This window comes from Oncorhynchus mykiss, chromosome 9 (assembly GCF_057628025.1).
Source record: "Oncorhynchus mykiss isolate SJ-2025 chromosome 9, ASM5762802v1, whole genome shotgun sequence".
Taxonomy (NCBI): domain Eukaryota; kingdom Metazoa; phylum Chordata; class Actinopteri; order Salmoniformes; family Salmonidae; genus Oncorhynchus; species Oncorhynchus mykiss.
In genome coordinates this window covers 28915185-29059363 of record NC_143030.1, presented here as the reverse complement: position 1 = coordinate 29059363, position 144179 = coordinate 28915185, and the positions used below count along the sequence as shown (strand labels likewise).

At 41.0% G+C, this 144179-nt stretch overlaps 3 protein-coding genes, 1 long non-coding RNA gene and 1 pseudogene across 16 annotated transcripts in view; 2 read left to right on the top strand and 3 right to left on the bottom strand.

Annotated features, from left to right (window-relative positions):
• The window catches only part of nrxn2b (neurexin 2b), a 1005166-nt gene extending 960130 nt beyond the window's left edge, over positions 1 to 45036 (top strand). For 10 of the 13 annotated variants that reach the window (XM_090183934.1, XM_036987703.2, XM_036987702.2 and 7 more), the window contains one exon: positions 41660 to 45036. In XM_090183934.1, coding sequence (XP_090040060.1) covers positions 41660 to 42552 — 893 coding nt within the window. In that variant the 3' untranslated portion in view covers positions 42553 to 45036. The remainder of the gene's footprint in view (positions 1 to 41659) is intronic. The other 3 variants (XM_090183938.1, XM_090183939.1, XM_090183937.1) reach the window with 1 other exon arrangement.
• A 33263-nt stretch (positions 45037 to 78299) lies between these two features.
• Positions 78300 to 119958, bottom strand: LOC110531839 (mitogen-activated protein kinase kinase kinase 11). The gene is made up of 10 exons (XM_021615288.3): positions 117798 to 119958; positions 99712 to 99892; positions 96100 to 96248; positions 95475 to 95650; positions 92070 to 92316; positions 89014 to 89130; positions 87320 to 87491; positions 87083 to 87189; positions 86101 to 86823; positions 78300 to 84690 (listed from the first exon to the last, which is right to left on the bottom strand). The coding sequence occupies exons 1-10, from the start codon at positions 118549 to 118551 to the stop codon at positions 84068 to 84070; spliced, it is 3249 nt and encodes a 1082-aa protein (XP_021470963.2). The 5' UTR covers positions 118552 to 119958; the 3' UTR covers positions 78300 to 84067.
• A 1387-nt stretch (positions 119959 to 121345) lies between these two features.
• Positions 121346 to 126684, bottom strand: drap1 (DR1 associated protein 1). The gene is made up of 7 exons (XM_021615286.3): positions 125974 to 126684; positions 124216 to 124288; positions 123815 to 123908; positions 123551 to 123673; positions 123335 to 123425; positions 123059 to 123147; positions 121346 to 122855 (listed from the first exon to the last, which is right to left on the bottom strand). The coding sequence occupies exons 1-7, from the start codon at positions 126013 to 126015 to the stop codon at positions 122684 to 122686; spliced, it is 684 nt and encodes a 227-aa protein (XP_021470961.1). The 5' UTR covers positions 126016 to 126684; the 3' UTR covers positions 121346 to 122683.
• Positions 126685 to 127290: 606 nt separating this feature from the next.
• LOC110531837 (UPF0696 protein C11orf68 homolog pseudogene) lies at positions 127291 to 128522 on the top strand (annotated as a pseudogene).
• A 483-nt stretch (positions 128523 to 129005) lies between these two features.
• Positions 129006 to 130430, bottom strand: LOC149980873 (uncharacterized). Its single transcript, XR_016483191.1, has 2 exons — positions 130302 to 130430; positions 129006 to 130054 (listed from the first exon to the last, which is right to left on the bottom strand). It is a non-coding gene; the product is annotated as an uncharacterized LOC149980873 (long non-coding RNA).
• Positions 130431 to 144179: the final 13749 nt, after the last annotated feature.

The following is a 144179-nucleotide window of genomic DNA, read 5'->3' as shown; positions in this document are numbered from 1 at the left end:
GACTGTAAATATGTTAGAGAGAGAGATGAGAAAACACTGACAGTAAATATGTTAGAGAGAGATGAGAAAACACTGACAGAAAATTGTAGGGAGATGAGAATTTTTTAAAATTGAATATTTTAGAGAGAAATGAGAAAACGCTGACAGTAAATATGTTAGAGAGAGATGAGAAAACACTGACAGTAAATATGTTAGAGAGAGATGAGAAAACACTTTCAGTAAATATGTTAGAGAGAGATGAGAAAACACTGACAGTAAATATGTTAGAGAGAGAGATGATAAAACACTGACAGTAAATATGTTAGAGAGAGATGATAAAATACTGACTGTAAATATGTTAGAGAGAGAGATGAGAAAACACTGACAGTAAATATGTTAGAGAGATGAGAAAACACTGACAGTAAATTTGTTAGAGAGAGATGAGAAAACACTGACAGTAAATTTGTTAGAGAGATGATAAAACACTGAGAGTAAATATGTTAGAGAGAGATGAGAAAACACTGACAGTATATATGTTAGAGAGAGATGAGAAAACACTGACAGTAAATATGTTAGAGAGAGATGAGAAAACACCGACAGTATATATGGTGGAGAGAGATGAGAAAACACTGACAGTAAATATGGTAGAGAGAGATTAGAAAACACTGACAGTAAATATGTTAGAGAGAGATGAGAAAACACCGACAGTAAATATGCTAGAGAGAGATGAGAAAACACTGACAGTAAATATGTTAGAGAGAGATGAGAAAACGTTGACAGTAAATATGTTAGCTAGAGATGAGAAAACACTGACAGTAAATATGTTAGAGAGAGATGAGAAAACACTGACAGTAAATATGTTAGAGAGAGATGAGAAAACACTGACAGTAAATATGTTAGAGAGAGATGAGAAAACACTGACACTAAATATGTTAGAGAGAGAGATGATACAACACTGTCAGTAAATATGTTAGAGAGAGATGATAAAATACTGACTGTAAATATGTTAGAGAGAGAGATGAGAAAACACTGACAGTAAATATGTTAGAGAGAGATGAGAAAACACTGACAGTAAATATGTTAGAGAGAGATGAGAAAACACTGACAGTAAATATGTTAGAGAGAGATGAGAAAACACTGACAGTAAATATGTTAGAGAGAGATGAGAAAACACTGACAGTAAATATGTTAGAGAGAGAGATGATAAAACACTGACAGTAAATATGTTAGAGAGAGATGATAAAATACTGACTGTAAATATGTTAGAGAGAGAGATGAGAAAACACTGACAGTAAATATGTTAGAGAGAGATGAGAAAACACTGACAGAAAATTGTAGGGAGATGAGAATTTTTTTTAATTGAATATTTTAGAGAGAAATGAGAAAACGCTGACAGTAAATATGTTAGAGAGAGATGAGAAAACACTGACAGTAAATATGTTAGAGAGAGATGAGAAAACACTGACAGTAAATATGTTAGTAAGAGATGAGAAAACACTGACAGTATATATGTTAGAGAGATGAGAAAACACTGACAGTAAACATGTTCGAGAGAGATGAGAAAACACTGACAGTATATATGGTAGAGAGAGATGAGAAAACACTGACAGTAAATATGTTAGAGAGAGATGAGAAAACACTGACAGTAAATATGTTAGAGAGAGATGAGAAAACACTGACAGTAAATATGTTCGAGAGAGATGAGAAAACACTGACAGTAAATATGTTAGAGAGAGATGATAAAATACTGACTGTAAATATTTTAGAGAGAGAGATGAGAAAACACTGACAGTAAATATGTTAGAGAGAGATGAGAAAACACTGACAGAAAATTGTAGGGAGATGAGAATTTTTTTAAATTGAATATTTTAGAGAGAAATGAGAAAACGCTGACAGTAAATATGTTAGAGAGAGATGATAAAATACTGACTGTAAATATTTTAGAGAGAGAGATGAGAAAACACTGACAGTAAATATGTTAGAGAGAGATGAGAAAACACTGACAGAAAATTGTAGGGAGATGAGAATTTTTTTAAATTGAATATTTTAGAGAGAAATGAGAAAACGCTGACAGTAAATATGTTAGAGAGAGATGAGAAAACACTGACAGTAAATATGTTAGAGAGAGATGAGAAAACACTGACAGTAAATATGTTAGAGAGAGATGAGAAAACACCGACAGTAAATATGTTAGAGAGAGATGAGAAAACACTGACACTAAATTTGTTAGAGAGAGAGATGATAAAACACTGACAGTAAATATGTTAGAGAGAGATGATAAAATACTGACTGTAAATATGTTAGAGAGAGAGATGAGAAAACACTGACAGTAAATATGTTAGAGAGAGATGAGAAAACACTGACAGAAAATTGTAGGGAGATGAGAATTTTTTTAAATTGAATATTTTAGAGAGAAATGAGAAAACGCTGACAGTAAATATGTTAGAGAGAGATGAGAAAACACTGACAGTAAATATGTTAGAGAGAGATGAGAAAACACTGACAGTAAATATGTTAATGAGAGATGAGAAAACACTGACAGTAAATATGTTAGAGAGAGATGAGAAAACACTGACAGTAAATATGTTCGAGAGAGATGAGAAAACACTGACAGTAAATATGTTCGAGAGAGATGAGAAAACACTGACAGTAAATATGTTAGAGAGAGATGAGAAAACACTGACAGTAAATATGTTCGAGAGAGATGAGAAAACACTGACAGTAAATATGTTCGAGAGAGATGAGAAAACACTGACAGTATATATGTTAGAGAGAGATGAGAAAACACTGACAGTATATATGTTAGAGAGAGATGAGAAAACACTGACAGTATATATGTTAGAGAGAGATGAGAAAACACTGACAGTATATATGTTAGAGAGATGAGAAAACACTGACAGTAAATATGTTCGAGAGAGATGAGAAAACACTGACAGTATATATGGTAGAGAGAGATGAGAAAACACTGACAGTAAATATGTTAGAGAGAGATGAGAACACTGACAGTATATATGTTAGAGAGAGATGAGAAAACACTGACAGTAAATATGTTCGAGAGAGATGAGAAAACACTGACAGTAAATATGTTCGAGAGAGATGAGAAAACACTGACAGTATATATGTTAGAGAGAGATGAGAAAACACTGACAGTAAATATGTTCGAGAGAGATGAGAAAACACTGACAGTAAATATGTTAGAGAGAGATGATAAAATACTGACTGTAAATATTTTAGAGAGAGAGATGAGAAAACACTGACAGTAAATATGTTAGAGAGAGATGAGAAAACACTGACAGAAAATTGTAGGGAGATGAGAATTTTTTTAAATTGAATATTTTAGAGAGAAATGAGAAAACGCTGACAGTAAATATGTTAGAGAGAGATGAGAAAACACTGACAGTAAATATGTTAGAGAGAGATGAGAAAACACTGACAGTAAATATGTTAGAGAGAGATGAGAAAACACTGACAGTAAATATGTTAGAGAGAGATGAGAAAACACTGACAGTAAATATGTTAGAGAGAGATGAGAAAACACCGACAGTAAATATGTTAGAGAGAGATGAGAAAACACTGACACTAAATTTGTTAGAGAGAGAGATGATAAAACACTGACAGTAAATATGTTAGAGAGAGATGATAAAATACTGACTGTAAATATGTTAGAGAGAGAGATGAGAAAACACTGACAGTAAATATGTTAGAGAGAGATGAGAAAACACTGACAGAAAATTGTAGGGAGATGAGAATTTTTTTAAATTGAATATTTTAGAGAGAAATGAGAAAACGCTGACAGTAAATATGTTAGAGAGAGATGAGAAAACACTGACAGTAAATATGTTAGAGAGATATGAGAAAACACTGACAGTAAATATGTTAGAGAGAGATGAGAAAACACTGACAGTAAATATGTTAGAGAGAGATGAGAAAACACTGACAGTAAATATGTTCGAGAGAGATGAGAAAACACTGACAGTAAATATGTTCGAGAGAGATGAGAAAACACTGACAGTATATATGGTAGAGAGAGATGAGAAAACACTGACAGTAAATATGTTAGAGAGAGATGAGAAAACACTGACAGTAAATATGTTAGAGAGATATGAGAAAACACTGACAGTAAATATGTTAGAGAGAGATGAGAAAACACTGACAGTAAATATGTTAGAGAGAGATGAGAAAACACTGACAGTAAATATGTTCGAGAGAGATGAGAAAACACTGACAGTATATATGGTAGAGAGAGATGAGAAAACACTGACAGTAAATATGTTAGAGAGAGATGAGAAAACACTGACAGTAAATATGTTAGAGAGATATGAGAAAACACTGACAGTAAATATGTTAGAGAGAGATGAGAAAACACTGACAGTAAATATGTTAGAGAGAGATGAGAAAACACTGACAGTAAATATGTTCGAGAGAGATGAGAAAACACTGACAGTAAATATGTTCGAGAGAGATGAGAAAACACTGACAGTATATATGGTAGAGAGAGATGAGAAAACACTGACAGTAAATATGTTAGAGAGAGATGAGAAAACACTGACAGTAAATATTTTCGAGAGAGATGAGAAAACACTGACAGTATATATGTTAGAGAGATGAGAAAACACTGACAGTAAATATGTTCGAGAGAGATGAGAAAACACTGACAGTATATATGGTAGAGAGAGAGGAGAAAACACTGACAGTAAATATGTTAGAGAGAGATGAGAAAACACTGACAGTAAATATGTTCGAGAGAGATGAGAAAACACTGACAGTATATATGGTAGAGAGAGATGAGAAAACACTGACAGTAAATATGTTAGAGAGAGATGAGAAAACACTGACAGTAAATATGTTAGAGAGAGATGAGAAAACACTGACAGTATATATGTTAGAGAGATGAGAAAACACTGACAGTAAATATGTTCGAGAGAGATGAGAAAACACTGACAGTATATATGGTAGAGAGAGATGAGAAAACACTGACAGTATATATGTTAGAGAGAGATGAGAAAACACTGACAGTAAATATGTTAGAGAGAGATGAGAAAACACTGACAGTATATATGTTAGAGAGACATGAGAAAACACTGACAGTATATATGTTAGAGAGAGATGAGAAAACACTGACAGTAAATATGTTCGAGAGAGATGAGAAAACACTGACAGTAAATATGTTAGAGAGAGATGAGAAAACACTGACAGTAAATATGTTAGAGAGAGATGAGAAAACACTGACAGTAAATATGTTAGAGAGAGATGAGAAAACACTGACAGTAAATATGTTAGAGAGAGATGAGAAAACACTGACACTAAATATGTTAGAGAGAGAGAGATGATAAAACACTGACAGTAAATATGTTAGAGAGAGATGAGAAAACACTGACAGTAAATATGTTAGAGAGAGAAGAGAAAACACTGACACTAAATATGTTAGAGAGAGAGAGATGAGAAAACACTGACAGTAAATATGTTAGAGAGAGATGAGAAAACACTGACAGAAAATTGTAGGGAGATGAGAATTTTTTTAAATTGAATATTTTAGAGAGAAATGAGAAAACGCTGACAGTAAATATGTTAGAGAGAGATGAGAAAACACTGACAGTAAATATGTTAGAGAGAGATGAGAAAACACTGACAGTAAATATGCTAGAGAGAGATGAGAAAACACTGACAGTAAATATGCTAGAGAGAGATGAGAAAACACTGACAGCAAATATGCTAGAGAGAGATGAGAAAACACTGACAGTAAATATGTTAGAGAGAGATGAGAAAACACTGACAGTAAATATGCTAGAGAGAGATGAGAAAACACTGACAGTATATATGTTAGAGAGAGATGAGAAAACACTGACAGTAAATATGTTAGAGAGAGATGAGAAAACACTGACAGTAAATATGTTAGAGAGAGATGAGAAAACGCTGACAGTATATTGTAGGCAGAGATGAGAAAAAACTGAAATTAAATAAGTTAGTGAGAAATGAGAAAACACTGAGAGTAAATATGTTAGAGAGAGATGAGAAAACGCTGACAGTAAATATGTTAGAGAGAGATGAGAAAACACTGACAGTATATATGTTACAGAGATGAGAAAACACTGACAGTTAATATGTTAGAGAGAGATGAGAAAACACTGACAGTAAATATGTTAGAGAGAGATGAGAAAACACTGACAGTAAATATGTTAGAGAGATATGAGAAAACACTGACAGTAAATATGTTAGAGAGAGATGAGAAAACACTGACAGTAAATATGTTCGAGAGAGATGAGAAAACACTGACAGTAAATATGTTCGAGAGAGATGAGAAAACACTGACAGTATATATGGTAGAGAGAGATGAGAAAACACTGACAGTAAATATGTTAGAGAGAGATGAGAAAACACTGACAGTAAATATGTTAGAGAGATATGAGAAAACACTGACAGTAAATATGTTAGAGAGAGATGAGAAAACACTGACAGTAAATATGTTAGAGAGAGATGAGAAAACACTGACAGTAAATATGTTCGAGAGAGATGAGAAAACACTGACAGTAAATATGTTCGAGAGAGATGAGAAAACACTGACAGTATATATGGTAGAGAGAGATGAGAAAACACTGACAGTAAATATGTTAGAGAGAGATGAGAAAACACTGACAGTAAATATGTTCGAGAGAGATGAGAAAACACTGACAGTATATATGTTAGAGAGATGAGAAAACACTGACAGTAAATATGTTCGAGAGAGATGAGAAAACACTGACAGTATATATGGTAGAGAGAGAGGAGAAAACACTGACAGTAAATATGTTAGAGAGAGATGAGAAAACACTGACAGTAAATATGTTCGAGAGAGATGAGAAAACACTGACAGTATATATGGTAGAGAGAGATGAGAAAACACTGACAGTAAATATGTTAGAGAGAGATGAGAAAACACTGACAGTAAATATGTTAGAGAGAGATGAGAAAACACTGACAGTATATATGTTAGAGAGATGAGAAAACACTGACAGTAAATATGTTCGAGAGAGATGAGAAAACACTGACAGTATATATGGTAGAGAGAGATGAGAAAACACTGACAGTATATATGTTAGAGAGAGATGAGAAAACACTGACAGTAAATATGTTAGAGAGAGATGAGAAAACACTGACAGTATATATGTTAGAGAGACATGAGAAAACACTGACAGTATATATGTTAGAGAGAGATGAGAAAACACTGACAGTAAATATGTTCGAGAGAGATGAGAAAACACTGACAGTATATATGTTAGAGAGACATGAGAAAACACTGACAGTATATATGTTAGAGAGAGATGAGAAAACACTGACAGTATATATGTTAGAGAGACATGAGAAAAAACTGACAGTTAATATGTTAGAGAGAGATGAGAAAACACTGACAGTAAATATGTTCGAGAGAGATGAGAAAACACTGACAGTAAATATGTTAGAGAGAGATGAGAAAACACTGACAGTAAATATGTTAGAGAGAGATGAGAAAACACTGACACTAAATATGTTAGAGAGAGAGAGATGATAAAACACTGACAGTAAATATGTTAGAGAGAGATGAGAAAACACTGACAGTAAATATGTTAGAGAGAGAAGAGAAAACACTGACACTAAATATGTTAGAGAGAGAGAGATGAGAAAACACTGACAGTAAATATGTTAGAGAGAGATGAGAAAACACTGACACTAAATATGTTAGAGAGAGAGAGATGAGAAAACACTGACAGTAAATATGTTAGAGAGAGATGAGAAAACACTGACAGAAAATTGTAGGGAGATGAGAATTTTTTTAAATTGAATATTTTAGAGAGAAATGAGAAAACGCTGACAGTAAATATGTTAGAGAGAGATGAGAAAACACTGACAGTAAATATGTTAGAGAGAGATGAGAAAACACTGACAGTAAATATGCTAGAGAGAGATGAGAAAACACTGACAGTAAATATGCTAGAGAGAGATGAGAAAACACTGACAGCAAATATGCTAGAGAGAGATGAGAAAACACTGACAGTAAATATGTTAGAGAGAGATGAGAAAACACTGACAGTAAATATGCTAGAGAGAGATGAGAAAACACTGACAGTATATATGTTAGAGAGAGATGAGAAAACACTGACAGTAAATATGTTAGAGAGAGATGAGAAAACACTGACAGTAAATATGTTAGAGAGAGATGAGAAAACGCTGACAGTATATTGTAGGCAGAGATGAGAAAAAACTGAAATTAAATAAGTTAGTGAGAAATGAGAAAACACTGAGAGTAAATATGTTAGAGAGAGATGAGAAAACGCTGACAGTAAATATGTTAGAGAGAGATGAGAAAACACTGACAGTATATATGTTACAGAGATGAGAAAACACTGACAGTTAATATGTTAGAGAGAGATGAGAAAACACTGACAGTAAATATGTTAGAGAGAGATGAGAAAACACCGACAGTAAATATGTTAGAGAGAGATGAGAAAACACTGACAGAAAATTGTAGGGAGATGAGAATTTTTTTAAATTGAATATTTTAGAGAGAAATGAGAAAACGCTGACAGTAAATATGTTAGAGAGAGATGAGAAAACACTGACAGTAAATATGTTAGAGAGATATGAGAAAACACTGACAGTAAATATGTTAGAGAGAGATGAGAAAACACTGACAGTAAATATGTTAGAGAGAGATGAGAAAACACTGACAGTAAATATGTTAGAGAGATATGAGAAAACACTGACAGTAAATATGTTAGAGAGAGATGAGAAAACACTGACAGTAAATATGTTAGAGAGAGATGAGAAAACACTGACAGTATATATGGTAGAGAGAGATGAGAAAACACTTACAGTAAATATGTTAGAGAGAGATGAAAAAACACTGACAGTAAATATGTTAGTGAGAGATGAGAAAACACTGACAGTATATATGTTAGAGAGATGAGAAAACACTGACAGTAAATATGTTAGAGAGAGATGAGAAAACACTGACAGTATATATGGTAGAGAGAGATGAGAAAACACTGACAGTAAATATGGTAGAGAGAGATGAGAAAACACTGACAGTATATATGTTAGAGAGAGATGAGAAAACACTGACAGTAAATATGTTCGAGAGAGATGAGAAAACACTGACAGTATATATGGTAGAGAGAGATGAGAAAACACTGACAGTATATATGTTAGAGAGAGATGAGAAAACACTGACGGTAAATATGTTAGAGAGAGATGAGAAAACACTGACAGAAAATTGTAGGGAGATGAGAATTTTTTTAAATTGAATATTTTAGAGAGAAATGAGAAAACGCTGACAGTAAATATGTTAGAGAGAGATGAGAAAACACTGACAGTAAATATGTTAGAGAGAGATGAGAAAACACTGACAGTAAATATGTTAGAGAGAGATGAGAAAACACTGACAGTAAATATTTTAGAGAGAGATGAGAAAACACTGACAGTAAATATGTTAGAGAGATGAGAAAACACTGACACTAAATATGTTAGAGAGAGAGATGATAAAACACTGACAGTAAATATGTTAGAGAGAGATGATAAAATACTGACTGTAAATATGTTAGAGAGAGAGATGAGAAAACGCTGACAGTAAATATGTTAGAGAGAGATGAGAAAACACTGACAGAAAATTGTAGGGAGATGAGAATTTTTTTTAATTGAATATTTTAGAGAGAAATGAGAAAACGCTGACAGTAAATATGTTAGAGAGAGATGAGAAAACACTGACAGTAAATATGTTAGAGAGATATGAGAAAACACTGACAGTAAATATGTTAGAGAGAGATGAGAAAACACTGACAGTAAATATGTTAGAGAGAGATGAGAAAACACTGACAGTAAATATGTTCGAGAGAGATGAGAAAACACTGACAGTATATGTGGTAGAGAGAGATGAGAAAACACTGACAGTAAATATGTTAGAGAGAGATGAGAAAACACTGACAGTAAATATGTTAGAGAGAGATGAGAAAACACTGACAGTATATATGTTAGAGAGATGAGAAAACACTGACAGTAAATATGTTCGAGAGAGATGAGAAAACACTGACAGTATATATGGTAGAGAGAGATGAGAAAACACTGACAGTATATATGTTAGAGAGAGATGAGAAAACACTGACAGTAAATATGTTAGAGAGAGATGAGAAAACACTGACAGTATATATGTTAGAGAGAGATGAGAAAACACTGACAGTAAATATGTTAGAGAGAGATGAGAAAACACTGACTGTATATATGTTAGAGAGAGATGAGAAAACACTGACAGTATATATGTTAGAGAGAGATGAGAAAACACTGACAGTAAATATGTTCGAGAGAGATGAGAAAACACTGACAGTAAATATGTTAGAGAGAGATGAGAAAACACTGACAGTATATATGTTAGAGAGAGATGAGAAAACACTGACAGTAAATATGTTCGAGAGAGATGAGAAAACACTGACAGTATATATGGTAGAGAGAGATGAGAAAACACTGACAGTATATATGTTCGAGAGAAATGAGAAAACGCTGACAGTAAATATGTTAGAGAGAGATGAGAAAACACTGACAGTAAATATGTTAGAGAGAGATGAGAAAACACTGACAGTAAATATGTTAGAGAGAGATGAGAAAACACTGACAGTAAATATGTTAGAGAGAGATGAGAAAACACTGACAGTAAATATTTTAGAGAGAGATGAGAAAACACTGACAGTAAATATGTTAGAGAGAGATGAGAAAACACCGACAGTAAATATGTTAGAAAGATGAGAAAACACTGACACTAAATATGTTAGAGAGAGAGATGATAAAACACTGACAGTAAATATGTTAGAGAGAGATGATAAAATACTGACAGTAAATATGTTAGAGAGAGAGATGAGAAAACACTGACAGTAAATATGTTAGAGAGAGATGAGAAAACACTGACAGAAAATTGTAGGGAGATGAGAATTTTTTTAAATTGAATATTTTAGAGAGAAATGAGAAAACGCTGACAGTAAATATGTTAGAGTGAGATGAGAAAACACTGACAGTAAATATGTTAGAGAGATATGAGAAAACACTGACAGTAAATATGTTAGAGAGAGATGAGAAAACACTGACAGTAAATATGTTAGAGAGAGATGAGAAAACACTGACAGTAAATATGTTAGAGAGAGATGAGAAAACACTGACAGTAAATATGTTAGAGAGAGATGAGAAAACACTGACAGTAAATATGTTAGAGAGAGATGAGAAAACACTGACAGTAAATATGTTAGAGAGAGATGAGAAAACACTGACAGTATATATGTTAGAGAGAGATGAGAAAACACTGACAGTATATATGTTAGAGAGAGATGAGAAAACACTGACAGTAAATATGTTCGAGAGAGATGAGAAAACACTGACAGTAAATATGTTAGAGAGAGATGAGAAAACACTGACAGTAAATATGTTAGAGAGAGATGAGAAAACACTGACAGTAAATATGTTAGAGAGAGATGAGAAAACACTGACACTAAATATGTTAGAGAGAGAGAGATGATAAAACACTGACAGTAAATATGTTAGAGAGAGATGAGAAAACACTGACAGTAAATATGTTAGAGAGAGATGAGAAAACACTGACACTAAATATGTTAGAGAGAGAGAGATGAGAAAACACTGACAGTAAATATGTTAGAGAGAGATGAGAAAACACTGACACTAAATATGTTAGAGAGAGAGAGATGAGAAAACACTGACAGTAAATATGTTAGAGAGGTGAGAAAACACTGACAGTAAATATGCTAGAGAGAGATGAGAAAACACTGACAGTATATATGTTAGAGAGAGATGAGAAAACACTGACAGTAAATATGTTAGAGAGAGATGAGAAAACACTGACAGTAAATATGTTAGAGAGAGATGAGAAAACACTGACAGTAAATATGTTAGTAAGAGATGAGAAAACACTGACAGTAAATATGTTAGAGAGAGAGATGAGAAAACACTGACAGTATATTGTAGGCAGAGATGAGAAAAAAACAGAAATTAAATAAGTTAGAGAGAAATGAGAAAACAATGACAGTAAATATGTTAGAGAGAGATGAGAAAACACTGACAGTATATTGTAGGGAGAGATGAGAAAACACTGACAGTATATATGGTAGAGAGAGATGATAAAACACTGACAGTAAATATGTTAGAGAGAGATGAGAAAACGCTGACAGTATAAATATGTTAGAGAGATGAGAAAACACTGACAGCATATTGTAGACAGAGATGAGAAGAAACTTAAATTAAATAAGTTAGTGAGAAATGAGAAAACACTGACAGTATATATGGTAGAGAGAGATGATAAAACACTGACAGTAAATATGTTAGAGAGAGATGAGAAAACGCTGACAGTAAATATGTTAGAGAGAAATGAGAAAACACTGACAGTAAATATGTTAGAGAGAGAGATGAGAAAACACTGACAGTATATATGGTAGAGAGAGATAATGAAACACTGACAGTAAATATGTTAGAGAGAGGAGAAAACACTGACAGTAAATATGTTAGAGAGAGATCAAATCAAATCAAATTGTATTTGTCACATACACATGGTTAGCAGATGTTAATGCGAGTGTAGCGAAATGCTTGTGAGTGTAGCGAAATGCTTGTGATGATGAGAAAACACTGACAGTAAATATGTTAGAGAGAAATGATAAAACACTGACAGTAAATATGTTAGAGAGAGATGAGAAAACGCTCACAGTAAATATGTTAGAGAGATGAGAAAACACTGACAGTATATTGTAGGGAGAGATGAGAAAACACTGACAGTAAATATATTAGAGAGAGATGAGAAAACACTGACAGTAAATATGTTAGAGAGAGGATAAAAAACTGACAGTAAATATGTTAGAGAGAGGATAAAAAACTGACAGTAAATATGTTAGAGAGATGAGAAAACACTGACAGTAAATATGTTAGAGAGAGGATAAAAAACTGACAGTAAATATGTTAGAGAGAGATGAGAACACTGACAGTAAATATGTTAGAGAGAGGAGAAAACACTGACAGTAAATATGTTAGAGAGAAATGTTAAAACACTGACAGTAAATATGTTAGAGAGAGATGAGAAAACGCTCACAGTAAATATGTTAGAGAGATGAGAAAACACTGACAGTATATTGTAGGGAGAGATGAGAAAACACTGACAGTAAATATATTAGAGAGAGATGAGAAAACACTGACAGTAAATATGTTAGAGAGAGATGAGAAAACACTGACAGTATAAATGGTAGAGAGAGATGATGAAACACTGACAGTAAATATGTTAGAGAGAGGATAAAAAACTGACAGTAAATATGTTAGAGAGAGATGAGAACACTGACAGTAAATATGTTGGAGAGAGGAGAAAACACTGACAGTAAATATATTAGAGAGAGATGAGAAAACAATGAAAAGTAAATATGTTAGAGAGAGATGAGAAAACACTGACAGTATATATGTTAGAGAGAGATGAGAAAACACTGACAGTAAATATGTTAGAGAGAGATGAGAAAACACTGACAGTGAATATGTTAGAGAGAGATGAGAAAACACTGACAGTAAATATGTTAGAGAGAGATGAGAAAACACTGACAGTAAATATGTTAGAGAGAGATGAGAAAACACTGACAGTAAATATGTTAGAGAGAGAGGAGAAAACACTGACAGTAAATATGGTAGAGAGAGATGAGAAAACACAGACAGTAAATATGTTAGAGAGAGATGAGAAAACACTGACAGTGAATATGTTAGAGAGAGATGAGAAAACACTGACAGTATATATGTTAGAGAGAGATGAGAAAACACTGACAGTAAATATGTTAGAGAGAGATGAGAAAACACTGACAGTATATATGTTAGAGAGCGATGAGAAAACACTGACAGTAAATATGTTAGAGAGAGATGAGAAAACACTGACAGTAAATATGTTCGAGAGAGATGAGAAAACACTGACAGTAAATATGGTAGAGAGAGATGAGAAAACACAGACAGTAAATATGTTAGAGAGAGATGAGAAAACACTGACAGTAAATATGGTAGAGAGAGATGATAAAACACTGACAGTAAATATGTTAGAGAGAGATGAGAAAACACTGACAGTAAATATGTTAGAGAGAGATGAGAAAACACTGACAGTATATATGTTAGAGAGAGATGAGAAAACACTGACAGTGAATATGTTAGAGAGAGATGAGAAAACACTGACAGTATATATGTTAGAGAGCGATGAGAAAACACTGACAGTAAATATGTTAGAGAGAGATGAGAAAACACTGACAGTAAATATGTTCGAGAGAGATGAGAAAACACTGACAGTAAATATGGTAGAGAGAGATGAGAAAACACAGACAGTAAATATGTTAGAGAGAGATGAGAAAACACTGACAGTAAATATGGTAGAGAGAGATGATAAAACACTGACAGTAAATATGTTAGAGAGAGATGAGAAAACACTGACAGTAAATATGTTAGAGAGAGATGAGAAAACACTGACAGTAAATATGTTAGAGAGAGATGAGAAAACACTGACACTAAATATGTTAGAGAGATGATAAAACACTGACAGTAAATATGTTAGAGAGAGATGAGAAAACACTGACAGTAAATATGTTAGAGAGAGATGAGAAAACACTGACACTAAATATGTTAGAGAGAGAGAGATGAGAAAACACTGACAGTAAATATGTTAGAGAGAGAGAGATGAGAAAACACTGACACTAAATATGTTAGAGAGAGAGAGATGAGAAAACACTGACACTAAATATGTTAGAGAGAGAGAGATGAGAAAACACTGACACTAAATATGTTAGAGAGAGATGTGAAAACACTGACAGAAAATTGTAGGGAGATGAGAATTTTTTTAAATTGAATATTTTAGAGAGAAATTAGAAAACGCTGACAGTAAATACGTTAGAGAGAGATGAGAAAACACTGACAGTAAATATGCTAGAGAGAGATGAGAAAACACTGACAGTAAATATGTTAGAGAGAGATGAGAAAACACTGACAGTAAATATGCTAGAGAGAGATGAGAAAACACTGACAGTATATATGTTAGAGAGAGATGAGAAAACACTGACAGTGAATATGTTAGAGAGAGATGAGAAAACACTGACAGTATATATGTTAGAGAGAGATGAGAAAACACTGACAGTAAATATGTTAGAGAGAGATGAGAAAACACTGACAGTATATATGTTAGAGAGAGAGATGAGAAAACACTGACAGTAAATATGCTAGAGAGAGATGAGAAAACACTGACAGTAAATATGTTCGAGAGAGATGAGAAAACACTGACAGTAAATATGTTAGAGAGAGATGAGAAAACACTGACAGTAAATATGTTAGAGAGAGATGAGAAAACACTGACACTAAATATGTTAGAGAGAGAGAGATGATAAAACACTGACAGTAAATATGTTAGAGAGAGATGATAAAATACTGACTGTAAATATGTTAGAGAGAGAGATGAGAAAACACTGACAGTAAATATGTTAGAGAGAGATGAGAAAACACTGACAGAAAATTGTAGGGAGATGAGATTTTTTTTTAATTGAATATTTTAGAGAGAGATGAGAAAACACTGACAGTAAATATGTTAGAGAGAGATGAGAAAACACTGACAGTAAATATGTTAGAGAGAGATGAGAAAACACTGACACTAAATATGTTAGAGAGAGAGAAATGAGAAAACACTGACAGTAAATATGCTAGAGAGAGATGAGAAAACACTGACAGTAAATATGTTAGAGAGAGATGAGAAAACACTGACAGTAAATATGTTAGAGAGAGATGAGAAAACACTGACAGTAAATATGCTAGAGAGAGATGAGAAAACACTGACAGTATATATGTTAGAGAGAGATGAGAAAACACTGACAGTAAATATGTTAGAGAGAGATGAGAAAACACTGACAGTAAATATGTTAGAGAGAGATGAGAAAACGCTGACAGTATATTGTAGGCAGAGATGAGAAAAAACTGAAATTAAATAAGTTAGTGAGAAATGAGAAAACACTGAGAGTAAATATGTTAGAGAGAGATGAGAAAACGCTGACAGTAAATATGTTAGAGAGAGAGATGAGAAAACACTGACAGTAAATATGTTAGAGAGAGGAGAAAACACTGACAGTAAATATGTTAGAGAGAGATGAGAAAACACTGACAGTAAATATGTTAGAGAGAGATGAGAAAACGCTGACAGTATATTGTAGGCAGAGATGAGAAAAAACTGAAATTAAATAAGTTAGAGAGAAATGAGAAAACAATGACAGTAAATATGTTAGAGAGAGATGAGAAAACACTGACAGTATATTGTAGGGAGAGATGAGAAAACACTGACAATAAATATGTTAGAGAGAAATGATAAAACACTGACAGTAAATATGTTAGAGAGAAATGATAAAACACTGACAGTAAATATGTTAGAGAGAGACGAGAAAACACTGACAGTATATTGTAGGGAGAGATGAGAAAACACTGACAGTAAATATGTTAGAGAGAGATGAGAAAACACTGTCAGTATATATGGTAGAGAGAGATGATAAAACACTGACAGTAAATATGTTAGAGAGAGATGAGTAAACGCTGACAGTATAAATATGTTAGAGAGATGAGAAAACACTGACAGCATATTGTAGACAGAGATGAGAAAAAACTGAAATTAAATAAGTTAGTGAGAAATGAGAAAACACTGACGGTAAATATGTTAGAGAGAGAGATGAGAAAACACTGACAGTATATATGGTAGAGAGAGATGATGAAACACTGACAGTAAATATGTTAGAGGAGAAAACACTGACAGTAAATATGTTAGAGAGAGATGAGAAAACACTGACAGTAAATATGTTAGAGAGAGATGAGAAAACACTGACAGTAAATATGTTAGAGAGAGATCAAATCAAATCAAATTGTATTTGTCACATACACATGGTTAGCAGATGTTAATGCGAGTGTAGCGAAATGCTTGTGAGTGTAGCGAAATGCTTGTGATGATGAGAAAACACTGACAGTAAATATGTTAGAGAGAGGAGAAAACACTGACAGTAAATATGTTAGAGAGAAATGATAAAACACTGACAGTAAATATGTTAGAGAGAGATGAGAAAACGCTCACAGTAAATATGTTAGAGAGATGAGAAAACACTGACAGTATATTGTAGGGAGAGATGAGAAAACACTGACAGTAAATATATTAGAGAGAGATGAGAAAACACTGACAGTAAATATGTTAGAGAGAGAGATGAGAAAACACTGACAGTATAAATGGTAGAGAGAGATGATGAAACACTGACAGTAAATATGTTAGAGAGGGGATAAAAAACTGACAGTAAATATGTTAGAGAGAGATGAGAACACTGACAGTAAATATGTTAGAGAGATGAGAAAACACTGACAGTATATATGTTAGAGAGAGATGAGAACACTGACAGTAAATATGTTAGAGAGAGGAGAAAACACTGACAGTAAATATGTTAGAGAGAAATGATAAAACACTGACAGTAAATATGTTAGAGAGAGATGAGAAAACGCTCACAGTAAATATGTTAGAGAGAGGAGAAAACACTGACAGTATATTGTAGGGAGAGATGAGAAAACACCGACAGTAAATATATTAGAGAGAGATGAGAAAACACTGACAGTAAATATGTTAGAGAGAGATGAGAAAACGCTCACAGTAAATATGTTAGAGAGAGGAGAAAACACTGACAGTATATTGTAGGCAGTGATGAGAAAAAACTGACATTAAATAAGTTAGAGAGAGATAATAAAACACAGAGTAAATATGGTAGAGTGAGATTAGAAAACACTGACAGTAAATATGTTAGAGAGAGATGAGAAAACACCGACAGTAAACATGCTAGAGAGAGATGACAAAACACTGACAGTAAATATGTTAGAGAGAGATGAGAAAACACTGACAGTAAATATGTTAGAGAGAGATGAGAAAACACTGACAGTAAATATGTTAGAGAGAGATGAGAAAACACTGACAGTAAATATGTTAGAGAGAGAGATGAGAAAACACTGTCAGTATATATGGTAGAGAGAGATGATAAAACACTGACAGTAAATATGTTAGAGAGAGATGAGAAAACACTGACAGTAAATATGTTAGAGAGAGATGAGAAAACACTGACAGAAAATTGTAGGGAGATGAGATTTTTTTTTAATTGAATATTTTAGAGAGAGATGAGAAAACACTGACAGTAAATATGTTAGAGAGAGATGAGAAAACACTGACAGTAAATATGTTAGAGAGAGATGAGAAAACACTGACACTAAATATGTTAGAGAGAGAGAAATGAGAAAACACTGACAGTAAATATGCTAGAGAGAGATGAGAAAACACTGACAGTAAATATGTTAAAGAGAGATGAGAAAACACTGACAGTAAATATGTTAGAGAGAGATGAGAAAACACTGACAGTAAATATGCTAGAGAGAGATGAGAAAACACTGACAGTATATATGTTAGAGAGAGATGAGAAAACACTGACAGTAAATATGTTAGAGAGAGATGAGAAAACACTGACAGTAAATATGTTAGAGAGAGATGAGAAAACGCTGACAGTATATTGTAGGCAGAGATGAGAAAAAACTGAAATTAAATAAGTTAGTGAGAAATGAGAAAACACTGAGAGTAAATATGTTAGAGAGAGATGAGAAAACGCTGACAGTAAATATGTTAGAGAGAGAGATGAGAAAACACTGACAGTAAATATGTTAGAGAGAGGAGAAAACACTGACAGTAAATATGTTAGAGAGAGATGAGAAAACACTGACAGTAAATATGTTAGAGAGAGATGAGAAAACGCTGACAGTATATTGTAGGCAGAGATGAGAAAAAACTGAAATTAAATAAGTTAGAGAGAAATGAGAAAACAATGACAGTAAATATGTTAGAGAGAGATGAGAAAACACTGACAGTATATTGTAGGGAGAGATGAGAAAACACTGACAATAAATATGTTAGAGAGAAATGATAAAACACTGACAGTAAATATGTTAGAGAGAAATGATAAAACACTGACAGTAAATATGTTAGAGAGAGACGAGAAAACACTGACAGTATATTGTAGGGAGAGATGAGAAAACACTGACAGTAAATATGTTAGAGAGAGATGAGAAAACACTGTCAGTATATATGGTAGAGAGAGATGATAAAACACTGACAGTAAATATGTTAGAGAGAGATGAGTAAACGCTGACAGTATAAATATGTTAGAGAGATGAGAAAACACTGACAGCATATTGTAGACAGAGATTAGAAAAAACTGAAATTAATTAAGTTAGTGAGAAATGAGAAAACACTGACGGTAAATATGTTAGAGAGAGAGATGAGAAAACACTGACAGTATATATGGTAGAGAGAGATGATGAAACACTGACAGTAAATATGTTAGAGAGAGGAGAAAACACTGACAGTAAATATGTTAGAGAGAGATGAGAAAACACTGACAGTAAATATGTTAGAGAGAGATGAGAAAACACTGACAGTAAATATGTTAGAGAGAGATCAAATCAAATCAAATTGTATTTGTCACATACACATGGTTAGCAGATGTTAATGCGAGTGTAGCGAAATGCTTGTGAGTGTAGCGAAATGCTTGTGATGATGAGAAAACACTGACAGTAAATATGTTAGAGAGAGGAGAAAACACTGACAGTAAATATGTTAGAGAGAAATGATAAAACACTGACAGTAAATATGTTAGAGAGAGATGAGAAAACGCTCACAGTAAATATGTTAGAGAGATGAGAAAACACTGACAGTATATTGTAGGGAGAGATGAGAAAACACTGACAGTAAATATATTAGAGAGAGATGAGAAAACACTGACAGTAAATATGTTAGAGAGAGAGATGAGAAAACACTGACAGTATAAATGGTAGAGAGAGATGATGAAACACTGACAGTAAATATGTTAGAGAGGGGATAAAAAACTGACAGTAAATATGTTAGAGAGAGATGAGAACACTGACAGTAAATATGTTAGAGAGATGAGAAAACACTGACAGTATATATGTTAGAGAGAGATGAGAACACTGACAGTAAATATGTTAGAGAGAGGAGAAAACACTGACAGTAAATATGTTAGAGAGAAATGATAAAACACTGACAGTAAATATGTTAGAGAGAGATGAGAAAACGCTCACAGTAAATATGTTAGAGAGAGGAGAAAACACTGACAGTATATTGTAGGGAGAGATGAGAAAACACCGACAGTAAATATATTAGAGAGAGATGAGAAAACACTGACAGTAAATATGTTAGAGAGAGATGAGAAAACACTGACAGTATATTGTAGGCAGTGATGAGAAAAAACTGACATTAAATAAGTTAGAGAGAGATAATAAAACACAGAGTAAATATGGTAGAGAGAGATTAGAAAACACTGACAGTAAATATGTTAGAGAGAGATGAGAAAACACCGACAGTAAACATGCTAGAGAGAGATGACAAAACACTGACAGTAAATATGTTAGAGAGAGATGAGAAAACACTGACAGTAAATATGTTAGAGAGAGATGAGAAAACACTGACAGTAAATATGTTAGAGAGAGATGAGAAAACACTGACAGTAAATATGTTAGAGAGAGAGATGAGAAAACACTGTCAGTATATATGGTAGAGAGAGATGATAAAACACTGACAGTAAATATGTTAGAGAGAGATGAGAAAACACTGACAGTAAATATGTTAGAGAGAGATGAGAAAACACTGACAGTAAATATGTTAGAGAGAGATGAGAAAACGCTGACAGTAAATATGTTAGAGAGAGGAGAAAACACTGACAGTAAATATGTTAGAGAGAGATGAGAAAACACTGACAGTAAATATGTTAGAGAGAGATGAGAAAACGCTGACAGTAAATATGTTAGAGAGAGATGAGAAAACGCTGACAGTATATTGTAGGCAGAGATGAGAAAAAACTGAAATTAAATAAGTTAGAGAGAAATGAGAAAACAATGACAGTAAATATGTTAGAGAGAGATGAGAAAACACTGACAGTAAATATGTTAGAGAGAGGAGAAAACACTGACAGTAAATATGTTAGAGAGAGATGAGAAAACACTGACAGTAAATATGTTAGAGAGAGATGAGAAAACGCTGACAGTATATTGTAGGCAGAGATGAGAAAAAACTGAAATTAAATAAGTTAGAGAGAAATGAGAAAACAATGACAGTAAATATGTTAGAGAGAGATGAGAAAACACTGACAGTATATTGTAGGGAGAGATGAGAAAACACTGACAATAAATATGTTAGAGAGAAATGATAAAACACTGACAGTAAATATGTTAGAGAGAAATGATAAAACACTGACAGTAAATATGTTAGAGAGAGAGGAGAAAACACTGACAGTATATTGTAGGGAGAGATGAGAAAACACTGACAGTAAATATGTTAGAGAGAGAGATGAGAAAACACTGTCAGTATATATGGTAGAGAGATGATAAAACACTGACAGTATAAATATGTTAGAGAGATGAGAAAACACTGACAGCATATTGTAGACAGAGATGAGAAAAAACTGAAATTAAATAAGTTAGTGAGAAATGAGAAAACACTGGCAGTAAATATGTTAGAGAGAGATGAGAAAACGCTGACAGTATAAATATGTTAGAGAGATGAGAAAACACTGACAGCATATTGTAGACAGAGATGAGAAAAAACTGAAATTAAATAAGTTAGTGAGAAATGAGAAAACACTGACAGTAAATATGTTAGAGAGAGATGAGAAAACGCTGACAGTAAATATGTTAGAGAGAAATGAGAAAACACTGACAGTAAATATGTTAGAGAGAGAGATGAGAAAACACTGACAGTATATATGGTAGAGAGAGATGATGAAACACTGACAGTAAATATGTTAGAGAGAGGAGAAAACACTGACAGTAAATATGTTAGAGAGAGATCAAATCAAATCAAATTGTATTTGTCACATACACATGGTTAGCAGATGTTAATGCGAGTGTAGCGAAATGCTTGTGAGTGTAGCGAAATGCTTGTGATGATGAGAAAACACTGACAGTAAATATGTTAGAGAGAGGAGAAAACACTGACAGTAAATATGTTAGAGAGAAATGATAAAACACTGACAGTAAATATGTTAGAGAGAGATGAGAAAACGCTCACAGTAAATATGTTAGAGAGATGAGAAAACACTGACAGTATATTGTAGGGAGAGATGAGAAAACACTGACAGTAAATATATTAGAGAGAGATGAGAAAACACTGACAGTAAATATGTTAGAGAGAGAGATGAGAAAACACTGACAGTATAAATGGTAGAGAGAGATGATGAAACACTGACAGTAAATATGTTAGAGAGAGGATAAAAAACTGACAGTAAATATGTTAGAGAGAGATGAGAACACTGACAGTAAATATGTTAGAGAGAAATGATAAAACACTGACAGTAAATATGTTAGAGAGAGATGAGAAAATGCTCACAGTAAATATGTTAGAGAGAGGAGAAAACACTGACAGTATATTGTAGGGAGAGATGAGAAAACACTGACAGTAAATATATTAGAGAGAGATGAGAAAACACTGACAGTAAATATGTTAGAGAGAGATGAGAAAACACTGACAGTATATTGTAGGCAGTGATGAGAAAAAACTGACATTAAATTAGTTAGAGAGAGATAATAAAACACAGAGTAAATATGGTAGAGAGAGATTAGAAAACACTGACAGTAAATATGTTAGAGAGAGATGAGAAAACACCGACAGTAAATATGTTATAGAGAGATGAGAAAACACTGACAGTAAATATGTTAGAGAGAGATGAGAAAACACTGACAGTAAATATGTTAGAGAGAAATGAGAAAACACTGACAGTAAATATGTTAGAGAGAGATGAGAAAACACTGACAGTAAATATGTTAGAGAGAGATGAGAAAACACTGACAGTAAATATGTTAGAGAGAGATGAGAAAACACTGACAGTAAATATGTTAGAGAGAGAGATGATAAAACACTGACAGTAAATATGTTAGAGAGAGATGATAAAATACTGACTGTAAATATGTTAGAGAGAGAGATGAGAAAACACTGACAGTAAATATGTTAGAGAGATGAGAAAACACTGACAGTAAATTTGTTAGAGAGAGATGACAAAACACTGACAGTAAATTTGTTAGAGAGATGAGGAAACACTGACAGTAAATTTGTTAGAGAGAGATGAGAAAACACTGACAGTAAATTTGTTAGAGAGATGAGAAAACACTGAGAGTATATTGTAGGGAGAGATGATAATTTTTTTAAATCAAATATGTTAGAGAGAGATGAGAAAACACTGACTGTAAATATGTTAGAGAGAGATGAGAAAACACTGACAGTAAATATGTTAGAGAGAGATGAGAAAACACTGACAGTAAATATGTTAGAGAGAGATGAGAAAACACCGACAGTAAATATGTTAGCGAGAAATGAGAAAACACTGACAGTAAATATGGTAGAGAGAGATTAGAAAACACTGACAGTAAATATGTTAGAGAGAGATGAGAAAACACCGACAGTAAATATGTTAGAGAGCGATGAGAAAACACCGACAGTAAATATGCTAGAGAGAGATGAGAAAACACTGACAGTAAATATGTTAGAGAGAGATGAGAAAACACTGACAGTAAATATGTTAGAGAGAGATGAGAAAACACTGACAGTAAATATGTTAGAGAGAGTAGAAAACACTGACAGTAAATATGTTAGAGAGAGATGAGAAAACACTGACAGCATATTGTACGGAGAGATGAGAAAACGCTGACAGTAAATATGTTAGAGAGAGATGAGAAAACGCTGACAGTAAATATGTTAGAGAGATGAGAAAACACTGACAGTATATTGTAGGCAGAGATGAGAAAAAACTTAAATTAAATAAGTTAGTGAGAAATGAGAAAACACTGACAGTAAATATGTTAGAGAGAGATGAGAAAACGCTGACAGTAAATATGTTAGAGAGAAATGAGAAAACACTGACAGTAAATATGTTAGAGAGAGGAGAAAACACTGACAGTAAATATGTTAGAGAGAGATCAAATCAAATCAAATTTTGTTTGTCACATACACATGGTTAGCAGATGTTAATGCGATTGTAGCGAAATGCTTGTGAGTGTAGCGAAATGCTTGTGATGATGAGAAAACACTGACAGTAAATATGTTAGAGAGAGGAGAAAACACTGACAGTAAATATGTTAGAGAGAAATGATAAAACACTGACAGTAAATATGTTAGAGAGAGATGAGAAAACGCTCACAGTAAATATGTTAGAGAGATGAGAAAACACTGACAGTATATTGTAGGGAGAGATGAGAAAACACTGACAGTAAATATATTAGAGAGAGATGAGAAAACACTGACAGTAAATATGTTAGAGAGAGATGGTAAAATACTGACTGTAAATATGTTAGAGAGAGAGATGAGAAAACACTGACAGTAAATATGTTAGAGAGATGAGAAAACACTGACAGTATATTGTAGGGAGAGATGAGAAAACACTGACAATAAACATGTTAGAGAGAGATGAGAAAACACTGACAGTATATATGGTAGAGAGAGATGAGAAAACACTGACAGTAAATATGTTCGAGAGAGATGAGAAAACACTGACAGTATATATGTTAGAGAGAGATGAGAAAACACTGACAGTAAATATGTTAGAGAGAGATGAGAAAACACTGACAGTAAATATGGTAGAGAGAGATGAGAAAACACAGACAGTAAATATGTTAGAGAGAGATGAGAAAACACTGACAGTAAATATGTTAGAGAGAGATGAGAAAACACTGACAGTAAATATGGTAGAGAGAGATGAGAAAACACTGACAGTAAATATGGTAGAGAGAGATGAGAAAACACTGACAGTAAATATGTTAGAGAGAGATGAGAAAACACTGACAGTAAATATGTTAGAGAGAGATGATAAAAGACTGACTTTAAATATGTTAGAGAGAGAGATGAGAAAACACTGACAGTAAATATGTTAGAGAGAGATGAGAAAACACTGACAGCAAATATGTTAGAGAGAGATGAGAAAACACTGACAGTAAATATGTTAGAGAGAGATGAGAAAACACTGACACTAAATATGTTAGAGAGATGAGAAAACACTGACAGTATATTGTAGGGAGAGATGAGAAAAAACTGACAGTATATATGTTAGAGAGAGATGAGAAAACACTGACAGTATATATGTTAGAGAGAGATGAGAAAACACTGACAGTATATATGGTAGAGAGAGATGAGAAAACACTGACAGTATATATGTTAGAGAGAGATGAGAAAACACTGACAGTAAATATGTTAGAGAGAGATGAGAAAACACTGACAGTAAATATGTTAGAGAGAGATGAGAAAACACTGACAGTATATTGTAGGGAGAGATGAGAAAACACTGACAGTAAATATGTTAGAGAGAGATGAAAAACGCTGACAGTATATTGTAGGCAGAGATGAGAAAAAACTGAAATTAAATAAGTTAGAGAGAAATGAGAAAACAATGACAGTAAATATGTTAGAGAGATGAGAAAACACGTACAGTAAATATGTTAGAGAGAGATGAGAAAACACTGACAGTAAATATGTTAGAGTGAGATGAGAAAACACTGACACTAAATATGTTAGAGAGAGAGATGAGAAAACACTGACAGTAAATATGTTAGAAAGAGATGAGAAAACACTGACAGTATATTGTAGGGAGAGATGAGAAAAAACTGACAGTATATATGTTAGAGAGAGATGAGAAAACACTGACAGTATATATGTTAGAGAGAGATGAGAAAACACTGACAGTAAATATGTTCGAGAGAGATGAGAAAACACTGACAGTAAATATGTTAGAGAGAGATGAGAAAACACTGACAGCAAATATGTTAGAGAGAGATGAGAAAACACTGACAGTAAATATGTTAGAGAGAGATGAGAAAACACTGACACTAAATATGTTAGAGAGAGAGATGATAAAACACTGACAGTAAATATGTTAGAGAGAGAGATGAGAAAACACTGACAGTAAATATGTTAGAGAGAGATGAGAAAACACTGACAGTAAATATGTTAGAAAGAGATGAGAAAACACTGACAGAAAATTGTAGGGAGATGAGAATTTTTTTAAATTGAATATTTTAGAGAGAGATGAGAAAACACTGACAGCAAATATGTTAGAGAGAGATGACAAAACACCGACAGTAAATATGTTAGAGAGAGATAAGAAAACACTGACAGCAAATATGTTAGAGAGAGATGAGAAAACACTGACAATAAATATGTTAGAGAGAGATGAGAAAACACTGACAGTAAATATGTTAGAGAGAGATGAGAAAACGCTGACAGTATATTGTAGGCAGAGATGAGAAAAAACTGAAATTAAATAAGTTAGAGAGAAATGAGAAAACAATGACAGTAAATATGTTAGAGAGAGATGAGAAAACACTGACAGTATATATGGTAGAGAGAGATGAGAAAACACTGACAGTATATATGTTAGAGAGAGATGAGAAAACACTGACAGTAAATATGTTAGAGAGAGGAGAAAACACTGACAGTAAATATGTTAGAGAGAGATGAGAAAACACTGACAGTAAATATGTTAGAGAGAGATGGTAAAATACTGCCAGTAAATATGTTAGAGAGAGATGAGAAAACACTGACAGTAAATATGTTAGAGAGAGATGGTAAAATACTGACTGTAAATATGTTAGTGAGAGAGATGAGAAAACACTGACAGTAAATATGTTAGAGAGAGATGAGAAAACACTGACAGTAAATATGTTAGAAAGAGATGAGAAAACACTGACAGTATATTGTAGGGAGAGATGAGAAAAAACTGACAGTATATATGTTAGAGAGAGATGAGAAAACACTGACAGTATATATGTTAGAGAGAGATGAGAAAACACTGACAGTAAATATGTTCGAGAGAGATGAGAAAACACTGACAGTAAATATGTTAGAGAGAGATGAGAAAACACTGACAGCAAATATGTTAGAGAGAGATGAGAAAACACTGACAGTAAATATGTTAGAGAGAGAGATGAGAAAACACTGACAGTAAATATGTTAGAGAGAGATGAGAAAACACTGACAGTAAATATGTTAGAAAGAGATGAGAAAACACTGACAGAAAATTGTAGGGAGATGAGAATTTTTTTAAATTGAATATTTTAGAGAGAGATGAGAAAACACTGACAGCAAATATGTTAGAGAGAGATGAGAAAACACCGACAGTAAATATGTTAGAGAGAGATAAGAAAACACTGACAGCAAATATGTTAGAGAGAGATGAGAAAACACTGACAATAAATATGTTTTAGAGAGATTAGAAAACACTGACAGTAAATATGTTAGAGAGAGATGAGAAAACGCTGACAGTATATTGTAGGCAGAGATGAGAAAAAACTGAAATTAAATAAGTTAGAGAGAAATGAGAAAACAATGACAGTAAATATGTTAGAGAGAGATGAGAAAACACTGACAGTATATATGGTAGAGAGAGATGAGAAAACACTGACAGTATATATGTTAGAGAGAGATGAGAAAACACTGACAGTAAATATGTTAGAGAGAGGAGAAAACACTGACAGTAAATATGTTAGAGAGAGATGAGAAAACACTGACAGTAAATATGTTAGAGAGAGATGGTAAAATACTGCCAGTAAATATGTTAGAGAGAGATGAGAAAACACTGACAGTAAATATGTTAGAGAGAGATGGTAAAATACTGACTGTAAATATGTTAGTGAGAGAGATGAGAAAACACTGACAGTAAATATGTTAGAGAGAGATGAGAAAACACTGACAGTAAATATGTTAGAGAGAGAGATGAGAAAACACTGACAGTAAATATGTTAGAGAGAGAGATGAGAAAACACTGACAGTAAATATGTTAGAGAGAGATGAGAAAAAACGGACAGTATATTTTAGGCAGAGATGAGAAAAAAACTGAAATTAAATAAGTTAGAGAGAAATGAGAAAACAATAACAGTAAATATGTTAGAGAGAGATGAGAAAACACTGACAGTAAATATGTTAGAGAGAGATGGTAAAATACTGACTGTAAATATGTTAGTGAGAGAGATGAGAAAACACTGACAGTAAATATGTTAGAGAGAGATGAGAAAACACTGACACTAAATATGTTAGAGAGAGAGATGATAAAACACTGACAGTAAATATGTTAGAGAGAGAGATGAGAAAACACTGACAGTAAATATGTTAGAGAGAGATGAGAAAACACTGACAGTAAATATGTTAGAAAGAGATGAGAAAACACTGACAGAAAATTGTAGGGAGATGAGAATTTTTTTAAATTGAATATTTTAGAGAGAGATGAGAAAACACTGACAGCAAATATGTTAGAGAGAGATGAGAAAACACCGACAGTAAATATGTTAGAGAGAGATAAGAAAACACTGACAGCAAATATGTTAGAGAGAGATGAGAAAACACTGACAATAAATATGTTAGAGAGAGATGAGAAAACACTGACAGTAAATATGTTAGAGAGATGAGAAAACACTGACAGTATATATGGTAGAGAGAGATGAGAAAACACTGACAGTAAATATGTTAGAGAGAGATGAGAAAACACTGACAGTAAATATGTTAGAGAGAGATGGTAAAATACTGCCAGTAAATATGTTAGAGAGAGATGAGAAAACACTGACAGTAAATATGTTAGAGAGAGATGGTAAAATACTGACTGTAAATATGTTAGTGAGAGAGATGAGAAAAAACGGACAGTATATTTTAGGCAGAGATGAGAAAAAAACTGAAATTAAATAAGTTAGAGAGAAATGAGAAAACAATAACAGTAAATATGTTAGAGAGAAATGATAAAACACTGACAGTAAATATGTTAGAGAGAGATAAGAAAACACTGACAGTATATTGTAGGGAGATGAGAATTTTTTTAAATTAAATATGTTAGAGAGAGAGATGATAAAACACTGACAGTAAATATGTTAGAGAGAGATGGTAAAATCCTGACTGTAAATATGTTAGAGAGAGAGATGAGAAAACACTGACAGTAAATATGTTAGAGAGAGATGAGAAAACACTGACAGTAAATATGTTAGAGAGAGTTGAGAAAACGCTGACAGTAAATATGTTAGAGAGAGATGAGAAAACACTGACAGTAAATATGTTAGAGAGAGTTGAGAAAACGCTGACAGTAAATATGTTAGAGAGAGATGAGAAAACACTGACAGCATATTGTACGGAGAGATGAGAAAACACTGACAGCATATTGTAGGGAGAGATGAGAAAACACTGACAGTAAATATGTTAGAGAGAGGAGAAAACACTGACAGTAAATATGTTAGAGAGAGAGATGAGAAAACACTGACAGTAAATATGTTAGAGAGAGATGAGAAAACACTGACCGTTTTTTGTAGGGAGATGAGAATTCTTTTAAATTAAATATGTTAGAGAGAAATTAGAAAACGCTGACAGTAAATATGTTAGAGAGAGAGATGAGAAAACACTGACAGTATATATGGTAGAGAGAGATGATGAAACACTGACAGTAAATATATTAGAGAGAGGAGAAAACACTGACAGTAAATATGTTAGAGAGAGATGAGAACACTGACAGTAAATATGTTAGAGAGAGATGAGAAAACACTGACAGTAAATATGTTAGAGAGAGATGGTAAAACACTGACAGTAAATATGTTAGAGAGAGATGGTAAAATACTGACTGTAAATATGTTAGAGAGACATGGTAAAATACTGACTGTAAATATGTTAGAGAGAGATGAGAAAACACTGACAGTAAATATGTTAGAGAGAGATGGTAAAATACTGACTGTAAATATGTTAGAGAGAGAGATGAGAAAACACTGACAGTTAATATGTTAGAGAGAGATGATAAAACATTGACAGTAAATATGTTAGAGAGAGATGAGAAAACACTGACAGTAAATATGTTAGAGAGATGAGAAAACACTGACAGTAAATATGTTAGAGAGAGAGATGAGAAAAAACTGAAATTAAATAAGTTAGTGAGAAATGAGAAAACACTGACAGTAAATATGTTAGAGAGAGATGAGAAAACGCTGACAGTAAATATGTTAGAGAGAAATGAGAAAACACTGACAGTAAATATGTTAGAGAGAGAGATGAGAAAACACTGACAGTAAATATGTTAGAGAGAGGAGAAAACACTGACAGTAAATATGTTAGAGAGAGGAGAAAACACTGACAGTAAATATGTTAGAGAGAGGAGAAAACACTGACAGTAAATATGTTAGAGAGAGGAGAAAACACTGACAGTAAATATGTTAGAGAGAGATGAGAAAACACTGACAGTAAATATTTTAGAGAGAGATGAGAAAACACTGACAATAAATATGTTAGAGAGAGATGAGAAAACACTGACAGTAAATATGTTAGAGAGAGATGAGAAAACGCTGACAGTAAATATGTTAGAGAGATGAGAAAAAACTGAAATTAAATAAGTTAGAGAGAAATGAGAAAACAATGACAGTAAATATGTTAGAGAGAGATGAGAAAACACTGACAGTAAATATGTTAGAGAGATGAGAAAACACTGACAGTATATTGTAGGGAGAGATGAGAAAACACTGACAGTAAATATGTTAGAGAGAGAGATGAGAAAACACTGTAAGTATATATGTTAGAGAGAGGAGAAAACACTGACAGTAAATATGTTAGAGAGAGGAGAAAACACTGACAGTAAATATGTTAGAGAGAGAGGAGAAAACACTGACAGTAAATATGTTAGAGAGAGATGAGAAAACGCTGACAGTATATTGTAGGCAGAGATGAGAAAAAACATAAATTAAATAAGTTAGAGAGAAATTAGAAAACAATGACAGTAAATATGTTAGAGAGATGAGAAAACACTGACAGTATATTGTAGGGAGAGATGAGAAAACACTGACAGTATATATGTTAGAGAGAGGAGAAAACACTGACAGTAAATATGTTAGAGAGAGAGGAGAAAACACTGACAGTATATTGTAGGGAGAGATGAGAAAACACTGTCAGTATATATGTTAGAGAGAGGAGAAAACACTGACAGTAAATATGTTAGAGAGAGAGGAGAAAACACTGACAGTATATTGTAGGGAGAGATGAGAAAACACTGACAGTAAATATGTTAGAGAGAGAGATGAGAAAACACTGTCAGTATATATGGTAGAGAGAGATGATAAAACACTGACAGTAAATATGTTAGAGAGAGGAGAAAACACTGACAGTAAATATGTTAGAGAGAGATGAGAAAACGCTGACAGTAAATATGTTAGAGAGAAATGAGAAAACACTGACATTAAATATGTTAGAGAGAGAGATGAGAAAACACTGACAGTATATATGGTAGAGAGAGATGATGAAACACTGACAGTAAATGTGTTAGAGAGAGGAGAAAACACTGACAGTAAATATGTTAGAGAGAGGAGAAAACACTGACAGTAAATATGTTAGAGAGAGATCAAATCAAATCAAATCAAATTTTATTTGTCACATACACATGGTTAGCAGATGTTAATGCGAGTGTAGCGAAATGCTTGTGAGTGTAGCGAAATGCTTGTGATGATGAGAAAACACTGACAGTAAATATGTTAGAGAGATGAGAACACTGACAGTAAATATGTTAGAGAGAGGAGAAAACACTGACAGTAAATATGTTAGAGAGAGGAGAAAACACTGACAGTAAATATGTTAGAGAGAAATGATAAAACACTGACAGTAAATATGTTAGAGAGAGATGAGAAAACGCTCACAGTAAATATGTTAGAGAGATGAGAAAACACTGACAGTATATTGTAGGGAGAGATGAGAAAACACTGACAGTAAATATATTAGAGAGAGATGAGAAAACACTGACAGTAAATATGTTAGAGAGAGATGGTAAAATACTGACTGTAAATATGTTAGAGAGAGAGATGAGAAAACACTGACAGTAAATATGTTAGAGAGAGATCGTAAAATACTGACTGTAAATATGTTAGAGAGAGATGAGAAAACACTGACAGTAAATATGTTAGAGAGAGATGAGAAAACACTGACAGTAAATATGTTAGAGAGAGATGAGAAAACACTGACAGTAAATATGTTAGAGAGAGATGAGAAAACACTGACAGTAAATATGTTAGAGAGAGATGGTAAAATACTGCCAGAAAATATGTTAGAGAGAGATGAGAAAACACTGACAGTAAATATGTTAGAGAGAGATGGTAAAATACTGACTGTAAATATGTTAGAGAGAGAGATGAGAAAACACTGACAGTAAATATGTTAGAGAGAGATGAGAAAACACTGACAGTAAATATGTTAGAGAGAGAGATGAGAAAACACTGACAGTAAATATGTTAGAGAGAGAGATGAGAAAACACTGACAGTAAATATGTTAGAGAGAGATGAGAAAAAACGGACAGTATATTTTAGGCAGAGATGAGAAAAAAACTGAAATTAAATAAGTTAGAGAGAAATGAGAAAACAATAACAGTAAATATGTTAGAGAGAAATGATAAAACAATGACAGTAAATATGTTAGAGAGAGATAAGAAAACACTGACAGTATATTGTAGGGAGATGAGAATTTTTTTAAATTAAATATGTTAGAGAGAAATGAGAAAACACTGACAGTATATTGTAGGCAGAGATGAGAAAAAACTGAAATTAAATAAGTTAGTGAGAAATGAGAAAACACTGACAGTAAATATGTTAGAGAGAGATGAGAAAACTCTGACAGTATATATGGTAGAGAGAGATGATGAAACACTGACAGTAAATATATTAGAGAGAGGAGAAAACACTGACAGTAAATATGTTAGAGAGAGATGAGAACACTGACAGTAAATATGTTAGAGAGAGGAGAAAACACTGACAGTAAATATGTTAGAGAGATATGAGAAAACACTGACAGTAAATATGTTAGAGAGAGATGAGAAAACACTGACAGTTAATATGTTAGAGAGAGATGAGAAAACACTGACAGTAAATATGTTAGAGAGAGATGAGAAAACACTGACAGTATATATGGTAGAGAGAGATGAGAAAACACTGACAGTAAATATGTTAGAGAGAGATGAGAAAACACTGACAGTAAATATGTTAGTGAGAGATGAGAAAACACTGACAGTAAATATGTTAGAGAGAGATGAGAAAACACTGACAGTAAATATGTTAGAGAGAGATGAGAAAATACTGACAGTAAATATGTTAGAGAGAGATGAGAAAATACTGACAGTAAATATGTTAGAGAGAGATGAGAAAATACTGACAGTAAATATGTTAGAGAGAGATGATAAAATACTGACAGTAAATATGTTAGAGAGAGATGAGAAAATACTGACAGTAAATATGTTAGAGAGAGATGAGAAAACACTGACAGTAAATATGTTAGAGAGAGATGAGAAAATACTGACAGTAAATATGTTAGAGAGAGATGAGAAAACACTGACAGTAAATATGTTAGAGAGAGATGAGAAAATACTGACAGTAAATATGTTAGAGAGAGATGAGAAAACAATGACAGTAAATATGTTAGAGAGAGATGAGAAAACACTGACAGTAAATATGTTAGAGAGAGAAGAGAAAACACTGACAGTAAATATGTTAGAGAGAGATGATAAAATACTGACAGTAAATATGTTAGAGAGAGATGATAAAATACTGACAGTAAATATGTTAGAGAGAAATGGGAAAACACTGACAGTAAATATGTTAGAGAGAAATGGGAAAACACTGACAGTAAATATGTTAGAGAGAGATGAGAAAACAATGACAGTAAATATGTTAGAGAGAGATGAGAAAACACTGACAGTAAATATGTTAGAGAGAGAAGAGAAAACACTGACAGTAAATATGTTAGAGAGAAATGGGAAAACACTGACAGTAAATATGTTAGAGAGAGAGATGAGAAAACACTGACAGTAAATATGTTAGAGAGAGATGAGAAAACACTGACAGTAAATATGTTAGAGAGAGAAGAGAAAACACTGACAGTATATTGCAGGGAGAGATGAGAAAACACTGACATTAAATATATTAGTGAGAGATGATAAAACACTGACAGTAAATATGTTAGAGAGAGATGGTAAAATACTGACTGTAAATATGTTAGAGAGAGAGATGAGAAAACACTGACAGTAAATATGTTAGAGAGAGATGGTAAAATACTGACTGTAAATATGTTAGAGAGAGAGATGAGAAAACACTGACAGTAAATATGTTAGAGAGAGATGGTAAAATAATGACTGTAAATATGTTAGAGAGAGAGATGAGAAAACACTGACAGTAAATATGTTAGAGAGAGATGAGAAAACACTGACAGCATATTGTACGGAGAGATGAGAAAACACTGACAGCATATTGTACGGAGAGATGAGAAAACACTGACAGTAAATATGTTAGAGAGAGATGAGAAAACACTGACAGTAAATATGTTAGAGAGAGATGAGAAAACACTGACAGTAAATATGTTAGAGATGAGAACACTGACAGTAAATATGTTAGAGAGAAATGATAAAACACTGACAGTAACTATGTTAGAGAGAGATGAGAAAACACTGACAGTTTTTTGTAGGGAGATGAGAATTCTTTTAAATTAAATATGTTAGAGAGAAATTAGAAAACGCTGACAGTAAATATGTTAGAGAGAGATGATAAAACACTGACAGTAAATATGTTAGAGAGAGAGATGAGGAAACACTGACAATAAATATGTTAGAGAGAGATGATAAAACAATGACAGTAAATATGTTAGAGAGAGAGATGAGAAAACACTGACAGTAAATATGTTAGAGAGAGAGATGAGAAAACACTGACAGTTAATATGTTAGAGAGAGATGATAAAACACTGACAGTAAATATGTTAGAGAGAGAGATGAGAAAACACTGACAGTTAATATGTTAGAGAGAGATGATAAAACACTGACAGTAAATATGTTAGAGAGAGAGATGAGAAAACACTGACAGTAAATATGTTAGAAAGGGATGAGAAAAAACTGACAGTAAATATGGTAGAGAGAGATGATAAAACATTGACAGTAAATATGTTAGAGAGAGAGATGAGAAAACACTGACAGTAAATATGTTAGAGAGAGATAAGAAAACACTGACAGTAAATATGTTAGAGAGGGATGAGAAAACACACACATTAAATATGTTAGAGAGGGATGAGAAAACACTGACAGTAAATATGTTAGAGAGGGATGAGAAAACACTGACAGTATATATGGTAGAGAGGGATGAGAAAACACTGACAGTATATATGGTAGAGAGGGATGAGAAAACACACACATTAAATATGTTAGAGAGGGATGAGAAAACACTGACAGTATATATGTTAGAGAGGGATGAGAAAACACACACATTAAATATGTTAGAGAGGGATGATAAAACACTGACAGTAAATATGTTAGAGAGAGATGATAAAACACTGACAGTAAATATGTTAGAGAGAGATTAGAAAACACTGACAGTAAATATGTTAGAGAGAGATTAGAAAACACTGACAGTAAATATGTTAGAGAGAGATGAGAAAACACTGACAGTAAATATGTTAGAGAGAGATGATAAAACACTGACAGTAAATATGTTAGAGAGAGATGAGAAAACACTGACAGTAAATATGTTAGAGAGAGATTAGAAAACACTGACAGTTAATATGTTAGAGAGAGATGTGAAAACACTGACAGTAAATATGTTAGAGAGAGAGATGATAAAACACTGACAGTAAATATGTTAGAGAGAGATGAGAAAACACTGACAGTTAATATGTTAGAGAGGGATGAGAAAAAACTGACAGTAAATATGTTAGAGAGATGAGAAAACACTGACAGTAAATATGTTAGAGATGAGAAAACACTGACAGTAAATATGTTAGAGATGAGAAAACACTGACAGTAAATATGTTAGAGATGAGAAAACACTGACAGTAAATATGTTAGAGAGATGAGAAAACACTGACAGTAAATATGTTAGAGAGTGATGATAAAACACTGACAGTTAATTTGTTAGAGAGATGAGAACACTGACAGTAAATATGTTACAGAGAGATGAGAACACACTGACAGTAAATTTGTCAGAGAGAGATGAGAAAACACTGAGAGTAAATATGTTAGAGAGTGATGAGAAAACACTGACAGTAAATATGTTAGAGAGTGATGATAAAACACTGACAGTAAATATGTTAGAGATGAGAAAACACTGACAGTAAATATGTTAGAGAGATATGAGAAAACACTGACAGTAAATATGTTAGAGAGATATGAGAAAACACTGACAGTATATATGTTAGAGAGAGATGAGAAAACACTGACAGTAAATATGTTAGAGAGAGATGAGAAAACACTGACAGTAAATATGTTAGAGAGATATGAGAAAACACTGACAGTATATATGTTAGAGAGAGATGAGAAAACACTGACAGTAAATATGTTAGAGAGAGATGAGAAAACACTGACAGTAAATATGTTAGAGAGAGATGAGAAAACACTGACAGTAAATATGTTAGAGAGAGATGAGAAAACACTGACAGTAAATTTGTTAGAGAGATGAGAACACTGACAGTATATATCTTAGAGAGAAATGACAACACTGACAGTGATTGAGAGGGAATAGAATAGAGTGAGAGAAAAATGAAGGCAAAGATGAGAAAAAATTATGAGAGGAAAAGAGGATAGGTTGATATTTCATGCGTTGACTCAGCCCGTGATCAAACAGCGCTCTTGTGAGGTAGAAACAGTAGGCTGCCGAACTAGCCAACACGAGTGAGAGTTCATGCAACCCATCTCAAAGTGTTGTGTAGAAAAGCACTCTGGAAAGCAATCCGTTATAATCAACCATACGTGGTGAACGTACCTTCGTCAATCAACGTCGGAATAAATTGCCCACCCTCATCATAGGACGGCACGCGTAGACTGTATATTCAATGATGAACTGTGGAATGCTTTTCACTGTTGAACGCACACTACAGTAGGTTTTCAAGATATGCAACTTTCAAAATGCCGAAATTTGGCCCATATGATGTTACACATCTTGAAAAGTTACACATCTTGAAAACTTGATTCCTGACATTCAAAACATTTTGGGACTATGTCAACAATGGGCTAATTCAACAAATACCCAAATATAGTTTTTGGGTGGAGTTTTCCTTGGACTAAATCAAGAATGTAGTCTTTGTTAAGTGGATTATTATCCTGTATAGTTGACCGTTGTGGAGATGGAGAATGATTTAGGCTAGAACATCCGTGTCCATTGTGAGCTCTAGTCTCTTCGCAGCGTAATCAAAGCTCATTCTTCATGCAGCATATCAACTCTGAACAGTCGTTCGACCATGAATATTTCACGTGGCTCAGGACGAGCCAACGTGATCGGCAGAACAACTTAGTGCCCGTGTTTGTTTGGCATCCATCGTTGATGCGTCGGTATCCGTCTTTAGCGCTGAGGGGAAAAAACACACCCACTTTGAGTTCTGGTTTGAACAAGGTGAGTCCTCCTCTAGCGCTATGGAGACGGTGAGCTGTAAAGACGAGTGACGCCACGGCGGGCTGACCTAACTATGGGAAAAGCTCATTCCCTCGACAGGTCAAATCATTTTACAATGTAGCGAGTCAAGTGGATTTTCAGTCTTCCAAACGAAGGGCACCTCAATGGGTTCTCTATGGGTTCTTGGCAGTTCTCAGTGTGATGATGACCGGAGCGTTTGAAACCTGTTTGAACATGTCCGTTCACACCAGCTGATTCATCATACAGCCAATGGTGTGGCTATGGTGGCCAACCTGTGGGTGCCATCTGACCAATCAGAAGCTGCATATGCAGTTTACGGGCACAGTCATGGGAAGGGGAGGTATACCAGAGGTGTTGATAGGACTGTGTCGAGACAAAGACACACTCAGTGAAGAGACGAGCGAGACGAGTGTAGCCATGCGTGTAGATGCCTGTGTGGGTCTGTGTTTGAGGGTTGACAAACCGTCAGCTACTCCAACCTTGGCCTTGTGGTCAGCAGTAACTTTTCCTATCCAAGTACGGCACCAAGGACAAAGCTTATGGCACAAAGCTGAATTACGTGGCCAGAAGAGAGTGTTGTTATGGTTTGCACTTTCACCTTCTAATTCATGATGATTAGAACCAAAGGAATGCAACACATTTGAGAACAATGCAAACGGTAATAAACAAATCCACTTTTTTAACAAAGTCTTGGATTCACCTAATGATCATGACTACTTAGAAGCAGGTTCACACAGAGTCTTCAGCAATTACTCAGACAGAGTGGCATTTTTTTCCCCAGCGATGTAACCACATTGTGGCGAGAACACCAAACATTCACCTCAGCTCACCCTCGTATCACCCTCGTGTCATCCTGTCGACAGGGCACACATTGAGCCCTGGCCACCAGATACTGGACGGCTTCATAACGGCTCTTGGTTTTCTTACAACACTCCCTCAGTGTCAGACACCTGTGACTGAGCCACGCAGTAGCGGAGCACAGCGAGGGCAGACTGCATACATAGAGGCAGGAGGACAGCGAGGGGCAGAATGCATACAGAGAGGCAGGAGGACAGCGAGGGGCAGAATGCATACAGGGATGCAGAAGGACAGCGAAGGGCAGACAGCATACAGAGAGGCAGGAGGACAGCGAGGGGCAGACTGCATACAGAGAGGCAGGAGGACAGCGAGGGGCAGACTGCATACAGGGATGCAGGAGGACAGCGAGGGGCAGAATGCATACAGAGAGGCAGGAGGACAGCGAGGGGCAGAATGTATACAGAGAGGCAGGAGGACAGCGAGGGGCAGACTGCATACAGAGAGGCAGGAGGACAGCGAGGGGCAGACTGTTTACAGAGGCAGGAGGACAGCGAGGGGCAGACTGCATACAGAGAGGCAGGAGGACAGCGAGGGTCAGACTGCATACAGAGAGGCAGTAGGACAGCAAGGGGCAGACTGCATACAGAGAGGCAGGAGGACAGCGAGGGGCAGACTGCATACAGAGAGGCAGGAGGACAGCGAGGGCGGACTGCATACAGAGAGGCAGGAGGACAGCAAGGGGCAGACTGCATACAGAGAGGCAGGAGGACAGCGGGGGAAGACTGCATACAGAGAGGCAGGTTGACAGCGAGGGGCAGACTGCATACAGAGAGGCAGGAGGACAGCGAGGGGCAGACTGCATACAGAGAGGCAGGAGGACAGCGAGGGGCAGACTGCATACAGAGAGGCAGGAGGACAGCGAGGGGCAGACTGCATACAGAGAGGCAGGAGGACAGCGAGGGGCAGACTGCATACAGAGAGGCAGGAGGACAGCGGGGGGCAGACTGCATACAGAGAGGCAGGAGGACAGCGAGGGGCAGACTGCATACAGAGAGGCAGGAGGACAGCGAGGGGCAGACTGCATACAGAGATGCAGGAGGACAGCGAGGGGCAGAATGCATACAGAGAGGCAGGAGGACAGCGAGGGGCAGACTGCATACAGAGAGGCAGGAGGACAGCGAGGGGAAGACTGCATACAGAGAGGCAGGAGGACAGCGAGGCGCAGACTGCATACAGAGAGGCAGGAGGACAGCGAGGTATTCCACTGGCACCATTTCAGTCGTACAGACAGGTGGCGAGGTAAAGATAGATGCAAGTCTATCTTATCCAGCAAGTCAGAATAGAAGCTAAATATGTCTAGAGTACAGGAAGACGGGAAAGTAGAAAACAATGCTCAGAATCGTACGAATTTACAGAATATGTATGACAAGTCATCTAATATTCTGTAGTTCTATCTTATTTTGGGCTAGCGGTTTATTCATTTTCTCTGTTTACCTTTCTTTGTTCCTCAAGTGTGCCAACACTCTTCAAGGTGAATCTCAACCCTCAGACACAAAGATCCTCACATAAGTAGGCACCGTAATGTTGCCACGGTAACATGGCCATTTTGACTGTGCAGTAGGAGTTGTATGAGTTGGGAATGGGCTTGATCCTATGAGGTTCTATTAAGGTTGAATACTGACTAACTTTCTCTTTCTCAGCATTCATGTTTTTACTCCCTCTAAAGACCTTGTTGTTGCTCTGTGTATTATTGTTGATGATCTTTTGAAAGGTTTTTGTGTAAAAGTTGCATTATAACCCTTATGAAAGTCCCTTGCCCTACTTATTGTGGGGTTGTCAGGAAAAATGGGTCTTGAGGGCTTGGAGGGGGCTTGAGCACTTGTGGGATATGTTGGCCTAGGAATGACAAATACAACCCCAAAATACCCTCAATACACATTTCTAGATTCTCCACTCCACACTCACTTGCTTTATCCGACCCCTATTCCGTTTTAGATACACAAATTTACCTCATCAACACAAGAAAAGGGCCAGGGTTAAGAATATGTATGATTCATGTTATGGACATTTCTGTGACTAACCTTATCATTGTCCATAAAGAGAAATGTCATAATCTTTCAAACTGCCCCTAACATTTTTGCAAATTGTTTCTGTGATTGTGACCTTAACAAGATTATGGGATGCGGCAGAGGGTAGCAAATTGTTTTTTGAAGAGGGAATGTAAACTTGCCATTGATATTGTGCTATGTACTGCTAACATTTTCCCATTATGTTTAACGTCTCCAATTGGTACTCCTATGTTTGTCTGAATGATTTTGTCCTATCTTTAAAGCAATGTACTGACTTGTAAACACCCCAAATGTTTTATTAACTGTGGGTGTGATTATATTACAAAGGACAAAAAAAAAGTAATTCACAAAATGATCCAATTCCCTCCAACACTGAATATAAAGGCATAGACAAATGGGGCTAAGGCATAAAGATCTAAGAAATTGTTAACTGTGTCGGGTGATAATTGGTAGAAGGGAATAGGAATTTTAATGTTCCTTGTTTTAGCATATCTACTGGGAGGGGGGTGGGTGTTAGAACCACATCTGTAGACTGTGTTTCGGGGGAGAAACTAGGGGCATCAGTTTCCCCCAGCTGGTCTTCGGGGTTTGAATACAGATTACAGCTAATTAGAACTGAGCCATGGAACCCACCATGCCCCAAGGCGGAATAGGATTTGAGCCATTCTTTATGAAAACTGAAAAACACAATGAATTATTTAGAGAATTATTAGATTTTTCACACACACACAACAAGAAAAAAAATTGGGGGGGGGGGGGGGGGGGGGAGTGTCGGGGGGGGGGGAGTTGTTAATCACTATTCAAGAACAATCTTACACAGCTTTCTTTTGTAATTTTTTTTTTCATGCAAAAATCATGCGGCCAATTTGTTGATGTAAGTGACCTGAACTCCGTGGTTTGCTATCTTATTTAACCCAAAGAAAACTGAGAGTTAGCGTAGAAATAGAACAGCATAGACAGGCAGACAGCAAAGGATAGCTTGTATCTAGTAGATGTTGATCTGTTGTTTAGTCTTTTGAACATGTTGTCCATGGACAACAGTAACATATAAGTATAGTCATGTTCAGTCTAGAGCAAGGGAGATGTAAGGAGAGTCAGAAAATGTATTGTTATCTTTATACTATGTATTGTACATCTGTTTAGTCAGCTTAACTCTTTAAATAGAAGACTAGAGACTAACTCAACTTTAGAACTGACCTCATGTCAGGTTTTAGTGCTGTTCTAATAATGGTGTTGCTGTTTTCATTTGAACTTTTGTTGTTTTTCTTTTTTGGTCTGGAGAGGGCGCTCTGTTTTTCACTAACACTCTTTTCCCTCCGTTGTCTCTTTCTTGTCCTAGGAGGTGAATTAGTGTTGCCCATAATAACGGTGGACTCCCTAGACCCCCCATCCATCGTCACCCGCTACCCTGTAATCCCCCCGCCCCCCACCTACCGGCCCCTCCTACCCTTCCTCGAAACGACCAAAGAGTCCCTCCCCCTGCCCAACGGTCGCCCCCCCTGCCCACTGGACCAGGAGGACTGCGAAGAGGCGGGACCCATCGAGGTGTCCGCCTACGGCTCGGGTGAGATGACCGAGTCGGACGACGAGGACTATTACAAAAACTCCCCCCTCGTCACCGACAGGACGGTCCTCCCCCCTCCCCCCAACGAGAGTGGCATCCATAACCCCCACGACCGTCACTTCTCCCACCGGCCCCCCAACTCCCACCGCCCCCCTCTGTCCTCCACCCCCACAGCCAACCCCAACCAGCTAGGCCCCAGGCTCAACAAGCCCGGCGGCAGCAGCAGCAAAAACCCCGCTGGCAAGATGAACACCCGGGACCAGGTGCTGCTGCCGCCCTCCAACCCCTCCTCAGACCCTGACCGCCACCGCCATGTCCCAGGTGTAACCTACCCTCCCAATTTCCCCCATGTGCCCACCCCAGACCCCACCTCCCCAGAGAGAGGAGGGCCTCCCGGCGCAGTGGAGGTAATCAGGGAGTCCAGCAGCACCACGGGCATGGTGGTAGGCATCGTGGCGGCCGCTGCCCTCTGCATCCTCATCCTGCTCTACGCCATGTATAAGTACCGTAACCGGGACGAGGGCTCCTACCAGGTAGACCAGAGCCGAAACTACATCAGTAACTCGGCCACGCAGAGCAACGGCACCCTGGTGAAGGAGAAACAGCCGGGCACAGCCAAGACAACCACCAAGAACAAGAAGAACAAAGACAAGGAGTACTACGTCTGAGACCGGCCTAGCCAGAGACAGAGGACGAAAGGAGACACACAGAGAGAGAGGAAGGGAGGGGGAGAGAGGAGAGGGGAGAGATGGAGGTAGAGGAAGGAGAAAGGTAAGGCAGTATATGAAGTGACAACTGTAAAGTAATTAGCAAAATCTTTGTGGGCAGAGTTTCAATTATTTTAGTATATAGGTTACATTGCCGCCAAAATGACCTCCTCGCTTTCCTCCTCAACCCATTTAGAGCCTAAAGCAAAGGGAGAAAGGATGGGATTGGCACAGAAACGTTTTAAACGTCTTAATCAGATCGACACATAGTCCTATTTTTTACACAACTATTCAAAATATTCTTGGTATTTTTCTTCAATACAGTAATATTCTTTCTCACTTAGCCTCATAACATTTTCTTTGAGAACACAAACAGACAAAGTCTTGACTACAATGGCCGCCAAACCTCGCTCAATATAATATCATTTTGTGCCAACAGCCATACCCAGAGCTCATGCTACAACGAAGCTAGGTAATCCAGCACCATTTAAAGGGTATTGTATTGTATATAGCCTACAATCAGAGTTAAGCATGGTGATTGACTATAGAGAGACACAGGGAAGGAAGAACCACCATCAGTGTTTGAGGTTAAGTGTCTGGTTTAATTAGCTAAAAAGCTAACATATTAAATCATAAATGTATTGATTCTATCTACTAGATGGGTTTGTATTGGAAGTTCAAACCCCACTGCTAGCCAAGTACAGTAATACCAAAATACTGCCAAACATACAGAAACTAGGTGTCAAATCTGCCTCCTTCCCTCATCTAAGTATTCAAACATCACCTCACTTGTCTCTCGTGAAGTCTCTCCCTCTTTCTCTTCCTCCTTCTCTCACTCGTGAGCATCTTTTTCTGTCCCTGTCTATGGTCCTGAGGAGCTGATGCAACATTATTCTGCTATGTTTCAAGCATGTAGTAGTCATTTCCGAAGAAACTTTCTGTGGAGAAAACACAAAAAAATGACGATGATAACTAGCAAACCCCGTGTGAGGACAACACCTTGAAGCAACCAGCGGATGCTACGTATTACGTTTTAGCCGCCAAAACAACTACTGAGGCCAAAACCCTGGGTCGTCTTTCAGTTCTCCAGCAGATATCCGTAATGTGTTTTTCTTGGGGGCTCCACACAGCATTTCCCCCTACTGAGCCCACTACCGCAGAGGATGTGGCTCACGTCGTTACAGTCCTATCACACACAAACCAGAAACCAACCTCCAGCAGACAACCTGACTTTGTTCTATATAAATATATATATGTATAGACGTTCAGAGAAAAAAACCCGCTATGGACCTAACTGAGAGTGTGTCATAAGAGGAGAAATGCACCCTAATGCGCGTGCATCAGTGGACTCGGTGATAGATAACGAAGATGATGGACAATTGATACTTGACGTGAGACCGATATCCCCCACCAATCCCCTTAATCATGCACACTATGACCAACATTCAACGACAGTGGGAAACGCAGTCCCACTAAGGTGGAGATTAAAAGGCAGAGTGGGACGGTGTTTTTTTGTTTGCTGTTTTTGTTTTTTAGTTTCTTTCCCTGAAAAATGAGAGACATTTGATGGAAATTGTGAATTCATTTGCTGGAGTCCCACTGTCGCCCCTTAGTGTTGGGGGGAAAGCGTACGCTACCTTGGATCTGCGTTCTTGCCTCTCATTGGTCAAGACTGATGACAGCCAATGAGGGCAAGCCCAGTGAAAAACGTTAAATGGAAAAAAACACAGAACAAGGCGAACAGCAAGTTCACTTGCTGATGTACAACAAGAACTCTAGTATTCCAATTTTCTCAACTCTATTAAAAAAAGAAAACTGTACCATGAAAAGAAAAGAAAAACCTTTAAAAAAAGTTTGTGAAATGTCTAAATATTTGAATCTCTCATCCCATTACTAAGAAAATGTGTTTTCCCTATTACCATTCCTGTTCGGAGAAAAAAATACGACAAAGATAATCAATTCTGGGAAATTTAAAATGTATATGTTATTTTTTGGTAATTAAGCAAATGTGATTTGGGTTACAAACATTAAACCTCTCCTCCATCCCTCCTACTGCCATCTCAATCCATTCTTGTCCCACGTTCATCCCTTCATCTCTCCATACCTCATCCCCTTTTCTCACAATGGCAGATTGTAGGTAACCATTTAACTGAAGACCGCACATGGTCTCATCCATCCTCTCTTTTCTATTTTCTATTGTTTTATATCTCTCTGTAACTGCTAGAATCAAAATGGCCGCCATGTCTGGAGAATGGCTCCATCCCACCCATCCTTTTTCCTCATTCGGTTTGTCCGGTTTCTCTTTCAATCCATTGCAAAAAGAACCATCCTCCTCCCAGTATCTTCCTGTTCTTTCTAAATGTTATTGTAAAGTGTTCCAGTGAGATTACTCTAAATATGTGTACATTAACAGAGGGGAATACACTTGGTTATATACTTCTTCTACCTCTTGTTGCGTGGTCTGTTGGTCTCAATCAGTTAAATATATTGCAGGTGTTGTTGTTTTTCAGACTGAAAAGTGTTAATACTTCTACTTTAACCTCGACATAACACTTAACAAAGTGTCTCTTGGTTCATCTTGCATAAGTATTCTAGCTGCGGCATTATAGATAATAGTGAGGCCAGATATGAATGGTGTTATTCCAGCATTTGCTCATCACACTTTTTAAAAGTGAGTTTGTGTGTGACACACACAGGTATCCATTTATACACATACACCAATATCATCACAACATAACAAGGAGCCTGCCTGCCTTCCAAGATACGTGGACGAGTGGAAGAGGCCATAAAGGTGCCGCATTGCTTCCTAACCTACACACAGACTGTAAACGGGCTGAAATCCCATATTCCCTTATAATGAGCACACACACTATGAAGAACATCTGGCTCCCAGAGTGGTGAATGTTCCGCTGGTAGTGATGATAATCATCTACATTTCCTTGGCTCTAACAATCCTGGAGGTGCAGTATTCCATCTGACCAAGACCTGCGCAAGGGACACAAGGACACAGGTAAGAGTTACTTGACTTAGAGGAAGATGAAGTGTCTCGTCTTACAGTGGCCTCCAAACGGTGAACTCTTCCATAGACGATGTACATCTGGAGTAAGGTCTGCAGCAGGGTAGGTCAGGGTTTCCCAAATTTGGTCCTGGGCCCCCTGCCTGGGTACACATTTTCCCTCCAATTCTTGTCGGTGTTTCCTCTCCATTTCATCATTTCCCTCGCTGTGGCCGTTTGCTCCCGCCTTCCCCAACATGACAGGTCACCTCAAACACCGCTCCTCTTAACTCGTCTGGAGAAGTGAGAGAGCTTTGCACCGACGCTAACCCCCTTCTTTTTCTTCTCTGAAAATACCCACGTTTGTTCCTCTCGAGCTTGCTTCGCTCTGCATTCATCAAAACGTCTATGGCGTCTTTATTTCCCCCATGGCTACGCATTGTTGAGAAAAGCGCTGTGGTAAACAAGCCTCAAACACAGCCGTCACAAGGAATACAGTTATCGCTTCCCTCAACGAGCCATCAGCTCTGACATCATCTGAAGCAGCCGCCGTGGCATGCAAAATTAGTGTGTGCTGCTGTGTGCATGTTTGTGTGTGTTCCCGCTCGCGAAGGGACTTCAGTCCCACTTTCTTGTTTATTCACTTCATTCTGTCAGACGCTCAAATGGCTTGTGTGATGTACAGTGTGTGGGTGTTCCCCCAGGCACAGCGTTTTAAATGACAGAGGAGCATCCCTCAGGGTTAGGAGTTGTAACGTTGAAGACAACAGGGCAGGTAATCCTTCTAGTCTATCACCTGTAAAGGGATTTTGGGGCAGGGACTCATCAGTGCTATTAGACTGGCAGGCCATGATAGAACTCTGGGTATTGTTTTTGCTAACATGGCATCAAAGATGCAGTGACATCGTGTCCCATATTGCTTCGTGAAAGAATTAGAGAAACGGCAAAAAATAATATAAATATGTATTCTTGTGCGTGTGTGAACACGTGGTTGTATGTGTGTCTCAGTTCCCAGTGCCATGAACAACCCAGCTATATGCTATGTTAAAGCGTGTCTACACCCTAAAAAAATCGATTATAATAACAAATACATTTAAAAAACAGCTTCAGTGTGCTGAACAGCTGCTGTGTGTTAACACCATCCCAATCTGTGTCCTACGCCTCTCTCTCCACTACTGTGGGCTTTCTCTCCTAACCCTCCCCAACACTCAAGTCTCCTCCACCGAGTGCATCATGTGTTACTGATCTAGAAATCTCTGAACCGCCAGGGGCGGGTCTGATGACACACCAACTGATCTAGGGCCTGTTGAAACCACAGGAGTCTTTCTCTGATGCCATACTAGTTGCAGAAGCCCATCGCTCTCTCTCTCTCTCTCTCTCTCTCTCTCTCTCTCTCTCTCTCTCTCTCTCTCTCTCTCTCTCTCTCTCTCTCTCTCTCTCTCTCTCTCTCTCTCTCTCTCTCTCTCTCTCTCTCTCTCTCTCTCTCTCTCTCTCTCTCTCTCTCTCTCTCTCTCTCTCTCTCTCTCTCTCTCTCTCTCTCTCTCTCTCTCTCTCTCTCTCTCTCTCTCTCTCTCTCTCTCTCTCTCTCTCTCTCTCTCTCTCTCTCTCTCTTCCACACATCTCAGTGTGTAGAAATTCACAAGATGGGTTGCGGCAGAGGGACATATTGACAGCCCCTGATGGGCTTGACACAAATAGATGCCCAATTTACAAGTCAAATATGTAGCGGGAGCTATCTGTGTGGAAGGGAGAGAGAATGAAGGAGAGAAAGAGATGGTACGAGAGGGAAAGAAGAAAATAAAGAGAATGAGAGAGAGAGAGTAAGATAAAGGGAGAGTGAGAGAAAGTAAAGAGAGCGGGAAGGAGAAAGAGTAAGAGAAAGGGAGAGTGAGAGAAAGTAAAAAAAGAGTGTGAGAGTGCAGTGCGGAACTCAGCAGCCCTGTAGGCATACTGAAGCACAGGGACGTGGAATGACGAATGAACATATGCTGTAGGGACATGCCACAAAGCACTAGTCACTGGAATAGAGCCATTCTCACTGCACTGATCAATCAATCGACTGTCAGAGGATAAGAGCAGCTCACAGGGAGACGGAAAGATGGAGGGAGAGAGAGACGGCGATGGGATGGAGTGATCTGTATTGCAAAGGGGAGATGGGTAGCTGATATTGCCGGAGCGCTACAGAGGAGTGAGCCTAGAACTGTGTGTGTGTCCGCCTTTTTTCCGAGCTGCGCCATACTTCCCCTAGTATTTCTGCCAGTGGTTGCCATGGTAACCTGGTACCGTCATTGTCAAATCAAATCAAACGTTATTGGTCACATACACATATTTCGCAGATGTTATTACAGATGTAGCGAAATGCTTGTGTTCCTAGCTCCAGCAGTGCAGTGCATCTAACAATTCACAACAATAGACACAAATCTAAAAGTGAAAGAATGGAATTAAGAAATATATAAATTTAGATTGAAAATACAGTAGAATATAATGCAGTATATACATATGAGATGAGTAAAGCAGTATGTAAACATTATTAAAGTGACTAGTGTTCCATTATTAAAGTGGCCAGTGATTCCAAGTCAATGTATATAGGGCAGCAGCCTCTAAGGTGCAGGGTTGCGTAACCAGGTGGAAGCTGGCTAGTGAGGGCTATTTAACAGTCTGATGGCCTTGAGATAGACTGAAAAACAGCTTCTATCGGCCCCAGCTTTGAAGCAGCTGTACTGACCTCGCCTTGTGGATGATAACGGGGTGAACAGGCTCAGGTGGTTCAGGTGGCTGATGTCCTTGATGATCTTTTTGGCCTTCTGTGACATTGGGTGCTGTAGGTATCCTGGAGGGCAGGTATTTTGCCAACGGTGATGCATTAGGCAGACCGAACAACCCTCTGGAGAGCCCTGCGGTTGCGGGCGCTGCATGCTATCAATTGTGCATCTGTAAAAGTTTGTGAAGGGTCCAAGCTAAATTTCTTCAGCCTCCTGCGGTTGAAGAGGCGTCGTTGTGCCTCCTTCACCACACTGTCTGTGTGGGTGGACCATTTCAGATGGTCGGGGGATGTGTATGCCGAGGAACTTGAAGCTTTCCACATTCACAACTGCGGTCCCGTCAATGTGGATAGGGGCGTGCTCGCTCTGCTGTTTCCTGTAGTCCACGATCAGCTTCTTTGTTTTGTTGACGTTGAGTGAGAGGTTATTTTACTGGCACCACACTCCCAGGGCCCTCACCTCCTCCTTGTAGGCTGTCTCATCATTGTTGGTAATCAGACCTACTACTGTTGTGCCATCTGCAAACTTGATGATTGAGTTGGAGACTTGCGTGGTCACGCAGTCATGGGTGAACAGGGAATACAGGAGGGAGCTGACCACGCACCCTTGTGGGGCACCTGTATTGAGGATCAGCGAAGTTGAGGTGTTGTTTCCTACCTTCGCCACCTGGGGGCGGCCCGTCAGAAAGTACAGGACCCAGGGCCCTGAGCTTAATGATGAGCTTGGAGGGTACTGTGGTGTTGAATGCTTAACTATAGTCAATGAACAGCGTTCAATGAACAGCGTTCTGGTATTCCGCTTGTCCAGATGGGATAGGGCAGTGTGCAGTGCAATGGCGATTGCATCGTCTGAGGATCTATTGGTGTCGGTAAGCAAATTGAAGGGTGTCAGGTAAGGTAGAGGTGATATGATCGTTAGCTAGCCAACAAAGCACTTAATGATGACAGAAGTTATAGTAATGTAGTTCAGTTACCTTTGCTTTCTTGGGTACAGGAACAATGGTGGACATCTTGAAGCAAGTGGGGACAGCAAACTGGGATAGGGAGAGATTGAATATGTCCGTAAACACTCCAGCCAGCTGGAGTGAGGATGCTCTGAGGCTCTGAGGACATGGCTAAGGATGCCGTCTGGGCCGGCAGCCTTGCGAGGCTTAACACTCACTCTTAACATGTCTTACTCACGTCGGCCACGGAGAAGTAGAGCCCACAGTCCTTGGTAGCGGCCGCGTCGGTGGCCATGTGTTATCCTCAAAGTGGGCAAAGAAGGTGTTTAGCTTGTCCAGAAGCAAGACATCGGTGTCCGCGACGTGGCTGGTTTTCCCTTTGTAGTCTGTGATTGTCTTGTGTCTGTGCCGTTGAATTGTGACTCCACTTTGTCTCTGTACTGACATTTTGCCTGTTTGGAATAACTACACTGTATTCGGCCATATTATCAGTCACCTTGACATGGTTAAATGTGGTGGTTTGTGCTTTCAGTTTTGCGCTAATACCTGCCATTTATCCACGTTTTCTGGTTTGTGTAGGTTTTAACAGTCACAGTGAGTACAACATCTCCTACACACTTCCTAATGAACTCAGTTACAGTATCCGTGTATTCATCGATGTTATTCTCAGAGGCTACCCGGAACATATCCCAGTCCGCATGATGAAAACAATCTTGAAGCATGGATTCCGATTGGTCAAACCGCCATTGAATAGACCTTAGCACGGGTACTTCCTGTTTAAGTTTGCTTTGTTAAAATCCCCAGCTAAAATAAATGTGGCCCCAGGATATGTGTTTTCCAGTTTGTATAAAGTCCAGTGTAGATCTTTGAGGGCCGTCGTGGTGTCAGCTTGAGGGAGAATATACTTGGTTGTGACTTTAACCGAAGATAGTTGTCTTGGGAGGTAATACGGTTGGCATTTAATTGTGCGGTATTCTAGGTCGGGTGAACAAAAAGACTTGAGTTTCAGTATGTTATCACAATCACACCATGAGTAGTTAATCATGAAACATACACGGCCGCTTTTCTTCTTCCTGGAGAGTTCTTTATTCCTGTCTGCGCAATGTACTGAGAACCCAGCTGGCTGTATGGACGGGACAGTATATCCCGAGAGAGCCATGTTTCCATGAAACAAAGTATGTTAAATTCCCTGATGTCTCTCTGGAAGGAGATCCTCGCCCTGAGCTCATCTACTTTATTATCCAGAGACTGAACATTTGCGAGTAAGCAGAGCTGCCATATCTATCTCTGCCATCTTACCTGTGTGTTGTGTGTTTTGGATGTAACGACAATGTTGAGACCAGCAGCAGACATCACAGTGTGTCATCCATAGAGGCAGAGGCTTATTCACTCAGCCCATGCAACCACTCCCTGTGGAATTCTAATGACCACCTTACCAATAACAAGCTACATAATTGTAATTGATTAATTCATCATGTTTTAGATGAATCATACATTAATCATATGCTCATTCATGCGCAACAAATTAAGGACACAAAATAATGAATAGGTGCTCATTAAATAGGCCTATATGCCATTGTAATTAGGCCACTGTGGCATTGAAGCAAATATCCAGCTTACTGAGTTATATTCTCTGAATGTAGTTAGATTCTATTCTACTAAGATCTACTTATTATTCCATTCAACTTAATGAAACTAATGAGGATATTGAAGCTGACCAGACAATTCACACACTTTCAGGTGAAAATAATACCAGAAGGCCAAGGGAGGAGGGGAAACCACATTAGCAACAATCCCGATAGGAAGACATTGTGGTGACCGAGCACAATAGGATGGAAGGTAAAGTTGAATCACCATCTGCGGAACAGTGATGGGTTAGAGGAAAACAGAGGAGTTGAGAAGAAAAGACAAGAAAGAAAGAAAGAAAGAAAGAAAGAAAGAAAGGAAAAGATGTGAAGGAGAGAGGGGGTCAGGAAATAAAGTCCATGTAGCCAGCAACAGCTCCAATTCATTATATGCTTAAGGACTTTCTGAATTTCATTTGAATAATAGATCAGGCAGAGCACCTGAAACCAATCTTTTATCATTCTGCTGCACTGGAGTCACACAGCAGGGCTATGGAGGACTCTTAAGAACACAGCAGGGCTATGGAGGCCTCTTAAGAACACAGCCCTGCTACGGATGGCTCTTAAGAACACAGCAGGGCTATGGATGCCTCTTAAGAACACAGCAGGGCTATGGAGGCCTCTTAAGAACACAGCAGGGCTATGGAGGCCTCTTAAGAACACAGGCCTGCTATGGATGGCTCTTAAGAACACAGCAGGGCTATGGAGGCCTCTTAAGAACACAGCCCTGCTATGGATGGCTCTTAAGAACACAGCCCTGCTATGGATGGCTCTTAAGAACACAGCCTTGCTATGGATGGCTCTTAAGAACACAGCAGGGCTATGGAGGCTTCTTAAGAACACAGCCCTGCTATGGATGGCTCTTAAGAACACAGCCCTGCTGTGGATGGCTCTTAAGAACACAGCCCTGCTATGGATGGCTCGTAAGAACACAGCCCTGCTATGGATGGCTCGTAAGAACACAGCCCTGCTATGGATGGCTCTTAAGAACACAGCCCTGCTATGGATGGCTCTTAAGAACACAGCCCTGCTATGGATGGCTCTTAAGAACACAGCCCTGCTATGGATGGCTCTTAAGAACACAGCCCTGCTATGGATGGCTCTTAAGAACACAACCCTGCTATGGATGGCTCTTAAGAACACAGCAGGGCTATGGATGGCTCTTAAGAACACAGCCCTGCTATGGATGGCTCTTAAGAACACAGCAGGGCTATGGATGGCTCTTAAGAACACAGCCCTGCTATGGATGGCTCTTAAGAACACAGCAGGGCTATGGATGGCTCTTAAGAACACAGCCCTGCTATGGATGGCTCTTAAGAACACAGCAGGGCTATGGATGGCTCTTAAGAACACAGCAGGGTAATTGAGAACTTTTAAGAACACCATGTATTAAGCCTGTTGTGTAACAGCTAACACTGTATACCCTGCATACTCGTAATATGTTCAATTGCACCACAGGTGGCCTTGAATCAAAATGAAGCTTTAAAGGAAAACTCCACCCATTATTTGGTATTTGTTTCATTAGTCCATTCTGGATATAGTCCCATAATGTTTTGCATGTCAACAATCAACTTTTCAAGATATGTATCTTTTAAAACACTGAAATTTGGCGCATATGATGCAACATAAATCATACTGGCCAGATTTCTGTATTTTGAAACTTTTCCTTTAAGTCTTCAGAGGCAGGAGGAGCAAAAATGGAGTGGAATATCGTCCTCCGCACTAAGGCTACAGGAGATGATATCTATATATGCTGTCCCATCTTTGTTTATCCCTATTGTTTTATGGTGAATGTCTCCTGCAGAGCTTTTTCACGAGTCTGTGAGATTTGTTTCGTTCTGTGTCCTTTTCTCTTTTCTTTATCTCTCTCTTCCTCTTATCATTGTTTCACTTTTGGGATCAACGTTTTATACTGAACTCAAATATAAACGCAACATGTAAAGTGTTGGTCCCATGTTTCACGAGCTGAAATAAAAAAAATCCCTGAAATGTTCCATAAGCACAAAAAGCTTATTCTTTTTTTCTCTCTCAAATGTTGTGCACACGTTATTTTACATCCCTGTTAGTGAGCATTGCTCCTTTGCCAAGATAATCCGTCCACCTGAGAGGTGTTGCACTCTTTAAGAAGGTAAGTGCCCTCTACCACAGGTTTGCCAGAGCAGGTAGAGACAAAGAGGAGAGGTGCTGCAATCCAGCAATGGACCTCGCCATGACACCTCCAATTCTATCCAGCTTCTTAACTTTGTATTGAAGTGAAAGCTGTTTTATGAAGTTAAATCTAATCTGTAGTCCAGTCTCAGTGCTTTTTTTCCCTTGGGTTATCTGTGTGGACGGTGTGTTTAGAGTCCAGAGGTAATCTGTTTTCATTGTATTTCCTGGGAGATGTCTATTTCTGCTTTGAAATAATTGACTACATTGTGTAGTTGCTTAAGGGGGTAGTCACTTAAAAGCCTCTACAGGTCGTAGTCCTCTTGTTTGCTGTGAACAACCTAAATGTTCCTATTTGTATCATGTTTTGAGTGAAACTACATCTATTGGAGTAAACTTACAGCATGAATTGAGATACTTCGTATGTACAAGTATTTGTTCCCCTAGGTTAAGTCCAATACCTAATATCAAATTGTATTTGTCACTTGCGCCGAGTAACAACAGGTGTAGTCCTTACCGTGAAATGCTTACTTACAAGCCCTTAACCAACAATGTAGTTCAAGAAATAGAGTTAAGAATATATTTACTAAATAAACAAAAGTGCAAAACCACCTGTAGAGCCTTACAGTCGGGTGCCGAACAGTTGCCATACCAGGCGGTGATGCAACCGGTCAGGATGTTCTCGATGGTGCAGCAGTATGTTTCGTATTGCGTCAGACAACATTGACGAATACGCTGATTCGGTGAGCGAGTTCATTAGAACGTGCGTTGAAGATGTTGTTCCCATAGCAACGATTAAAACATTCCCAAACCAGAAACAGTGGATTGATGGCAGCATTCGCGTGAAACTGAAAGCCCGAACCACTACTTTTAATCAGGGCAAGGTGACCGGAAACATGACCGAATACAAACAGTGTAACTATTCCCTCCGCAAGGCAATCAAACAAGCTAAGCGTCAGTATAGAGACAAAGTAGAATCTCAATTCAACGGCTCAAACACAAGAGGTATGTGGCAGGGTCTACAGTCAATCACGGATTACAAAAAGAAAACCAGCCCCGTCACGGATCAGGATGTCTTGCTCCCAGGCAGACTAAATAACTTTTTTGCCCGCTTTGAGGACAATACAGTGCCACTGACACGGCCCGCAACTAAAACATGCGGACTCTCCTTCACTGCAGCCGACATGAGGAAAACATTTAAACGTGTCAACCCTCGCAAGGCTGCAGGCCCAGGCGGCATCCACAGCCGCGCCCTCAGAGCATGCGCAGACCAGCTGGCTGGTGTGTTTACGGACATATTCAATCAATCCCTATCCCAGTCTGTTGTTCCCACATGCTTCAAGAGGGCCACCATTGTTCCTGTTCCCAAGAAAGCTAAGGTAACTGAGCACTCACTTCCGTCATCATGAAGTGCTTTGAGAGACTAGTCAAGGACCATATCACCTCCACCCTACCTGACACCCTAGACCCACTTCAATTTGCTTACCGCCCAAATAGGTCCACAGACGATGCAATCTCAACCACACTGCACACTGCCCTAACCCATCTGGACAAGAGGAATACCTATGTGAGAATGCTGTTCATCGACTACAGCTCGGCATTTAACACCATAGTGCCCTCCAAGCTCGTCATCAAGCTCGAGACCCTGGGTCTCGACCCCGCCCTGTCAACTGGATACTGGACATCCTGACGGGCCGCCCCCAGGTGGTGAGGGTAGGCAACAACATTTCCACCCCGCTGATCCTCAACACTGGGGCCCCACAAGGGTGCGTTCTGAGCCCTCTCCTGTACTCCCTGTTCACCCACGACTGCGTGGCCACGCACGCCTCCAACTCAATCATCAAATTTGCGGACGACACAACAGTGGTAGACTTGATTACCAACAACGACGAGACGGCCTACAGGGAGGAGGTGAGGGCCCTCGGAGTGTGGTGTCAGGAAAATAACCTCACACTCAACGTCAACAAAACTAAGGAGATGATTGTGGACTTCAGGAAACAGCAGAGGGAACACCCCCCTATCCACATCGATGGAACAGTAGTGGAGAGGGTAGTAAGTTTTAAGTTCCTCGGCGTACACATCACAGACAAACTGAATTGGTCCACCCACACAGACAGCATCGTGAAGAAGGCGCAGCAGCGCCTCTTCAACCTCAGGAGGCTGAAGAAATTCGGCTTGTCACCAAAAGCACTCACAAACTTCTACAGATGCACAATCGAGAGCATCCTGTCGGGCTGTATCACCGCCTGGTACGGCAACTGCTCCGCCCACAACCGTAAGGCTCTCCAGAGGGTAGTGAGGTCTGCACAACGCATCACCGGGGGCAAACTACCTCAAATTCAATCAATCAATCAAATTTATTTGATATAGCCCTTCGTACATCAGCTGATATCTCAAAGTGCTGTACAGAAACCCAGCCTAAAACCCCAAACAGCAAGCAATGCAGGTGAAGAAGCACGGTGGCTAGGAAAAACTCCCTAGAAAGGCCAAAACCTAGGAAGAAACCTAGAGAGGAACCAGGCTATGTGGGGTGGCCAGTCCTCTTCTGGCTGTGCCGGGTGGAGATTATAACAAAACATGGTCAAGATGTTCAAATGTTCATAAATGACCAGCATGGTCGAATAATAATAAGGCAGAATAGTTGAAACTGGAGCAGCAGCACAGTCAGGTGGACTGGGGACAGCAAGGAGTCATCATGTCAGGTATTCCTGGGGCATGGTCCTAGGGCTCAGGTCCTCCGAGAGAGAGAAAGAAAGAGAGAAGTAGGTGCCCTCCAGGACACCTACACCACCCGATGTCACAGGAAGGCCATAAAGATCATCAAGGACAACAACCACCCGAGCCACTGCCTGTTCACCCCGCTATCATCCAGAAGGCGAGGTCAGTACAGGTGCATCAAAGCTGGGACCGAGAGACTGAAAAACAGCTTCTATCTCAAGGCCATCAGACTGTTACACAGCCACCACTAACATTGAGTGGCTGCTGCCAACACACTGACTCAACTCCAGCCATTTTAATAATGGGAATTGATAGGAAATTATGTAAAATATATCACTAGCCACTTTAAACAATGCTACCTAATATAATGTTTACATACCCTACATTATTCATCTCATATGTATATGTATATACTGTGCTCTATCATCTACTGCATCTTTATGTAATACATGTATCACTAGCCACTTTAACTATGCCACTTTGTTTACATACTCATCTCATATGTATATACTGGACTCAATACCATCTACTGTATCTTGCCTATGCCGCTCTGTACCATCACTCATTCATATATCTTTATGTACATATTCTTTATCCCCTTACACTTGTGTCTATAAGGTAGTAGTTTTGGAATTGTTAGCTAGATTACTTGTTGGTTATTACTGCATTGTCGGAACTATAAGCACAAGCATTTCGCTACACTCGCATTAACATCTGCTAACCATGTGTATGTGACAAATAAAATTTGATTTGATTTGATATCTTTTTGAGGATCTGGGGACTCATGCCACATTTTTTCAGTCTCCTGAGGGGGAAATGTGTTGTCGTGCCCTCTTCACGACTGTCTTGGTGTGTTTGAACCATGATCGTTTTTTGATGATGTGGACACCAAGGAATTTGAAACTCTCGACCCGCTCCTCTACAGCCCCATCGATGTGAATGGGGGTGTGTTTGGCCCTCCTTTTCCTGTAGTCCACGATCAGCTCCTTTGTCTTGCTCGTGTTGAGGGAGAGGTTGTTGTCCTGGCACCACACTGCCAGATCTCTGACCTCCTCCCTATAGGCGGTCTTATCATTGTCGGTGATCAGGCCTACCACTGTTGTGTCGTCAGCCTGTTTTGCAACCTTTTCCCCACGTTGGCGAGTATATCCGTGGACAGTTTTGATAAGGTAATTGGTGTTTTGCATCGCAAAGCAGTACACAGGTAATAATCAAATCCAAATGTTAGCTGCTACCACCCCGTCCAAATCAAAACCAAACATGGATGTCAATGTTTACGCACAATAATAATACTCTTTTATTGGGGTGCATCCCAATAGTCTTTGGATGGGGTGCATCTCAATACTCAATTGTTGCGTTGGTACGCTAACCATCTCAATACTCTATTTTGGGGGTGCATCTCAATGAGTGATCATCCGGGTGCATCTCAATCCCCTTTAAATTGAATACACTGACACTACTAAAAATCAAGACCATAGGCTGATAAATTAAATCGATTTTGCACCTTTATTCAGGTCAGAGGGCGTGCAGTACGAGATTGTTCAAAAATTTGCCATTTAGAACATTGTTACAAAAGATCTGCTTCCAAGATAATTTTGTATTTACATGATGTGCAGAACCATAGCGAAGCTAATTAAGGACAACCGTCCCACTCCTTAATATGCACATATTACAGTGTAGCTTTAAAACGAGCAGCATGTATTATTTTGTGCTCTGTGACACGTATCCAAAGAAAATGATTCCCAAGTGCCTGACACTTCTCAAAGCAAAATGAAGGAGAACAAATAACTGTCGCGGCTACCATTTTGTCACAGCGATGCATGTAATTGCTCTGTACACATTCTACCAAGGCCAACTAAAATATTTACCCTCAAACACTCCTTTAAAGTTGTTCATGCTCGCGCAACCATGCATTCAACTTCTCTTATCAGCCATGTATTCAGCTTCTCTTATCAACCATGTATTCAACTTCTCTTATCAGTCATGTATTCAGCTTCTCTTGCCTCAAAATTGCATCTTTTGTCAGTTGTGGTGCTGGGTAATTGTTTGTGCGCTGGCATGCAGTTCGCAGCCTCATACATAGCCATAGTATTTGTGCAATTAGTTTGGATAACAACCAAGAGAATGTCACACCTATTAGATGCCAATAACCAAAGAACAACTGCAATAACTGATCATTTGGAATCTTGTACTGAGGAAGGTCAAGATATCATGTGACAAATTGGGAAAAAAAGGAGACTTACTCCGCAGTGGAGCTATAACTATTGCAAAGAAAAATTGTATTGTGTTCTAAGAATAATGTAGTATTTGGTCCAATTGCCATGTGCTATCTTTTCAAGAAAATGTACAATACCCGTCAAAGGTTTTGACACACCTACTCATTCAAGGGTTTTCCTTTATTTGGACTATTTTCTGTATTGTAGAATAATAGTGAACAGATTCAAATGATGAAATGACACAATATGAAATCATGGAGTAACCAAAAAATGTTAAACGACCGTTTGCCTTGATGACAGCTTTGCACACTCTTGGTATTCTCTCAGCCAGCTTCATGAGGTAATCACCTGGAATGCTATTCCAACAGCCCCGAAGGAGTTCACACATAGGCTGAGCACTTGATGGCTGCTTTTCCTTCACTCTGCGGTCGAACTCATCCCAAACCACCTCAATTGGGTTGAGGTCGGGTGATTGTGGAGGCCAGGTCATCTGATGCATTACTCCATCACTCTCCTTCTTGGTCAAAGAGCCCTTACACAGCCTGGAGGTGTGTTTTGGGTCATTGTCCTGTTGAAAAACAAATAATATTCAGACCAAGCGCAAACCAGATTTGATGGTGTATCGCTGGATAATGCTGTGGTAGCCATGCTGGTTAAGTGTGCTTTGAATTCTAAATAAATCACCAACAGTGTCACCAGCAAACCATCTCCAAACCATCACACCTCCTCCTCCATGCTTCGAGATGGGAAACACACATGCTGAGATCAGCCTTTCTCCTACTCTGCGTCTCACAAAGACACGGCAGTTGTAACCAAAAATCTCATATTTGGACTCATCAGACCAAAGGACAGATTTCCACCGATCTAATGTCCATTGCTCATGTTTCTTGGCCCAAGCACATCTCTTAGTCTTATTAGTGGTTTATTTGCGGCAATTCGACCACGAAAGCCTGATTCACGCAGTCTCCTCTGAACAGTTGATGTTGAGATGTGTCTGTTACTTGAACTCTGTGAAGCATTTATTTGGGCTGCAATCTGAGGTGCAGTTAATTGCCGATTTCTGAGGCTGGTAACTTTATTGAACTTATCCTCTGCAGTAGAGGTAACTCTGGGTCTTCCTTTCCTGTGGCGGTCCTCATGAGAGCCAGTTTCGTCATAGCGCTTGATGGTTTTTGCGACTGCACTGAAAGAAACTTTCAAAGTAATTTCAATTTTCCGGATTTACTGACCTTCATGTGTTAAAGTAATGATGGACTGTCATTTCTCCTTGCTAATTTGAGCTGTTCTTGCCATAATATGGACTTGGTCTTTTACCAAATAGGGCTTCTGTATACCACCCCTACCTTGTCACAACATGACTGATTGGCTCAAACGCGTTTAGAAGAAAACAAATTACACACATTAACTTTTAACAAGGCACACCTGTTAATTGAAATGCATTCCAGGTGACTACCTCATGAAGCTGGCTGAGAGAATGCCAAGAGTGTGCAAAGCTGTCATCAAGGCAAACGGTGGCTACTTTGAAGAATCTAAAATATTTTGATTTTTGGTTACTACATGATTCCATATTGTGTTATTTCATAGTTTTGATGTCTTCACTAGTATTCTACAATGTAGAAAATAGTACAAATAAAGAAAAAACCCTGGAATGAGTAGGTGTATCCAAACGTTTGACTGGTACTGTATGTGGCAAGTAAGTCATTTCACTAGTACAATAGAATTCTACAAGGCAGCCTTTACATAACATTCTCTTGCATGTCATTTTGATGTTCTCAAACTCTCAATATGCAGTCTTGGCTTCCTTTACCCACTATGATATAAGCATTAACACCAATTGACTATTCCACAGTGAAAGCCATATTTTGTTCAATTTGGAGTAGATCAGCAGAAAAATACAGGCTCAATAATGAGTCCAACGACTGCCTAAACATTGTGTATGTTTTGTCATTTAGCCTTGATGGATTAATCAAAAGGTGCATGTGATCTAAATACATGAACAAAATTGTAAACCATGACAGTTATAAATTGTGTAGTTTAATGCAGAAAGTCCAGGCATCTTGCTGTTGTTCACAGCAGTTGCACACGGAAACACTGCCCTCTGCTGTCCATCTTCAGAACAGGTCATTTTTTTACCATCACAAAGCGCTTTCTATTCAGCCAGAATGCTGAAGGGTTACAGATGTAAAGGTCATTTCCGATTGAGCTGACATATGCAGCGTTTACCGGGAATGCAGACGACGCCAACTCGGGAACGTTGCCTTTACATTTAAATTGCTCTCCATCCACAATACAGATTAAACAGGTAGCCTAGTGGTTAGAGCGTTGGACAAGTATCCAAAAGGTTACAAGATTGAATCCCGGAGCTGACAAGGTAAAAAAATAAATCTGTCCTTCTGCCCCTGAACAAGGCAGTTAACCCACTGTTCCTAGGACATCATTGAAAACAAAAACAAAAAACAGAACCTGTAGAATCTGGTTGTTTGGTGTGTGCTGCTGCACATAGAGAACAGAAGACACTTTAATTGACCTATATGGTTTTCACTTTATCCGTGTCAAAGGATCGTCTGGAATCCATACTGAATATCACTCCGTTTCACCAGGAGAGAACACGAGAACAGTCAGTGTTGCTGGAGCAGCAGCTCGTCTTTATTGCCCGAGTCCACACTCATACAGAACACCAATGGACAAGAACAGCTCAAGGCCTGAACTACACACATTTTCAATGAGAACAAATCCAATCCCCTGTTATTTGTCGCATACACATGGTTAGCAGATGTTAGTGCGAGTGTAGCGGAATGCAATAGAACAGAAAAGAGGTACAACTGGTGGTTACACGCATGCATACATCAGTACGTGGGCACATGCCTGCGATTTTATTTACACAACAAAATTATAAATGCAACGTGCAAAACAACTACAAATATTATTTTTTTGAGAGTTACAGTTCATATAAGGAATTAAGTCAATTGGGATACATTATTTAGGCCTTAATCTATGGATTTCACAGGACTGGGAATACAAAATACAGTATTTAACAAACAAAAAGGTAGAGGCGTGGATCAGAAGACCTGTCGGTATCGGGTGTGACCATTTCCCTCATGCAACGCGACACATCTCCTTCACATACAGTTAATCAGGCTGTTGATTGTGGCCTTTGGAATGTTGTCCCACTCCTCTTCAATGGCTGTGCGAAGTTGCTGGATATTGGCGGGAACTGGAACACGCTGTTGTACACGTCGATCCAGAGCATCCCAAATACTCAATGGGTCTGGTGAGTATGCAGGCCATGGAAGAACTGGGACATTTTCAGCTTCCAGGAATTGTGTACTGATCTTTGCGACATGGGGCCGTGCATTATCATGCTGAAACATGAGGTGAATGGCTGTGCATTCAAATTGCCATCAATAAAATGCAATTGTGTTCATTGTCCGTAGCTTATTCCTGCCTATACCATAACCCCACCATGGGACCCTCTGTTCACAATGTTGACATTTGCAAACCGCTCGCCCACATGACAAAATAAAAAAATATATATATTTTTTAAATAAAAAATCACAAATGTGATCAGTGGGTCTTTACTAGTATTAGCAGACCTATATAGACTTCTGTAGCCTCAGGCAACAAAAAAATTCAGGAGCTCTGCTTTGGCAAAAAAGTAGGTTCATTTGTAAGAGTTGTTACCCTATCCCTTTCTCTGCGATTGTCTTTATAATGCAATCCAGAAAGAACAAAAACCCTGTCCTAAGATATTTACATCAAAAGGTGCAAGGCTATGGACAAAGACACAAAACATCCACATCAAATGAAATATTTTTCTGGATAACAGAATAACAGTATTCATTTATCATCCTTACAAACCACTATGTAAATGTACATTACTGTATTGTACATAGGCTGGTCAACGTGGGTTTGTACCTGTAGACCACGGGAGGTTGGTGGCACCTTAATTGGGGAGGATGGGCTTGTGATAATGGCTGGAGCAGAATGAGTGGAATATCAAACACATCAAGCACGCCGTTCCATTTGTTTCCGTTCCAGCCATAATTATGAGTCGTCCTCCCCTCTGCAGCCTCCTCTGCAGTGGACTTTCTATCACCATGAAAAGAAACAGTGCACAATCAGTGGCGACCCGCCATTCATGGCAGGTGCCTGTTATGCTGGCATTAATACCCGTCACATATCATTGAGTTAATAAAGCCGCATACAAACATGGTCTCTTTTTTGCTTCCTTGAGTAAGGCAGCTCCAAAATGTTGGTGTTTCAGCCTAGCTCAGTGCTTTCTGTGGTGGTGGGGCATGCCAGCGGAAAATTCAGAGCATAGGGGTTTCGCCGTGTTTGGCTCAGAACTCGAAAATTTAAGCCCCTTGGGTGCTGCCATAGATTTACATTAGAAGTTCCCCTCCAAGAAGACTTGGCCACAGATAAAATTACGTCAAATCACATTATATCTACCGTAGCTTTGATTGGACTGATCATGTCAACATCATACTTTCAAAATCTTAGCTAGACAAGCCGTCATCCTCATGATTCATCATGAATCAAGTCGACAATCTACTGGCAAATCCTTTTCAATCCTTGTCATATGAAGGGAAATTATAAAGAAAACGTATCAGTGCTCATCGGCCATCGGACTTTGCTAAGCAATCACTAGCCTGCTATTCAGTGGAGTGAGTGTGTGGTCAAGTCTAGGTTTAAGGGTATCTTATCCAAGCCTTAAAGGATAAACATTCACATGCCATGGGCCAGAGAAGGTTGAATACATTGGCCATGCTGTCAATCCAGCATGACATCTGCCACGTTCAAAACAACTGGAAACTCGGAACTAGGAAATCTCAGACTTCAGTGAGTTCAAGACAACTGGGAACTTGGAAAACTACATTTTGAACGGTCATCCAACTCGAAATTCCAAGTCGGGAACTCGGGCCTCTTTCTAGAGTTCCAACCTGAAGATCACTGACGTCATGATTATATCTTGTTTTTTTCTGAGTTGCCAGTTGTCTTGAAAGCATCATAAATCCAGAGAATGCTATTGATAAGGTTTGATGACAAAATTTGCCCACAGGAAGGACAGCCGCGCCACCTTCCTGTTCAAGTGAGCACAGCACAATAAGGTGAGTCCAAAAACATATTGTATGCTGCTGCATAAACTATTTAATGTGCCAGTAAGATATGTATACTGTAATACTAATTGTATGTTGTGTAGTAAGATGTTAGTAGCCCATGTGCCTCACCCTACTAATTTGGTCCATTTACCCCTTATAACTTAGCCTACTGTTCTGACTTGGTGGTGCACATGTGGTCTATAGCCTGTTTTAGAGAAATGTAATCATTGAATTTTGTAAGAGCTTTCGTTGTCTGCTTACATGCCCCTTTATTTATCCTATGGTTCTGACTTGGTGTACAGGGAGAAGACTGTAAGAATGGCCCATGTTCTGAATTCTGTCGCTGTACATTTGAAAATGGCTGAACAAATAGTTATATTGACTACGTCAGTCCTAGCTTGCTCATTAATGTCTTGATCGAAATTACAGATTGCCCCTTATGCAATAGTTTGTACATCACAATTGTCAGTAGAAAACACATTTTTCAACATCAGCTATGTTTCTTAAAAAGGCAAAAAATGAGGCTGAATTAACTGTTGGGACAGCCTTATGTAGGTCCTAAAAGTTTGTGGGCACCGTTTGTCACTGTTATAGTGCAATTAATGTATTGTTTAATGTTGTATTGTGGCTTTTCTGGCATGCATGTGCACAATGCACAGTACAGTAATTGAGTACATTGAGACATCAAGTGGTTTGTGATGATGTGGATCAGTTGGTAGAGCATGGCACTTGCAATGCTAGGGTTGTGGGTTCGATTCCCATGGGGGACCATAAAAATGTATGTACTCACTCCTGTAAATTGCTCTGGAAAGAGCATCTATTAAAATGGAAAAAGAATGAATAGACCAGTTTACGCATAAGTTGCATAAGCTAAGTATTTCAAGAAACTGGAAAACATATATTCATTTAGCAAGTATTTTTATATTTCACAAGTTTTATCAGATTAACTGTTTTGTACAGATAATTATCAGACTCAAGTTACAAATACTGGTAAACACTAGAATACATTGAACTTTTTTTCCACAAAAGTAGTGCACTGGGCCTTTACTAGTCCTGTATTAGCGGACCGATACAGACGTCTACAGGGTGGGCATTTTATTCCCTTCTGCAATTCCCATGAGTGTAAAGGGATAAAATCATCCCTGGTTCCAAAATGAAAGAAAGGGCCATCATCTGGAAATTGACAAAAATAATTTGTCAAATGTGAACTATCAAATCAGAAGGAAGAAATAGTTCAGAAGGGTTTTTATCATGTCCCCATCAAAGAGAAAAATCATCATTCTTAGCATGATGGCTTGATGAACAGGGAAATATATAGTGATGTAAAGTACTTAAGTAAAAAATACTTTAAAGTACTAATAGTTTTTTGGGGGTATATGTACTTTACTTCACTATTTATATTTTTGACAACTTTTACATTTCCTTCACTACATTTGTAAAGAAAATTATGAAATTTTTACTCCATACATTTTCCATGACACCCAAAAGTACTCATTACGTTTTGAGTGCTTAGCAGGACAGGAAAATAGTTTAATTCAAACAGTTATCAAGAGAATATTCCTGGTCACCCCTCCTGCCTCTGATCTGGCGGACTCACTAAACACATGCTTTGTTTGTAAATTATATCTGAGTGTTGGAGTGTGCACCTGGCTATCCAGAAATCTTTTTCTTTAAACAAGAAAATGGTGCTGTTTGGTTTGCTTAAGGAATTAGAAATTATTTATACTTTTACTTTTGATACTTCCGTATATTTTTGCAATTACATTTACTTTTTATACTTAAGTATATTTAAAACCAAGTGCTTTTAGACTTTTACTCAAGTGGGATTTTACTGGGTGACTTTCGCTTTTACTTGAGTCATTTCCTATTAAGGTATCTTTACTTTTTCTCAAGTATGAGCAATGTAATAAAGTATTGACTTATCAAATAAGTTACATTACATGTTATGTTGGCTGACAATTTGTTAGCTACGCTATCCTTATGAACCGCATAGCATAGCATTACAGCAGGATATATTGCCGTAATGTTAGCTACCTACTGTAACTTTAGTTGACTTCTAGTACATCAAACTTGCCAGTATATTTACTTTATGCTATCTAACTAACTACCCAACATTTATTGACTTGATTATTCACGTCATTCAGAGCTTAGCTAAGTGGTATAGTCGTTCGGGTCCATTCGCTCTGGCTATCTACACCGATTTGATAATTCACCTCTGGTAAGACGAGGGGTGGGGGTGTGTGTCTTTTTGTCAGTAACAGCTGGTACGCAATGTCTAATATTAAATGAGTCTTGAGGTATTGCTCGCCTGAGGTAGAGTACCTTATGATAAGCTGTAGACCACACTATCTACCAAGAGAGTTCTCATCTGTATTATTCGTAACCGTCTATTTACCACCACAAAGCGAAGCTGGCACTAAGACCGCTCTCAACCAACTCTATAAGGCCATAAGCAAAGAAGAAAATGCTCACCCAGAAGCGGCATTCCTAGTGGCTGGGGACTTTAATGCTGGCAAACTTAAATCAGTTTTACCTAATTTTTACCAGCATGTCACAAGTGCAACCAGGGGGAAAAAAATCCTGACCACCTTTACTCCACACACAGAGATGCGTACAAAGCTCTCCCACGCCCTCCATTTGGTAAATCAAACCATAATTATATCCTCCTGATTCCTGCTTACAAGCAAAAACTAAAGCAGGTAGTACCAGTGACTCGCTCAATAAGGAAGTGGTCAGATGACGTGGATGCTACACCACAGAACTGTTTTGCTAGCACAGACTGGAATATGTTCCAGGATTCATCCAATGGCATTGAGGAATACACTAGCTCAGTTGTCGGCTTCATCAATAAGTGCATCGATGACGTCGTCCCCACAATGACTGTACATACATATCCCAACCATAAGCCATGGATTACAGGCAACATCCCCTCCTGTATTCCCTGTTCACTGTTCATTCCCTGTTCACCCACGACTCCAACACCATCATTAAGTTTGCTGACGACACAACAGTAGGCCTGTTCACCGACAACGAGAAGTCGGACTATAGGGAGAAGGTCAGAGAACTGGCAGTGTGGTGCCAGGACAACAACCTCTCCCTCTATGTGAGCAAGACAAAGGAGCTGATCGTGGACTACAGGAAGGCGAACAGGCCGAACAGGCCCCCATTAACATCGACGGGGCTGTAGTGGAGCGGGTCGAGAGTTCCTTGGTGTCCACTTTACCAACAAACTATCATGGTCCAGACGTACCAAGACAGTCGTGAAGAGGGCACGACAAAACATTTTCCCCCTCTGGAGACTGAAAAGATTTGGCATGGGTCCCCAGATCCTCAAAAGGTTCTACTGCTGCACCATCGAGAGCATCCTGACCGGTTGCATCACCACCTGGTATGGCAACTGCTCCACATCTGACCGTAAGGCGCTACAGAGGGTAGTGCGAACTGCCCAGTACACTGGGGCCAAGCTTCCTGCCATCCAGGACCTATACAATAGGTGGTGTCAGAGGAAGGCCCATAAAATTGTCAGAGACTCCAGTCACGCAAGTCATGGACTGTTTTCTCTGCTACAGCATGACAAGCGGTACCGGAGCGCCAAATCTAGGACCAAAAAGCTCCTCAACAGCTTCTACCCCCAAGCCATTAGACTGCTGAACAATTCATAAAAATCGCCACCGGGCAACTTACATTGCCCCAAACCAACTTCGGGATGCTCTCTCCTGCCATCCAGGACCTATACAATAGGTGGTGTCAGTTATTGACTAAGAATTTCAATAGCTTCTTTATCTAATTGAGCAGCCAGATTGCAGTGGTAATGAAGCTGCCCCTGCCGCAGTGGTTAATGAATTTTGGTGTATGTTCTGTACCTCAGACTAGAGTGCACGCGATGGAAGAAGGCGCGCAGATTGTGAATTAAGTCCCCTGCTATTTGTGTCGTCTTCTTCCTTGCCAGTGTGTCATACAGCCTCGAAGGACCCGAGCACTGCTGCCCTCAGACAGCAGAGCCCATACTGACTGCCTTCCTCAGCTTGATGTAACAGGCGGCAGGTGTATGTGGCAGGTGTGATAGCGCCACGGGATTGTGGGAACTCCATCAAGGAGCATGTCTCCATAGCAGGTAAGTGTAAAAAGGACTGTGTTTTCAGTGAAGTTGAGGCTTCTTTCTGTAATAGTCCCTAAGTAATTCAAACTGCTGAACCTCTTCCCCTCTCAACAACTGAGGGTCCGCTTTCTCCACACAGTGATTTGCAATGGAAAACATTAAATGTTACAATTGTTACATTTTAAGTTTTTTTTTTTCTGTCTCTTGTGAATGGTGTGTAACTCTTTAATAGAAGCCATTGCTTATTACATGTCTATCACATGTTTATTACCAATTTGTTATTCATCTATATTTCATGTTTCCAGACGCTGTGCTGAATATAAATAGCAAAGTAAGGAACAGATACCCCAAAGAACTTCTTAAGTAGTACTCAAAGTATTTTTACTTAGTTACTTTATACCACTGAATGTCACATATCTCAGGATATTGAAAGAGTCCATATCCCGACCATAGGAAATGTCCACGTGTGATATTTGGAGTAATCCCAATATTATCTATGTCTAAAAGACACATCTGGCCTCCCGAGTGGCGCAGTGGTCTAAGACACTGCATCGCAGTGGTAGAGGCATCACAACAGATCTGTGCTCGATCCCGGGTTGTGTCACAACCGTCCGCAACCGGGAGATCCATGAGGCGGCGTACAATTGGCCCAGCGTCGTCCGGGTTAGGGGAGGGTTTGGCCAGCCGGGATGTACTTGTCCCATCAACTCCTTGTGGCGGGCCGGGCACATGCACGCTGACACGGTCGCCAGTTGGACGGCGTTTCTTCCGACACATTGGTGCGGCTGGCTTCCGGGTTAAGCGAGCAGTGTGTCAAGAAGCAGTGCGACTTGGCAGGTTCGTGTTTCGGGGGACGCATGGCTCTCGACCTTCGCCTCTTCCGAGTCCGTACGGGCGATGCAGCGACTACCAATTGGAGAGTAAAAAAGGTCAAATTGGTCAGGACATGGTGCATATCCACACAATACCAACTATGCATTGGAAATGGTCTGTATTCTCTAGAATATCGAAAACGTGCAATGTAAAGATATCCCCTGATATGGACCCTTTTCGCCCAGTGCCATCCCCTCTTCCCTTCTCCAGACTGTCTCTGGAGACCTCCCATTCTTCACTTCCCTCATCAACTGATCCCTGATCACTGTCTGAGTCCCCACTGACTTCAAAATGACCAGAGTCACTCCCCTCCTCAAGAAACCAACACTCAACCCCTTTGACGTCAAAAACTACAGACCGGTATCACTTCTTCCCAGAGCACTTGAGCGTGCTGTCTATGACCAACACTTTCGCTATCTCAGAACGATATTCTTGACCTTAACCAGTCGGGCTTCAAGACGGGTCACTCAACCGAGACTGCTGTTCTCATTCTCATCTTGAAGCTAAGACAGCCGAGTCCCTGTTGAAAACAATAAACCCTACCTCTTCAAAAAAATAATCCCACAGCTCCCCCTCCTACCTATTTCTGTCATCCTTCAATAACTGTTTTTATAAATCAAATGCAATTTCTTTGGCTCACTAGAAGTAAAAAAAGATTCATCTATTCCCGCCAGTGAAATCACGGGACACATTTTTCAACACAACATTAAACTTCTGGAGTCTATAGAAGAGATTAACCACAATGCCTTTCATATTCAAACTACGGAAGGACTTGAAAGAGAAATATACCACTAGAAATTGCAGTTAAATATTCAATTGAATTTAACCAAACATTTGAGAAACTATGGCAAATTACAGAATTCCAGCAACACACTGAGCACATCACATCACAGGAACTGAATGGCAAATTAATGGATTATTGTTGTACACTCTTAGGAAAATAGCTGCTAAGTAGAACATTTAGACTACTCTTGCATGTCCCCATAGGGGAACCACATTTGGTGCTAGGTATAAACCTTTGTTCTACCTAGAATGAGAAATATACAACATTAAGCTCGATCAATCGCTGTGTACTGTGTGTGTGTGTGTGTGTGTGTGTGTGTGTGTGTGTGTGTGTGTGTAAAAGGAGAAACAGAGAGCTAGAGGATCAGAGGGATCATACAGAACACAATAGATACCGGGGACTGAGACAAGGGGGATTGGGCATCTCTGTGGACCTGTCCAAAATTACTCCGGGACAGAGTCAGTCAGGCAGGATAAACACCACCCACGTTGCCAAAACACAGCCCCCACACCCCTCAATGGAAATCAACAGACTACTAGGTTACGACCATGAGACAAGGTCGAGTATAGCCCAGGAAGATCTCCCCCACCGCACTACTCCTATGGGGCGCAAAACCGGACAGGAAGATTAAGTTAGTGACTCAACCCACCCAAGGGAGTCAAGTATAGTGAACAAAGCCTGGCATGATGTGATGCACCCTCATGTGGACATCATGGGAGAGTGCAGGCCAATGATTCAGCCTCTGTAATCGGGTCAGAGGCAGAAAGTCTTGGGAGAGAGTGGAGAGCCGGCCAGGCAGAGACAGCAAGGGTGTTTCCTCTCACCAGCGCCTTGCTGTTCACCTTCGCTGAGCCACAATCATGGGACCTACAGAAGAGATGAGTCTTCAGTAAAGACTTCAAGGTTGAGACCCGAGTCTGCTTCTCTCACGTGGTTTGGCAGACCATTTCATAAAAGAGGATCTCTATAGGACAAAGCCCTGCCTCCAGCTGTTTCCTTTGAAATTATGGGGCCCTAACGTTGCTTTATGGGAAAGCCACAGGGTGTACAATGTGTGTCCCTACCCTGTGAACAATACGTAGTTGGTTTAACGTGCCTAGGTCATGTGATGAAGGAGTTGTTGAAATTGTTGAAATCAAAAGTCAAAATTTGAAATAATAAGGTCAGTCACATGGTCAAGGAGCTATTATATTTTAAGTTATTTAAACAAAAAAAATACAATACCAGTCAAAAGTTTGGACACACCTACTCATTCAAGGGATTGTCTTTATTTTTACGATGTTCTACTTTGTAGAATAATAGTGAAGACATCAAAAGCATGAAATAACACATATAGAATCATGTAGTAACCAAAAAAAGTGTTAAACAAATCAAAATATTTTATATTTGAGATTCTTCAAAGTAGCCACCCTTTGCCTTGATGACGGCCTTGCACACTCTTGGCATTCTCTCAACTAGCTTCATGAGGAATTATTTTCCAACAGTCTTGAAGGAGTTCACACATATGCTGAGCAGTTGGCTGCTTTTTCTTCACTCTGTGGTCCAACTCATCCCAAACAATCTAAATAGGGTTGCGGTCAGGTGATTTTGGAGGCCAGGTCATCTGATGCAGTACTCCCTCACTCTCCTTCTTGATCAAATAGCACTTCCACAGCCTGGAGGTGTGTTGGGTCATTGTCCTGTTGAAAAACAAATGATAGTCCCACTAAGCGCAAACCATATGTGATGGTGTATCGCCGCAGAATAATGTGGTAGCCATGCTGGTAAATTGTGCCTTGAATTCTAAATAAATCACCAACAGTGTCACCAGCAAAGCACACCATCACACCATCACACTCCTCCTCCATTCTGCGAACCACACATGCGGAGATCATCCATTCACATACTCACAAAGACACAGATTTGGATTCATCAGATCAATCACTGGACTAAAGTCCTCCTCCATTCCTGTCATTATTGAAAGAGATTGTGATACTTCCAAGGCAGTTATAGTCAATTAATTAATCACTGATCATAATCTTGATGTGATTGGCCTGACTGAAACATGGCTTAAGGCTGATGAATTTACTGTGTTAAATGAGGCCTTGCCTCCTGGTTACACTATTGACCCGCGCATTCCGCAAAAGGCGGAGGTGTTGCTAACATTTATGATAGCAAATTTAAATGTACAACAAAAAAAATACTGTTTTTGTCTTTTGAGCTTCTAGTCATGAAATCTATGCAGCCTACTCAATCACTTTTTCTAGCTTCTGTTTACAGGCCTAATGGGCCGTATACAGCATTCCTCACTGAGTTCCCTGAATTCCTATCGGACCTTGTAGTCATGGCAGACAATATTCAAATTTTTGGTGACTTTAAAATTCACATGGAAATGTCCACAGACCCACTTCAAAAGGCTTTCGGAGACATCATCGACTCAGTGGGTTTTGTCCAACATGTCTCCGGACCTACTCACTGCCATAGTCATACTCTGGACCTAGTTTTGTCCTGTGGATTAAATGTTGTGGATCTTAATATTTTTCTTCATAATCCTGAGCTATTGGACCACCATTTTATTACGTTTGCAATCGCAACAAATCATCTGCTCAGACCCCAACCAAGGATCATCAAAAGCTGTGCTATAAATTCTCTGACATCCCAAAGATTCCTAGATGCACTTCCAGACTCCCTCCACCTACCCAAAGACGTCAGATTACAAAAATCAGTTAACCACCTAACTGAGGAACTCAATTTAACCTTGTGTCATACCCTAGAGGCAGTCGCACCCCTAAAAACAAAAAACATTTGTCATAAGAAACCAGCTTCCTACAGAAAATACCCGAGCTCTGGCGCTACACCAAACTGGAAGTCTTCCGACTAGCTTGGAAAGACAGCACTGCAGTATCGAAGAGCCCTCACTGCTGTTCGATAAGAAGAACAATCCAAAATGTATTTTTGATACTGTCGCAAAAGCTAACTAAAAAGCAGCATTCCCCAAGAGAGGATGGCTTTCACTTCAGCAGTGATAAATTCATGAACTTCTGGGGAAAAGATCATGATCATTAGAAAGCAAATGACGGACTCTTCTTTAAATCTGCTTATTTCTCCAAAGCTCAATTGTCCTGAGTCTGCACAACACTGCCAGGACCTAGGGTCAAGGGAGACACTCAAGTTTTTTAATACTATATCTCTTGACACATTGATGAAAATAATCATGGCCTCTAAACCTTCAAGCTGCATACTGGACCCTATTCCAACTAAACTACTGAAAGAGCTGCTTCCTGTGCTTGGCCCTCCCATGTTGAACATAATAAACGTCTCTCTATCCACCGGATGTGTACCAAACTCACTAAAAGTGGCAGTGATAAAGCCTCTCTTGAAAAAGCCAAACCTTGACCCAGAAAATATAAAAAACAAAAATTGGCCGATATCGAATCTCCCATTCCTCTCAAAAATGTTAGAAAAAGCTGTTGCGCAGCAACTCATTGCCTTCCTGAAGACAAACAATGTATACAAAAGCTTCAGTCTGGTTTTAGACCCCATCATATCACTGAGACTGCACTTGTGACGGTGGTCAATGACCTTTTAACCTCTAGCACTTAGCCATCCCGGATCCGGGATCGTGAATACAGCCTCAAGCTCATTACCATAACACAACGTTAACCATTCATGAAAATCGCAAATGAAATGAAATAAATATGCTAGCTCTCAAGCTTAGCCTTTTGTTAACAACACTGTCATCTCAGATTTTCAAAATATGCTTCTCAACCATAGGAAAACAATCATTTGTGTAACAGTAGCTAGCTAGCGTAGCATTTAGCGTTAGCGTTAGCATTCAGCAGGCAACATTTTCACAAAAACCAGAAAAGCATTCAAATAAAATCAGTTACCTTTGAAGAACTTCAGATGTTTTCAATGAGGAGACTCTGTTAGATAGCAAATGTTCAGTTTTTCCTGAAAGATTATTTGTTTAGGAGAAATCGCTCCGTTTGGTGCGTCACGTTTGGCTACCAAAAAAAAACGAAAATCCAGTCATCAAAACGCAGAACTTTTTTCCAAATTAACTCCATAATGTCGACTGAAACATGGCAAACGTTGTTTAGAACCAATCCTCAAGGTGTTTTTCACATATCTTTTCGATGATATATCGTTCGTGGAAGTGTGCTTTCTCTCCTGAATCCCAGGAGAAAATGCCCAGCACCTGAAGATTACGCACCAATTTAGACAAAGGACACCGGGCGGACCCCTGGAAAATGTAGTCTCTTATGGCCAATCTTCCAATGATATGCCTACAAATACGTCACAATGCTGCAGACATCTTGAAGAAACGACAGAAAGGGCAGGCTCGTTCGTGGTGCATTCACAGCCATATAAGGAGACAATGGAAAACAGAGCTTCAGAAATTCTGCTAATTTCCTGTTTGAAGTTTCATCTTGGTTTCGCCTGTAGCATGAGTTCTGTGGCACTCACAGATAATATCTTTGCAGTTTTGGAAACGTCAGACTGTTTTCTTTCCAAAGCTGTCAATTATATGCATAGTCGAGCATCTTTTCGTGACAAAATATTGCGCTTAAAACGGGCACGTTTTTTTTATCCAATAATGAAATAGCGCCCCAATAGACTCAACTGGTTTTAATGGCGTCAGACCTCTCTCACCACATTCTTTTGGAGAGATTGGAAACCTAAATTGGTCTACACGGACAAGTTCTGGCCTAGTTTAGATCTTATCTGTCAGAAAGATATCAGTTTGTCTCTGTAGATGGTTTGTTCTCTGACAAATCAACTGTACATTTCTGTGTTCCTCAAGGCTCCATTTTAGGACCAGTGTTTTTTCGCTATATATTTTACCTCTTGGTGATGTCATTTGTAAACATAATGTTAACTTTCACTGCTATGCGGACGACACACAGCTGTACATTTTGATGAAACATGGTGAAGCCACAAAATTGCCCTCCATGGAAGCCTGTGTTTCAGACATAAGGAAGTGGATGGCGGCAAAGGTTCTACTTAAAAATACGGACAGAACAGAGATGCTAGTTCTAGGTCCCAAGAAACAAAGAGATCTTCTGTTGAATCTGACAATTAATCTTGATGGTTGTACATTTGTCTCAAAAACTAAAACTGTGAAGGACCTCTGTGTTACTCTGGACCCTGATCTCTCTTTTGTCAAGACTGTTTCAAGCTTTTTTTCCATCTACGTAACATTGCAAAAATCAGAAACTTTCTGTCCAAAAATGATGCAGAAAAATGAATCAATTTTTTTTGTAACTTCTAGGTTAGACTACTGCAATGCTCTACCTTCCAGCTACCCGGATACATTTCTAAGATAGAATTTCGGATAGAATTTCCTAGCAAACAGCTGGAGGCAGGGCTTTCTCCTATAGAGCTCCATTTTTATGAATTGGTCTGCATATCCATGTGCAGACTCGGTCTCGACCTTTGTCTTTATTGAAGACTCATTTCTTCAGTCGGTCCCATGATTGAGTGTAGTCTGGCCCAGAGGTGTGAATGTGAATGGAAAGGCACTGGAGCAACAAACCGCCCTTGCTGTCTCTGCCTGGCCGGTTCCCCTCTCTCTACTGGGATTCTCTGCCTCAAACCTCTCTGCTTCTACACCTGCATTGCTTACAGTTTGGGGTTTTAGGCTGGGGTTCTGTACAGCACTTTGTGACATCAGCTGATGTAAGGGCTTTATAAATACATTTGATTTGATCAAAGGACAGATTTCCACTGGTCTAGTGTCCATAGCTCGTGTTTCTTGGCCCAAGCAAGTCTCTTCTTCTTATTGGCGTCCTTTACTAGTGGTTTCTTTGCAGCAATGTGTCTGTTACTTGAACTCTCTGAGCATTTATGTGGGCTGCAATTTCTGTGGTGCAGTTAACTCCAATGAACGTATCCTTTACAGCAGAGGTAACTCTTGGTTTTCCTTTCCTGTGACACTCCTCATGAGAGCCAGTTTCATCATAGCGCTTGATTGTTTTTGTGCCTGCACTTGAAGATACTTTCAAACGTCTTGAAATGTTCCGGATTGACTGACCTTCATGTCACACCCTGATCTGTTTCACCTGTCTTTGTCCTTGTCTCCAACCCCCTCCATGTGTCACCCATCTTCCCCATTATCCCCAGTGCATTTATACCTGTGTTCTCTGTTTGTCTGTTGCCAGTCCGTCTTGTCAAGCCTACCAATGTGTTTTTTCCGTGCTACTGTTTTTCCTAGTCTCTGTTTTCAAGCCCTCCCAGTCCAGACCTTTTCTGCCTGCCTGCCGCCCTGTACATTTCGGACTCTGACCTGGTTCATGAACTTCTGCCTGTCCTCAACCTGCCTATTGCATGCCCCTTGTATTTTAATAATGATGTCTTCACTATTATTCTACAATGTAGAAAAGTATATAAAGGGTGTGCAACATGCCTCTCTATGAGAGGAATAATGGACATTTGAAATGAGGATGCTAGGTTAGGTGGTTGAAGAGCTATTTAAGTTTTATATTTTCAAATATTTATGTAAAATCGTGTATGTGCTTTATGGGAAAACCAAAGGATGTGCAATGTGTCCCTACCCTCTGAACAATACAATTGGGTTTTGGGACAGTGAACTATTGAAATAGTTTCCCCCTTTTACATATATTACTAGTGACCCTAGATGGAACATTAGAAACACCATCAATTTACACATAGCCTGTATTACATTAGCTGCACCAGATACTCAATACAGTGTGTATATATACTTCAGTATATGGCGTATAGTTTCACTGCATTGAATATCTGAGCCAGCCCATCTTTGTATATGGTACTCTTTTGTTCCAGGGCAACATGTACAGTAAGGTCCAAAAGAATTTGGACGGTGACCAACGTTATTTTGTCTCTGTGCTCCAGCATTTTCTATTCGATATTATACAGTGACTGAGGTTAAAGTGAAAACTGTCAGCTTTAATTTGAGGGTATTTTCATCCATATCGGCTGAACCGTTTAGAAATGACAGCACTTTTTGTACATAGTCCCCCTATTTTAGGGGAGGAAAGGTATTGGGACAAATTCACTTAAATGTGTATTAAAGTAGTCAAAAGCATGAGTGAAAGTTAGACACACATATCATGCCCCCAAGATATGATAACCTCTCACCATAACAATGACAGGAGATGTTAACCTTTTGTGGGTAAGGGTATAATATTTATGCCTCTAACTTTCTCACTCATTATTCACGATTCATTCAGGATTATCCGTAATCATGGTAGCATCCACATTAATGTAGAAGTGTTGAGAAACATTCTATTCTTAGTCTACCATTAAAAAAAAGTGACTCGATACATTATTTACTATTCATTTCGAATTGGCACAAAATTATCTGAAACACAAATCAAAACAAACAGCAAATGCATCCAACAAGTTTGTAGAGTCACAAGCTTGATGTAATCATTGCGTGCTAGGAATATGGGACCAAATACTAAAATGGTTCACCTAATATGGATGAAAGCACCCTATAATTTCAAATCCAAAAGTGGTGGAGTACAGAGCCAAAACAAAATTGTCACTGTCCCAATACTTTTGGAGCTCACTGTATTTCCACAAATTGTAACAACTTGTGACTTCTCTGCCTGGCTTGTCTTAGTCACAGCGTAAACAAGGTGAGGTGACGTGAGACAGGGTACTGACAGTGAAGACAAAAACACACTCTCGGATGTGTGTGTGTGGGGAGTGAATGGGTCTGTGAACTCAGCCCCCTCATACAAGCTGTGCGCATAGGCACACACACCTCAGTAGACACTCATTGCACACGGCTCCTCACCTCATCACTTGTCGTGTAGCTGAGAAGCGTTCGTCTCCACAACTGCACTAACACAGTCACACAGTGCACTGTCACCTGTAGAACACGCTTCGCCATGGATGGAACACATAGCATTCAAATAAATACCCATGCTTTCAACTGAGCATGACTTTGTGTAGGCCTAATCGCTGTGGACATTTTCACCACCTTATATGCACTGTACAGATTTATATTATCTTCTACAGATTGGTTGTAGCATCACGTAAATGTATTGTGCACCTTTATTTTCAAGAGATGTTTTGTAGCTATTCACCGTTTTAAAAACAGTCCCCTTACAAGGCAACATGTTGAATACAATTCCATTTTAATTTGTCTGAGTGGGCTCGTCCTAATGCAGCTGGGAACAATATATCCACAAAGAAGTGCTATAGCTCTCTAGAGAATCCAAGCGGGCATACCCAGCCTCGGGGTCTGAGTCAAAACTATACAGTATGTCACAGCGCGGCCAATGTGTTCCACGGTTAGCACACTTAACGTTTATGAAGGTCCATTACTCTCGTTTACGATACGGTTTTGTAAACCTTTGGAACTTTCATATCACATAAGAATCATTTCAGGAATACAAAAAGACACACTGTGCCTTTCCTCACCTGACATTCACAACATGACATGGCATGGGACACCTGCTCGTCCAACATCTCATTCCAAAATTATGAGCATTAATATGGAGTCGGTCCCCCCCTTTGCTGTTATAAACAGACTCCACTCTTCCTGGAAGGCTTTCCGCTAGATGTTGGAATGTTGCTGCAGGGATTTGCTTCCATTCAGCCGTAAGAGCATTAGTGAGATCGTCCACTGATATTGGGCGATTAGGCCTGGCTCATCCCAAAGGCGTTCGATGGGGTTGAGATCAGGGCTCTGTGCAGGCCAGTCAAGTTATTCCACACTGATCTCAACAAACCATTTCTGTATGGACCTCACTTTGTGCACACGGGCATTGTCATGCTGAAACAGGAAAGGGCCTTCCCAAACTGTTCGGCACCCAGCCGAAGTTTGGCATTGCGCATGTTGATTTTAGGCTTGTGCGCAGTGGCTTGGCCACGGAAACCCATTTCATGAAGCTCCTGGTGAGCAGTTCTTGTGCTGAAGTTGCTTCCAGAGGCACGATCTTTACGCGCTACAGCACTCGGCGGTCCTGTTCTGTGAGCTTGTGTTGCCTACCACTTCGAGGTTGAGCCGTTTTTGCTCTTAGACGTTTCCACTTCACAATAACAGCCCTTACAGTTGACCAGGGCAGCTCTAGCAAACTGACTTGTTGGGAAAGGTGGCATCCTATGACAGTGCCACGTTGAAAGTCACTGAATGGCTGTGTGCTCGATTTTATACACCTGTCAGCAACGGGTGTGGCTGAAAAGGCCAAATCCACTAATTTAAAGGGGTGTCCACATGCTTTTGTATATATATATTCCTCGCTGCTTCACCTCATGTCAAATTAAAAGTTCTGCATGAGCGCCATATGTGGGTTAGCAAGCCATGCGCAACACACCATTGCCGTTTTACCCCTTCTCAGCTTGTGGGGGACTTATTTTGACATGAGTTGAGGCAGAAGAACAACACCTTCAAAAAAGTACAAAAATAATGTATTTATTATTGTTGGCTTTTGAATAAAAAATAAAAAACGAAAATAACAAACCCACACATGTCAAGGTTGTTATATTTTATTTGGTCTCGTTTTCTTTGAGTTTTTCCTTTATGTATTTCACAGGTTAAACCCAATTAAAATAGTCAAGAACAAAAAAAAACAAGGACACACATTCTCTCACATACACGCCTCTGACGCACAAACAACAAAATAGTTTTTGATTAGGCCCAGCCCAGTGCGAAATTTCACAAACACACAACACAATGAACGACAACATCATCTCAAAGCCTAACGACAAAACAACCTAGCTCATACGAGCAGAAACCAAATCTGGAAGTTGTATTGCAGTATTTGAGGCAACGCAACATTTCATCACATAGCCCACTGTTTCCAAATCCAGGGTTAAGAAACACTGACATAACATACGCTTTTGAAACAAACAAAAAATGATTCAGAAAGGAATGTTGAACAGAACACAAAGCAAATAGATAGTCTAGAAAGACAGGGAGGAGGTCACAAAATGTCCACCGTTGTCAAATCTTGTTTCAGTGAAACTTGAAGACCTCATCTATGTCTAGGTAGATAGCAGTTTTATGCACAGTATGGGTGCTATCGAAGGGATCTCAGTTTGGGATCTTGTTCAATGTCAGGAGGATATCTCTCAACTATATTTTTGATGATCTAACTATAGTATAAAAGTAGTCTTTGATTTTCTGTTACAAAGAAATACTGGGATGCCTAGAGAGATGTGTGTGTGATACAAAACCATTTTGGTTCAATTTGGAAGCAGGAATGTTAAGATTCGCCCCTGGTGAAGCACCCATACTGTTTTTATCTTAAATACTCCAGTGAAGACCTAAAGTAAAACACAAAAAATACAAATTAAAAACCAGGTCGCCCAAAAAATATGAAGCAATCAAGCATCCTAATGTAGACTCTGTCTCTGGCCCTCTTCAAAATGTTTTCAGTCCAGTGTGTAAAAAAAAGGCCCATTATAAATATATCCTCTCATTTGTCCCCCTATTTAAAACTCCATTGTAAGCTGATGGGAGCCGGTCACAGCAGGAAGGAGTGCTATACAGTACTGTGATTCTCTGAGTGGGAGTCCCACATGTTCTTCCACAAAGTCCCAGGGAATTGCACCGTCCTCTTTTAAAATCGGCTGCTTGTTCTTTGATGAATTTGAATTCAAAACTTTATTGAAGCAGCACCTGAAATAGACCACCCACTACAAATACCCCCAAATACCTTGAATAACAAAGGTTTTTTTCTTTTCTTTTTTCTTACCTAGGTTGTTCCGATAGCAACGTTTAACCTTGTCAGCATGTAATGAGGTCTATTCAAATTCAGCAAAGGGCAAGGAAAAGAGTATTCAGACACTTAATTGATCTGATTCAGTCTAATTAGTGTTGACTGGATAATGTTCTCTTTCCATCAACGTCTTAAAATGTTGACAGTTCCATAAGAGAGAGATTCAAATTCTGTGCTCCGTATGCTTTGTGTACAGGGAACGTGTCTTTGGCACAGGGTTGATTCAAAATAAAAGTAGTACTTCAGGTGAAACAATTAGTCGTTTAGACCTTGGAACTAAATAACCACACAGATTGGTCCATGCATCGTTTCCTCACACTTCCATGAACTAAACTGAATTCTGGGTAGCCGCTGTTTCGGAAACAGTACCAGGGAAATAAAAAGCAAAGTATGGATTGTGGTCATACCTTGTCCATAGACTGGTTTCCTTACCCTGTAAGCAGTGTGTCATTTTGTAATATGGGTGAACCATCCCTTTAAGTGTTATCATTTGAACAAGAGGACAACAGATGGTGACCTCGAGTGTTCAGACCGAAACGGATGAGAAATAATGTTTACGCTTAAGAGCTAGCTTCAGAACTAGGCTACACCTGGTATTGGCTTAGACTCAGACAGACACGTAGTTGGCTCCCTAGAGGCCATTGTCTCGCCACAGTTCGTAAAGGTCATCTTTAATCATTTTGTTTGATGACATCATGCAGAACAAAGAGACAGGGGCAGGTGTTGCCTTTTAATGCGGTCCACGAAGAGAAATAATCCCCCCTCTGGTGATAATAGCTGGGTACGAAAGGATGGTAATGGAGTCCTTAATCAGGTTTATTTGAATGAACAGCTGATTCATTCAGTCCAGGTAAGCAGCGAGGACACTGGGTAAATGAGCTGCGCCTGACCCCAAGTCTCCATTAACCATGAAGGAGACAGAGCCGGAAGAAATTGATGTAGTAGACACGATGCGATTTGCTATGGGAAAGTAAAAAGAGTTTCAGTGATTTGGTTTAATGTTAATAACTGACACGCCTCAAAGCTCGACATGAATGGACAAAGTAAGCCTGAATGAAGCCAGTATTTGTAGTTGAGTAGTCGTAACATGGTCTATTGGGTTTACCTTCCTCTCCTCCTCTGCAAAGCTCTGTTTCATTTGGCCTGTCAGCCCGGATGGGGACATTGATTCCTGATGACGGATGAGGCAATGCCTGAAAGGGCAGTGCGTCACAAACAACTCGTCACGAGTATCTTTATTGGAACGCCGCATGTCATCCGCATCAATCTAGGGACGGGCAGCGGAGCGACCCGACAGCGTTCTAGGAATCGAGTCTCCTGTCCAAAAACCTGTCACCACTGTGACCAGGGTTAGAAGACCATGAAGCGAAACAGAGGGGAACAGGCCAAGGACCTGAGGTTTATTTGATTCTATCCAGAGATGAGTGAATCTGAAGTTTTTGTACAACCACAAAAGGTCATTCGCAAGGTCATCGTCTTTGAACGTCAGTTCAGCTTCCTAACAGCTAGTTACTTCAAGAAAATTGTCAATTTTCAATCTCACTACAGGATCAGTGTAGTAAGAGCATCCAAAATGAAGGGTTGATTCCACTGTATCGATTTGTCTGATGGCTTGCCAAAATCAAAACACACTCCTCAAATGGATCACTCTGACTTTTGACCTAAGATGATAAAATATAGTCAAACTGATATAATCTTCACAAGATCGTCACATAAGTGTATAGCGACTCTGCCCTTAGTAGGGCAAACATACAACCTCACAACAGTTAAGAAGTTAAATTGAGCACATTTTGGGTTCTCTGTATATGACACTATAGCCTTTGAGGACTTTGACGTATCCAACTGACTGACAGCGTGGCATCTAAGGGAAATCAAAGTCTAAAGATAAGACCTTGAAGAACTGAGTCGGATATGAGGGCTAGGGCCTAGACTCTTGACGTGACAGACAGGCAGCAATACCGAAAACTCTTGCTACAATTGCGACCATCAGTTTCGGTTTCATCCTGTCGCTATGGGAATTGCAGGGGCCGGCTGTAACTGCGACACAAAACCACATAATGGCGACGGGAGGATGTAGCGCCTGTCGACTTGTATGACGAGGTTATAGCGCAGGGGTCTTGTGTGGATTAGTATTGTAAGCAATAACACACCTGTCACTGCTTTAGACGACTGGGATGGGATATGGAAAAGCCAGGGGGCCAGAGCCAAGGAGCTCTGTATTCATTTTCTGTTTACTGACAGTTTCTCCGTCCCGAAATGGCACTGTATTCCCTATATAGTGCACTACTTAAGTCCAGAGACCCTATAGGCTGTGGTCCAAAGTGCACTACTTCTTTGATGCACATGCACGACACATCGGTTTAGACCCTTAAGTCAGGGAAATAAAAGGTGTATTTTTGTGTTTTAAAGCCTTAAATCAAAGTGTCACAGGGTTACAAATACACAAACCAACCTGTAAAGGGACGTTTTGAAATGCCAATATGTAATACTATGATGAATGTGAACACAATTATTGTTTGCAGATGCTTTTATAATCCAAAATGTGTCATATTCTTGCCCATTTCCTTGTCCTTTGGCGATGACTACATCACTACTGAGAGTTGCATTGGACTGTCTATATAGGCTCAGTGTCAGTTTACCTCAATGCCGATATCTGTTAACCTCAGTTTAACCACAAATGAAATGCCATAGTGCATGTAACCTCTCCTGGAGTAAATGCTCACATTCTGTTCATGATCTGACATGTAATAGTGAGGAAGAAATGTGGGATGACATACTGTAGTCTTAAACCAAATAGGCCTCTCAAACAAATCTCAGTAAGAATGACCATCTGGATTAAACGTGATAGGTCTCTAAGTAGTTATGTGCAATAAGGGGAGAGGTAGAGAGGGGAGGCACCTTATCGGTTGAGACGCAGTCCAGTCAGTAGTCTGTTAGCCAATGGCACGAGTCAATAACAGACCCAACCTCTTTGGCTCAAGAGAAGAGCAGTTAGCCTGACCTGAGAACAAGTGGGATATGAATGATAGTCAAGAACAACTCCTGGCCTTGACTATGTGACCTGACCCGGAAGTAAGAACTGGGCCCCCGGTCAGGTCACATGATCAGGAAATTATGTGCCATCACATTGAAGGGGCCTCCTGCCATGGAATCCACTAAAACACACAGTGCCACTTAAATCCCATTTCAGATCCTGACTCATTAAATACAAACTTTATGTTGGAGGAAAGTAATTAATTAGGCATATCTCCATATTCATTAAATTAACCCTGTCTTTATCGCAACCCTAATTAAATATTATCACCCGGTTCGTCAGCACAGTTATTAAGACTAATCACAAATCTTGCCACGCGGGTCGATTCTCTTCCCCTAGAATGGAACAGCCAATGTATTCCAATGACATGGCTTTTGTGTGTGTGTGTGTGTGTGTGTGGGGGGTCTCAACTAAAAAATTTTGCGAGCCATTATACTGTAGCGTACCTCCTAACATGCCAATTGGTCACTTCCTGGATTTAATCCAATCAGATTTACCGGACAGAACCAATCCTGGTACATTATACTGGAAAAATGTGAGGGGCTAGGGTTATGGGTCATACCACTCTGCTATACTGTAGGGAGGGACATGTATAAAAATGTGGGCCGAGGCACTCGTCTCCTGATGCTTTGTCACCTGCTAAACAAATCAGTCGCATTCTGGGATTGTCGTCAGAATGTTATCTGCTTCCTAGTGGAATGCCTGGGCTCTGGGTTTCTTTTGCTTTATGCAGAAAAGTTTAAAAGGAATTTATGGCGCCTCTGTAGCTATTCTTGAAGTGCTCTCTCACGTTGACCCACCTACAGTCTATTGCAAAGAGAGTCAAATGCTTGAGAGACAACTCTGCTTATAGAGGGTAAGACTTTCATCATCACGTCAGCTCCCAGTCCATTGCACATTTAAGCCAAATCATCGAAAATAGGTCCTGAAAGTAGGTACACCACTCAAGACAAGGATGCTTTCAGAGCTAGGGAGGATACAGAAAGATAAAGCGAGCCACTGTTTCCAGACACTTCAAAAGTAGTGAGAGAAATGAGTGGGGGAGATGGGGAGGTGTCTGATTGAGTCTGGAGATGCTCACTGATCTGACTCTCCAGAGAGAATGAGAGAGAGGGAGCAAGAGAGAGGGAACGAGAGAAAAGAGAGGAGAGTAGAGAGAGAGGAATCCTTTGTTTGGAATAAAAGGCGTTGGTTCTTGTGCACAGGGCTCCCACTTCAACAATCCATTGTCACTGGGCTAGATGGCTAGCAGGATTAGCTTCCTGGTTGGTTTCTAAGGCAACATGGAGGACAAGTCAAAACCACTCCAGGGGAAATGTGCATTTTTGTTTTGAAAAGGACTCATTCCTAACACAGTATATACATAGCCTGTGGTCCGTCCATTTAGGGTGCGGGGGGGGGTTCCTAAAAAAAAAAGAATGTCTAAAAACTCTTGTGATAAAGTCAAGCTCCGGCTCTCGGGGGGGGGGGTTGGGGGTTTAGTTTAGAAGCGATCGTCTCGGAGTTGCGTAGGGGACTTGAAGGGCTTGAGTCCTAGAGTCTTCCTGGGTCGCGTCTTCTCTTTGGTGACATCCAGGGGCTTGACCCCGACCCCGCACGCAGCAGCCCAGCCCAGGTCGATGAGCGGTGAGTCAGCCGGGTTCAGGGGTGCCACCCGGAATGTGGGCAGGGTCGGGGACCCGTTGGTGGAGCAAGGCGCTGAGCGGGAGGTAGGAAACGGCGCAGAGAAGGGGTCAAAGGGCAACGGTGCGTCGCGCGTGATGCCTGACGATGGGTAGGCCCTCAGGGAGAACGGGTCACAGTCCGGGGAGGGGAAGGGGTCACAGTTCGTGAAGGGGTTATTTGGTGAAGGCTGGTACCCCAGCAGGTGGCAGTCTGACCGCCGGGGCCCCTGGACAACACCATACCCCCCGCCCCCGGCTGAGACGAAGCTCCACGGGTCAATGCGGGGTCGGATAGGGGAGGGGCGCGGGCGCGGGACGACGTTGACCTCCAGGCGACGTGTTTTAGGGCTCCAGAGGCGAGGGTCAGGGAACAGGGAGAAGGGGACTGCAGAGGGCTTGTCTTCTGACTCCAGACTGTCCTGGCAAAGGGGGAGGTCTAAAACTGAGAGAGATGACACAGAGATTATACATATGTATATATCGTTTCACTAAAACGCATCAAATAAGTGTACAGACATTCTGTTCTTAGTCTAACATTGCAGACTGACAAAAGCCCCACTTTGTTTTTCTAATTGAACCATTATTTAACTAGGCAAGTCAGTTAACAACAAATTCTTATTTACAATGACGGCCTACCGCGGCCAAACCCTGACGACGCTGGGCCAATTGTGCGCCGCTCTATGGGACTTCCAAACACGGCCAGTTGTGATACAGCCTGGAATCGAACAAGGATCTGTAGTGACGCCTCCAGCACTTGAGATGCAGGGCCTTAAGACTGCCGTGCCACTCGGGAGCCCCGCGATGGAGAGTAGATCCTAACGGGGCATTGGAGAAGCACTGAAGCGAGACGAGCTCACGTGCAGACGATAGGGTTGAAAAGGTGTGGGTGTGTGTGTGTTCGATCTGAGACAGCTCTCTGGAGGTGCTAAGGAGTTCAGCTGACACGGAACCACAATCAAGAACTCCACGATCAGAGAACCGACCAAACATCCCTTTTCAGTCAACAAAAACAAATCCTCTGTCGTTAGCTCTCCAAGGCCGCCTCCGAAATGGCACCCTATTGACTTTGGGCCCTGGTCTAAAGTAGTGCACTATATAGGGAATAGGGTGCCATTTGGAACTTCCCCTAAAAAAACACCCAAAAGTATAGAAACACAATCACTCAGGCATATTGAGTGGACCCATGAGATTGCAGTCAATTTGCTGCAGTCAGAGTTTTTTTCCTCACCAGTTCCAGTAATTTATTTTCTATGCTGCCAACAACTTTACAACAACCTGTGTGTTTTCTAAGTCAATATCAGAACAAACATATTGGGGCACAGGGTAACAGATTTGCTACTTGTTTTATGTACTTTTCGCCGCCGCGTGCATGTCAAGAGTTGACGAGTTGTTTGATTCTAGCTCTAAGATGAAAGTTATTAGCAGCATTACAAGCAGACGCAGGCTTGATGATCAGCTCGAGGCAGATCCAAGACGGCATCCTTAGAGAGAACACTGTTGCGACTAGATATGAAGTTAGCATATCAAAATGGCACCGGAGGGCAACGCTTTAAAACACCCCTTAGATTCGCTGTGAGAATCTATTACGTTTGCAGTGCTCCTGTTCCACCATCGTTAAATGACGGACTGGAAAAGTACCGGTCAGAACGGAGCTGCGCTGTGCTTACGTACATGTAAGCATATGGATAAGATGTTAGTTTTTGCTCTGTAATGATGAAATAAAAAAAATCCCCTGTCTGGAGGGGGAAGGGAAGTGGGGTGAGGGAGTTTGTGTGTGTGTGTTTCTGTGCTTGCGTCAATGTGTTGCTCGCATTGCATGCGTTTGTATTTGTGCGTGTGTGTTTACCCTCACCTAGTTGAGAGGCTGAGAGCAGGCTTTGGCTGGACCTCCTCCTCCTGTCTGCCCCGTGGCCCCAGGCGTCACAGACAGGCGCCCCGTTGGTGTGGTGGGGGGAAGGGGCCCACTCCGCTGGGCTAGCCTGACCCAGGACCTGGCTCTGCTGCTGGGGACTCCGGGCATGCCTGTGGCAGACCCACTCTCCTGGGCTGGCCTGTTCCTGGGTCTGGTGATGGAGGCTCCGGGGGGCCTGGGGGCTCTGGGGTGTCTGGAGGGCCTGGGCATGCCTGTGGCAGGCCCTTTCCCGGGGGTTAGGGGGAGGCGGCGTGAGGTGCAGGGGCTTCACCTCAGGGGCGTGCAGGGCGCAGGGGAAGTCAAAGAGGGGCCGGGGTAGGGGCTCCGAGCTGGAGAAGGTTATAAGGTCATCCACCACAGGGGGGTCCGAGGAGGGGACTTTGGGGGCCGTGATGTTGACCTCCTGTGGGGGGTGGTGGTGGGGGTTAGTCCGGGGGGGCACCCTGGGGGGGATGTGTGGCACATCCAAGTGTCGTCCCAGGGCCACAGAGGCCAGGAGAGAGCCTCCTCCCAGTAGGGCCCGGTGGGTGCTCCTCAGCAGGCCTCCCAGGGAGCGGTGCTCGGGCCTTGGGGAACCGGCCGGGGAACTCCCCTCCAGCCCCTCCTCACTGCCCGAATCCCCATAAGATAGAGAAGACCTGGGGGGCTCCTTCACTGAGGAGCCTGGGGAGATGGAGAGGGAGAGCGAGAAAAAGGTAGAGAGAGGGAGATGGAGAGATGGAGGGAGGGAGAGAGCGCGTGAGAGAGATTGAGAGCGATAGGGAAAGAGATGGTGGTAGCGAGAGGGAGAAAGCGAGCGAGGTAGGTCGGTCAGCTCATGAATACAGAATACTAATTTAGAATTTACAATCAGCTGTGACCCACTTAGTTAGGCTAGAGGTGGTGTGTGTGCATGTGAATATGGTAGTGATGAAGAGCATACCGTTTTGGGCAGGCTGTGGCGTGGAGGGTCTGTACTCCTCAAAGTCATCCTTGGAGTCTCCGTTCTCATTGCTGTCCATATCCAGGAGTTTGGCTCTCATTGAAAGACTGGAACACACACACAATGACTTCAAAACACACTCGTTCTGCTTTAGCTAATACGGTAAAAAAAAATACACATCCATTTATGGCCCTGTGTATGGAGGGGTGTGAGGGAGAGGTGAGAGGGTTACACTACCTGCTCTCCTGGGGGCTTAAGCGAAGGACTTTGGGGCTCTTGGGGCTCTTTGGGCTCTGGGGCCTCCAGTGAGGGCCCAGCCGGTCCCCATTAGCCTGCTTGTTGTGTGGAGGGCCCTCCAGGGGCCACATAGAGCTCAGACCAAATGCCCTGTTGTTCTCACTGGGGCTCACTGGAGAGGAGGAGAGAGAGAGAAAGCATTCATAAAATAAAAACACTTACATGAACACACACAATACATTTCATTTCAAGACCACCTCTGGTACAAACACACATAGGTTGGTGACACACAACAATCAAACAGAGTGGAACAACTGGGTCGTATACAACACATTGCTTTCTCTAGCTGGGATACATGTGTGCCACCGTGCACCAGAACAGGTGATGTGCTCCGGGCTCAAGCTAAGATTTCACATGTCACTGGAACAGTGGAGGCAAGTACACAGGGGGAGAAACATAGAATGGGGGGGAACAAAGAGAGCAAAAACAGAAGTAAGACTCCACCTGGTGCTGACACAGTTACAGCAGACTTTCTAACCCCCTTTGGGGCTAGCGACGCTAACTCTGTTTGAACGTTACGCTAATGTTAAACAAACACTGCATGATTCTCAACAGCTCTCGCAGCGTCGTCACACAACAGCCATGCCATCCCAGAGGGGTTTTCCGACTCGAAGACGCAAAGTGCTATCAAGTTCGTGTCAGGCACGACATGTCAGAAATCTCTGCGGAACAATGCTGTGGGAAGACGCTAAGACGCTAGCAAGATGCTAAAGCGCTAACACATTTCCACCCATACGGCCCCTGGATTCAATGAGCCATCGTCTGCTTTGACATTGCTAGCACAGATGTTCGCTAAATAAGGAAATAGATTTCAAATGACAGCCGCACTCGCAAGCCGTGAAAATTACCATTAAGCAGACACGTTACTACCGAGCCATGAACTCAACCCACTTTTTAATGCATAAATGAATCAAACAGATGGTTTTTGAAACTGCTAAACCAATCAAATAATTCATATAAATTAAATTGTGCTCTTAAACTCAACCGCAGCGGTTAGGCCTATTTTATGGGGAATTTTGGGAAAACCCCTTTCAGTCTGTTGCGACGCAGCACATTCCTGTAGACATGTGTGATCTATGGGGAGAATTCCCCCACTAAGGGGAAAACAGTCATTCGCATGTGTCTTTAGCGCCGACTCCAGAACAGTGCTCTTACTCAAATGCGACACAGCCTCACTCAGGCCAATTCATTCTGGCTGGTTTCCAATTCAGTAAAAAGGCATTGAATGTGGAACAGGACATGCATGTAAAAATGCTGACATTAAAACACATGGAGGAAGGACTCCCCTATCTGGTAGAAAGAGGACATTGCAGACATAGAACTTGAAGGCTAAAGCAAATACACTGCTGATCCCTTATTAAAACAAAGTCAGATAATATTTGGACTGGGACCGCCATTGTCCCAGTCGAGAAAGAAGGAGAGAGAGAGAGAAGGAGAGAGAGAGAGAGAGAAGGAGAGAGAGAGGGGGGGAGAGAGAGAGAGAAGGGGAGAGAGAATGTAAAGGGCTGAGTGAAGTGAGCAAGGATGGGGTGTGTGTAAACAGACAATGTCTAGTGTGCTAATGTGTGAACTGAGAGGGTGTGTGTGTGTGTGGTGGGGAGAGAGAGAGAGAGAGAGAGAGAGACCACGCTCACGTTGGATTGCTCGGAAGCGTGGGCCGAAGGAGGGAGAGGTGCCGGAGCCCAGATCGGGAGAGTTGCGTCTCTTCTCCAGCCCTGGAGACGCCTGCACTGTGATCTTATGGATGAAGTCTGGAAGAGACATACTCCAGATGTGAGAACAGGCCACACACACAGAAACAATCAAATCACAATCCTGGGTCCTGTTCAGTAGAGAGAAAACGTTTTGAAAATGGAGTAAACGGGGATGTAGTATCGGATCTTGTGCAACAATAAGAACAGAGATTTATTTTACCGCTGTAAAGCCTTTTGCTATGGTGTGCCCTACTGAACTCGACTCAGAATCGAACAGGCAAGGAACTAACATGTGCTTGTCTTTGGCAAAATTGTTTTTCTAGTTCCTCCTTGAAAATAATTTATGTGGTGGAGTGGGTGTCTGAATTTCTTTTTCATGTAATGCCATGAGAATACGGTCATTTGCGAGGCCAAGCTAAACAAAAACACTAGACGCCTGAAGGATGTCTGTCCTGGCTTTGCGTAGCAGGATAATGTATCTTTGTGGGTGTGGAGGTTGAAATGCGATAGAGCAAGAGAGAGAAGGGCCAGCCAGGGGTGACAGGAAGCCCAGAGGCGTGGTTGAGTTGGCCCCATGTCCCTCTCATCAACCCCCCATCAAATCACTACCCTGCTGCTGGGAAAGACCACAGCCTCCAAAACACACCTCACACAGACATATGCCACACACTCGTATGCATAAACAAGTGCGCGCACACAGACTGAACATGCATACACGGAGTTTACCCATACACAGACAGTACTCACGCGCGCGGTAAGAGAGGGAGCGTATCTGTATGAGAAACGCTGAGTGTGCCCGAATGAGGGCAGACGGCCTAGGAACAGGCTGTCATTGAAAATAAGAATTTGCTCTTAACTGACTTAGTTAAATAAAGGTCAAATAAAATAAAATGACGCATGACGACTGCGCAGCATGAGAGAGAGTGGGTGGGTTTGCTTCTATGGTGAGTTTCAATGGGAGTAGTCTACAGGAGAAAGGGACCCTATAGTAGATTATGGCCTTACTAAAACGACACACTGTGTACTTCTAGTTCTACCTACTATTTTAGAATGTACTGTTTAGTGAAAACCTATGCAGTTAGCAACACATATCAATGGGTTTTTGGACGGCTATTGTAAGTAGAGGTCGACCGATTATTATTTTTCAACGCCGATACCAATACCGATTATTGGAGGACCCCAAAAAAGCCGATACCGATTAATCAACCAATTTTTTTAAATGTATTTGTAATAATGAAAATTCCAACAATACTGAATGAACACTTATTTTAACTTACTATAATACAGCAATAAAATCAATTTAGCCTCAAATAAATAATGAAACATGTTCAATTTGGTTTAAATAATGCAAAAACAAAGTGTTGGAGAAGAAAGTAAAAGTGCAATATGTGCCATGTAAGAAAGCTAAATATTAAGTTCCTTGCTCAGGACATGAGAACATATGAAAGCTGGTGGTTCCTTTTAACATGAGTCTTTAATATTCCCAGGTAAGAAGATTTAGGTTGTAGTTATTATAGGAATTATAGGACTATTTCTCTCTATACCATTTGTATTTCATATACCTTTGACTATTGGATGTTCTTATAGGCACTTTAGTACTGCCAGTGTAACAGTATAGCTCCCATCCCTCTTCTCGCTCCTCCCTGGGCTCGAACCAGGAACACATTGACAACAGCCACCCTCAAAGCAGCGTTACCCATGCAGAGCAAGGGGAACAACTACTCCAATTCTCAGAGTGAGTGATGTTTGAAACGCTATTAGCGCGCACCCCGCTAACTAGCTAGACATTTCACATCGTTACACCAGCCTAATCTCGGGAGTTGATAGGCTTGAATTCATAAACAGCAGAGCTGCTGGCAAAACGCACAAAAGTGCTGTTTGAATGAATGCTTATGAGCCTGCCTACCATCGCTCAGTCAGACTGCTCTATCAAATCATAGACTTAATTATAACATAATAACACACAGAAATACGAGCCTTAGGTCATTAATATGGTCGAATCCGGAAACTATCATCTTGAAAACAAAACATTTATTCTTTTACGGAACCGTTCCATATTTGATCTAACGGGTGGCTGAGCCGGGTGGCCCAAACTGTTGCATATACCCTGACTGAACGCAAGAGAAGTGACACAATTTCACCTGGTTAATATTGCCTGCTAACCTGGATTTCTTTTAGCTAAATATGCAGGTTTAAAAATATTATACTTCTGTGTATTGATTTTAAGAAAGGCATTGATGTTTATGGTTAGGTACACGTTGGAGCAACGACAGTCCTTTTTCGCAAATGCGCACTGCATCGTTTATATGCAACGCAGGACACGCTAGATAAACTAGTAATATCATCAACCATGTGTAGTTATAACTAGTGATTATGATTGATTAAGTTTAATGCTAGCTAGCAACTTACCTTGGCTTCTTACTGCATTCACGTAACAGGCAGGCTCCTCGTGAGGCAGGTGGTTATAGATTCAATCTTGCAACCTTGCGGTTAACTGACAAGGTCAAAATCTGTTGTTCTGCCCCTGAACAAGGCAGTTAACCCACCGTTCCTAGGCCGTCATTGAAAATAAGAATGTGTTCTTAACTGACTTGCCGAGTTAAATAAAGATTAAATAAAGGTGTTAAATTTAAAAAAATTGACAAAATCGGCGTCCAAAATTACTGATTTCCGATTGTTATGAAAACTTGAAATCTGCCCTAATTAAATCGGCCATTCCGATTAATCGGTCGACCTCTAATTGTAAGATATGATGGTACAGTACGTGATACTTCCGCACACTCGGTAGTGAAGTGGTGAATTAGTGTGAGGTGAGCTGAGGTGAACGAAGTACGATGATAAGTACCGTAGCTGCTTTCTCGGCCAGGTCTCAATGGAGTTCAAAATGGCGACTGATTGACTGATTCCTACTCTGCCAACCTGGCTCACAGACTATCCAACCAACTGACCAATATTTCCTATTTCAAGACACCCCCAGCAAGTTACACCCCCCTCACCTTGGGGCATGCTGATCTTCTCTCCGTTCTTGCTGCCCTTCAACTTGTGCTTCTTGAAGGTTCCCTTCCTCTTCTTGACGTTGGGCTTCTCCTGGTTGTTCATGTGCAGGATGAGGAGACTGAGCTCCCTCTCGAACACATCCTGCTCCCACTGGGCCAGCTGCTGCTCCCTCTGCCTGAGGAACTCCTCGTGGGACTTCTGCTCCACCGCCGCGCGCTTCAGCTCCTCCTCGCGACAACGCAGCTCCTGGAGACGGGGGAGATCTCAGTTGTAGTTACTGCTGTTATTGCGGTGTTAGCGTTTATAGCAAACATGTAAAACACACACAAAACAAGTTGTGTTTATTAACACACACGCATACATAGGGCCTTCAGAAAGTTCATACCCCTTGACATTTTGTTGCGTTACAGCCTGAATTCAAAATGGATTCAATATAATTCTCACCCATCTACACACAATAACCCATAATGACGAAGTGAAAACATGTTCTTAGAAATGATTGCAAATTTACTGAAAATTAAATACAGAAGTATCTGTATTCCCACCCGAGTAAATGCCGTAGATTTCAAGCTGATTTAAGTCAAAACTGTATAACTAGGCCACTTAGGAACATTCAATGTTGTCTTGGTAAGCAACTACAGTGTAGATTTGGCCTTCTGTTTAAGGTTGCTGTCCTGTTTAAAAAGGTGAATTCCTCTCCCAGTGTCTGTTGGAAAGCAGACAACCAGGTATTCCTATAAGATTTTGCCTTTACTTATAGCAGTATTTTGTTTATTCTTACCCCAAAAAACTCCCTTGCTCTTGCCGATGACAAGCATACCCATAACATGATGCAGCCACCCACCATGCTTGAAAATAAGACGAGTTGTACTCAGTGATGTGTTAGATTTGCATAACCCAAACATAACGCTTTGTATTCAGGACAAAAAGTAAATTTCTTTGCCAATTAGTTGGCAAAGAACAAGTGCCTTGTTGGGAACAGGATGCACATTTTGGAATATTTGTATTCTGTACAGGCTTCTTTTCAATCTGTCATGTAGGTTAGTATTGTGAAGTAACTACATTAATGTTGATCCATCCTCAGTTCTCATATCACAACCTTTAAACTCTAACTGTTTTATTAAAATCGCCATTGGCCTCATGGTAAAATCCCTGAGCAGTTTCCTCCCTCTCCAGCAACTGAGTTAGGAAGGAGAAGGACACCCGTATCTTTGTAGTGACTGGGTGTATTGATACACCATCTAAAAGTCTAAATAATAACTTCACCATGATCAAAAGGGATATTTTTTCTTTTTTTACCCATCTACCAAAATCGGTGCCCTTCTTTGTGAGGCATTGAAAAACCTCCCTGGTCTTTGCGGTTGAATCTGTGGTTGTGGTTGAACCTTACAGATAATGTGTAGGCTACAGAGTTAAGGTTGTCATTCAAAAATCACGCTAACCACTATTATTGAACACAGAAGGAGTCCATGCAACTTTTTGAGATTTCTTAAGCACATACAGTGCCTTGCGAAAGTATTCGGCCCCCTTGAACTTTGCGACCAATTGCCACATTTCAGGCTTCAAACATAAAGATATAAAACTGTATTTTTTTGTGAAGAATCAACAACAAGTGGGACACAATCATGAAGTGGAACGACATTTATTGGATATTTCAAACTTTTTTAACATTTCAAAAACTGAAAAATTGGGCGTGCAAAATTATTCAGCCCCCTTAAGTTAATACTTTGTAGCGCCACCTTTTGCTGCGATTACAGCTGTAAGTCGCTTGGGGTATGTCTCTATCAGTTTTGCACATCGAGAGACTGAATTTTTTCCCATTCCTCCTTGCAAAACAGCTCGAGCTCAGTGAGGTTGGATGGAGAGCATTTGTGAACAGCAGTTTTCAGTTCTTTCCACAGATTCTCGATTGGATTCAGGTCTGGACTTTGACTTGGCCATTCTAACACCTGGATATGTTTATTTTTGAACCATTCCATAGTAGATTTTGCTTTATGTTTTGGATCATTGTCTTGTTGGAAGACAAATCTCCATCCCAGTCTCAGGTCTTTTGCAGACTCCATCAGATTTTCTTCCAGAATGGTCCTGTATTTGGCTCCATCCATCTTCCCATCAATTTTAACCATCTTCCCTGTCCCTGCTGAAGAAAAGCAGGCCCAAACCATGATGCTGCCACCACCATGTTTGACAGTGGGGATGGTGTGTTCAGCTGTGTTGCTTTTACGCCAAACATAACGTTTTGCATTGTTGCCAAAAAGTTCAATTTTGGTTTCATCTGACCAGAGCACCTTCTTCCACATGTTTGGTGTGTCTCCCAGGTGGCTTGTGGCAAACTTTAAACAACACTTTTTATGGATATCTTTAAGAAATGGCTTTCTTCTTGCCACTCTTCCATAAAGGCCAGATTTGTGCAATATACGACTGATTGTTGTCCTATGGACAGAGTCTCCCACCTCAGCTGTAGATCTCTGCAGTTCATCCAGAGTGATCATGGGCCTCTTGGCTGCATCTCTGATCAGTCTTCTCCTTGTATGAGCTGAAAGTTTAGAGGGACGGCCAGGTCTTGGTAGATTTACAGTGGTCTGATACTCCTTCCATTTCAATATTATCGCTTGCACAGTGCTCCTTGGGATGTTTAAAGCTTGGGAAATATTTTTGTATCCAAATCCGGCTTTAACCTTCTTCACAACAGTATCTCGGACCTGCCTGGTGTGTTCCTTGTTCTTCATGATGCTCTCTGCGCTTTTAACGGACCTCTGAGACTATCACAGTGCAGGTGCATTTATACGGAGACTTGATTACACACAGGTGGATTGTATTTATCATCATTAGTCATTTAGGTCAACATTGGATCATTCAGAGATCCTCACTGAACTTCTGGAGAGAGTTTGCTGCACTGAAAGTAAAGGGGCTGAATAATTTTGAAATATCCAATAAATGTCGTTCCATTTCATGATTGTGTCCCACTTGTTGTTGATTCTTCACAAAAAAATACAGTTTTATATCTTTATGTTTGAAGCCTGAAATGTGGCAAAAGGTCGCAAAGTTCAAGGGGGCCGAATACTTTCGCAAGGCACTGTATTTACTCCTGAACGTAGTTAGCCTTGCAATAACAAAGGGGTTGAATACTTATTGACTCAAGACATTTGAGTTTTACCATGTTTTATTCCACGTTGACATTATGGGGTATTGTGTGTAGATCAATGACATCACATCTCAAATCGAATCCATTTTCAATTCAAGCTGTAACCAAATATGGAAAAAGTAAAGGGGTGCTCCAGTTACGTGCATCAATAACAAGCACACTCATACTTCTCCATTTCTATTTCACAAAACGCACACACAATAACCATACAGTCACGGTCTCCTAGCCTCGCTCTAAAAAGACACCCGTTTCCCCTCACCTTCTCCTTGGCCCTGAGCTCATCAAACATGTCCTGGATCTCCAGTTTCCAGTCCTCCTGTAGGGAATGAAAGGAGTCCTGAGGCATCTCCTCCACCACCTGCCTCTCCAAAGCCGTCAGCTGAACCAAGATGGAGGCAAAGTTGGGCCTGTGGTGTGGGTCCTGATCCCAGCACTCTGAAGGCAGACACATTGAGTTTAGACAAATTATAATAACATGCCAATTACGGGTACTCCACTACCAAAGCTCACATAACCCTGTAAGGTCAGGACATGACACAATTCATGCACAAACAAATCTACAACTTAAAGTGCATTATGGCTGTAATTTGGCTAGGCATTGTCAAGTCCGTTTACACGACTGATGGTCAAATTATTTCTTTAGTGCCTTTAACAAATCTAACAATCACCTCAAACTAACAACATCCTTGAGCAGCAGCCTCAATGTATTGCACAACCTAACCAGTAGCTCGGAATGTTTTTCCTGCGCGTGACCAAATCTGACATTTTACGCAACATTCTTTTTGAAATTCAGCCTCCAGGTTTGAGGAAATGGAGAAGAGAGAATTATGGTTGCACCAAATTTAACACACACACACATGCAGGCACGCACAAAGGACTCTTACCTGCCATGAGCATGGCAAAGGGTTCTGGGCAGGTGGAAGGGATGGGGAGGGTGAGTTTGTTAACAGCCACTCCGTAGGCCACAGCCAAACCATCTATGCCCCTGTAGGGAACCTCTCCTGTCAGCAACTCCCACAGAAGAACACCATAGCTGGGGAGGAGAGAGGGGGAGAGGAGGTTAGGGACGTTTCTCTAACCAGTCCCTGGTCTTTCTGGTATTAAATCACATCGGATTCAATTAGTCAACTAATCATGAAGCCATTGATTGACACGTTGAATCAGGTGTGCCAGTGTTGGAAACAAATATGTGGAATGGAATGAGTTTGATGCTATACATACAGTACATTGATGATACATACATAGCACACACATACAGTGCATGGAAATGATATCAACAGCTGAAGTGGGGGGATGCAACTATGCTATACGTTATTAATATAATCATTTATGTATTTATTATATGCAATAATGACGGTCATGGAAGTGCATTACGCTTCTCTAAAACATGCATAAAGACAAAAATAGGGAATAAAGCAATACCTATTAGCTTACTACAATAAAAACATGATGGGGCGGGTCACATACATACATTAGAGGTCGACCGATTAAATCGGAATGTCCGATTGATTAGGGCCGATTTCAAGTTTTCATAACAATCGGACGCCGATTTTGGCCATAAAAAAAAAAATGTACACCTTTATTTAACTCGGCAAGTCAGTTAAGAACACATTCTTATTTTCAATGACGGCCTAAGAACGGTGGGTTAACTGCCTTGTTCAGGGGCAGAACGGCAGATTTTTACCTTGTCAGCTCAGGGATTCAAGCTTGCAACCTTACGGTTAACTAGTCCACGAGGAGCCTGCCTGTTACGCGAATGCAGTAAGAAGCCAAGGTAAGTTGCTAACTAGCATTAAACTTAATCAATCATAATCACTAGTTATAACTACACATGGTTGATGATATTACTAGTTTATCTAGCGTGTCCTGCGTTGCATATAATCGATTCGCGAAAAAGGACTGTCGTTGCTCCAACGTGTACCTAACCATAAACACCAATGCCTTTCTTAAAATCAATACACAGAAGTATATATTTTTAAACCTGCATATTTCTCTAAAAGAAATCCAGGTTAGCAGGCAATATTAACTCTGAGACTTGGAGTAGTTGTTCCCCTTGCTCTGCATGGGTAACGCTGCGTCGAGGGTGGCTGTTGTCTTTGTGTTACTGGTTCGAGCCCAGGGAGGAGCGAGGAGAGGGACGGAAGCTATACTGTTACACTGGCAATACTAAAGTGCCTATAAGAACATCCAATAGTCAAAGGTATATGAAATACAAATGGTATAGAGATAAACTGTCATATAACTACAACCTAAAACTACTTACCTGGGAATATTGAAGACTCATGTTAAAAGAAATCACCAGCTTTCATATGTTCTCGTTTTGAGCAAGGAACTGAAACGTTAGCTTTTTTTAATAGCACATATTGCACTTTTACTTTCTTCTCCAACACTTTGTTTTTGCATTATTTAAACCAAATTGAACATGTTTCATTATCTACTTGAGGCTAAATTGATTTTATTGATGTATTATATTAAGTTAAAATAAGTGTTCATTCAGTATTGTTGTAATTGTCATTATTACAAATACATCGGCGTTGAAAAATCATAATCGGTCGACCTCTAACACACACACACACACACACACACACACACACACACACAGCAAAGTACTTGAAAGTGTGGAAGATCCAAGGTCAGAGACCTAGCCAGGATACCAGCCTCTCCCTCAATGTGATCAAGACAAAAGGAGATGATCGTGGACTACAGGAAAAGGAGGACCGAGCATGCCCCCATTCTCATCGACAGGGCTGCAGTAGAGCAGATTGAGAGCTTTAAGTTTGTTGGTGTCCACATCAACAAACTATCATGGTCCAAACACACCAAGATAGTCGTGAAGAGGGCACGACAACACCTATTCCCCCTCAGGAGACTGAAAATATTTGGCATGGGTCATCAGATCCTCAAAAAGTTATACAGCTGCACCATCGAGAGCATCTTGACTGGTTGCATCACCGCCTGGTATGGCAACTGCTCGGCCTCCGACCGCAATACACTACAGAGGGCAGTGCGACCGGCCCAGTACATCACTGGAGCCAAGCTTCCTGCCATCCAGGACCTCTATACCAGGCGGTGTCAGAGGAAGGCCCTAAAAATTGCCAAAGACTTCAGCCCCCCTAGTCATAGACTGTTCTCTCTGCTACCGCACGGTAAATGGTACCGGAGCGCCAAGTCTAGGTCAAAAAAGTATTCTTAACCTAAGCCATAAGACTCCTGAACAGCTAGTCAAATGGCTACCCAGACCATTTGTATTGTACCCCCCCCCCATTTTTATGCTGCTGTTTCTCTGTTTATTATCTATGCATTGTCACTTTACCTCTACCTACATGTACATATTACCTCAATTACCTGGACTAACCAGTGCATGTCGACTCTGAACCGGTACCCCCTGTATACAACCTCGCTATTATTTTATTGTTGCTCTTTAATTATTTGTTACTTTTTATTTTATTTTAACCTTTTTTTTTTATCTTCAGTTTATTCTAGTAAATAGTTGAACATTTATTTTTCTTAAATCTGCATCGTTGGTTAAGGGCTTGTAAGTAAGAACTTCACTGTAAGGTCCATCTTTGATTCGACGCATGTGACATAACATTTGATTTGATTCAATTTCACAGTTCCACACACACGCTCTTCCGAAAGCGCTGTAGGCTGTCTTGTAAGTGGGGAGTGTAGCCTGCAGCGTTTTAATATAGTCCTTTAATTACTCTGCCACTCCGCGGCTCTGTTTTTGCCAGCATCGGAAATCTACAGCTTTATGAAGAAGGGCTACAGCATGTCCAGATCGCACCCTATTTCCTAAATAGTGCACTATAAAAGGACATAGGGAGCCATTTTGGGACACAGCCACGGAGATGGATAAAGGAGAATAGAAGAGGTCAATATTGGCCCTCATTTTCATACCAGGTTCATAACACCCTCTCATTAACATATGCAAAGTAAAACAGAAAAAGCTAGTTTGGGAATAGTGAAGTGTCTCAGGAGAGCATGAGAAAGAGATGTGTGTGTTGTGTGTACAGTGTGCTATTTTGGATACACTTCCTGTGTGTGTCACTGGTACGAAAATGCATGCGCACTAATACACATTCACACAGAAAAGAGAAAAAAAACACACCCCCTTCACAGATAAACGGTTGTGGTCAGGTCTGCTGTGTGGCCTTACCTCCCTCCCTCTCTAGCTCCATGCAGGGGGACAATAGGACAGTGTGCCTGACACGTCTCACACAAAGCACAGAGCAGGCTTTCAAGTGCTGCTGCTATCACATGGCTGTACCCCTCCTGCAACCCATCCCTATTATATCACTGTCAGAGAAGGTGGAGGGGGTGACAAGTTCCCACAGTCCTGGCACATAAATAGTCTCGTCATTTATCTTTATTTTTAATTCAATTATTTTAGCAGGGAAGTTGGCATCTCTCAACAAGGAAGTTGGCATCTCTTGTCATCATGTACTGCTCCACCCCCCACACATGCAAACACACACACCTACAAGCCCCCTTACCTCCAGACGTCGCTGCCCTTGGAGAAGGTGGAGGACTTGATGACCTCCGGCGCCATCCAGGCATAGGTGCCCGCCGTGCTCATCTTGGTGGTATTGTGCCACTCCCGCGCCAGGCCAAAGTCTGTGATCTTCAGGGTTATCCCTTCCATACAATCATTCTCCATAGGCTGGGCCAGGAGGACTGGGAGAGAGAGAGAGAGAGAGAGAGGAAAGAGAGCAAGAGACGCTTTGATTGAGACATTACATTTTAGAGGCGTGGCAGATGATCTGAGCCAGCGCAACGTACAGTTAAGCGCGTTCAACTTAAGGTTCCAAGGGACGACAACCACCGGCGGCAGTCATAGTAAAGTAAACACTTTCAGTAATAAAGCAACTGTCAGCAGAATCAGTGCTACTAGGAAAAGACAAGCAAAACCTAAATAATATTTACACTCGTCCGGACCGTATAAAGCAAGGTGGGTGTGAAGGGGAACACTTCAACACTCTTATTAAACTATTAAATGCATGAAGTAATTATAATGCATCATTGCAAAAGGGGATTTAGAACTTTTCATAACTAAGTATTAAGCCACTTCGTGACCCCCCCTACACACACACACACACACACACACACACACACACACCACACGCCTTTCACATCCTCTTCCCTTTATTCTTTTAGATCGGTGAGATCAGACTTAGAAGAAGAAACTAACACTGATAAGACCTTCTATATCTATACAGTAACATCACCGCTCTTTAACCTCCAGACAATGGGCACATATCATCCTTTCATCATAGATATCTAGAATGATACGCTCTGGAATAGAACTGAGCTAATGGAATACAGAGGCATGTTCATTTTATGTCCTGATACTCATCTTCTCGGCCCCTTGTACCTGCACGTCTTCATGTGATGGTTAGCTATGCTATGCATAGCTAACCATCACATGCTAGGCACAATGCTAGGCACATGCTAGGCACATGCTAGGCACAATCAGCCTACATGCTAGGCACAATCAGCCTGCATTGAGAAGCCTTGGATTAGCCTATTCCGCCTCAGCATGCAAACCTGAGGTCAGGCATCCTCCCTCCTCTCGCGTGTGAGGTGAAAAGAGGCGAAAGCTCTGGAAATACGCCTTAGAATGACACGCATGTGTTAGGACGGGTCTATGCCCTCCCCTTTGGCAGCCCAAATGGGTAACCTCAGGGTGAGAGACGGGCAGCCAACGTCCAGAGAGAAAGACAGAGAGTCGGAATTATGGAATCCTTTTTTTTTTTAATGGGGAAGTAAGCCTTCTGCTATTTCCAGACACTTTCTGTTTTTTTCAGGGTATAAGTGCATGTTTTCTTTCTGTCTGTCGTCTCTTGCCTTCTCCCTCTCTGTATCGGGCCTCTCTTTCTCTCGCACACACACACACAAAACGCACACGCTATAGTCTCTGGCTCCCTCCCTCTGCACACATCCTGTGCTCTGCCTGGCAGAACGGCCGCTGCGCCGTGTTTGACGTCACAAAGGAATGCATCACAAGAGTGTGGGGTGGGGGGGGGGGGGGTATTGTGAAAAGGCTCAGCTCTCACAATGAACCTCTGGCACCATCACTTCACACTGTGCAGGCTCGGCCACACACACACGCATGCATTTCAACAACTAGAAAGACAGAGAGAGAACAGTGGACACATGTTCACACATGGGAACACACCCACAGTGTCAATTAAAACATACATACTGTACACAGAGATACCATAGGAACACACCCACAGTGTCAATTAAACATACGTATCTTGGCGTATCTAAAAGCACAGACACAGGTATGGGAGCTGTGTTCAATGTGAACAGATGTGCCACAGATCCATGGCATGAGATTGTGGGATGAGAACCAGACAAATGCCCTCCGTCCCTTTGCATCTCTGTAATGTCTTCCTGGAGAATCAACCGTTTTTTTTGTCATTTATGTGCGTCAGAGAAACTTCCATGGACTTCCTGTTCTTCATAGGATTTCCACGAAAACCCATGGTCTTAGTAGTTATCAGGCGACTAAATTAAAAACCAAACCAAACTGGATCGATCGACTTTTCATTGGCTCGTCCTCCTTGTAGCAGAAACGTAAAACAACAATAAAACAAGTCTCCATTCATTCCATCCTCTTGTTGTTGTTGTTTTCCTTTAGTATACAGCCCCTCGATGGGATAAATACTTACCACACTAATCTATTGTACTCTCTTCAATGAAACCTAACTAGTTTGTCAGTCAACTAGTGTTGAGCACATTTCAAAACAAGCTTACGTCCCAAATAGCAACCTATTTCTGACATAATGTACTACTTTTGACCAGAGCCCAATGGGCCATGGTCATAGGTATAGGCAATAGGGTGGCATTTGGGACTCAGCCACGCTCTGGGCAATAACCTCCATTTCCTCTCGGTCTGCTCTTGTGACCTAACCTCCAGGAAGTGACGCCAATTGGACCAAAGGGCTCTGGCCCTTCCTCGAAACAGAGGATCCCATTTCACCGTCGTGCTTTACGAGGCAGATTAAGCTGAAACCTATTTTTAGAAACAGGGGTTAACAGGGGTCATTTGGCTTCCGGCAACTGATTGAGACAGCTGGAGAGGAATGTGGGATATATGGGTGAGTGAATCAAATCGGTCACGCCGATGAGAGAGGGTTGGTTGTTATCGACAATAAACTGACCGAGTCGAGTGTCTGCCAGGGTTGTGACCTGTGGCGGCTTGAATAACTTGCAGTAACTAAAAAGAAAAATTATCGAGACGTACAGACACAGACAGCGTTTTAGCAGCATCAGAACGCTCAATATTCTTCCTCCATTTCCTTTGTTGAGGCAGAGTACATCCTCAATTAAGACACCCTTTGGCCCCTCCCAACACATGACCACACCATTCTCCCCTCAATATCACTGGCTGCTAGAACCACAAACAGTGAACTGGTCTAGTATGTAACCATTGCAAAGCTCCGCCTTATCTCAGCTCACTGGTCACGATAACCACACCCACCCGTAGCATATGCTCCAGTAGGTATATCTCACCAGTCACCCCCAAAGCCAACACCTTATTTGGCCGCCTTTCCTTCCTGTTCTCTGCTGCCAGTGACTGGAACGAATTGCAATTTTTTTTATTTTATTCAAAATAAATTCAAAATAACTAATCGCTGAAGCTGGAGACTTATGTCTCCCTTACTAACTTTAAACATCAGCTATCTGAGCAGCTAACCAATCGCTGCAGCTGTACATAGTACATCTGTAAATAGCCCATCCAATCTACCTACCTCATCCCCATATTGTTTTTATTTACTTTTCTGCTCTTTTGCACACCAGTATCTCTACTTCCACATCATCATCTGCTCATTTATCACTCGTGTTAATCTGCTAAATTGTAATTACTTCACTATTATGGCCTATTTATTGCCTTACCTCAAGCCATTTGCACACAATGTATATATACTTTCTTTTTTTTCTATTGTGTTATTGACTGTACGCTTGTTTATTCCATGTGTAACTCTGTGTTGTTGTTTGTGTCGCACTGCTTTGCTTTATCTTGGCCAGGTCGCAGTTGTAAATGAGAACTTGTTCTCAACTAGCCTACCTGGTTAAATAAATAAACACATTTAAAAAAATAAATGGACATCCACGGCATGACATATCTCGGGTTTCACTAAACCGATTTACCAGACTAGAAGTCTAACACGCTGACCAGACCAGACACGCCGCATGCGCGAGCGTCGCAAAATAAAATGTTCAGTGCGATCTGCGTCAGAAATAGGAATGACTTCTATTTTAGTCCTTGGCATCGCAGACTCTCGTTGGCGCGCGCGAGCAGTGTGGGTGCAATACGCGACTTGTCCTGTCTGCAGGCCTATGTAAGGTTATAGTAACAGATAACTGGTCACTCATTGGGAATAAGGTGAACAAGGACATGTGGCACTAGACCCAGTGTTGGTCCCTGCTAGCCTGCCCAGCCCTAGACAACCTCCTGACACAGACAGGGCAACCAAACAACAACGCCTGCGACACGGCAGCTACATCCCCATGGCAACGGGACTCTGTTTAGTATTGTTTGTTGTTCAGAGAGAGAGAAAGAAAGAGAGTAGGTAGTCACTGAAATGACCCTAGACATGTAAACCAGCCAAGCCTATCTACAACAGAATATCTATATGGAAAGGAAGCTCAACTGCTCTATTGCATAGTTGTATGTGGGAAGAAAAATATTGTGTTTTCTTATTTAGGGGCACTCGGGCTATTGACATCTCAAGAGTGTGGATGAGACTGACACTGACATGCACTTCACGCACCACCAAGGAAGGGCTGTGGCCCCATTTCATTTCCACAGCAGCTTATGAGAGAACACACGTTTGCATTCTTCAGAGGCACGTCGATCCAAGAAGTGTAGGGAGTTGCACACAGATTTTGGGTGTTCAGCGGGCATATCTTGAAAGGAAAAGGGGTAACGGAATAAGGGCCGGGAGTATCATGAAATCCTAAATCTCTGTTGGCAGGACACACACATAAGAAGCTCACCTGCGTTGCCAGCTTGACTCAATTCATTAGTAGCATGACATTGACCAGTAATTCACAAAAAGTGGCCAGCTGCACCAAACTACTGTTCATCTCGCTCTCTCTCTTCTTACCCCATCACTTCACTACACTCTCTTTCTCTGCTTCCATATCTCCCTCGCTCTCAAAACTGAATGCGCGAACCACTGCATTTAATCACGGCAGGGTAAGCGGGAACATGGACGTCTACAAACAGACCAGATATTCCCTCTGTAAAGTCATTAGAGAGGCAACACGACAGTACAAGGACAAGGTGGAGTTGCAATTTAGCGGCTCGGACACGTCACGGACGCCTCGCTCCGGGACAAGTTAACACCTTTGAGGAAAACACCGACTCGGGCCACTGCCGCCCACGAGGACTGTGAGCTCTCGTTCTTTGGCGCTGATGTAAGATATTTAAACATGTTAACCCTACCGCAACACAAGGGTGCGTGCTCAGCCCCCTCCTGCGTGGCCACGCAAGTCTCCAACTCAAATCATCAAGTTTCCTGACGACATAACAACGGTAGGCCTGATAACCAACAATGAGACAGCCTACAGGAGGAGGTGGAGGACCCTGGCAGAGTGGTGCCAGGAAAATAACCTCTCCCTCAACAAAACGAAGGAGCTGATCGTGGACTTCAGGAGACAGCAGAGAGAGCACACCCCCATCGATGGAGAGGGTGAGAACCTTAGTTACTGTTACTAGCCGGAACTCTAGCCCAGGGGTTCCCAAACTTCTTCACTCAGGCACCCCCCTCTTCCAGCATTGGGAAACATCTCATGCCCCTCCCCTGTGTGCGGGGGCGCGCCACATCTATTTCTATGGGCACAAGCATTGTTCATGACACAAACTGTTTACACCCCTCTTCTTGGTAGAGAGAATTTTGCAGGTTTTAAAGCATATTTCCTGCAATTCTACACATTCTGTCATGGGGTGCAAAGAAAATGTTGCAGTTTTAAAACACATTTTTCGAGCAATTCTATGCACGTTGCCGTGTCAAATGTGTATTGATGTGATATTTGAGTGACAACAAAAATTACAACAATATGGCCTAAAAAAAAAAAATGTCAAAATCAAAAACCTTCAACCCTAGTTGATCTGGACATTTCTGACAAGTTATAAAATGCTGTCTATAGAAAAAGGGCAGCAGTGACTGACATGAGAAGAGGAAAAGTGATGATGCACTACCCAATTTATTTTTACAACTTCTAAGAGTAAGTTGAAAGCTGCACCGAGTTCCCTATATGATCATGGCTGTTGGCTGATGTTATGGTCGGTATGTATGTGTGTGTGTGTGTGTGTGTGTTTGGGAACCATTGCTCTAACTTACACCTTAGAGACCGCTGCCCTATGTACATAGTCATTAAACACCGGTCACTTTAATAATGTTTACATACTGTTTTACCCACTTCATATGTATTCTAGTCAAGCCTCATCCTATAGAATCACTGCTGTACACATCTTTTCTATTCATATACGGTCTATTCAAGCCATTATATAGATATTTCTATTGCGGACTCGGACATGGCTCATTCTGATGTGTCTTAATGTTTTGGTGGATTTGTGTGTATTGTTAGGTATTACTGCACTGTTTGGAACTAGAAACTGCACCTGCAATAACATCTGCAAAAAATGTGTGTACGCGACCAATAAAGTTTTATTTGATTTCATCTCTCTCTCTGCCCTCCCCTCCTGTGTGTTTGGGCCGGCTCTGCTCTCTGCCCGTAGGCGAGGGAGAATTCCGACATGGGAGGGGGCTTTCCCCACGAAGAACGGGAGCTTTGTCCCCTGAGGGACAGAGCCATAGGCTGACAGACAGTCTGGCAACCTCTAACACTGACATAGTGATAGAGGGAGAGAGAAACCGAAAGAGAGAGAAAGAGAGAGAGGGAGGGAGACAGAGAGATATGGACGAATAGCAGCAAAACAGCAACTTGCAAGAGAACACAACTCGTGATTAACCTGAAACATATTAGAGTTGATGTGGTATTAACAGGGCATTTAGTTACTTGGCATTATAAAAGACAAGTTCTCCTCAGACCCTCGGCCTCCTCTTAAGAAGGGCGCGTTAAGGGATTGCTCTGTCAATGGGTTCTTCATAACATACACCAAGTCTAGTCATTGAGTATTTTCCTCTTGGCAGCTGTGCGTAAAGTGCGTAAAAGCTAAATTCACCTGTACAAAACAACAATGCTACAAGTCTCTCTCAAGCAGTGAAGCTGACATCAACATCAGTCGTTGAAGTTTAACCTCCATTAGCTCAGCCTCCTCAAAGACGATCGAGATTTTGGACTGTCTGCTCTAACAATGGGAATACATGTCAGCAAAGGCAGAAGGCAGGCAGGAGGCAGAACATTCTAGTTCATGAGAGGGCATGTGAACAACAGGCACAACTCCAATATATATATATATATATATTTTTATTTTTATTTTTTTTTACTCGAAGTTGCCAGGATGCCACGGCGTCCACTTATATCAGGATATTTGTAACAACCTAAATATTACGAAAACTCTATTCGATCAAATAAGCCTCACTTGAGCAAATGAGCAATACAATGTTAATGTTGACTTAATTTGACTCTCTCGCTGACCTCCATACAGAAAAAGACTAACTTGGGCTGCTTCGTGCTTTATTCTCGCGCTGACAGATTTTGCGGCGGAGTCGGCCCTTTCGCGCCGGCCTCTCTGGTATCCTAGGAAACTCAGACCCTGGGAGTTAATCCACGGTCAACCTCACAGGGTGTAGAGGTCAGGAGGTCGGGTCAGAGGTGGCTGGTGTATAAGTGGGCGGTTACTTCCTACTTTTTTTTTTTGAAAGACGGTCCCCTTTATGCAACATAGTACAATGTGATGGTCCCGTGTCGTGCATTGATCTAGCTAGTTATCAAGGTTTGATTGACAAGAAATGTTCACTAATGTTTGCACAATCGCGCAGAACGGCACTGGAACAGATCAAAATCGGTTTCAACTTACTGAGAGAGACGACAAAAATGTAGCGGTAATGATAAGCATACCTCGACTCCACCGGTTCTGGTGCCACCTTAATTGGGGAAGACGGGCTCGTGGTTAATGGCTGGATTGGAATAAGTGGAGTGGTATCACTACGTTTGTGCCGTTCCAGCCATCTTTATGAGCCGTCCTCCCCTCAGCAGCCTCCCCTGCTTGACTCTGGTACAACAGCTGCATGCACACATACAAATGCTCAGGTACAGAGAAGCATACAGGATGTACAGAGAAGCATAACAACAGGACAATTAGTCAAATCGTTCTAGCCAAATGGTAAGAATTCTCCATCGGCTCACTTTAGAAAAGATGCCAAACCAAGCCAGTGAAAGAACTAGCTGGAAGCCTGGAAAAGACCTCTCCCTGATTCCCTGGGTTTTGGAACTCTCCACATCTTCTGTGGTGTGACCTTAGTGTCTCGTTTGGTCCCTCACTCCTCTCATTCACTGGAGTTGTGTTGTCCAGGCCCTCATCCTCCTGCTCTCTGTTCCACACAGCATATTATTCTGGAACTATTAGTTGTGTGTGTGTGTGTACACATACTGTCTGTGCATGTGTGTGTATATCCATGCATGCGTGTATCCAAGCCAACAGTGTGTGTATGGGAATCCCGTGCCAGCTCCTACCTGCCCCCCTCCCTGCCTATGCCAATCAGACCCTGGGATCTCAGGATGCAGCTTGCCCGGCCTTTCCAAAATAAAGAGAAGGGAACACAGAGCTAGAGGGGAGGCCAGCTACCCTCACCCCTCCTGGGCCTACTGCACTCTTATCACAGTCCGCCAGACACTGTTCCAATGGGAAAGCAGCTGAGCCTTGCCCTGACAGCCTCCACAGAACCTGGCACTGCCACCCAATCACAGGTGATTCCTGTTAGGCAGCAACACACTGGTATTGAAGCAGTCAGTGAAAAGGATAAAAGGAGACGTTTGTTCCTATTGAGGCCGAGGGAGTATTTCCTTGCCACGGTCTGTCGGCTGCGTTTGCTACTGTAGATTAGGGGTTGGAACGTCGTCGTTTCATCCAACAGCGACAAACAAGAACGGCTATCAACTTTGTGTTCTACTTTATTTTTTTATCCCGGATTGATTGAAAATAGAAGACGGGAATTGACCTACAGCAAGGTTATTTATTCAATCGATTTGTGGCTACATTTAGCATCGAACCTGTTTCTATCTCCAAGACCAGGATCTCATTCCAGTTGGAGGCCATTTCCTCCACAAAACAGAATATAGTTTGCTTTCGGTTTGAATATGCAGATGAGTTATTGATCTGAATTTACGAGTACCATCTCCTCCTACTCATCCCATGACCTATTTACCCAGTTAACTACAAAGTAAAGCTACCACTTAACAAAAAGTGACTAACTGGCCATAACGGTCAAGCCCCAATGGTATCTCTAACCATTTAATTTACATACAACACCTCTTGGATTTACTTTCAAAATGTCCATATCAGGGCCTGTATTCATACAGCATCTCAGAGGAGGAGTACTGATCTAGAATCAGTTTTGCCTTCCTAGATCATTGTGAAAAAGATGACAAGGACAGGGGGACCTGATCCTAGATCAGCACACTTTAGCCTAGTATTGTTTGTCTCTGACAATAGACTCGACTGGCAAAGCTACTCTATTGCCGCAGCAGCCCCTGCTACAGATGATGAAAGTCAACATGCCAGACTTATAGAAATACAGGTTGCAATTCAGGAGTTTATCAAGTTCAAAATGTCTCTACATCCTGGCCTGAATACCTCACATGCCGCCACTACGGGCTAAATGTCCAAACTGCCCTCGTAATTCTCCTCAGTGAATTTGGGAATGTTGATGTGTGTGAGAACAAGTGTGTAAGTAACGAGACTGCCAGTGTGTGTCTGGGAGTGCAGAGCAACACAGGGGATGTTTTCAGTGTGCTGCGTTGCGGCGCTAAGGACCCTGAACAAAAACACATCCGTATACCACCAGTATATCAGATACTTATCCACTCTGGGAAGAAAAAGAAAAAAAAAACATGTTCCAAGATGTACTTAAACCGTAGTTCTTCTTTAAAAACATTTTTTAAAAAGGGCCATTCAATTTAGTTTGACTCCTCCAATGCTTAGTGTGGAATTTCCCACGTGATTTCAAACTATAGTGTATATTTATAGTGGGTGTAAATATAATGTGCGTGAGCCAATGTGTTTATGACCGATTGTGTGTATCTGAGGGCCGAGGTGTCAGTGACTGACTGATAAGGGGTCCCAAGGTATGTGTGTGTGTGTGTGTGTGCTGGTACTGGGAATGCGAGAGGAAGAGGCTCCTCTCTGCTGTACCTTCCTCTGTATTTACATTCAACAGAAGTCCAGTTCTGGCCTCCAAGACCTTCCTCTGTGTGCACCTTCTTCAATGATCCTGTTCAATCAGCATCTTCCATTCACACAGTAAGTACAATCAGCTTCACTGATTTGTAACAAAGCTGTAGGCTTTTATCTTTTAAAATCTCTACACCTATAGAAAGTGTCTTTCACCCTTAAAATGGACAAATTTAAATTAAAAAAAATTTACAACCAAATATCTATTTTTGGATGTAAATGGCATGTTAAAGTATCCAGACACGTTTGTGATTTCACGTTTTACCCCAAAACAGCAAATCCATTCCATATCCTTGTAGTATGGGGGTCCCCCAAACAAACACCCAAATACATCATTTTAGAAACGGCAATGCGATCAGTATAGTGATGCAGGTCTTCAGATGTTCTACACATGAAATTGTGCGAATTCCGAAATGTATCTGCAACGTTAGATTACATTTTGTCAGACCCCCCAGACTACACAACAGGGATGAGGAAGTGACTTTCTGTTTGGGGTAAGTTTCTCAAAAACATGTGAAATCACAAAATGTGTGTGTCAGGACCAGTGGCGTGTATTCATGGAAGCCAAGGGAAGCCGGGCTTCCCCAAATATTTGACCAACAAAAAAATTATAAAAATGTATTTTTCGTCTCTTTGTGTTTTCATCATCTGTCAATTCGCAAGTGGCTGAATCTCAGCGGAGAAATCACCCGAGCGAGGGAAACAGCGCCCCTCGTCTCAGGATGTCTGGACCCGTCTGGACCAAAAGAGTTGCCGCCGTAGCGTTTGATTGACTGATGCCAACAAGCATTTGGCCTCCCTTGATAAAAGAACAACTATAAAATAATTAACCAATCAGCGTTGAGCTGAGCGCAACTGTGGGCTGTCCTGGTGGCCAGTTTGGATTTTGTTTCAGACCAATTCAAAATCACTTCCTAGGAAAAACGCCATTTTCAGAAAAAAAACGTGTCAGTTCCTGGTCTGCTTGTGTTGATGTCCTGCAGTAGCTAACTTTCTGAATCGTCCCTTTCCTAAGCCATGGATGGAGATGGGGATTTGGACGTCTGGTTTTGACTTCATTCTCTGTACAGGCCAATGATTTTGATGGCGATTCTGATCCAAACATACATTTATTTGTTGTGCCACTGGCCTGAGACGATGGAAGTTCAATCTGTAGCCAAGTAGGCTAAAGTTAGCTAGGTTAACTTAGTGGTTCATTGTTGCCCATGCCAGGAAGTCAGGCTTGCAAGCATTTTAGCTAGGCAGACTATGACAACAAAAACTAACAATGAGAGAGCCATCAACATTTTGCCAACATGAAAGAGAGGATGGCATTGGCCTTAAACCAGTCTACAAGTAGGGTGAGTCAACATGTCTTGTCTAACTTGCGCACACACCACAAATCAGTACCATGGACAGAAGCATGATATTTAGCAACATTGATTGGACTAAATTGTTTTTGGTATATTTAAGTTTGTATATAGTCTTGTTGATTTTATGCTGGAATACTAAGTTGAAATGGTGCTGGAATACTGGAGGCAGTGTCTGTTGCCTTTGTGCTGACTTGCGGTAACACTAAACTTGAACTTGTTTGACCATTCTACAGGTGATATACACTATAAATACACCCAAAAGCATGTGGGCACTCCATCAAATTAGTGGATTCGGCTATTTCAGCCACACCAGCTGCTGACGGGTATAAAATCGAGCACACAGCCATGCAATCTCCATAGACAAACAGTGGCAGTAGAATGGCCTTACTGAAGAGCACAGTGACATTCAACGTGGCATCATAGGATGCCACCTTTACAACAAGTTAGTTTGTAAAATTTCTGCCTGCTAGAGCTGTCCCCGTCATCTGTAAGTTCTGTTATTGTGAAGTGCAAACGTCTAGGAGCAACAACGGCTTAGCCACAAAGTGGTAGGCCACACAAGCTCTTAGAACGGGATCACAGAGTGCTGAAGCTAGTAAAAATTGTCTATCCCTACTGAGTTCCAAACAGCCTCTGGAAGCAACGTCAGCACAATAACTGTTCATTGGGAGCATCATGAAATGGGTTTCCATGGCTGAGCAGCTGCACAATGCCAAGCATTGGCTGAAGTGGTGTAAAGCTCGCCGTCATTGGACTCTGAAGCAGTGGAATTGTGTTCTCTGGGGTGATGAATCACGCATCACCATCTGGCAGTCCGACGGCCGAATCTGGGTTTGGAGGATGCCAGCAGAATGCTACCTGCCCCAATGCATAGTGCCAACTGTAAAGTTTGGTGGAGGAGGAATAATGGTCTTTGGCTGTTTTTCATGGTTCGGGCTAGGCCCTTTAGTTCCAGTGAAGGGAAATGTTAATGCAACAGCATACTATGACATTCTAGACGATTCTGTGCTTCCAACTTTGTGGATACAGTTCAGGGAAGGCTCTTTCCTGTTTCAACATGACAATGCCCCGTGCGCAGAGTGAGGTCCATACAGAAATGGTTTGTTGAGATCGGTGTGGAAGAACTTGACTTGCCTGCACAGAGTCCTGACCTCAACCCCATCGAACATCTTTGGGATGAATTGGAACGCCAACTGCGAGCCCGGCTTAATCCCCCAACATCGGTGCCAAACCTCACGAATGCTTGTGGCTGACTGGAAGCAAGTCCCCGCAGCAATGTTCCAGCATCTAGTGGAAAGCCTTCCCAGAAGAGTGGAGGCTGTTAAAGCAGCAAAGGGGAGGGACCAACTCCATATTAATGCCAATGATTTTGGAATGAGATGTTCGAAGAGCAGTTGTCCACATATACTTTTGGTCATGTAGTGTCTGTTTGGATGCATCATTTGCTTGGTGGACTTCACCGGACAGATGTACGTTTGTTTCATCACAAAACCGGAGAGCAACGTGTAGTTGAATTTATTTTGCCGCTGTGTGATCGATGTCTTCTGTTGTCACGGCCTTATTGTATATCGCGGTTGTTATATAGCAAAACAATGCAATTATCACAACATAAGTTGTAATATGGGTTATTTACTGACTTGGCTTCCTCAGTGATTTTACCCACGCACCACTACTGGTCTGGACCTTTCTATACCATGTCATCTACATGAAATAGAGGTTTGGCTGGAAAAATTGCAACAGTCCACTAAACAATGCCTTTAATTCACTTTTAAAATCATCTTTATCGTGTAGTGAACGTCTTTCTCTGAACTTGACCTTTCTCAACCTTTCTCCTTTCACTTACTGTCTTATTGAATGTAAGGCCTCGCTGTGTGTCAGTGGCTTGTGTCCAATTTTAGAAGCTCGAACCTCATTGCATTTTTAATGGCGCCAACTTGAATAGTGTGCATCTTTCCTTGATACTTTCCTTGGTTCACCCGTACACTTTAAAAAGTGACTGGTGAAACACTGAAGGAAGATATCTCTCTCTCTTTCTCTCTCTAAAACACAGACATCTCCTTCCCCAAACAGCAGGATTGAGACAAGTAAAGGCAGGCCTGGGACAAAGCTTCAGAGAATTAAATGTAAAAAACATAAAGGTAGGAGGTAGAGAGGGACAGTGTTGGATGTGCCGCTCCACATAGCCTATAAACCCTGCATTTAAAGAGCTTTTCTTTACACAACATGGGTGTTTTCCAGTCCAGTGGGTTTCGTTGATGTCTGCTCAGTCTGAACAGTGGGGGGCATTTCCCTCGAAAAAAAAAAAAGGACACATGAGCACTAACAATTGTTAGTTCATAGGAGCGGATCACATTTGGTGTCAAATGAAAGCTAAAGAGAGTCTATATTTTGGGGAAATTAAGGTGTAGATACATTTTCCATCTTAAAAATGTGTTATAAGTAAAGGCTTTGATTTCTGGATAAACAGATGGAAAATGGGTCATACAAACTATCTACCAGAAATAGTCTTAAAAAGCTATCAGAAATACATCAAAACACAATAATGTTGATGTGATGACCCTTGCAAACTAAAATCAACATTTATATTTAGTTTGAGAAATGGTTTACCTTCAGTAAGTTTAAGAAATATTGCCTTAATTCCTTTCCCAAATACCTACATATCCTTAATATATTTTCAAATTTCTCTCCTTCATGGGGGATAATGAAAGTTTAAATAAGTAACAAGTAATGGTGGACCTACCAATAAGTTAGTGATTTTACTGATATCAAATTTGTATATGAATTGAGACTTAAAAACTCGTAATTCAGTAACGGAAATACCACAAATTAATTGGTAACCATTGGGAAATCACCATAGTCACAAACTACAGTTGGGTCACCTGCTACTGGTCTCTCTTCCACTGGCATACTGTTATGTTCAGCTCATAACGGTTTTATTTAGCTTTCTGTTGTCTGGTGGTCAAACAAATAGTATTAAACTCCTCCCTCCCGCTCTCTCTCACTCTCCAGTTTAATGTCACCTCTCCCAACCTCTCACTGACACCTGAGTCCCCTCTCTTTCCATTGACTGTAACCAGCATCCTCACCCACTGAGCACGGACCGACGCCAGAAGTCCATGGATGTTGAAAAGTAGATGAAATTTGGTCAGTCCACCCTGGCCTTGATGTTAATGACGTCCACAGACGGACCGGACCAAATCTGGACCCCGTCATAGATACTTCACGAGTATATTTCACAAGTTTGGATAGCAAAACACAGTACAGTGAGTAGAGCACAGTAGGGTACAGTACACTACAGTAGTACAGTACAGAAAAGTAAAGTATAGCACAGTACATTGTACTGTACTCTCTGATGTGCTGCATTGTACTCTACTGTACTCTGCTGTTCTGCGCTGTGATGTCAAAACTTGTGAAACATGAGGAGAATGACATTTTTAACCATTTCTGTTTAGTTCAGGCAAGAGACCCATGATGAAATTCTGTTACTGGGTGTAAATCCAACTCACTTACTGGAGTTCAATAATTAGAGATTTCTTCAAACTCAAGGTGCCATTGTCAGTCTCCATTATTTCTGCAGACATCTTTCAATCTTTATTCGGAGTGGATACTTAAGAGTTTTTGGAAAACGTGGTCGCATAAAAACCTGAGGAAGAGTTTATCGAAATTCCGTTACCCAAAGTTTAATCTGCACAGTTCTTCTACTAAATGTGTTTTTTTTGGAAATGTTTCAAAGTAGTCCCTGTGCATAGAGTTGTATGGTTGGTTAAACTTTGAAATCAATGCTCTTTGTTTGGCAGACATATTAAAGTGGAAAAGTAATTGTCCTGGGTCATGAAGCAAGTCGGGGGTTGAGAGAGGAAAGGTGCAGTGGAACAAGTGAAAGGATTGTGCATTGTGAGAATCAATGAATATGTACTGAAAACAGTGATACTTTGGCCTAACTAGGGATAGGTGTGACCGAAAACCTTGAAACTGGGTATAAAACTACTAACGCCGACCTACCAAGGCCCATATTCTAAGAAGTGGTGCCGGTCTCTAGTCAAACTAAAAAAAAATAACCTTGATATTTTGCGTAAGGTAACATGGCTGTTCAGAGGGATTATTTGGTGATTTGAACAAACGATAAAAGAGGGGACGCTGAACAATTACAAACCCTGAACATTGCCGAGCCTCTGACACAGATTATTGGTATAATAATGGTTTTGCCTCGGTGTGTGAATTCAGGTGGCCTTGTGTTTTGACTATCAATGTCACTTAGACACACTCAGCCTGACAGTTCCAACAACTGTTTGTTATGGATTGAGAGAGTTGAATTCTCTCTGTATCACCTTCACTACATCTACAGTGCCTTGCGAAAGTATTCGGCCCCCTTGAACTTTGCGACCTTTTGCCACATTTCAGGCTTCAAACATAAATATATAAAACTGTATTTTTTTGTGAAGAATCAACAACAAGTGGGACACAATCATGAAGTGGAACGACATTTATTGGATATTTCAAACTTTTTTAACAAATCAAAAACTGAAAAATTGGGCGTGCAAAATTATTCAGCCCCCTTAAGTTAATACTTTTTAGCGCCACCTTTTGCTGCGATTACAGCTGTAAGTCGCTTGGGGTATGTCTCTATCAGTTTTGCACATCGAGAGACTGACATTTTTTCCCATTCCTCCTTGCAAAACAGCTCGAGCTCAGTGAGGTTGGATGGAGAGCATTTGTGAACAGCAGTTTTCAGTTCTTTCCACAGATTCTCGATTGGATTCAGGTCTGGACTTTGACTTGGCCATTCTAACACCTGGATATGTTTATTTTTGAACCATTCCATTGTAGATTTTGCTTTATGTTTTGGATCATTGTCTTGTTGGAAGACAAATCTCCGTCCCAGTCTCAGGTCTTTTGCAGACTCCATCAGGTTTTCTTCCAGAATGGTCCTGTATTTGGCTCCATCCATCTTCCCATCAATTTTAACTATCTTCCCTGTCCCTGCTGAAGAAAAGCAGGCCCAAACCATGATGCTGCCACCACCATGTTTGACAGTGGGGATGGTGTGTTCAGCTGTGTTGCTTTTACGCCAAACATAACGTTTTGCATTGTTGCCAAAAAGTTCAATTTTGGTTTCATCTGACCAGAGCACCTTCTTCCACATGTTTGGTGTGTCTCCCAGGTGGCTTGTGGCAAACTTTAAACAACACTTTTTATGGATATCTTTAAGAAATGGCTTTCTTGCCACTCTTCCATAAAGGCCAGATTTGTGCAATATACGACTGATTGTTGTCCTATGGACAGAGTCTCCCACCTCAGCTGTAGATCTCTGCAGTTCATCCAGAGTGATCATGGGCCTCTTGGCTGCATCTCTGATCAGTCTTCTCCTTGTATGAGCTGAAAGTTTAGAGGGACGGCCAGGTCTTGGTAGATTTGCAGTGGTCTGATACTCCTTCCATTTCAATATTATCGCTTGCACAGTGCTCCTTGGGATGTTTAAAGCTTGGGAAATCTTTTTGTATCCAAATCCGGCTTTAAACTTCTTCACAACAGTATCTCGGACCTGCCTGGTGTGTTCCTTGTTCTTCATGATGCTCTCTGCGCTTTTAACGGACCTCTGAGACTATCACAGTGCAGTGCATTTATGAGGAGACTTGATTACACACAGGTGGATTGTATTTATCATCAGTCATTTAGGTCAACATTGGATCATTCAGAGATCCTCACTGAACTTCTGGAGAGAGTTTGCTGCACTGAAAGTAAAGGGGCTGAATAATTTTGCACGCCCAATTTTTCAGTTTTTGATTTGTTAAAAAAGTTTGAAATATCCAATAAATGTCGTTCCATTTCATGATTGTGTCCCACTTGTTGTTGATTCTTCACAAAAAAATACAGTTTTATATCTTTGAAGCCTGCAATGTGGCAAAAGGTCGCAAAGTTCAAGGGGGCCGAATACTTTCGCAAGGCACTGTATTTGATGTGGTATAAAGTCCATGGTATAGGTCTACGTGGCCAGAGTCCAAAACACCTATATCACTGTTATTCCCACAAGTCCAAAGGGTGAATTGTGACGGACTTGAAATGCATCCACTAGAATTCTTGACCTTTTGCTCGCGAAGCAGCTGGTCTCGTTATCGAGAAATGCTCACTAGACTTTCACAATCAAGTTGAAACTTTAAATGAGGCCACATGTACGGGATAAGTATGGTATAAATCGTCCAACGAAACGCTTACGTTCAGGTTCCTTCTCGACAATGAAACAACAATAAGAAATTATAATATGAACCTAAAGTAAAATGGCAGTAGAATAGAATACATTTGAGCAAGTATAAAACAGGAAGGCACAATATGTAGTCCAATATTTGCACGTGTATTGGGGGACAAGTGTATAAATTGAGCAGTATAATAAGAGTCTGGTAGCAGAAGTTGTGATGTGTGTGTAGCATTAGTGTGTGGTTGTAAAATTGCATTTGTCTAAAAGGTGGGATGTTTGTACTTGTAAATTGTGAGCTATTAAAGTCAATATTGTAGTTGGGGGGGGTTGAGCTTTGTCAAAGGCAAACTGTGTGGTGTATCTTGTGGTGATACAACATATACCCTAGCCTGCAGTGCACATGTCCTGACAATCCCCTGCCTGAGTCCTGTAGGCCAAGATCCCCAGCAAATAGGTAGCATACCAGCATTTCACTCAGAGCCAAGTGTCCAGGTGAAACTGAACTTGATAGTTTGTCATGGAGCTAAGGAAATGCCACTAATTCACCTGGATATGACCTTCTGGGTCTCACTAGGTGTTGTCTATAACAATGTTCTAACCACTGTGCATCGTGTAAAAAAAAAGAAGCTCTTGGACATAGACGGGCCTAGTGCAGGGACTTACTGTTGTTAGACTTAAGGTCACGGTGGATGACAGGAACAATGGCCTCCGTGTGCAGGTAGAGCATGCCCCTGGCGATCTGCACCGCCCAGTTGACCAGGACGTGCGGCGGGATGCGCCGCCCGGCCAATGCTCGGCTCAGTGCGCCACCGGATGCGTACTCCATGATGAGGCACAAGTTGGGTTCCCGTAAGCAAACCCCTTTGAGGGCGATGATGTTGGGGTGAGTGAGCATGGCAAACAGCCGGGCCTCCTGGCGCACGTTCTGGGCCGTCACGCTGATGTCCTCGTCCGGGTCCTGGCGGGCCGCCTTCACGGCCACCAGCCCACCTCTCCACGTACCGCGATACACCTTGCCGAAGCCTCCGACCCCAATGACCTCCTCGAGGCTCAGCTCCCTGAAATCCACAGCCTCGGGTTCGAACTCCCCCACCACGGCTGGCCCAAGCTCCCCGACCCCAGTGCCCTGCAGTTTCCCATATGAAGGTGGCTTGAAGGACACGTAGTTTGAGGGAAAGATGCCCACTTTGTTGTTGACTTTGCCCGCCCACCAGCCCTCGTCACCGGATATCTCAGAGTCCAGCGACAGGACTTCCACCAGGTCACCTTTGTGGAGGGTGAGCTCGTCTTTACCGGACGCCTCATAGTCGAATAAAGCCGTCCACACAGTATTGGTGAAGTTCCCTTTTTGCGATTGATCCAAACCTTTCCAGTTCGACAGTGGGCCGCGGGTAAAAATGGTCTTCAGCGGCTCCATGGAGCCACAATGAGCAAATGCTCAGACACTGGGTTAGATTTTCCAAAATAAAGCACAATAGAGTACTTTATTGCGCCACTCTCCCGTTCCTCTGTGTCTAGTTGGTTCATCAGGGACCCGTGAAATGCGTTCAAAGACCTGGCCAACAGGAACACAACAGTGTTCAAAGATAACAGGATAAAAAGCGCCTCTCATACGACTCGACATGGACTGCTTATGTTTCCATTGGAGCTGGCAACGATCAAACAAAGGCCATGGATGTGACCAGTTCTGCCAAAGTGTTCCAATTTGTAAAATGGCAGAATTGTCTCCATAAAGCAAGTTGATACTTAACTTATGTGGTGTTTCAATGTGTGGTTTGAGCACATAGCTCACTTAATTACTCTATTATTATACCACACAGTCACATATTAACCAATGAGTATGTGCTGAGATTGGAATTTGAAATAAAGGAGAACTTATTCCATTATAACAAAACCAAGACTGTGCAGAGAACTGGATGGATCAGTCACTAAAATTAGCATCAGGTGGTTGTAAAATATCCAGAACATTGGACAATAATAACCACAACAAAAGAGCTCAACTCCATTTAGTTGTCCATTTAGAAATGTCTGTATTTTTAGCCATTAAGTGCAGTGGCCGTCATAAGCAGGAAGCGCTGAAAAGACGAGAAGAATAGCAGGAAAGGAGCGTTCAGTCAGGCGAACCCCGTGCTTTACCGCAATTTTCAAAGCTGACCAACTCGCCCTAAACCCACAGCACGACCAACGGTATCTGGACGAAACTTCTATGCGTTCTGTCAACAAATCTCACATCCGTTTGCCCAACTGTATGCATATTTGCTGTCTCGCCCGGTGGTGATATACAATATCTCAATTGTACAAGTCGGTTTATTCCATAAGAACTTTATATCCACCGAGTTGGCAACAGGAAGAACTGCACGATGGTGCTTCTGAGTCTACTTTTTTTTTTTTAAAAGAGACCCGCACACCGGAAACAAATCATGTATTGTCCGTCGTGCGTAACGATACTTTAGTGCCAAGCTCCGACAAGCTCGTTGTTATTACCGATGTCCAAAAAGCGTCAGGATAGATGCATTATTATCATGTCCCCCACTTCCTTTAGCCGTCGTTCCGTTCTCGAACCACTCTACGTCTGTGCCTACAGTCAGAGAAGAGGGTGTGGTTTAGTAACTTTTTTCCCAGCAGGAAAAGAAAGCGTCAGGGGTTTAATCATTGGGCGATTTCGTGTTTCATGGTCCGGTGCCCCTGGGCGGAGTCAGTAGATTTTTGACCATTCCATTGGTCCTTCAATATTATCTCCACTCACCCGGGGCACGGGGCCATGCAAAACGAACTCTCCATTAGTCCAAACAGTGCTTCCGTTCTGCAACTAAACCCAGAGTTTACTTTGGACAAATTCAGTTAGGTCACTCCCCATTTCTTTTCGTTTGCTTACATTGAAGAAATGTTTTACAACAGAATCGGCGGAATGAATACGCCCCAGGTGACAGAAACAACGCAACTCGCGTTCTGGTGGAGGCAGCAGTAATATGCGGACTAATTCCCGTTTTCTATATTTGAGGTTCACTGGAATATCTGTGTGAGAAATAAATACACTCGTATTTGGCAAGTTAGTGGTCCAACGTGCAAATGTCGGGGCAAGTTAGTGGTCCAACGTGCAAATGTTGAGATATAAATATAATTCAGTTAATAAGGCCTATAATAGGTTACATAGTCTCCAATACTAATGAGGTTGATTATGCATGGTGTAATATGCAAAAGTGTACATAAAACACTTTAGTGTAGCTGTTTCTCTGAAGAGGTGCATCTATTGAATAAACATAAAACATGTCACGCTATTTGGGTCTGAGACAGACGAAACCTGAAACTTTGCCACCTAGGGCACCTTTGCCCTGTACTGCTGTGTGGAAACAGTGTGCTTCCTTCTGAGGCCTTTGATGGCTCCCCTGCCCCATGGCAGGCCTTTGTTGCTCCGCCGCCCCGAAAGTAAATCCCCTCCCATAACCCCTGCCAAACACCCCCACCCCTGCTACCCAGCGCTGACTCATCACTTGTGCAGGAAGAAGGCAGTTGTTTTTGTGGCCTGGTGGCCGAGCCAGGCCTGCTGTTACATTTACAATATGAAACCAAACTCAGAGGGAGGGAGGGAAGGGTGTGGGTTCACAGTGCACACGGAGAACAAAAAATGAACTGCCTTTTCAGAAAGAGTATTTTCTTTGTTCAGTGTTTCTAATCGAATCAAATCTTCCCTCCATGGGAATCTCTCCCACAGAACAGACCTGTGCTGGCTTGCACTTCAATCACCTTTCCGACTCTGTTGATAACAACAGGGCCTTGACAGAGGAAAACACACATCACATCAGCTGTGGTGACAAACATCCATTGTTAAACGTTTATACACACTTCGTAGGAGTACTAATGCATGGTCGCCCATTTCTATTCTATACCTGGAGTCTGAGACGGGAAGTATTTGGAGGAGACATGAAGGCGGCTTAGAGAGAAATGTACAGATTTTCCAAATGGGAATGGGAAGTCCAGAGAATGTAGGATGGGTTTGGGTTGGACTCAAACAATGTGTTACACTCCTGTGTAGTCGTAAGGTGAAGCCTTGTGCAATGTTTCGCTTAGGTGCCAATGGAATGAAGTTCATTGCCAGTTTCAATGGACTCAACAACAAATAGCGTATGGCATTGTGGCTTGTAATATCACAGATACGCTTGGTAAAAGATCTCATGCCGTTTAATGTAAAATAAAAAAAATAATAGTTGGGCAGTGTTTTATTGAAATCTGAACTTTATTTCACCCATACAAAATAAAATGTTAAAATTTTACATACAGCGTCAAGTTCAACGGCCTACCTTAAAACATTTCATATCAAGAGACACTGAAACGGGAGCCCTATCCTTCTCTGCGTTTCAATGTGTACATTAAAACAATCTAAAAGAGAGAAGAAAAAAATACAATACAAAGGAGAATTTTATTCCAAGTGGGGGGACGATATATTTTTGAAAACAAATTATAGGCGAAAAGGTGAGCGGTTTAACAACTTTAAAAACAAAGTTATGGTCCAGGAGGAGCATCACAGTACATTTCAGATAAGAATAGCCAGCACAGAAATATCTGTCTTCAAGAAGGAGATAGTTGGGGTGGGGAAGGGGGTACAACACAACATATTTTACCTCAAAAGCAGTGACTTGTCACTCATATTTCAAATCAACAAAAACAACCAATTGGAGTTGTAATCATTAGCATAATGACATGTGATTATGGTTGACGTAAGCTAACGGCCAAGGTCTTCAGGAGGATCAATTATCGTCATAAAAAGTTGCATTAAAAAAGGGGAAAATCCTCAACTCAAGTCACATTGAGAAGAATTCATAACCTACAGTAAAACACATCTCCTTACCCACACCCTAACAATTGGAATAGCCACGTGCAATAACGGCCAACTCCAAAAGCAAGACCAAGATCTAACCGCTCTGCCAAATTCAGAATCCTCACAGACAATCATCTCCCTTTGCTATAGGAAAGTGCTGACCCCTTTCAAAAATACAACCGACCACTGCTCTGACTTCATCTCGAGAAGGTGTCTGTGTGTAAAGTATTCTATGAGGCTACGTAGGCTGCACAGGCATTACAGTTGGATCATCTCAACTGAACCAGAGCAGACGTTGAAGAAGTGGACAAGGAGCTGGAGTGATATGTCTGTTGAACACCAATGACGTATGCAGAAAACAGAGATGAGAGAATAACCAAAGTGCAAACTACAATGGGGGACTTAATCAAACCGGTACTTGAGCTGGGGGCCTTTCAGAACATCAACTGACATTTTTAGTCCAAATAGAACAACCACCTGTCTTTATAAAACAACCTGGTTCATTTTTTCCCCTCCACAATAAAATAACAAATAATTAAACACAATATACAACCGATTACTCGTCTTCAGTGGTGCCAGCTGTCATGTCTACACACCTTACTGCCAGTTGTTGGAGGCTTTTCCTTAACAATGGGCCGCATGTGAGCATCTGCCCAGACTCACCTCTTTCTCAATGCAGCCACAGAAGAGAAGAACTTAAGAGAAAATTAAAGGTAAAAAGAGCGGGGGGGAGCTAAGAGTCATAGTCTTCATCATCATCGTCTTCATCTTTGTGCGGCATGGAGGGGGGAGGTGGGGGTGCGGTGCCCATCAGCGAGGGGTGGGGGGCAAAGGAGCCCAGGGGCATGACCAGGCCCCCTTGTGCGGTGCCCATGTGGAGGTACTGGGGTGGCATGGTGTCTGGGCTGTGGCACAGGGCAGAAGAGGGGGACAACACCTTTAGTAATAGTACCCGCACACAAAAGGGTCATGTTCAGTTAAGAAAATATGTTTTGAAACTGTGTGAAATGGAAAGTTGATGCCCGAATACAACCCAGGAAAGCACATTAGCAAAGAGTACAGTTGTGTGGTGGTTAACTGTGTGTCCGCGCCTGTCCATGTCCATTACCTGTGGAATCGGGATTGTGGCTGCAGGTTTGTGCTTGACTGAGACCCGTCTTCCTCATCCTCGTCTGTCTCGCTGTCCTCGGAGTCATCCTGTTCCCATGGCAACGAAAAGCTAAATAAACCTCTTTCCTCACATCCTCACCACCCACCCAAATTACACCTGATAACTTCAATTGGCCACCAAGCCAAACTAACTAACATTGCCCTCTATAAAACGTTACTGTTATCTAAGCTAAGCTTATGCTTTGTGGCTGCTAAATTTAAGGCCAACACCCACCTCTTGCTCTGACTCTGTGCCTGATAGCTTCTTGTCCTTGCCCTTGCAGCCAACTCCTCCATTCTTGCGGCCTGACCCCGGCTTTCGACCTCTGGAGGACACCAAGTACAAAGTCAAGATTGCATAATTCACACATTCACCGACACACAAAGCTTTAGTAGACCATCAGTAATATCCTATCCACGTCAACAGTTAGTATCGTTCGGGGTCCGTTACCTGCGTGCAACCTTTTCCCCTCCCTCTGCGTGGTTGTCCTCTCCCTCGCCCTGCATGTCAGGCACTGCCGCTACCAGGTCCTTCAGGAAGTCAAACTGCTGCTCCAGCTCAATGCACTGTTTTCTACCAAGACACACACTGTTTAAAAAGACAATACCGTCCCCATCTCTTCAAAAAAGCACCGATAGACAAGAACGCTGAACATTACAATCTGTAGCCCTACTGAACTTATGACCAACACCGATAACTGAATACATGACTTACAAGTGTGACGTCGTCATTGTTTTTGCGTTCCGGGACTGGGTGACTTGACAGGCTTTCGTCAGGAGAGACTCCAGGAACAGCTCCAGAGCTCGTGCTGGTGGTTGAGTTAAGGGGAGGTAGACACTAGCCACACAGGACCAAAGTGGTTTATTTGGGCTTCAATAACTGAACAGTTAGACACTTCGCAACGACTCAAGAGTGATTGCTAGACTCTTACTAGGCACACGACCCCTCAAAAGTCAAAACAGTGAGTCATATGACTTTTCATTCAAACTGCACAACAAACAATTAACCCTATAATCTCCATATTGTCATTGGCAAAAAATACACGCTTTGAAATGCAGTTCATGTGAACTTGCAATGAAATACAGATGAAGCGTTCAGGTGAGAAGAACGGATACATATGATGACAGGAACGGCGGCAGCCACTTTGCCTATCTCTTCATCAGTCTGCATAATCTTCTTAATCCTGGCCTGTAATCAAAATGGGAAGAGGTCAGTGAGAGAGCGCATTGAAGATTACTACCATTAGAGTATCTGCATAATTGCCGAGTTACTAATTGATCAACCAACCACACACGCCCAGCACATTGACTATATTTAGATAACAAATAAATACATTTTATATATATATATATATATATATTTCAGCCACCTTTCCAACAAGTCCACGTATCAAATTTCTGGCCTGCAGGAGCTGCTCCAGTCAACTGTAAGTGCGGTTATTGTGAATTGAAAACGTCTAGGAGCAACAACGGCTCAGCCGCGAAGTGGTAGGCCGCACAATCTCACAGAAAGAGCCATTGAGTGCTCTAGCGGGTAAAATTTGTCACTACAGAGTTCCAAATGGCCTCTGGAAAGAACGTCAGCACAAGAAGTGTTAGTCGGGAGCTTCATGAAATGAGTTTCCATGGCCAAGCAACTGCACACAAGCCTAAGATCACCATGCGCAATGCCAAGAGTTGGCTGGTGGTGTAAAGCTCGCCGCCATTGGACTCTGGAGCATTGGAAACACGTTCTCTGGAGTGATGAATCACGCTTCAACAGCTTGCAGTCTGACGGACAAATTTGGATTTGGAGGACGCCAGGAGAACATTACCTGCCCCAATGCATAGTGCTAACTGTAAAGTTTGGCAGAGGAGGAATAATGGTCTCGGGCTGTTTTTCATGGTTCGGACTATGCAGCCTTAGTTCCAGTGAAGGGATATCTTAGCGCTACAGCATACAATGACATTCCAGACGATTCTGTGCTTCCAACTTTGTGGCAACTGTTTCAGCATGACAATGCCTGAGGTGCACAAAGCGAGGTCAATACAGAAATGGTTTGTTGATCGGTGTGGAAGAACTTGACTGGCCTGCAGAGCCCTGACCTCAACCCCATTGAATATCTTTGGGATGAATTGGAACGCCGACTGCGAGCCAGGCCTATTCGCTTCCCTCACTAATCCTTGTGGCTGAATGGAAGCAAGTCCCCACAGCAATATTACAACATCTAGCGGAAAGCCTTCCAAGAAGAGCGGAGGCTGTTATGGCAGAAAAGGGGGGGACCAACTCCATATTAATGACCATGATTTTGGAATTAGATGTTTGACGAGCAGGTGTCCACATACCTTTGGTCATGTAGTGTATCATGACATTCCTAGGCGGACTGGTTTGTTGACAACTTATGCTAGTATCTGGCAAGCATTTACAACGCTAGCCACATCCTCCAATTTTCCCGATCATGTCTCACTTATTCTGAATGATACAACCCCCTAGCAGGCCTAGCTAACAGGCTAACTAATACTTGTTTAGGTCAATAACTAAATCTCGTCTATCAGTTAGTACAGCTGGCAAACTTAATAACAACAATGAACAAGCTAAGCTAGCAATGCCTTTTTAATAGCCACCCTCCCAAGTGGCTGGATGGCTAACTTAGGTAGCTAACGTTACCATTAGTTAGATAGCTAGAGTTGTAGATACGCATTGTTAACTACAAAGTTATCCAGCTAACTAGCTTTATCTTATTGTCTACTAACTAGCTAGCAACATACCTAGAACAAATCATATTAATGGGTGCACTGTTGATCTAGCAAGCTAGCTAGCATTCCACAGATTTAGATCATTAAGTTAGTTAGCTAATTAGCTATCAGCTTAGCAAGCAAAGCTTAACTACTTACCGGGGGGAATCTCGCATTGTATTTCTTCTTTTTGCTGGGCATTATTTTATGAACTGTTTAACTTAAAACAATCTTCGATATTTTGTTATTATATGTCCCTCCAACCCGCACCCAATGGGTAGGTAGCTAGCTAGCTAGCTAGCCTAGCACGTAGCCTTCTCGAGATGTTCCGCAGGGTCTCACGTTCCGTCGGATTCTTCTAGCCTGCACTCTGGTCAAATGGACAGCACTCGTGTGAGAAATAACAAACAAACACAGATTGTTGCATTATCAAAGTACTGTCGCGTTGAGATAAAATCCAACATTGCAGGCTCAACGTGACAAACAGTTAAAAGCCCATCACCCAACTTTTACTTTGCTCGTTTCCTACTAGATAACGTTAGCCAAGCTACTATAGCTAAGCTAAACTATTTTGCATACGGGGTGTTTCAATAAAGTTTTGCGAGCGACATTTAAATCAAGATGGAGGCTTGAGCAGAAGCATTGCTAGGCGGTCAGCTACCCCTAGACTTGTTAGCTGGCATATAAAACCTCTCGGCAAAGGAAAACATTTCATTATTATAGCAATTATAAGTTGTTCTATGTCCATGCATGTATACTGAACAAAAATATAAACGCAACATGTAAATTGTTGGTCCCATATTTCATGAGCTGAAATAAAGGATCCCAGAAATTGCCCATACACACAAAACCCTTACGAAAAAAGATTGTAGTATAACTGCATTACACTGTAGGGTAACTCTAGTTAGAATGCAGTAAAACTGCAGGATGCTACAAATGCTGCGTTCAAAATAACACAGTCGACTGCAGTTAATCCACACTAGTTACTGTCTTTTTTTGTAAGGGATAGTTTATTTCTCTCAAATGTTGTGCACAAATTTGTTTACATCAATGTGACACTTTCTCCTTTGTCTAGATAATCCACCCACCTGACAGGTGTGTTATATCAAGAAGCTGATTAAACGGCATAATCATTACACAGGTGGACCTTGTGCTGGGGGCAATAAACAGCCACTCTAAAATGTGCAGTTTTGTCAAAGAACACAATGCCACAGATGTCTCAAGTTGAGATAGCATGTAGTTGGAATGCTGACTGCAGGAATATCCACCAGAGCTGTTTTCAGATAATTTAATGTTAATTTCTCTACAATAAGCCGCCATCCAATGTCGTTTTTAGAGAATTGGCAGTACGTCTAACCGAGCTCACAACCGCAGACCAAGTCTAACCACGCCAGCCCGGCTTCTTCACCTGCAGGATAGTTTGAGGCGGTGCTGAGAAGTATTTCTGTCTGTAATAAATTCCTTTAGTGGGTAAAAGCTCATTCTGATTGGCTGGGCCTGGCTTAACAGTGGGTCGGCCTGGCTCTCAAGTGGTAGGCCTGTGCCCTCCCAGGCCCACACATGGGGGCCTAGATTACGGCCTCATTTATTTATTTAAATGGACTGATTTCCTTATATGAACTGTAACTCAGTAAAATCTTAGAAATTGTTGCACGTTGCGTTTATATTTTTGTTCAGTGTACAATAGAAATACCACGCAATTTCTAAACAACATAATTTTCATGCCAACGTCGAGCTAGCTGGCTGGCAAAAAAAGCTAGGGCATAACAGCTTCTATCTTTGGTTGCATGAACTCCTTGCATGCATGCTGGGGAATGACTGACTGCAAGGCAGTTCTTGTGAAAAGGGTTTTAAAACATTTCCCACTCAAACTAACTTTATGCTTATAGACAGTGAAATTGTGCATCCGTTTTGACCATTGCTGAGAACCCACCACAGGAACCCCTTGTTGAGATTCCACCATGGAGGAGGTTCAGGTGGAGGAAGATGTCGCAGGGGAGGGGACAGAGGTGGAGAACAAAGAGCCACTCTCCGCCGAGAGCCATGGATCCCTGGATCGTATTCGACTCCCGCAAAACACCCAGAGCTGAGTTTGACGGCTGGCTGGAGACCAACAAGCCACCCCAGGTGGGCCGCTTCGGGGACGAGGAGGGCGGTAAGGGCCCTGTGGGGTGGATTTCTGTGTTGGGTCTGGACCACTGTCCTGCCACTGGGGACATCACTGGACTACAGGAGAGCTGGGAGAGCCTGTTGGACAGCGGGAGACATGTCACCTTCCAGATTGTGAAGGAACTGGCACTGAACCACAGGGTGCTCACCGGGAAGGGACTGATGCACCTGGACTCAGGCTTCAAGGTGGACCATGCCTGTGAGTGTGTGGCCAGAGCAGCCGTGGAAGGGAAGATCTCCCTGACCAAGGTGAACCCGTGTGACCCCAAGTCTGACAGCAAGTACGTCATCTGTTCCTATAATAAGGACTTCATGGACAAAAACCGAGGTGATGAGGCTGGACGCAGTCATCCGGGCCACGGGGGTCAAGTGCCAGCTGTCTTTCAAGCAGGATGTTTACACCTATCTGGGCATCGTGTCTTGGTTAGCAGCTCCAGTGTTTGTCTGGGCATGTGTTTTAGGTTATTGTCCTGCTGAAAGGTGAATTTGTCTCCCAGTGTCTGTTGGAAAGCAGACTGAACCAGGTTTTCCTCTGTGATTTTGCCTGTACGTAGCTCGATTCCATTTATTTTAATTTGAAAAAACAATATTAAAAATCAATGTATTGAATTTTCCATGTGGTCTATATTAACCCATTTGATCCAAAAATTTTCCCAGACATGAAAATATCCAAATCAAGTGTCATTAGTAACCCTTTGAGGTAATCAATCATTATTTTTAGGTGAAAAGGTGTGTTTTATGGTCGGTCACAATTGTGACCGGTGGGATGTTACGTACACTGAATTAACATTTTTCTCGTATGCAGTTATCAAAGTTCTTATAAATCCCAACCCAGTTATTAACACATTTAAAACTCTGTCACTGGCTGTCCCCAGCATTGCCACTAGAATGCCCCGTCACATTCTTGTGTGACTATTTTACACATCAAAAACCCTTATACAACACAATATGAATACTGAGAGCAAAGACAAAAAGACAACCATCAACGTATTTCAACATTGTTACTGTAGTGCAACATGTACTGAAACATTAATATTGTAACTTTATTGTAACATTTGAACTTGTATTTCAGTGCAATATTCATTGTAACATTGTCATTGTGACATTTTAGTGCAACATTCACTAACAACTGTATAGCAGTTGTGTGATTCATTCCCACTGAACATAAAGGTAACATATAGGATAGAGGTAGCCTGTAGAATATGCATTCAAGTAGAGGCCTACACTGAACAAAATTATATATATATATATATATATATATATATTTAAAAAGCGCCACTGGCCAATGAGTGCTTATACGAGACAATGAGTGCTTTTCTTCCTAGAGTCCGTTGTACTGCTTCTCCTCACCCTTTATCAACTTTTCTATTCGGTCTTATCTCCTTTTCTACTGTCCATGGTATATCTTGAAGCACTCAATGTGCAGTGGCACTTTGCATTTCTCACATGCACAGGTAGTACGTTTGTCACAGTGACAACTTCTCTGAAACCGGTGCATCGTGTTGATTGGCCAGTGAGAAGCTTTGTCATATCTTGCCTGATCTTCAACAGTAGCAGCCAGTAAAGATCTCCTTCCGTGGCTCAGTGGTTTCGTGCCAAACTTTTGCATATTTGGCCTGTATACTATGTGTTTTGGAATCACATCAGTGGCAGGTCTCTTCGATCGTTTGAACACTCAATCTTTATTTTTTACCACCTGCAGCTTTTCCCTTGGCTCTTCTGGCTGAACCCTATGGCTTGTAGAGGCCCTTGGCTCTTCTGACTGGACCCTCTGGCGGGTTCATTACCAACAATGGAGGGGGGTGGGGAAGATTGTGGATGGGGGGGGGGGGGGGGGGGGGTCATCGTCACTGATAACGTTGTTCCTGCCATGATCTGTTTGCATAGGTTCCGCATATGCATTCAACAGCCTGGCTGGCAAATGGCCTGTCCATAGTCCATATCTGACCCATCGCTATCACAATCACTCAGGACAGCATCTTTCTCATTTTGAGGGATAACTGCAATGTTGCATGCCTTGTCTGGGCAGTCACCTAGATCCAACATATCCAGAACTTGACTCAAAGTGAATCTAAAAGAAAGAACAGAGTAGAAAGTTAGGTAAAACAAGAACTATGTATGTGTATAACTATGTGTATACCTAGATGCACTGTGTTATCCCGCCGGTCACTATTGTTGCCGTCAACACGTTTACACATTCTATGATCACACTGAACAAATTTGAGTAATTGCAAATGCATATATCAAAACTAGACACCTTAAAGATGATGTGTACCAAAACTATTTGTCCTAACTTTATTTTAACATACTTTACTAACCTTTTGTTTGGGAACTTTGATGCAGCCATTCTCTTCTCATGGTTCAACCAGGAAGTAAACAGCTCTGGTCATGTGACAATTTACACTAAACATGTGACACTGCACATCATTCATCGAGACCCTTTATTATTTGCTGGAAATGCATTGAGGTCATTCAGTAACATTTTTAGAGCCTTATAACTGAAAAAACAAAATTTACGGTCACCGATTAAATAGGTTAAATTCATTTTAAATAACAGGCTTTTAAAATTCATTATTTGCACACCATTTCTACTTAAAATATCAAAGGGACGTAAAAGACACACATTTCGTGGAACAACCCAGTTAGGTTTTTAACGTCTACATTTATTATGGGAAATTAACTGCAGCTGAAGTGAAATAATATCACACTGGTCTAAAAGCAAACCACACTGTGAATGAGCATAACTGAAATAGTGATTTTAGATACACAGAAATTTTAGATACTGACTCCAAACTACTTGTCACGCCCTGATCTGTTTCACCTGTCCTTGTGATTGTCTCCACTCCCCTCCAGGTGTCGCCCATCTTCCCAATTATCCCCTGTGTATTTATACCTGTGTTCTGTTTGTTGCCGGTTCATCTCGTTTGTCAAGCTTACCAGCGGTTTTCCTGTCAACTCCTGGTTTTTCCCCAGTCTCTGTTTTTCTTGTTCTTCTGGTTTTTGACCATTGCCTGTCCTGACCCTGTACCTGCCCGCCTGACTTCTCTGCCTGTCCCTGTCCTGTACCTTTGCCATACCCTAGATTTTAGACCCCTGCCTGTCTTTGCCTGCCTCTGTTTGCAACAAACAGTGTTACTTCGACAGTCTGCATCTGGGTCTTACCTTGATTCCTGACACTACTAACATGATATAGAATGATTCTGCTACATTTCTAAACAACAATATCCTTCCTGTTCCAAAGATGTATTGAAAATTAAAATGACAAGTTATACTTGGTAAAACTGTACATAACATTAAGATATCTGTCACCAAGGTGAGTACTGTCTTTTTCACGTATATCACCTGAAATGACAATGTATTCTTGTCTTGCTTTACAGTATATGGTAATATTCCACTACTTTAGTATAACCCACAGTCAGTAATATACAATTCCGATTGTCATTTTGAATGGCCGTAAGCCATACAAAATGCTGGAGTATACAGCTAAATTTAACATTTTGACTTCACTGTCCAAATACATATGGCGTTGAATGTTCACAGTGAAAATTATTAGCTATTATGGTTGAAGCATCGCTTACTCATTATCATGGAGGAAATGATCATGTCATATAGAATATGTGACTGCACGGTACTGGCACTAGTTCATGTTACATGGTGTATTTGAATAACTGTAGGAAAAGTGTTAGGGTAAGCACGTGAACCTGACAAACATTGTTTGCTTATCAAAGAGTGCTCAAGACGATGTCTATTGCGGTTACATGTATGCTGAATGGTAAAAAAAAAATGATAAGCCTTACACCCTAATTCCAAAATTATCAATAAATGCAGACCAAATGTATTATTGAACACAGACATCATTGGTCATGCTCATCAATGCCTCATACTACAATAATGTTTCAGCGGACACCAATCATTGCGCATAACAAGGGGTCCAGTTCAATCAGATGGGTTTTCATTAGCAAACACGAAGCAGCTCATTTCCTCAGCACCATGGCTATGACTTCCCGGTCCTTCTATGCTCTCTCGGGAATCACCTTCACGGTCTCCATTTCAAGTTCATTGAGAACTTCCCATTGCAGAAGCCTGTCCAATAAACTGTCGAGCACAGGTCCTGACACCCGATTGACAAATTCTGTCCTCACAGAACGCAGCCTCTCTGTCGAACCCGTCTGACTAGTCTCAGCCTGAGGCCTTCCCACTAACACCGAACCTGTGAGTCGGAGAAAAATGAAGACATATTCACATGTGTGTAATACATATTCACCTGTGTGGGAATGGTGGTTGGATGGATTTACGGACTCCCTTCTCAAATACAAGAGGCACGTCCTTGAAGTCAGTAACCCTGCTGGGTTTCATCCTTCCCCTCTAAACGAGGTTGGATATAGACCTGGGGCAGAGGGAGTCCCTGGCAAACAGTGGCATGAATCAGATTTGGATACACCTTGTTGACAGACTAACTTCAAGGTTTTACCTGGCAGACACACAAGCCCGGTCCACACCTTCGTCCACACCTCTCTATCAAGCCCTCTTTTCAGAAGCCTTAGCTCCATACCCTTTGTATCTGCATCCAGCAACACCTGTAGAGGTTGGATGGTAGTTTGGACCGTAGTGGCAGTCATATAGAACATGATGGGGGGGGGGGGGGAGTGAAATGGTTCGTGGATTCTTCACCAACTTGTATTTTCTGCAGTACATTCTGCAATTGAGATACAAACTATTGAGCAAAATAATGTCAACTAGATCAAATGACATAACGGCAGCAGCTTAGCATCCTATTTTCCCCACCCATCAGAATGCCTTTTCACATTTTGTAAACGTCTATATGTCGTTCTGTGCACGTGCTACACGAAAACTTGCAGCATTGGAACGTCTTGAACATGGAATCAGTCCCCCGCTCGTCTAGATCCTTAGACAAATGCTTATTGGTTTAGTTTGTGAGATAATTTAGAAAAACTTGCCATCAATTTAAGAAGCTCTCTTGCTAACATCTAGCCTACTGCATACAATGTCATAATACTAATTTGATGTAATTTTGCCCAGTGACCAGTCTTGGAAATCACAGGGGGGGATGTCTGATTCTCTTATACATTTTGAAAGGGGAGGGTCCTCTTTAGACATACAACTCTCCCACCAAAATCACGAGTTTGGGTAGGAGGGCCAAGCTGAAAAATCGAACTCTTTCCGTACCCTGAAAGCAGACATGCCAGAACATTGAGATTCAAAACCAAAGTTTGCAGGAAAAACCTTTGCAGTGGTTTTAGTGAAGGTAGATGACGCAAACTTGACACTTGCACTCATTAAAAATAACCTCTGCGTTCTCCATCTCGCTAGCTAGCTAGTACTCTGTGTCTGGCGAGGATGTTTAAAGTGAGGGAAACAAGCAGATACGGCGTTGACGTCACCAGATAAGGCAATAACGCACATCCCATTTCCGACCCCTCCTCTCTGTCCCTATTAACGCAGGTACTTGTACAGACGTGGATGTTGGAACATTGGTACATCGTATGAGGCAACCCGTCTGTCTATAGAGACTACATAGAGGCAGGTAATAGATGCAGCTGATTTGAACTTGACTATTTAGTCATCTTCCATAGCTGCGCATGCATATCTACGCACCTTACAGAATGAGTGACCATTTAGAAAAGTGCACTTAACATGAGGTAATTATTGTCATGGAATATCCAGTATGTAGCATCAGCGTACAGCTGTTACTGTGATCAAGATGTGACATTATTAGCATGCAACACCTGTCAGTCTACCTTGGCGGTTATCCTCTTCAGTCTTCAGACTGTATGTTTCCCCTCGAGTGAGAATGCAGTCCGAACAGAGCTGTACGCAAGTGTTCCCTGTCTGTTGCCGCTTCAACCTGCAACAGAATAAGAAGTGATTATCAACGAGCGTACTCACACTGAAAACTCAATGCACACCTGGCTGCCTGTGGTAGAAAAACAGTTACCCAATCATCAGAAGGGATTTTTTTACCTGTTCAAGTAGCACATGATGGCAGGACGATCACATTGATAACTGATTGGAGTGATCGGAAAGGCAACACCTGCCCCTTGATCGAGAGCAGGGCTTCCCGTATGTACTTTCTGACAAGGCCCCATAAGGAGAGGTTGCTGGTGTTTACCACTGTGTGTGTGTGTCAGTCATCCTCAGCGGCGATAAAACCTCCACACTGTCACCAGTCACATGGGCCACAGACAGGGAACCAAGACCATCTCCTGCAAAACAGATATATCATCAAAACACTGGGTGTCATTTAGCCATTGTATTGATTATTTATTTTATGATAGTTTGAGTGGTGTGTAACTCACCAGAGGGAATGTCACAATGTGGGAGGTGTAGCTGACGGACAGACCCCTGAGGGTCTGAACAGGGCTCCTGCATGAGTCCGGCCTGTAGAATGCAGGAGATTCTCGTCCCATTGGACAGCCTTGTACAGCACCTCCCCCTCCATCAGAAACACCTGCCCTGTCAAACGGCATTGGAACAGACCGACACCGGAGCACTAGAGCCTGGGGGTCACAGGATAATAATCACCCTTACAATAATTCAAAAACATCCTCTGAATCAAATGTAACAATGTTATCAGCAATAAATAGTCACCTGTATGAGGTTTCTGTAAATTCTGACATTGTTTCAGGCGTTAATTTTGTTACAATTACTGGGGTCTGGAATGCAGAAAGAAAATACAATGAAACCAGCATTCTTATAGAAAGACCACCTTTAATCTGCACTGCAGTCCTCTTAAAATGATAGTTCACTAGAAAATGTTTGTCCGATGTTTTCAGATCTCAAAGATGTGTAAATAGAGTGACACATTCCAGTTGAATACATTCAGTTGGACAACTGACTAGGTATCCCCATTTCCCTAGCGGTCAAACAGGGAAATGGTTGCAATTGTTTTTCTACAGTTAATTTTCCCCATAGGGGATTTTAGAAACACTTCAAATAAAGGCTGTGTTTTGTGTAGGCTTACCCTAGCGAGACGTTTTGATAACTGTGTAAATCTCTCTATATTCGCCTATATTTACCCCCCCCCCCCCAAAAAAAAAAAAAATGCTAATGTGGCTATCATAAACAACTACAAAATGCCAGGGTGATCTGGATGAGACTGCAGAATCGAAGGGCAAAGGTTGTAAACAATATAAGCCAACCCTGTCTGTTTTGTCTGTTTTGCCCCATAGTTGCGCACGTTTCGGTTTTGTTGCTAAACAACCAACCCTTCTATATGAAAGGAAAATACAGCCACCGTCTATTTTTTTATTATTATTTGCGATTGAGGCATAGAAATGGATCTAATACTCAACTGAGGGATGTGGACTCGACATTACACAACATTTGAGGAGTAAAAACATTGGAGTGAACTATCACTTTAAAGGGATACTTCGCAATGAGGACCTTAATCTACTTCCCCAGAGACAGATGAACTTGTGGATAGCAATTGTATGTCTCCGTGTCCAGTATGAAGGAAGTTAGAGGTAGTTTCCGGGCCAATGCTAACTAGCATTAGCGCCATGGCTGGAAGTCTATGGGTAGCTACCAGCATCCCTTTTAGTACTGAAACACTGAAGTAATGATGATGTACTCTATTCACATGTTCATCCGGTGTATATGTATTGAGTTTTCAGTCAATAAGAGAACGGGGTTAGGGTAGAGAGTGAGACAACGATGTGATTATTATAGAGAATGTTTTGTGAGGGAGAAGCGGAGCCTCATACAACAGTGCCTACCCCATGCAATCCAAGTTGGATGTTGCTCTAGTACGCTTTGATCCAGAGCAGTGCTCAAATGGCCCTGATGTGTGGGAACTGTACTTAGAGCGTAATACTCCAGGGGCAGGAACTATGTCAGATGTGCAGACAAGGTATGATTTGAACTGTGCTCCTCCGGGGAAGGGGAAGATACTATGTCAGAAAGGCATGTTAGGCCTACTCACTCTTCTGCCTCCAGGGAGTATAAAATGTTATAGTCATCTAGTAAAGTTACTGCTGCTATTTATTTTGGTACCTGAAAGGAAGAGCCATTGGGATAGGAATAATACACTTTTTGTTGCTACCTTCGAGGAAGCTATGGCAGGAGGAGCGATTCAGTTGACTTAACTGCCTCTGCGGGCGTAAGGTTGAAGTTAGTAAGCAATGTTCTTGCTACCCCAAGGGCAGGAACTGTGAGAGATGTGCAGAGCAGGTACGATTATAAAATCTGTTGCCTCTAGAGAAGGTACTACGACAGAATGGCGTATACTGTTTATGGCTGCCTCCGGGGAACGTAGCATCTCAGATAGAGATATGTTATAGATGTTGCTGCCTCCGGAAAAGGTACTATGGCAGAATGGCATCTAAGGCATACTTACTCTTTTGCCTCCAGAGAGGATAGGGGTTAAAGTCATTTAGTAAAGTAGGAGGTTACTGAGGTAGAATAGCTACTTTTAAATTACTGCTGGAAGACTAATTGGGAGAGGAGTGATACAATTGGTTTTGCTGCCTCGGAGGAAGCTATGGCACGTCATCAGAACGCGTGCTCGGTTTGTTGTTTTGAGCGTTTTTCAAAAAGTCTTCCCTCGACAAATTGCAAGCTTGCTAATTACAAGTGCTTATTTGAAAACAAAACTCAATCATTTGATGGCTGCCAAATATTTGATGAAGAAAGAAAAACTATAAAAACAGTCTAAATAAACAGTATGATCATAAGCACATCGTTTGAGGGGCTCTTAGATATGAATCTTAATATAGCCTATAGCCTAAAATGAAATACATGAGGGCCAAAGCAAAAAATGAAAAACAGTTTTTTAGAAATGTTTTGCAAATTTATAAAAAAAAACAGAAATACTTTATTTACGTCAGTATTTAGACCCTTTGCTTTGAATCAAAATTGAACTCAGGTGCATCCTGTTTCCATGGATCATCCATGAGATGTTTCTACAACTTGATTGGAGTCCACCTATGGGAAATTCAATTGATTGGACATGATTTGAAAAGGCACACGTGTCTATATAAGGTCCCACAGATGACAGCGCATGTCAGAGCAAAAACCAAGCCATGAGTTAGAAGGAACTGTCTGTAGAGCTCCAAGACAGGATTGTGTCGAGGCATAGATCTGGGGAAGGGTACCAAAACATTTCTGCAGCATTGAAGGTCCCTAAGACTGACATCCATCATTCTTAAATGTAAGAAGTTTGAAACCACCAAGACTCTTCATAGAGCTGGCCGCCAGCTCAAACTAAGCAATCGGGGGAGAAAGGCCTTTGTCAGCGAGGTGACCAATGGTCACTCTGACAGAGCTCCAGAGTTCCTCTGTGGAGATGGGAGAACCTTCCAGAGGACAACCATCTCTGCAGCACTCCACCAATCAGGCCTTTATGGTAGAGTGGCCAGACGGAAACCACTCCTCAGAAAAAGGCACATGACAGCCCGCTTGAAGTTTGCCAAAAGGCACCTAAAGACTCTCAGACCATGAGAAACAAGATTCTCTGGTCTGATGAAACCAAGATTGAACTCTTTGGCCTGAATGTCAAGCATTACGTCTGGAGGAAACCTGGCGCCGTCCCTACGGTGAAGCATAGTGGTGGCAGCATCATGCTCTGGGGATGTTTTTCAGAGGCAGGGACTGGGAGTCTAGTCAGGATCGAGGCAAAGATGAACGGAGCAAAGTACAGCGAGATCCTTGATGAAAACCTGCTCCAGAGCGCTCAGGACCTCAGACTGACTTGAAGGTTCATCTTACGCGAGGACAACGAACCTAAGCACACAGCCCAGACAACGCAGGAGTGGCATTGGGAGAAGTCTCTGAGTGGCCCAGCCAGAGCCCGAACTTGAACCCAATCGAGACCTGAAAATAGCTGTACAGGAATGCTCCCATCCAACCTGACAGAGGTTGAGAAGATCTGCAAAGAGGAATGGGAGAAACTCCCAAAAATACAGGTGTGCCAAGCTTGTAGCATCCTAGACTCGAGGCCGTAATCGCCGCCAAAGGTGCTTCAACAAAGTACTGAGTGAACGGTCTGAATACTTATGTAAATGTCATATTTCAGTTTTTCTACAGTTGCAAAATTATTATTTTTTATACTTTCCGAATGCACTGTATGTGTAGTAACTTTGTGATTATTACAATAGCAACATTGCTGCTATATAGGACTTCTATAATTGCATAATAATGAAGTTATTACATAAGTGGAATAAGGAAGTCACTATTCCACTTATTTACAGTAGTTACAAAAACTCATTGCTAGGCAATTAAAATGAAATTGTATTATGTAACAATATGCTAATAAAATGTTGCTCCAAAAGTAATTGCAGTTTTATTACACAGGCAAAATAACAGTACTGTTAATGTTACTGAGAATACTAACAATAACACATTTGGCTATTAAGTGTTGAAAGGAAATGAAATATCCCAAAAGTGCCTTCTTGAATCAACGACAGCCAAGAGAAGTGGAAAATCATGTTAGTTTTGTATTCGGAGTAAACTATACCTTTAAATACGCTATAGTGTTTGTTTGAAACAAGAACACTTACCCTCAGATGGACAAAGAGGTTTGAAGTTGTGTTTAGCATCCAACTTGCTGTTTTGAATGCCTGCAAACGGCTTTGAAATACTCTGCACTATTTTCAGTTATCATACAATGAATTGCAGCTTTCAACCTTTTCAGTGGCACGTTGACAGGGTCATTCAGTAGTTGAGCGTCACAACCTATGTATACTTATCTGTAGAAAATATCATTGGTTAATTGGTTTGACCTGAGTATGTACACATGGGGCAATGGACATTCAGGAGAATGGACATTTACAAAATGTTCAGATAGAAATGTATTGTGCAGTTCAAATATGACCGTCAGATTGATTGGAATAGTATCGGAGATTGTGTGTGCTCTATTCATTCAAATGTATTCTTCAATATGCCGTTTCAGATGCAGCCCTGCCGTTACTTGAAGGCAGCCAATCCAATAGTTTCTGAAAAGCAGTTGCTTTCTCAGATCCGTATTTACATTTTTTTTTTTTTTTAAGAATAGTTGTAGTCATCTCGAAAGTAACTATTTGTTCCCTCTGGAAAATAGTTACTTTTCACAAATCATAGTTAAAAGTATAGTTACCCCAGTGCTGGTACTGAACTTTACTCTTACTGTTCTGTACTCTACTGAGCTCTACTGTTCTGTACTTTGATGTCCCAATATCTGAAACATAGACGTCTATGATTGGCTCAAATTCAGTCCTGTCGAACAAAATGTTGTCTTGTATGGTGGAGGAGCTCATTAAAATAATAGCCAGCGTGTTGAATAATACCCAAATATGAGGATATTGCATGTTTCTACATTTGTGCACCTATATCACCATTAAGAGAATGATATTCATATCCATAATTATGCGTGTCTGTGTAGTACAGATCAGGGACCCATGATGGAATTCTGTTATCGGGTGTAAATCCACTTCACTTACTGTGGTTCAATAACCAGAATCGTTTTTTTCAAACTCAAGGTGCCATGTCATTCCTTCTGCAGACATCTTTGAATCTTCATTCGAAGCAGATATTTGAGAGTTTTTGTAAAACGCTGTTGTAACGAGTGCGCTGAGAGTCGGGAAGCAAGTTCAGGAAGTGAGTGTTTTAATAAATAAACTAAACTAAATACAAAACATGAAACACAAACAACGCACCGACATGACACTGGAACAGAAACAACGCCTGGGGAAGGAATCAAAGGGAGTGACATATATAGGGAAGGTAATCAGGGAAGTGATGAAGTCCAGGTGAGTCTGAAAATGAGTGTAACGATGGTGACAGGTGTGCGCCATAACGAGCAGCCTGGTGACCTGAAGGCCGGCGAGGGAGCACACGTGACAGTGAACGAAGGGAGATTTTACTGAAATGTTGTTACCAAACTTTGTATCTGCACAGTTCTTCCAGTAAATGTGTTTTTGAAAAATGTTCAGTGGAAATTGTTAAAAGTAGTCCTTGTGTACAGAGCTGTAATGGTTTGTTCGACTTTTAAAATCAGTAGTTTTTGTTTGGCATACATTTTAAGTGAAGAATCGCAGTTTCGGAGCAATTCCGTTATCGTGGAATTGCCCCACAGTGAAACAGCATGGTGACAGAGGAAGGAGCCAGTCTGTACTTAGTGAGTGTTTGGGGAAAGCGTGTATCAAGATAATGTATTGGGTGTGTGTGTGTGCGCATTCACATGTGTATGTACGTGCACGCCCGTGTGTACATACATGTGGGCGTGTGTCTGTGTGTATAACGGACTCACTGTTGTCGTAGATGGGCTGGGACACCACGGGCTCCAGAGGTCAGAGTTCCCCGGTAGGCAGAGTGATCGAGGCCTGGAAACACAGCCTCACTGCATTTAGGTCAAACTCCTCCCACATGTTCGCCTCAGGAACTGCAGCCAAAACACAACACAGTCAGACAAAGCCAATGGGTGTGGCATCTGAAATTGGCTATATGGCACTGGCTGTATCCTTTAAGTTACAGTCAATGGAGGACAAAACATGATAAGCAAACAGGTAAACAAAGCATGAAAATGAGATTGGAGGAATCAATTACTTTATGTAACTGGCATAATGTTATGAGTGGACTGCCACGTACGGAGTGTGTGTGTGCGTTTGCATGTACTCACTGTTGAAGGGGTTGTTTTGGGGTCTGCAGCCTACAGGAAACTGCCTCGTCCACATCCTTTTTCTTCACACACTGAATGCCCAGGTTCTGAAAACTGAGAGCAGACAGTAAGACAAGGAGTCAGAGTGAACGTGTGTGAAAGTGAGACACTATAGATATCGACACACAAGAGGGTGCTTATTCAACCATCCTCTGCTTCTGGCCTTTACAAACCAAGACTACACACACGTCCTCACACACATCCACGCCTTCCCACAGATGTCGTCTATGTCCTCTATCAAGATGTTGGCAGGTGCACACTGCATCAAACAAACATTTTGTTACTTTGTATGTCATCACACATCCACACACACACACACACACACACACACACAGACCTCCCCTCACATGCAGACACACACACGGGCGCCCAACACACACAGAGTGATAGAAATCTCCTTACCTTGGTTCAAAGGGGGCTGTTCCCATCCATATATTGCTATGGAGACATAGAAATGTATGGATGAATCGAAAATAGGTCAGTAAGGAGGATCAACCGAAATATTGAAAGTTTTTGCTCAACCATAAACAAATACACTACATGGCCAAAAGTGTGTGGACATCTGCTCGTCGTCAAACATCAGGTGGACTCCAATCAAGTAGAAACATCTCAAGGATGATCAATGGAAACAGGATGCACCTGAGCTCAATAACGAGTCTCATAGCAAAGAGTCTAAATACTTATGTAAATAAGGTATTTCTGTTATGTACTTTTAATACATTTGCAAAAATGTCTAAAAACCTGTTTTTGTTATGTCATTATGGGGTATTGTGTGTAGATCGATAAGTAAAAAATATAATGTAATACATTTTAGAAGAAGGCTGTCACGTAGCAAAACGTGGGAAAACAGAAGGGGTCTGAATACTTTCCGAATGCACTGTATGTACATGTTGGGGGTGTTGGGTTGCGACAACTCTGGGCGGAGTGTACCTCCGACTACATCGAGTCGACATTTGTAAAAGTGTACATTCTTATAACCCTTATATGTTTGTCCCGTGTAGCCGAGGAAACAGTCGGTGGTTGTATTTGACCAAAGTGTAATTAAAATGTATGTATTTCAGCAAACAAAGAAAGGTACACAGCTACACGGGACAAACATAGACACAATAAGGGTTTAAGAATGTACATTTTTACCAAATGTCGACTGACAGTGACTCGATGTAGTCGGAGGTTCAGTCAACTCCATTGATGTGATGTACATCGAGGAGATTAGAAAAACGTGGCTTATCTACAGTAAAACCATTGTCCTGGTTCATGGAAAAAGATTGGCAAGTTGTTTTGTTTTTGATTGTTCATAGTCCCATGCCCCTCTCTTTCAAATTTGGAGTGGATCCCTTTTGTTTTAAATGGCCCCTCTCTAAGGGAAAGGAATGCCTTCCATGTTTTAACACGCCCTGCTTAGGCCAAACACCAGACAGGAAACTATGCTCCTTCCTTGATAGTCTATGGTCAATTCCGCTTCAACTGCAGATCAAAGCACTTGAAGGACACCACTGGGTGAAAAAGATTCAATATGCATGGTGTTTGAGCATCGACTTGAATGTTATTACATGACATTAAATATTTGATAAAGCTTTCATGATTGAAAGTCACCTTTGATGATTGCAGTCACCTTTGTCAATGATGTTCAACACCTAATAAAAGTGTATAATAATTATATTTTAGACTCCCATTATTTCCTGTGTAAGCCAATGTAAAGAGTGCAGGAACCAATTGGCAATACATTTGAACAATTAGGATATATTGACAAGAGGTTCAAATGTGAAAGTGGGTGCTCATGCCCACTGTTACCAAAAAAAGTATCTTCAAAGCGAAAGCAAGGTAGATTCAGCAAAATGACAATGCCACGAGCAGCACTGCAGATATTGAGATGAGTGATATGCACGCCTTTGATTTGACAGTCACACGTAGTATCTGCGCATGTGCACGGGTTTGCCTCACTGCTGTTTGAGCCAGGGTCCGGTTTAATGCAGGAACTTACAGGGGCCCAAGCCCATACAGGGCCCAAGCCCGTACAGGACCCAAGAGGCAAAAAAACTAAAACAAGACACGAGCCTGCTATATGATCATAATACATCAGAGAGGATTCATTTAGCTCACATAGGATCAATAGTTTCAACAACAACAAAAAACGGTGGATTGGAAAACAGTCACTGGATGGTTTGTCAATACCATTGAAACTATTTCTTTAAAGTTTTTTTCATACATTTGAATATTTGTAGCTCCTTTTTACGTCAACACCTGCAGTCAACTTGTGCAATACAGCGTTCTTCATTTCCCCTGTCACATAATTTAGCATTATGAAGTTTACCGGTAGTCCCCAGTTACATGGTGTTTGTTGACAAGCACACAACAACGAGAGACAGGAACCTTGTGAGTCACTCACTGTTGTGAAGCACACGCCAGGTGATCTAGTTACAGTATGGAATTCACAGCTCAATATTTGCCAGTTAGATAAAGTATAACTCTTATGTCAACTTTCTAAAATGTGCTAAATGCTCTGAAGTTGTGCCTTCGGTTTGCTAATTTAGTAGCTAGTCAGCTCTCTAGCTAAGTGGTTAGCTTCTTCCAAAATAAAGCTTCACTTGGTATCAGCAGAGAATCCCCTCCTGGATCAAGAGCTTTGCTGTCTAATATTTGTTTTGTGCATGCAGCAAACGGTAAGTAGCATTTTTTTAGTTACTTGTATACATTTATGAGCCGGGATGTCTGTAATGCAAATAGTTTAGGTCAGATCATTAGCATTTAGTTAACATTCTCTATGGGATTTTACATGTACTTGTTTGCAATGCTAACCTTCGGGTTACAGAGGTTCAGTGGGCCTATAATTTCTTAATCCGGCCCTGGTTACAGCGTGGTAGCCAGGGCACATCTTTGCATCTACATCACATTCCTGAGTGTACCGCTACAAACTTTTGTAGCTGAGGAGCACATTATTGTGCGACCACCTCGCTCAATTTGGCTACAAAGTGTCCAGCTGGTCGGGTCGACTTTCAATGATACAATTGTAACTTTTGAAGTCACACTGTTGCGTATCTGTATGTTGCGTAGCTGTACTAACATGTTATTAACCTAGCCTATAAGCAAGCACAAAACCCATGTCGTCGTAGAATTATTTTTTAAATGAGTCATGACATAAATTGTAAACATTTAGGCATGGTACATACAGCTACATCTATATCAAATATGCATTGATTTGCATGACTTAAAGTTGCAATATCTAACTTTTTGGGCGACACGACCAAATTCACAATGAAATATGAGTTATAGGTCCGAGTTGTAGGTATATCATTCTCATTAAAAGCAAGTCTAAGAAGTGGTAGATCTGTTCTATGCGCACAATTTCTATGCTTCCTTTTCCTAAATTTAGTTTTTTGCATCTTTTACTTTCGGTTTTGTACACCAGCTTCAAACAGCTGAAAATACAATGTGTTTGGTTATGGAAAATATATTTCACAGCAGTTTATATGGTACATTGATTATGTACACTATACTAGCTTGTTTTGTCACAAAAACTGAAATTAGAATTTTTGCGAGCAGGAAA

Bases quoted from the DNA above. Each gene is read 5' to 3' on its own strand.
- LOC110531839 (XM_021615288.3), bottom strand. From the start codon at position 118,551: ATGGAGCCGCTGAAGACCATTTTTACCCGCGGCCCACTGTCGAACTGG. The intron at 87,190-87,319 runs GTAGTGTAACCC...TGTGTGTTCCAG, and splicing joins TTAAGCCCCCAGGAGAGCAG to TCTTTCAATGAGAGCCAAAC. The intron at 86,824-87,082 runs GTATGCTCTTCA...CCATCTCCCCAG, and splicing joins GCCACAGCCTGCCCAAAACG to GCTCCTCAGTGAAGGAGCCC.
- drap1 (XM_021615286.3), bottom strand. From the start codon at position 126,015: ATGCCCAGCAAAAAGAAGAAATACAATGCGAGATTCCCCCCG. The intron at 124,289-125,973 runs GTAAGTAGTTAA...TTTTGATTACAG, and splicing joins ACAATGCGAGATTCCCCCCG to GCCAGGATTAAGAAGATTAT. The intron at 123,674-123,814 runs GTAAGTCATGTA...GTGTCTTGGTAG, and splicing joins ACAATGACGACGTCACACTT to AAAACAGTGCATTGAGCTGG.